At 40.6% G+C, this 142,167-nt stretch overlaps 11 protein-coding genes and 1 pseudogene across 43 annotated transcripts in view; 4 read left to right on the top strand and 8 right to left on the bottom strand.

Annotated features, from left to right (window-relative positions):
• Nucleotides 1–195: 195 nt before the first annotated feature.
• Nucleotides 196–10,421, bottom strand: sppl2 (signal peptide peptidase-like 2). Of its 2 annotated transcripts, none has more exons than XM_034104660.2 (15): nt 10,303–10,421; nt 8,643–8,759; nt 8,326–8,508; nt 7,534–7,623; nt 7,155–7,294; nt 5,703–5,845; nt 4,270–4,366; nt 3,996–4,112; nt 3,771–3,852; nt 3,585–3,659; nt 3,428–3,490; nt 3,238–3,337; nt 3,074–3,151; nt 2,499–2,659; nt 196–1,764 (listed from the first exon to the last, which is right to left on the bottom strand). In XM_034104660.2, exons 1-15 carry the CDS (start codon nt 10,348–10,350, stop codon nt 1,612–1,614), a joined length of 1,647 nt encoding a protein of 548 aa, XP_033960551.1. In that variant the 5' UTR covers nt 10,351–10,421; the 3' UTR covers nt 196–1,611. The 2 variants fall into 2 exon arrangements, 1 of the variants encoding a protein (XP_033960551.1); XR_011644798.1 differs by having other exon boundaries at nt 1,675–1,764; nt 2,395–2,659.
• A 17,174-nt stretch (nt 10,422–27,595) lies between these two features.
• Nucleotides 27,596–38,134, top strand: LOC117462202 (tropomyosin alpha-3 chain-like). Of its 4 annotated transcripts, none has more exons than XM_034104316.2 (9): nt 27,596–27,955; nt 30,299–30,424; nt 35,317–35,450; nt 36,126–36,243; nt 36,338–36,408; nt 36,513–36,588; nt 36,941–37,003; nt 37,072–37,141; nt 37,325–37,559. In XM_034104316.2, the coding sequence occupies exons 1-9, from the start codon at nt 27,842–27,844 to the stop codon at nt 37,405–37,407; spliced, it is 855 nt and encodes a 284-aa protein (XP_033960207.1). In that variant the 5' UTR covers nt 27,596–27,841; the 3' UTR covers nt 37,408–37,559. The 4 variants fall into 4 exon arrangements, with proteins under 4 accessions (XP_033960207.1, XP_033960206.1, XP_033960209.1 ...); XM_034104315.2 differs by lacking the exon at nt 37,325–37,559 and adding an exon at nt 37,788–38,134 and having other exon boundaries at nt 27,601–27,955; XM_034104318.1 differs by lacking the exons at nt 27,596–27,955; nt 30,299–30,424 and adding an exon at nt 33,762–34,145.
• Nucleotides 38,135–39,143: 1,009 nt separating this feature from the next.
• LOC117462036 (ras-related protein Rab-8A-like) lies at nt 39,144–44,253 on the top strand. The gene is made up of 8 exons (XM_034104073.1): nt 39,144–39,329; nt 39,926–39,986; nt 40,486–40,546; nt 40,663–40,740; nt 40,851–40,940; nt 41,061–41,126; nt 41,211–41,261; nt 41,466–44,253. The coding sequence occupies exons 1-8, from the start codon at nt 39,206–39,208 to the stop codon at nt 41,553–41,555; spliced, it is 621 nt and encodes a 206-aa protein (XP_033959964.1). The 5' UTR covers nt 39,144–39,205; the 3' UTR covers nt 41,556–44,253.
• Nucleotides 44,254–44,599: 346 nt separating this feature from the next.
• On the bottom strand, nt 44,600–48,861 carry cib3 (calcium and integrin binding family member 3). Of its 2 annotated transcripts, XM_034105256.2 has the most exons (6): nt 48,464–48,861; nt 47,684–47,718; nt 47,190–47,301; nt 46,605–46,752; nt 44,942–45,137; nt 44,600–44,770 (listed from the first exon to the last, which is right to left on the bottom strand). In XM_034105256.2, exons 1-6 carry the CDS (start codon nt 48,512–48,514, stop codon nt 44,749–44,751), a joined length of 564 nt encoding a protein of 187 aa, XP_033961147.1. In that variant the 5' UTR covers nt 48,515–48,861; the 3' UTR covers nt 44,600–44,748. The 2 variants fall into 2 exon arrangements, with proteins under 2 accessions (XP_033961147.1, XP_033961148.1); XM_034105257.2 differs by lacking the exons at nt 47,190–47,301; nt 47,684–47,718.
• Nucleotides 48,862–52,985: 4,124 nt separating this feature from the next.
• Nucleotides 52,986–54,985, top strand: LOC117462604 (excitatory amino acid transporter 1-like; annotated as a pseudogene).
• Nucleotides 54,986–56,087: 1,102 nt separating this feature from the next.
• admp (anti-dorsalizing morphogenic protein) lies at nt 56,088–57,911 on the bottom strand. The gene is made up of 5 exons (XM_034103757.1): nt 57,623–57,911; nt 57,383–57,519; nt 57,156–57,278; nt 56,867–57,056; nt 56,088–56,512 (listed from the first exon to the last, which is right to left on the bottom strand). Exons 1-5 carry the CDS (start codon nt 57,909–57,911, stop codon nt 56,088–56,090), a joined length of 1,164 nt encoding a protein of 387 aa, XP_033959648.1.
• Nucleotides 57,912–60,240: 2,329 nt separating this feature from the next.
• pnhd (pinhead) lies at nt 60,241–65,413 on the bottom strand. Its single transcript, XM_034104876.1, has 7 exons — nt 65,362–65,413; nt 64,820–64,915; nt 64,456–64,595; nt 63,869–64,145; nt 62,323–62,501; nt 61,491–61,549; nt 60,241–60,461 (listed from the first exon to the last, which is right to left on the bottom strand). The coding sequence occupies exons 1-7, from the start codon at nt 65,411–65,413 to the stop codon at nt 60,311–60,313; spliced, it is 954 nt and encodes a 317-aa protein (XP_033960767.1). The 3' UTR covers nt 60,241–60,310.
• A 3,991-nt stretch (nt 65,414–69,404) lies between these two features.
• On the bottom strand, nt 69,405–73,247 carry ccl25a (chemokine (C-C motif) ligand 25a). Its single transcript, XM_034105247.2, has 5 exons — nt 73,203–73,247; nt 72,541–72,622; nt 72,167–72,284; nt 71,935–72,046; nt 69,405–70,294 (listed from the first exon to the last, which is right to left on the bottom strand). Exons 2-5 carry the CDS (start codon nt 72,599–72,601, stop codon nt 70,271–70,273), a joined length of 315 nt encoding a protein of 104 aa, XP_033961138.1. The 5' UTR covers nt 72,602–72,622; nt 73,203–73,247; the 3' UTR covers nt 69,405–70,270.
• A 9,813-nt stretch (nt 73,248–83,060) lies between these two features.
• On the top strand, nt 83,061–97,499 carry ranbp3b (RAN binding protein 3b). Of its 7 annotated transcripts, none has more exons than XM_034104601.2 (17): nt 83,061–83,164; nt 85,252–85,307; nt 85,424–85,460; nt 85,562–85,639; nt 85,749–85,820; nt 87,666–87,731; nt 87,921–88,013; nt 88,240–88,343; nt 89,174–89,284; nt 89,645–89,742; nt 89,832–89,907; nt 90,020–90,116; nt 90,847–90,974; nt 91,062–91,182; nt 91,500–91,642; nt 94,676–94,865; nt 96,337–97,499. In XM_034104601.2, the coding sequence occupies exons 1-17, from the start codon at nt 83,143–83,145 to the stop codon at nt 96,378–96,380; spliced, it is 1,536 nt and encodes a 511-aa protein (XP_033960492.1). In that variant the 5' UTR covers nt 83,061–83,142; the 3' UTR covers nt 96,381–97,499. The 7 variants fall into 7 exon arrangements, with proteins under 7 accessions (XP_033960492.1, XP_033960493.1, XP_033960495.1 ...); XM_034104602.2 differs by having other exon boundaries at nt 90,850–90,974; XM_034104604.2 differs by lacking the exon at nt 89,174–89,284.
• A 28,668-nt stretch (nt 97,500–126,167) lies between these two features.
• LOC117461790 (neurturin) lies at nt 126,168–127,369 on the bottom strand. Its single transcript, XM_034103723.2, has 2 exons — nt 127,066–127,369; nt 126,168–126,662 (listed from the first exon to the last, which is right to left on the bottom strand). Exons 1-2 carry the CDS (start codon nt 127,367–127,369, stop codon nt 126,226–126,228), a joined length of 741 nt encoding a protein of 246 aa, XP_033959614.1. The 3' UTR covers nt 126,168–126,225.
• Nucleotides 127,370–135,767: 8,398 nt separating this feature from the next.
• On the bottom strand, nt 135,768–137,427 carry LOC117462828 (la-related protein 6-like). Its single transcript, XM_034105163.1, has 3 exons — nt 137,134–137,427; nt 136,870–137,056; nt 135,768–136,767 (listed from the first exon to the last, which is right to left on the bottom strand). The coding sequence occupies exons 1-3, from the start codon at nt 137,148–137,150 to the stop codon at nt 135,853–135,855; spliced, it is 1,119 nt and encodes a 372-aa protein (XP_033961054.1). The 5' UTR covers nt 137,151–137,427; the 3' UTR covers nt 135,768–135,852.
• Nucleotides 137,428–139,415: 1,988 nt separating this feature from the next.
• Nucleotides 139,416–142,167, bottom strand: part of LOC117461791 (receptor-type tyrosine-protein phosphatase F) — a 173,257-nt gene continuing 170,505 nt past the window's right edge. For all 22 annotated transcript variants that reach the window (XM_034103725.1, XM_034103746.1, XM_034103741.1 and 19 more), the window contains 2 exons: nt 141,887–142,022; nt 139,416–141,063 (listed from right to left, as the gene is read on the bottom strand). In XM_034103725.1, coding sequence (XP_033959616.1) covers nt 140,995–141,063; nt 141,887–142,022 — 205 coding nt within the window. In that variant the 3' untranslated portion in view covers nt 139,416–140,994. The remainder of the gene's footprint in view (nt 141,064–141,886; nt 142,023–142,167) is intronic.

The following is a 142,167-nucleotide window of genomic DNA, read 5'->3' on the forward strand; positions in this document are numbered from 1 at the left end:
GATACATTTTCAACATGTTATTTAAATTTACTACATTAGAAAGCATGTGAAAAACAAAAAGATTATGGTATAGCAGAAACATAAAACCAACTCCCAGTATCAGTGTATGCGTGGTATATTCATGTGTACTGTGAGTAAAATACATACCTCAAAATCTGAAAAAAACCCACTAATATTGTGCAATAAATAACCAAATTCCAAATACAATGTATCTTTATATGTATTCCTCAGAGGCTTTAAAAACCACTTGGTGACAACAAACTGTTGGTGAATAAATAATCTGATGTCCTGGAAAACACATCCAGACAACTAATATCACATCTGACCAAATTATTTGTACTTCTTCCCTCAACGTCTTTACAGGAATGTTGAACTTGTTTAATAGGCCTCGTAAATGGATAAGAAATACATTTATACTCGTGTACAGAGTGATGTCACCTCTGACTTCCAAAACTAAATTATGATGAGTATTGGATATATTGACACCTTGGGTTCACCCTTTGAGAATACATAAACATATACAGACATGAGGCAACAGCTTCACTCATCCCATGAATTAAAAAAAAAATATTGTGCAAATGCTTTTTACAACTCGTACGTCAAACTGCAGCACATCATTTCGATTTCATAAAGCAACTTTTACACTCGACACATTCCTCTTTACCTCCCGACAGACTCAATAAGGCCAAACCAACTCTTTTAAGACAACATGGATGACTACTAGGGGGAACAGAAAAGCAATGGTTGACATTTTAACTGTTGCAGCACCAATACAGTCTACACTTAAGATTATACAGTGGTTTTTTATGAAGGGTAAAAACAAAACCATAGCATGCAAAACAAAAAGCATAGCAAAAACAAATTAACAAAAACAACCTCTAATAGCTTTGGCTCAGTTAACCTTAGCTCCCCATTTTAAAACATCACTGCTTTCTATTGTGAAACCTTGGTTTGTAATGAAAGGATAAGGGACACTAACTTGTTTGTGCTTTTTTGAAAAAAATGCATTCGAGCCTACCGTGATCTTTTAAAGGTCCTACCACATCGGAGAGTTTTACACAAGTCAGCGATAAACATGCTAATCTGTCACAGCTGATCTGTATACCTAAGGATAGCAACTAAAGATTATTTATATTATTGAGCCATTTATCCAATTGAATTGCCTTTTTTAAATGTCAGAAAATATAAAATGCTTAGTATGATTTCAAGCCTGCAATGACTTTGTTTCCTTCAAATAGCAGTTCAAAGATACCCAGTTTACTTGTATGTATAAACAGTAAAGCCTTAAAATCCTCAACATTAAGAAGCTGGAGCCTGAAGATGTTCGGCCTAAAGCCTTAGCTCAAAGACTCATGAAAGTCTTTAGTGTAACAGCTTGTGGAGCTTCCAGATTTGGCTTTTATTCCCTTTTTTAAAAAGGAGGTACAGACTAAATGGGTGGTTTTTTTGGTCTTTTTTCTGAGACTTCAGAAAGCAGAGATCCCATCGCTGTTCGCACCGAGTGCAAATAAATGTCTGAACTTGAAATGTCCATTAACTGAGACACAATAAAAAAAAACACAAATTAAATATGAAGTGAAATGTAAAATGCCGTACTAGAAGTCCTTTCAGTTAGATTTGTTCCCTTCTTGTTTCCTGAGGCGGTAATTGGGGTGAGTCTTCATCATCTTCTTCTGTGGTTTGTGGCTCCGGTTTATTCAAATGATCCTCAGTCGGCAGTGCTGCAGATTGTGTACAGTTGATCGGTGCGAGCGCTATGGCAGGCTGCAGGGGACAAAAACAGTGTCTATATAAGATGGCTGAATGGTGTGGAGCAGAAAACTAAATGTAATGGTAACAGAAGACAGAAAAGGCCGTAGATAAGACAAACAAAAGAATATGCAGTCATCCCAGTGTACACGGGTAGATGTAAGGCTTTTCATCACAACCGTATTACACCCAGTTAAAGGAGCCTTAATGTCATCAGAGGTATTCCTGTACGCAGAGATAACAAGTCCCAGATATGCACAAAGAAAAGTGGAAGCATATCAAAGAAAATCCCACATACAAAAACATGCGTATTGTTTTAGAAAGCTTTTCTAAATCACCGAGCACCACCAATATTTGCTTAATCTGAAAGCTAATCCCTGATGTGTGTACGCAGAAAATAAAAACACATCTACTCTAAAGGGAAAAACCACAGAAAGGGAACCTTAAGCAACATGAAGATGTTTTAATGGTAGAGAAGCAAGCCCAGATGGAGTACCTGCAGTGACATTCACAGACAGCTGAGCCCTCAGCAGCAGACTACAGCACACCCACAGTAAAATAAAGGGCAAGGAGCAGCGATGGGAGGGAGGGGACAGTAAAACAGAGAGAAGCACGGATGGTATTATTAAAAAGGGGTTACTCAACTTAAGATTCTACTTTACTCTGCATGTTTTTAACTTAAGATTTTTTTTTGTGTTGATGTTTTTTTGTTCTTCGGCAGTAGGCGGTCATATCAAACTGGTATTCACCACAAATCCACTTCCAGTCCAGAACTGGGGCAACTCCTTGCGCCACAGCGCCACACTGAGGCTGGTGAGCAGAGTGCAAGGCACCAGGTAGAGCAAGGCCGGCTGACCCATCTGCATCACGGCCAGCGCCACAAAGGTGATCAGCAGGCCCACGCCGTACGCTACAACCGGAGAGAAGGCAGACACAAGGTCAACATTTTATTTTTATTTTAATCCACACAACACTTGAGTTAAAGCAGATTTCACTCCAAAGCCCCATTCTGATCTGAATTAGGTCTTCAGTGTCTTTGGAGTGATTGACATTAGTGGCACTGGTCAGACATTTTATCAGCTCAAAGTGAAATATGAATTAAGTAAGAACATAGGGGACATTAAAAAGTGTCTTTGCTAATCTGATATATGGAATCATGTTTCCAGCAACCTATTGTTCAACTTGGGGAGGGACAGTACATTAAATGGGCTCTTGTAATGTCAGCTACAGATAGTCTCTCTCGGCTGGTCCTGCAGAATCAAAACCCAACACAACCATACCATTTCATCTTCACAACCCTTATAATACTTATTTATGTACGTACCGATAGTACAGGCCACAAAGTAGATACGGGAGGATTGTGTTAAAATGTCAAATCTGTGACAGTAAACCACCAGCAGACCTGAGAAGAAAACCGAGAGATTAACAGATCAATATAAACTACAATATTCAACCACTTTTAATCAGTTTGAGTTCCTTTTTAATGACCTGGTACTAAGATATCCCCAAAGCCCAGGAGGGAGAAGGGCCGGTCACACAGAGCCAGAGGAGAGAAGTTCAACCTCGGCACTTTGAGCACCATGGGGAGCTGGAGGAAACAAACATTTGTTTATTAGCATTTACTTTTCCTCTGAGCTGAGAGAAGCAAAGGAGTCGCGTTAATTCAAAACGAGCGCACCTTTTCATGATGCGAGGAGTCGGAGGGACCAGTCGCTACCTCCACCATAATACTCTCCCCGCTCTGTGGAGGACAGGCCGTGGGTAACGTGAGTGACGCACAGTAACACAGACTGTAGACATTTGAATAGCCTTGAATTAAAACCGCCTTGTCATACCTTTGTAAAGAAGGGTGTAATAAAGACGAAGAAAACATCGTAGATAAAAAGAACCGACAGTAATAAGGTGCAAGCCTGCAGAGACAGAAAGTAAGGTCAGGTGAGATTACAACTAACATACGCAACAAACAAACCCAATGAAAATGTTAAAAACAATATTTGATGTGTATGAGAGAGCTGACTCACCTTAAATGTGGGGAGTCTGACTGTTTTGAGCATGTAGAGACAGAAGGCGATCCCCAGGGCGTCCTGTAACACCCACGCCCACCTGGAGGACACGAGACTGAGTCAGCCAGCAGACCCTCATGTAATGCACCTCCAACATGCACACACACTTCAGAGTCATGCCATTTTTACACTGAGACCAACAGCGAGAATACATCATTTGTATCCACGTATCTTTGCACTTACTGGTCTTCATTGCGAAACACCATCCAGGTGATGCTGACAGCCATGCAGAAGGCCGTGAGCAGCAGCATGCGGATCTGCGGCCGCTTGTGCAGGTATGGCAGGTTGTTCTCTGGGACCCTGCAGCGGGAAGCAGTCCACACATCAATGAACATATTTACAAATCCATATCTAAGATGTACATCAACAGTGTAAAGGGTTTTTAAGATAATGTCACCTGTGTAGACAAAGCTTCTAAATGTCTGTGTGTAAATTATACATGACTTCTTTGTCTCACCTGCACTTGCAGAAAGGGATTCTCCGGACAAAAGGCCACAGGCAGCTGTGCAGGCCCACAGAGGAGGCCAGACAGAAGATGGCTATCACCCAAATAGCTGGGGGGTGAGGAAACCGGGGAGGCAGGAGGAGATTGTTACACGTGATATGTACACTTCTATGGGTTGTTTAATCTAGTCCAATAGGTGCATCAGTTTCACCGCTGTGTGTCCAGTATATAATGTACTGGAGTTAAAATGTAAACTGGATCATTTACTCGTTTACTGCACAGCCAGTCTTTCAATGAGGAGGAATCTATGGTTTGAACTAAATGGAGGAATTATTAACCAATTTTTGCTCAAACCCAACATGATTTAAACAACTCATAGGGAGAGGTTTTCTATTGTTTCAAAGAGATCAATTTATCCAACTTGGAATTATAATAAAAGAACAATAATAGCCATTTGTGTGCGTATGAAATCAGCTATAAGATGTTACACTGATGTCATAATTAACAACACAAGCCTGCGAGATGTGGTTTAAAATTAGAAAAGGCTATTAAGTGGAACTGGAGTTACGATTATTTGTAAAACATTGTCGACCACGACATTCTTCACATCCTGTTTCATGCATTATTGACTCATGCCCGACCTCAATGAGGGAAGCAGGAAACACGGCAATAAATCAATTGAGTCTCATGGAAGTGGATCTGACCGAAAAATGTTTTGTTTAACAAAAAGTGAGTATGGACTAGGGCTGCACGATATTGAAACAAACTGACATTGCGATATATTTTTTCCCCAGTGATATATATATTACGTTTTTTTTTACTATATTTAACCGGATGAAGGATAGTCACGGACGTCTGGATCTTAACTGGTTGACTCATCATACCTTAAGTCATGATGATGCATGTAGCTTACCCTCAAATAAGGGGGTTCATCTGTGAATGAAGAAGAGAAGAACCTTTTTGTATCCAAAATAGTTCCAGATGGCAGATTTCTTTTTCTTTTTGGAAGTAAATCTTCATTCTCGCCGGTATTGTCCTCCTGTGCCTCGCTCATTTTTCACCGGTGTTTTGATGGTCTGCAAACTAGCGGGGCGGGGCCTGCTGTGATCTGATCAAGAATGATTGTGATTGGTGGTTTGCTGTGCATGCAGAGCCTGCATGTCACTCACTCAAGTACCCCTGACATGAGATCCGCGCAAGTTTTCCTTTTGTAGCAAGCAGCAAAATAATTGTAACATGACGTGTTTGAGTTAATTCACCTACTTAATATCGCACGTCCTAAAAAAAAAAAAAAATGTTTTAAATAAAATCGCACGTCCCTGCGATGTGAATATCGCGCATGCGCATATCGCGGTTATCGCCATGACACGATATATCGCTCAGCCCTAGTATGGACCAGCATGTTGAGTTATATCATCATTGATGTTTGAGTGTATTTGTCGTACCCAGGCTGTCGTAGAAAAAGTAGAGTAGCACCAGCATGCTGCAACACATGACCACGAACACACAGATCATGATGGGGGTGACGTCGACCGTCTCCTCGTCCTGCTTCTCCGCTCCGTCGTCCCTCTTGTGCTTCATGTATCGTCTGCAGGAAAGAACCCAATTTCAGAGAGGCGTGCTGGCCTGAGGTTCTTGTTTCGGACGCTCATAACTCGAGAGGTTCCAGCTAATTAAACAAAATAGGGTATGGCAGGGATACTCAAGTCTAACTAATACTATAACTGGAAAACAATTGACAATAAACAGATAAGTCGGATAGTTCACTGACTTTGCACAGCCTGAAAGACTATCACACTATTTTGACTTTTTTCATGCACCTTATTTACATAAAATACAAAAAATCCCACGGGCGCTGATTAAATAGTGTGGCGCGGAAACAATGGCTCCTTTTTTGGGGGCTGGTGAAGTTGAGTATAACTTGACTAGCGCAGCACAGATAGCTTGCTCTTAGTTGTAAACAGTATTTACTGATGCTTGGGACTTTCCAAAGCAGCCAGGATGATCACCTCCTCATGCACAGATAATATTTACCATCACGTGGCTGCCTGGGCTACTTCCTTCCTTAGTTCAACACACACACTTATACTCCAAACTGTTTTCTTGCCCGAGGTGCTGTGCGTCAGACTGTGGCCTGAGTTACCCTGCCAACTCGGTCAGGAAGAACTGACTCGCATTGGCTCGAGCCATTAGTCACCCGTACAGCCTCAAGTAAACAACGCTGTGCTTTGGGGGAGGAGCAGACTGAACACACACTTTACTCTTAAGAGAGAAGACTGAGCAATCGTATGCTCGTAGTTCTCTGCCAAGAGAACTGGGACTCATTTTCCCTGGAGACGACCCCCCTGGTAACTTCACTTTGATTTATATTTAGCAGTCTGTATTAAAAGAGCTGTATGTGTTAGGGCTGCTCGATTATGGAAAAAATCATAATCTCGATTATTTGGGTCAATAATTGATATCACGATTATTAAAAACGATTATCCATTTACTTTGAAAACATCCATTTATTGAAAAAAACAATTACCCTGAACTTTGAGTATAATTCAACTGAAAAACCAATACAAAAATAAATAATCGTTTTATTTCGATTATGTTGTTTTCATAATCATTGCAAGCCAAAATCGTAATTGCGATTAAAATACGATTAATTGAGCAGCCCTAGTGTGTGTACAGGAAGAAGGAAACTGCATCCTGTGATGATGCAATGTAACGGAAAGAACAACCAGCATCATCTTCTACCTTTTTTGTCTAGTTTCCTGTTTGGATTTAAAAAGTTCCAACCAACAAAGGGGGTACCCTCTATTCTTAAAATATAAAACCACAGTATACATTGTAACCCACTAAAGCATTCAAAATGAGTAATATCGTTCAGTTTCCTCCATCGTTTCACTCACTTCTTGGTGTCTCTGCTGCCGGCCCAGTATCCTCCAATAGCAACGGTTCCCACCGCCATCAGAAAGATGATCACCATGTTGTAGTCCAGCACCGGCTCACTGGGAGCGTACATGGCGACCTGTCTTTCTTCACCAAATTTCTGCAGCAGTTAGAAACAACATTTAGTCGAGGCTTTTTTTAAGCTCTACACAACAAAATCCTCCTTAATAGATTCTCATCAAACATGCATTATTTAGCATTTGGCAGAGATCCACTTTCCTGTCTCTCCAGAGTCGGACTCTAAAATGTTTATGGTGAGTTGACCTTGCTGGGGAAGAGAAAAACACGGACACAGTTGAGCACTCAGGTTTGTTAGTCTCCAGTTGAATGGCCCCTCACCTTGATAATCTCCAGCATATCAGTGTAGCTGAGCAGCGCTACAGGAATGTCAATCTCTTCATACTGAGTCCTGTTTCCTGCTGGGGGTGTCTGTAATTAAAAACAAAAACACATTTCTGTGTTCCGAAGTGCCAAATGCAATGTTCTCTTGATGCACAATGTAATAAGCTACATCTTTAAGATTTAGAGGCAAAGTTCCTTCCTTTTCAGTGGAACACCATGCGACATTATTTAGGGGGATACAAATCGAACAGTTGTCAATCTATTTTGTTGATTTTTTTTAAATTGTGCTTTGAGTTGCACATATGTTTGTACATTTGAAAGATATTGTTGCAACTCCAAAATGTAGAAGATTGTTTTAAAATTGTTGCAGTAGAAGACGGAAATAACCAAACTGACAACCCATTTGAAAGTTGCATCAATGAAGTAATATCTTTACCTATTCTCTCACTGCAGCTACAATGCCTGTGTTTCATATCGGGACAATTAACTAGCTCGCAGTTGCATAGCTACAGCTCTCGGCATGGCTAGGCTTGGAGTGATTTACACCTCTTTTAATACTCGTTTCCTCGTTGTGAAAAGAAAAGGGAAATAGGGTTTGGTAGCAGTCAATCAAATGTCAGTGTTGGTGTTACAGCTGTTTCACTCAAAAGTAAATGTTACTATGCAAAAATGAAATGTTCTCAACTTTCAAAATGATCTCTTATATTTGTTTTTATTAATGTTCCAAAATAAGGCACAGGGGTATATATCAGAGACAGGTGGACTTTTTAGAGTAATAAGCATGTTTACCAGTCTGTCCTTGCTGACGATGAGCAGGCCCCTGGCTCCGTTAATCTGGGCCAGTCTGACCTTTTCATAGAAAGTGCAGTTTCCTCTCATCACCATGGGGATGCGATTTGGGAATCCTCCCTCTGGGACGTCAGAGGGCGAGCACAGGACCGATGAAGTCAGGTCATAGATCGGAAGACGAGACTTTAAGACACACACAAAGGGTGCAACGTTAAGCGCATTCTGTTAGGGGTCAACTCTTACCATAAATAAAAGGTCACAAAGTGTCTTTATGAATAGGCACTGCAGACACGTCTTGTTGCTTGCTCGTGACTTACTGCCTTGTTGAGGTCCTGAGGTAGGCGGGCCCACTGAGAGTTGAAGAATATGCAGTAATCCTTCCCTTTGCTCTTGCCCATGTCACTGAAATGGGCCATGCCGTACTCTCCCACCACCTGTCAACATGACAACAACATCACTTCACGTCCATCAAACATTTATAAATTGATTTTTTGTATAGAACATAGACTTGAACATTATTTCCACACACATGTGAACTGTCGTTGCTGTTCTGTAACAAGGTTACATTCAAAACCATTGCTGTAAATGTATCATGTTTATTTGTATTTTCTATACAATGAAGAATGTTAAAGTTGACACTTTGAATTTGAGTTTGTTTTTTATGTATTGCAGTTTTTTTTTATAATACTAGCCATAATATATACATTTGGAGTTGAAGGGTAATTTGAGTAAAATAGGTAGCCCACTCACTTCTAATTAACTATATAATTAAACAATGCGCATGCCCAAAGCTGTGACAATGGAAGCTGAAGAAGAATGCCAGGTGTGGCTGATTGCCTGTTGCCCTGCTGCAATTTGATTGGCTGATTGCCAAATACTGTTTTCTAATTGGCGCTTAGCTGTCAGACGTCTGAATTTCACCTATAAAGATATTAACTTCGATCCCCATGAACAATGCGGAGTACATATAAGTATGCTTTTGCTGAAAATCTTGAGATAAAACAGAGCGAATAAAAAAGGGCCATTCGTGAGTTGAACAGATATGTGCTCTGTCTAATTATCATGTGTTAAACTCAGTGGGAAATTGGCAAAGTGCATTATGTCAAATTGTAAGATGTTGTAATTGTCGAAGGTCATTAGGATTTGTACAATGGTGGAATGTAACTAAGAACATTTACTCAAGTACACTTGAGTATTAATGCCACGTTATACTACTACTCCAATACCTTTTGAAATCACATGTTGTAATGTTTACTCCACCCTTTATTTGCCAACATTTGATGTATTGTAGAAAAAAACACTTGGCAGTGTTTGAGATTAGCCCCTCCTTCAAAACACACAGTATGAATGCATCACTAGTTATAATAGTTGAAATGGGCTATTCCTCATGAGTACTCTTTACATATTGCACGTTTTGTATATTGTGATGCTTATACTTCTACATAAGTAGAGTTTGGATCATAAGATTTATATGTGTCTTTGTGGTTTTAGTCTACTTAGTACTTGTTTTATTATAACAAAGATGATGTCAAATGTCTTAGACAAGAGAAGAATAAAACACTTGGTAATACTTTAGAGTACAGTTGGTTTGATGACATTATAATGGCATTATAATCGGCTGAGAATTTGTTTTACCATCCAGCCCAGATGCTCAGACGCGTTACCAGAGATGTGACACTGTAGTAAGATGTGAGTTAATGGCTAACATGTTCCTAATGTCGGGCTAATCGATACTGAAAACTCTAGTGGTTAAACATGAAGCAGTGAATCATACATAATCCTGCTTGGTTAATTTTGCCTCAAAGTGTGAAAGATGTGCCTGTTTCCAGGGCCCTCGGTGATCTCCGCAAGCTAACAGGCATAGCATCGCAGCTAATACATCCCGAAAACTCGGCTGTTTTTGCCAGCCATGTCTGACAATGCAATGTAAACGTGCAGAGAAACAGTTTATGAAGAAATACCCTCTGTCTCTCTCACCTTATGTATGAGAAAAGCGGCCCAAAGCAGTGTTTCAGGGACCCTCATGATGCGTAGCTTGTTGTTGTTTCCCCCATCAACCACCCAACGAACCGCTAGTCCGCTACACTCAAAGCGCCTTGCACTAACCCCCACCAGCTGTTCCAAGCCACGCCCATTTTTATTTTTGGAGTTTTTTTATTGGCTGTCACCGTCAGAAACGAGTGAACACGTCCCTGATTGGTTGAAGTCAAAGTCAGTCAAAAAGAACAGAAAAGTGGAAATATAAATAGGCCAGTCCAAACTACAGCGTCGACAGCTTCAATCTGCCCATCTGCCCATCTACTTTGAATCAATCAATCAATCAATCAATCAATCAATCAATCAATCAATCAATCAATCAATCAATCAATCAATCAATCATCAATCAATCAATCATCAATCATCAATCAATGTTTATTTATATAGCCCAATATCACAAATGTTACATTTGTCTCAGTGGTCTTCACAGTGTGTACAGAATATCAGTATGACAATACGACACCCTCTGTCCTTAGACCCTCACATCGTACAAGGAAAAACTTCCGAAGAAAACCCAGTTTAAAGGGGAAAATGGGAGAAACCTCAGGGAGAGCAACAGAGGAGGGATCCCTCTCCCAGGACGGACAGACGTGCAATAGATGCCGTGTGTAAATTGAAAAGATAATACATTTGCAACATAGGTAGTACAAATGTTTGGAAATGCATGTGTGTATAATAGGAAGATGAATCCACGAGGATATCCATCCAGGACCGATGATCCAGGACCGCAGCCACGACTCAAGATCCAACGCTCGCGATCCAGGACACAGGACCGCAGGATCATCCATGACTCCGGATCCCAGCGTATATAGACACCAAAAAGAAAGACATTTGGGGAAGCTGGGTTAATCGGAACATGAGAGTACACAGGTATAGACAGAGAGAAGGAAGAAGTAAGATGTCCCCCGACAAACTAAGCCTATATCAAAAAAACTAGGGGCTGAATCTAATCAGCCCTAAACTTTATCAAAAAGGAAGGTCTTAAGCGCACTCTTAAAAACGGATAGGGTGTCTCCTGCCCGAACACAAACTGGAAGCTGATTCCACAAATGTGGAGCTTGATAAGAAAAGGCTCTGGCTCCCATTGTACTTTTAGAGATTCTAGGAACAACCAACAACCCTGCATTCTTGGAACGCAATGCCCTAGTAGGACAGTAGGGTATAATGAGTTATTTAAGGTAAGATGGCGCCTGCCCATTAAGGGCTTTGTAGGCGAGAAGAAGAATTTTAAATTCTATCCTGTGTTCTATAGGGAGCCAGTGTAAGGCAGCCAGAACAGGAGTAATGTGGTCCCTTTTCCTAACTCTGGTTAGTACACGAGCTGCAGCATTTTGAATCAGCTGAAGCGACTTGACTGACTTCTTGGTACTCCCTGATAATAAAGAGTTACAATAATCCAGCCTAGAAGTAACAAATGCATGGACTAGTTTCTCTGCATCGTTTTGAGGCAAGATATGCCTGATTTTTGCAATGTTACGTAGATGGAAGTAGGCGGTCCTTGAAATTGATTTTATGTGGGCGTTAAAGGATAAATCATGATCAAATATAACACCAAGGTTCCTTACAGTCTCACTGGAGGCCAAATTAATGCCATCCATAGTTAGTATATCTTTAGAGGGGGGGGGGGGGGTGCAGGGGTAAAGTGCAATTTTTTTTTTACAAGTGGGGGGTGGACCAAAAATATATTTTTTTAAATATTGAAGTTAAAAGCATCAATCTGGTGCACTTTGAGAGCAACATTAACCATACCTTAATAATACCTTAAAGGGGACATATCATGCTATATTTCAACAATATATTGTAGGGCCATACCTATATAAAGTATATAAATAGTTTTTCTTTCAAAATACCAAACAGATCCTGCATTTGAGCCATGCCTCATTTCACTCTATTTGCTCTTTCCAGCGCTGTTTTTGCAGTGGGCTGATTCTGTGAACTGCATCACGCCCCCCTGCAGGAGAGGGGAGCGTGCTTTGAGATCAGCTGCTGGGCTGCAGCAGGGAGAAGAGGGGGAGAAAAAGAGATCTCCGTCCTCCGTGTTTTATTCTTATATTATTATTATATAGAGTCGTTATTCATTTGTTTTAAAGCTCAATAAATAACAAAGAAGACCTTTGACCGGCACTTTTCTAATTTTGTCCGGAAGATTTAAACTTTAACGGACCTCGTTCCTTGGAAGAGCCGGAGAGGAGGGTGTTTGTCATCTACTGGTGGACTACCGGAGAGAATTACAGCGAGGGAGGGATTGCATTGAATTACAGCAGCGGGAGCAAACGCTTCCCTCGGGGAGGGAGAAAAAGAGCCAGAGCAGAGTATAAAGGGCAACCATGCGCGGGAAGTCTTCTTCGCTACTTTTGTGGCAGACTACATCGCCACTTACAGGCCTGACATATGTACTACAGCGTCTCCAGCGCAATGGCCGGCCGTGGCCCAACCCCACATTCCCCTGATAGGTGGAGAATTGACCAATAAGCGGAGCACCACTTCTGTGACGTAGAAAATAATTCAAGATCAGTCTGTATCAGATCCGTTGCAGCCCCGTTTTTAGAGATTTGGGTATGGAGGAAAAGAGAGAGGGTTGTGTTTTCTGACACTTGGTGAGTTCCCTGGAACACCGGGGACTAGGGGTGTAACGGTTCACAGAAGTCACGGTGCGGTTCGTACCTCGGTTTGGGGTCACGGTTCGGTTCGGTACAACAAGAAAAAGCAAATAAAAGTCCCAAGTGCATAATTCCAGGTTTGTTGTTATTTACTTTTGAACAGTAGTGCAAGTTTCAGTTTAAAAATAAGGAACTCTGACATTTTGAATAATTAACTGTATTAAACAGTTAAAAACAAACCACAAACAGTACCACACACTCAGATGGCCATATTATCTATAATGGCTGATGTCAAACAAAAAGGTTTCATCAAGCTGTAAAACTAAAAAGAATCGGGCACTCGGAGTGGATGCAGTCACAGCCGGATTCAGAGTGTTGCCTGTCAGTTCCGTTGCCTGTCAGTTCCGTTGCTATGGTTTCGTTGTTATGTGTACTGAAACGAGAGCCGGTATAATTCCACGCGCGAAAACAAAATAAAAATTGGAATATGTTATTTTAGTGTCTTAAAAGTAGACTGAGTTACGAAGGGTTAACGTTACATCTTAGGATAATTTTTAGTCGTGTTCTGTATACATACTAACATATAAGGGTATTGACTTAGTGTGGTTTATCTTTTTGTCGCTGCTTTTAATTTAAACTGAGCTGTTATGTTCATCAGTAAAGTGGAACTTCTGTGTGAACTATTCATATCTTAAACTGCACTGTAACTTTTTATTCATGTATTTTTTCTTTTAATGTTTCTTTTATTATCTTTTACTGTTTTGAAATGCCTTTGTCTGAATATCTTTCATTTTTGTAAAGCACCTTGAATTGCCTTGTGTTGAAAGGTGCTATATAAATAAACTTGCCTTGCCTTGGTTACTCCATGTTTACTAGCTATAAGATTAATGTTACAGTACATCACTCTTTTTCACTTCTTACTCAGTCAGCCAGAGTGCAGATATCACCATTAGATTCACAAACCTGGAACATCATCCATTTCTTCACTGCTGGTGATGACATTGTTGTCAGCTGCTGATACTGCTGCTGCTGCTGCTGCTGCTGCAGCTTGTGGCGCCTGCTTCGATGAAAATAACTTTCTAATATCCATAACTTTATAGGCTATTAGCTTAAAACTCGTCAGGCAATAGGAAGGATCACTTCTTCTTCAGGGCAGGGAAGGCTACGCAGTACGCAGGCTAATGTCCCGCAGCGGCTGCCTCTCTGGTGGACTCCGGTACTGCACATTACTCCCGAGACATCTTTTTTTTTAAGTGAAACATCCGGGGCTTTTCAGAAAACATCCGGAGCTTGAGCCCAAGTAGCCACCCCCTAGCGCCGCCTCTGGTGGGTAGCATAGCGGTCCGTCTCCGCCGTCTCCGACGCCGGAGTAGCCAGCGCCAGCCAATCAAATCCCGTTTCTGAAAATCTGACAGCTCAAGCGCTAGCCAATCAAACCGCGTCTAAGCTGGGAGAGATATCCCGCCGTTCATTTCTATATTTCAAAAAAAGATGGAGGAGAAACTGATTATCGCCGTAGCAAATCACCCGGTTTTGTATGACCAAACTTACCCCTAGATACCCCCCTACCCGAGGTAGAACAAAACACAACAATGATTTTTCTTATCTTTAGAGTCTTCCATTAATGAAATTGATTGTTGTCAAATTTTATTTTGGGGGAATAAATGTTTTTTTAGGTTGTTCTTTAGAACTACCCCAATCCCTGAAAAAGAGCCACATTAGACCAGGCCGAAAATGGGAAAGGTGACAAAAAAGCCCATAACTTGAGAATGATCACTCTTTTCCTCTTAAGATTTGCTGAGGTATGATCCAGGTGGCTGTCCTACATCACCAAATAGTCAGACAATTATTTAACTAAAAAAATACTGAATTATAGTCCTGTAAAATTAGCTTTAGTTTAGACGGAAATTGTACTTTTTGGTGATAGGAACATAGGACTCAATCACTTTTCTCTAATTTATCAGAAAAACAGTAATCCCTAAAAGATATACCATTACTGAATTGTCTAGGGTGCTATTGAACACTAACCAGTAGTTGTATGGAAATATCTGGTACAGTTATATTGCAAATGAGATTTCTTTAGACATAGGCCTACCTTTTCTCTGATACAGTCAAATTCTGAATGGGGGAGAAGAGGCATAATAGCCTATAAGTTAAGAATGCTCATTCTGATGGTATATACATATTTGGAGAGGGAAATACCAGGTGGCTGAACTACATCACCAAATAGTCAGAATAAGAGTAACCCAATAAAATAAAGTGTATTGGATCTAAATTGCAAGCTTCTAAAACAGTGTTTCTCAAACTTTTTCATACCAAGGACCACTTAACCAATAAAAAAACACTCGCGGACCACCTAACTCCACAAATATAAAAAAACACATCGTTTTTCTAGAACAGATTACAAATCGCCTGAAAATTGTACAAACAAGTGGAAACATGTGTGATGAAGGTGTTGCGCTGGGCTATATCATGCAATCGAAAGTGGTCCGCGGACCACACTTTGAGAAGAACTGCTCTAAAACATAGGTGTAAATAGTACAGGTTTTATTGAAACTGGAACTTTAATTCAAAGTACAGTATACAATTCATCAAATTATTCTGTGAGAGGTCAAGTATATAGATACTAGAATATAATGTTAAATTTCAGGTTCCTCAGAAACGTTGACATTCTGCACAGCAGGTGCAGAACTCCGTAGAGGGAAGGCCAACAGAGAGGCACTGGCACTTTCCACTCTCTCCACACTTTGCATCTTTGCAATGCAAGTGAGTATGTCTCTCACTTCTGTATGTGCTGGGGTTTTTGTAAATAGCAGTGGTTGAATGGCCCCATCTCTGACAATCCACCCCTTGCCAATAGGACTCCATAACAAGGATTTGGGTTCGGGCTGTGACACCATATCGCTGTCTGAAACATTGCTCTTTACATGTTGTTGAAATGCATCCTCTGTTGGCGGCAGATTTTCCGAGGCTGAATCTGTTGTTCATGCAATTATGAACCTCAGTTCATCCAAGTTTGTGCACATCAGTCCATTTTCCTTTTTCCATATAGCAGAAGCGCAAATTCTCTTGCGACTGGCAAAGACTCTTCCAAGCTGGCAGAGAGTCCAAAATGGGCCAGATCTTTGAGCTCGCTGAGAGGGGTCTTGAGTTTGGTGAATGCTGTTGTCTTTCCTATTCTGTACAAACTACTTGTTGTGCCACAGCCAGTGAGTGCATGACATGCTGGTAGACAGTTAGACATGTAGTTTCAGGACCATCTCCAACTAAACGGCCTCTTTGAGAAATTCCAGTCTGGTTTCTGTTCCGCCCACAGCACTGAAACAGCTCTGGTCAGGGTCACAAACGACCTGCTGATGCTGATTGTCTTTCCTATTCTGTACAAACTACTTGTTGTGCCACAGCCAGTGAGTGCATGACATGCTGGTAGACAGTTGGACATGTCTTTTCCAATTTTCATGTGGTGTTGATGGGGACATATCTCTCTCTCATTCCATGGCCTGCATGCATGTACACTAGAGATGAACCAAACATGTATTTGCTTTCATAATATATGAGCAGTACTTCCACATCTGTGTCATCAGACCTCACAATGATGCGGGAATATGACTCTGCAAGATGTATGGCATGGAGCACCATCCTTGTGTCTGCCTCCTCCTGATCACTGTCCAGTGATGTCAAACTGCTTACTCCTGCTGTGCAGATGCTCTTCACCTCCTCCCCTTCGTTAAATCCTGAGTGTAATCTCTGTGGGGCAGCAGTGACAATGTAGTTGCTCACAATCATGCACAGTGCAGTCTTGTTTCCACTACTCCTCAAGTACTTCCTGTAGTTTGGGACATTTGTTTTGCCAGTGATAACATGTGTTATCATGTGTTGACCCTTCCATCACTTGCACCTCTCCTTTGCCTCTCCAGGTCTTTGATTGACTGTGGGCCGTCATACCTGTCAAATACCATGACCACATTGCATTTCTTGTTTTCTATATATATATTATACATAATATATTTTGTGAACGGGTGTGTCAATGCAGGTGCATTTAAAAAGTGCAGATCTGTAATGAGGTCCCAGCTCTGAAGAATAACACAAGTGTTATAACCTAAAGCAAAACAAATGTCCCAAACTACAGGAAGTACTTGAGGAGTAGTGGAAACAAGACTGCACTGTGCATGTTTGTGAGAATGGCCATGGAATGAGAGATAGATATGTCCCCATCAACACCATATGTGAGAACATTGGAAAAGACATAATAATAATAATAATAAATTGTATTTGTAAAGCACCTTTCATTGCTAAAAGCAATCCCAAAGTGCTACAGGAGGCATAAGAAACAAAACAAAATAAACAAAAGTTTAATCGAAGGCTTTTTTTAAAAGAAAGGTTTTCAGGCCTTTCTTGAAGGCGTCAGTGGTCTGTGGAGTCCTCAGATGGTCTGGGAGGGAATTCCACAGGTGAGGAGCAGCTGCACAGAAAGCCCAATCCCCCATTGTGCGGAGTTTGGTCCTCGGGGGGGCGAAGCCGATGGTTGGTTGTGGAGCGGAGGTTGCGTGTGGAGGTTTGTGATGTGAGTAGTTCCTTCAGGTATGGAGGAGCGTTCCCGTGGATGCACTGATGGGTGAAGAGTGTGACCTTGTATTCGATCCTGAATGAGACAGGAAGCCAGTGGAGGGAATGAAGGACGGGTGTGATGTGGTTGTACTTTCTCACCCTCATCAGGATCCTAGCGGCACTGTTCTGTACGTATTGGAGCTTCTGAAGGCTCCCGCTACGAGTCCCGATGAGGAGAGCGTTGCAGTAATCGAGCCTTGAGGAGACGAAGGCATGGACCAGTTGTTCAGCATCTGACAGGGAGAGTGTGGGACGGAGTTTTGTTCCTGAGGTGGTAGAAGGAGGTTTTGCACAGGTGTTTGATGTGGGTGTCAAAGGTCAGATGTCGGTCAAATCTTACACCCAGATTGGTAACTGATGTGGAGAGGGGTATGTTTTGGCCAGAAAAGGTAATGTGGGTTATGGGGGATGACTGGACCTGGTTTGGTGTGCCAACTAAAATGGCCTCTGTTTTGGAGCTATTTAGCTGCAGGAAGTTGTGTTGCATCCAAGCCTTTATCTCCTCAATGCAGGTGTTAAAGGGTGTTGATGGGAACGGTGATGATGGTGACAGTGAGGATGCATGTGGGATAGGGTCTGTCTTTATATATAGCTGCGTGTCATCAGCGTAGCAATGGAATGATATTCCATGCTGGCTGATGACACGGCCAAGGGGAAGAGTGTACAGGGTGAACAGAGAGGGCCCGAGGACCGACCCTTGAGGGACACCACAGGTGACAGGGTGCGTCTGGGACCTTGCACCTCCCAAGGAGGTGCAAGGTAGGACAGGAACCAGGAACAGGAACCAGCTCCGGGCGGAGTCAGAGAGTCCGATGGTGTATTGGAAGCGCTGAAGGAGAATGTTATGGTCGACAGTAGGGCTGTACAATTAATCGTATTTTAATCGCGATTACGATTATGGCTTGCGACGATTATGAAAACAGCATAATTGACAAAATACGATTATTTTGCTGGGTGCGCTTTCGCCCCTCCCTAAAAGCCCACTCGGCCACCTGGGAGTGACATGTGTTGTGAGTGTTCAGCGCGAGCGAAGATGTCAGAACAAGAGCAGCAACTCGTTAAAAAGAAGGGTAAAACTATTTGCAAGTACTTTGCCTTTACATTTCACATCGCTAAAGATATGTGCCCAGTTAGCACTGTTAGCAACCAGGGCTTCAAGCAACTTGTCAACACGTTGGACAAGCGTTACGCGATGCCGTCTCGGTATTATTTCAGCAGGTCTGCGCTGCCTGCACTATATGACAAATGCCGTGGGGAAGTTGAGAGAGATGTGGCTTCAGCTGACTACTTTGCCACCACAACGGACCTATGGTCTAGCCCTGGGGTGCCCAACCAGTCGATCGCGAGATGTGTCTAAAAATAGAACAACAATAATCTATTTTATCGTTAATGTCCTGTAACATAATCTTCCTGTGCCAGAATAATGCACTTGAACGCATCAAAGCTTTGTGATTGGCCGGCGTCACCCCATGTGTCGGGGCGTGGCTGAGGGTCTTCAGTACAGGTGGCTTGTCACCTGCCTGCGCTCATCTCTGAAACCAGACCATGTAAACAGGCTGGTGTTTCTTGCAAAACATCTTTAAGAGATGACATGAGCAGCCCTACCAGCATTTGCCATGGTGGCCTAAACATTTTTATTTGGTCTTAAATTGTAGTTCAACATTTATTTCCTGTTACTTCTGGGCCATGACTGTTGGCCAGCCTTCAACCTTTAACTGAGTGGAATATGTTGAATATGTTTTACCAAAATGTTGCCTATATGTTAAGGAGTTTTCAGTATGTTGTGACAGTGCACTGCAACATATTTGATGTAATCTATTTTGGTCTAATTTATTTGTATTTATCATATTAATAATATATGTTTAGTATGGTTTTGGAAGTGCGCTCCAACATATTTGTTGATCTTGTTTATTGGTAAAATATTATTTGTTTTAAAGTTCAATAAATGGTCAATGAATAATCGTCAAAATAATCGTGATATCAATTATTGATCTAAATAATCGTGATTATGATTTTTGCCATAATCGCACAGCCCTAGTCGACAGTGTCGAATGCTGCAGTCAGATCCAGAAGGATGAGGAGAGATGGGGAACCAGTGTCAGCCGCCATCAGCAGGTCGTTTGTGACCCTGACCAGAGCTGTTTCAGTGCTGTGGGCGGAACGGGAACCGGACTGAAATTTCTCAAAGAGTCCGTTTAGTTGGAGATGGTCCTGAAGCTGGGCGACAACTACATGTCTAACTGTCTACCAGCACGTCATGCACAACAAGTAGTTTGTACAGAATAGGAAAGACAACAGCATTCACCAAACTCAAGACCCATCTCAGCGAGCTCAAAGATCTGGCCCATTTTGGACTCTGCCAGCTTGGAAGAGTCTTTGCCAGTCGCAAGAGAATTTGCGCTTCTGCTATACGGAAAAAATTAAAAGGAAAATGGACTGATGTGCACAAACTTGGATGAACTGAGGTTCATAATTGCATCAACAACAGATTCAGCCTCGGAAAATCTGCCGCCAACAGAGGATGCATTTGTTTCAGAGCAATGTTTCAGACAGCGATATGATGTCACAGCCCGAACCCAAACCCTTGTTATGGAGTCCTATTGGCAAGGGGTGGATTGTCAGAGATGGGGCCATTCAACCCGTGCTATTTACAAAAACCCCAGCACCTACAGAAGTGAGAGACATTACTCACTTGTATTGCAAAGATGCAAAGTGTGGAGAGAGTGGAAAGTGCCAGTGCCTCTCTGTTGGCCTTCCCTGTACGGAGTTCTGCACCTGCTGTGCAGAATGTCAAAATGTGTCCCCTAACGTTTCTGAGGAACTTGACATTTAACATTATATTCTAGTATATGTGGGGGAAACTTCTGTGTAGCAATGCAGTGGGAGTCACCATGAAGGAGACACGGGAAGAGCAGGAGCTTTGATGTCAAACACTGATGGTTTATTTAGGAGGTTCGGCCGGAGGATTCACATCACAAGTCACGGCAGCCACGGTCTGACTGCACGGGAGAGTTGCCACGTCAATTCTGAAGAACTCTACCCCAGACCCATGTATTTAGCTAGTTCAGAGAGAATCATCAACATGCTGCATAACAAGATAGAATCATAACACCTCTATCAGCTGACGCCAACAGGCAGGAACATAGAACCATAACACCTCTATCAGCTGCCGCCAACAGGCAGGAACATAGAACCATAACACCTCTATCAGCTGACGCCAACAGGCAGGAACATAGAACCATAACACCTCTATCAGCTGACGCCAACAGGCAGGAACATAGAACCATAACACCTCTATCAGCTGACGCCAACAGGCAGGAACATAGAACCATAACACCTCTATCAGCTGACGCCAACAGGCAGGAACATAGAACCATAACACCTCTATCAGCTGCCGCCAACAGGCAGGAACATAGAACCATAACACCTCTATCAGCTGACGCCAACAGGCAGGAACATAGAACCATAACACCTCTATCAGCTGACGCCAACAGGCAGGAACATAGAACCATAACACCTCTATCAGCTGACGCCAACAGGCAGGAACATAGAACCATAACACCTCTATCAGCTGACGCCAACAGGCAGGAACATAGAACCATAACACCTCTATCAGCTGACGCCAACAGGCAGGAACATAGAACCATAACACCTCTATCAGCTGACGCCAACAGGCAGGAACATAGAACCATAACACCTCTATCAGCTGACGCCAACAGGCAGGAACATAGAACCATAACACCTCTATCAGCTGACGCCAACAGGCAGGAACATAGAACCATAACACCTCTATCAGCTGACGCCAACAGGCAGGAACATAGAACCATAACACCTCTATCAGCTGACGCCAACAGGCAGGAACATAGAACCATAACACCTCTATCAGCTGACGCCAACAGGCAGGAACAGGGAGACAGAACACTGAGACTAGCAGCCAAGGTTACAGGTGCGTGTGCTCAGTCAGGACAGTTTGAACTGATAAACTGGGTCAGAGTTATGGGTCTTGGAAAATATTTCCCCAACAGTATCTATATACGTGACCTCTCACGGAATAATTTGATGAATTGTATACTGTACTTTGAATTACGGTTCCAGTTTCAATAAAACCTGTACTATTTACACCTATGTTTTAGAGGCTTGCAATTTAGAACTATACACTTTATTTGATTGGGTTACTCTTATTCTGACAATTTGGTGATGTAGTTCAGCCACCTGGTATTTCCCTCTCCAAATATGATGACCATCAGAATGAGCATTCTTAACTTATAGGTTATTATGCCTCTTCTCCCCCATTCGGAATTTGACTGTATCAGAGAAGAGGTAGGCATATGTCTAAAGAAATCTCATTTGCAATAGAACTGTACCAGATATTTCCATACAACTACTGGTTAGTGTTCAATAGCACCCTAGGCAATTCAGTAATGGTATATCTTTTAGGGATTACTGTTTTTCTGATAAATTAGAGAAAAGTGATTGAGTCCTATGTTCCTATCACCAAGGTACAATTTCCATCTAAACTAAAGCTAAGTTTACAGGACTATAATTCAGTATTTATTTTGTTAAATAATTGTCTGACTATTTGGTGATGTAGGACAGCCACCTGGATCATACCTCAGCAAATCTGAAGAGGAAAAGAGTGATCATTCTCAAGTTATGGGCTTTTTTGTCACCTTTCCCATATTCGGCCTGGTCTAATGTGGCTCTTTTTCAGGGATTGGGGTAGTTCTAAAGAACAACCAAAAAAACATTTATTCCCCCAAAATAAAATTTGACAACAATCAATTTCATTAATGGAAGACCCTAAAGATAAGAAAAATCATTGTTGTGTTTTGTTCTACCTCAGGTAGGGGTATCTCAGCCTCTAGCGACACCCAAGGACACCATATAATTCAGTAAATACTCTAAGAGGTTAAAAGCAACCGAACAGGATAAAACCCAAACAGGCTATCATGGAGGAGACGGAGTCTGGGAGCAGTGCAGGTAAAAGCCTGAGCAAAACACTTGTTCTTGTATCTGTTTATGTTCTTTAATGTCAATTTCTGTTCTGTCTGTTAATGCCAGGGTTATAAGAAACCAGTTAAAGAGAACACGCTTATTTTTATATTTCCAAAACAAAAGTGCAGATTTTTGTTTCAGTCAAAAGACTGAAGCCTTAGAAACAGATGTGTCATTTTGGAGGAGAAAATGGGGTAAATATGTGTGGTTTTACCTCGGTAGTAATAGGTCAGCAGGGGTCGCTATACTGCAGGGAAAGTTTAAAAGTCATGTTATCAGTCCACAATAGAGAGATTGATATTGGAGACATAGGAACTTAAACCAAAGAGCACATGGAGTAATAAGAATAGATCTCAGCAGTCCCGCAGACTTCTGGTTGATCTCCTCAGAATCAGAATCAGAAACAGGTTTATTGCCAGGGAGGTTCGCACATACTAGGAATTTGATTTGATGTCATTGTGCATACATAAAATATAAAAAAAGAAGAATCTTTTACACACCGTAATAAAATACAGTTAAATAGCAATAACAATTAAATAAGCAGTAATTTACATGGAAATAGAATGCTATGAATGAATTTTAGAAGATAAACTATGAAATGGAAATAAGAATATGTGCAGAAAGGAGTATGACCATTGTGTGCATTAATGTAATGCATATAGTCTATGATGTGGCAGAGGTAAAGTCTCAGTGGGGGGGCCGGGCCTTGTTTAAGAGGCCGGCAGCGGAGGGGAAGAAACTGTTCAGGTGGCGAGAGGTATTGGTCTTGATGGAGACATAGAACATAAGTTGGATTCAGTACTAAAAGAACCCTCAGTCTTTACAGATCATACTGCTGTTATCACAAAAGTCAATCTGGGACCAGTGAGACATAACTGTATCTGGGATTACTGGAAATGAAACAAAACACTCTTATTAAATACTGAATTTAAAACCGAAACTCAGAAATATTGACTATGCAGTGGCTTTGTAATGCTTTGCCTAGGAGTGTGCTGCAGCTTCTTAGATATCCAGATACTGAGGCCTCAGTGGTTGATCTGTCTAATGGCAGTATATTCTTTGGTGAAGTGGTCGTTCACATACATTTGCGAGCATTTGTTGTTAGGTTGCTGTTAGGTTAGCCCAGTCTAGCGGCATGATAAGACAATTCATAACAGATTGTTTATTTACATTTATAGAAGAATACGTGACATCAACTGTCAGTCCAGGGGGAGAGCAGAGCAGTAAGGTACATATAAGAATCTAAGAGATATTAGAGGGGACTACAATGAATATCAGGAAGACGAATGATATGTGGTCTGATTGACTAATATTCCAGTTCTAATAAGGTGCAAGATGAACTTCGAAATACAGTTAACAAATATTATACTGTGCAAAGAGCATGGTGATTATTAAAAGAATAATATGCCACAGCTGACTGCCACTATCATAAGGGCGTCATTAAAGTGCAATGTCATTATTGTGTATTTTGTTGTGCAAAATAGCCATTGTTGTCCAGACATAAACCACACCCTTGTTCCCATGTTTGACTCTAACCCTTTAGACATACAATGAGGATTCTGATCTAATCTAAATACACATATTCACATCATGATGTTTCTGCCAACAATATCATGGTCTGTCATTTGTTCTAAATGCATGGTTGTTGGGTTGTACATCAATCTGTTCCTTCTACCCAGAACCCTCTATTTTCATATCTGATCATGTTTTTGTAACATTACCTCTCTGCTGACGTCTTTGCATCTTGGATCTCGTTCCTTAACCTTCAAGATCTTAGTCAAGTATTTGTATCCTGCAGGCAACAATTATTTATTGCTCTTCAATGGAAAAAATCTGAAGCAGCAACTATTAATCAATGGATAAATAACCTGTTAACCTGCCTGGCCATGGAAACCGTGAAGGCTGCTGCTAACGTCAGACCTTTATCCTCTACCTGGAAAACAAGATACCCAACCACCTATGTACTTTCTGATGAAGATAAATAAATGTAGATTATACATGACAGAATGATGAACATGCTGTTTGTTTTGATTTGTCCTTTATCTTTCTGTGTGTGTCCGTCTATATTTGTGTTGCTGTTTGTGTCCTTATTTATTGTGCAAAAATATGAAATCCAATAAAATTAGAATTCAACAAGAACAGAAAAGTGCATGGACAATGTGAACTTGATCCATTAACGACTATAGCTGCTGATATGAAATAGCATCTAAGTCATACTGACTTCATTAAATAGACTCTTGAAACATAAGTAGAAGCATTGCTGCTTCATATATCTAAAAATATACCACTTATTATTATGTCGGTGTGTTACAATACACAGAGCTACTGGAGTTATAATCGAGGTAGTACAGGCTTAACATTAAAATAACTTTGGTCTAAAAGCCTTCTCAACTATGCACAACCAAACAGCTGGTGATGTTCACCTCCGTGTATGATGGAGGGGAGTTGTGAAGGGATGGATGAAGGATGGCATTTAAAAAGGCATGTGTGAATGAATATTAGATTTTCTTTGGTAGCCACAGAGTGGGACAAATCTGCATTTTCATTTAGCAAAGTTAAATGAAGAGCCAAATAATGCAAGGCCAGCGCAAATGACAACCATCCGAGTTTCTTCCCCCCCCCCCCCTTGGTGTGAAAAGCCTTTCAGCACTGGGCTTGAGCAAACCAACTGTGGCTCATTGAAGTGACAGAGCTCTGGTCCTTGGCTGGTATGATAGAGCTGAGACATTGTCAAAGATGCAACTGTACTGAGTTACAGAGCCAAATATAACAGATTACCACTTCCCTCAACCACGTCCATACACTACACACTGTTTGAGTTTGGAGCTGTGTGGATCTCTGGTTGTACTTCCGTAGTCAATGAACATGTTTGTACAGAAGCTGCGGAGCTTAACAGGGCTGACGCGTTACTATTGTTGCGAAATGGGCTTGTCTCAATATGACTCCATGTATCGTGCAGGGGTGACATACTTGATAAGTCTGATGTGCAGGTGTTGCCACAGCAAACTTTATCAATACTAGGCGTCCATGATTGTTCCCTGAGACTTATTGCTTTGATAAATGTGTTTTCAGTGTGAACAACTGATCATATAGCAGTAAGTGTGAACACAGAACTGAACTGGCAGTGTCCAAATATCCCTTGCATGACATCAAGCACTTTAGGCTGCTAAAACTAGTACTAGTTTGTGTTCTTGGTAGCATTAATATACACTGTAATCTGTTCCACCATACCCATGTTATTGTGATGTATACTTAGCAAGACTTTGACTTTACTCCCAAGACGATCCTGTGGCTTTTCGGGGAGTTTTTACCATACAAGGAGAAGAGTTTAGTATGGTTTCCTGTGGGAGGGTTCTGATTTCTCTCACTCTGCATCTGATTCACCCTGTCTCTATTCCTCTCTCCTTTACCACCTCTCCTTTTCTCCTGGATCAGCTCCAAACCTCCTTTCTGCTCACTGTACAAGCTGAAGGGAATCTTATTAAAGAAAAACCTCACTAAAAGACTTCCAAAATCAATATTTGTTATCTTGAATAACCAGAATTGTATGTGAGCAGGCATTATCATAACATTGTGTGCAACCAGCATCCTGAAAAACCACAGTTAATCTCATGATGTCTGCCTGTGTAAACCAGAGGACTGTAGGGCTATCAAACTGTCATCACTTTCATAAACTTGTGCCATAAAAGGCTGACGACTTCCTGCTAGAAAGAATACTAGCAGTTTTGGTCTACAACAGAAAATATGTGAATATCTATATATCTGCTGGCTTTCAGTTTGGCAGATTCAGTCACACACTGCGCAGTTATTTACATACCTCTGATATGAGGCAGAACCTCACTGCAAATGATCTCAGCCAATATGACAGTCATGACTATCCCTGTCAAAAAACATCATACATCTTCAAAATGGCCACAAACACGATAGGCTTGGTTTTGCAACAAAGCTTTTTTTTGTGTTAATGGCAATGGTTAAACTTTCCCAACACAGAAAGAAAGGTAAACAGATTTCGGTGGACAGCAACAACTTTTCCTGGCCGTCTTCCTCTGTGCTAAACAACAATCAGGACCATGTCTGTATAAGGAATAACATCAAATGTAAAAGGATACCCCCCCCCCCGTGATCATGGCGATGAAACATGAAAATCAAAACATGCAGTCTCTTAAATGGTCACTGTATGCTTCACTTTTCTTTGAGTTTCCTTGTAATCTTTATTTTTAGTCGGGGCAGCTGGCAGAGAAAAGTTGAAGGCAAGCAGACAGTCATTAGCTCTGATGTCATGAGTATACAAACAGATATACACCGCTCCTGAGCGCTAAACCGATTTCAAAAGCAGCACTTTTTGCAAAAAGATGAATCATAAATGACAAAAATGTAAACATCAATGTATAGATTTCATGAGCATGACCCATTTTTCAAACATACTTTAAAAATAAATCCTGAACACAATCTAAAAACACAAGTTGACAACAAGTCAACAATCCTTTTTTGATGTTGTGTGACTTCCAGATGACAGAAAACAGTTCTAAATAAAGGTCAGTCAGACCAATAGTAATTAAGGGGAGCTTAATTACAGGAGACTTGTCCGTGCAGCTGCCTGGTGTTCGTCACACGCAGACGGACTCTTCCTCCAGAATCTGAAGCTGGATCATTTTTCCAACAGCCCTTTTTCATTGAGCAGTCGAATGAAAACTATGTCCTTCCTAACCAACTCTGGTATTAACATCAATTTGAACATTCCTGAGTAAGAACACAGGCATATAGATTTTCAGCCCAAAGGGGGGGAAATGTATCCTCCAGTAACTCATATTACTAATGTGGACAAAGTCTTTTTGATGTCTGAGTTCTGGACCTGCTTCTCTCCTGCTGGGTTCAAAACAAAAAGGCCATGATCCAAATAAGGAGATGGGAGATCTAGAGCAAGTTGTTCCTCCAAGGAGCCTTTGGAGAGGTGAAGTTAAGATTAGAGAGGGGGGGCACAGTTGTAGAGTAGCCCGGGCGGGGATTGGCGGAAAGGGGTAAACGGTGGGAAAGGGCTGTCACTGGAGACTGGGGCTGTCTCTAAACATCCAGACAAGTTTAGATCACACAGAGCTCCAACGTCTCTCCGTCTGCATCCTCCTCTCCTCTCCTCCTTCTCTCCTCCTCTCTGCATCTGCTGGTTGCTCTCAGCGTCAACTCTTCTGAGCCTCTCTTCCTCTGAGCTTCTGCAACAGCTATTCACCTCACGTTTTCATCCAAAGCCACTTCCAAGACACTGAGACCCAACTGTCACCATGGAGGCCATCAAGAAGAAGATGCAGATGCTGAAGTTGGACAAGGAGAATGCCATCGACCGAGCAGAGCAGGCTGAGTCCGACCAGAAGGCAGCGGAGGATAAATGCAAGCTGGTGAGACAAGCTGATGGATGAGATGGAGCAATGTGTTCTTGTATAACTCTAATTTAACACATCTGGAGTTAGCTTGGCAATAGTTAGATTCTTATTGTGACTTTCATAAATACTCTATAAGATAACATGCTTTATACATCCCACTCAGGAAGAAGTGCAGATGCTAGAGAGCTACTGTAACAATACTTATACTTTGGTTTGAGTTATGATCTGACCAAATTGTACTTATAAAGCAACACAAATATATAAAATGAATTCATAACAGTTTAACATCAACAAGATTATTTTAATTGTGATTTTGTGTTAATTTTATGATTTTATAAAATAATATTATTTATGTTGTTATTTTGATTGTTTGTAAAACACAGTGCTATTTGGGTTATGTGGCGTTTAGTTGCTGATCATATCAATTGGATTTGTGTTTTTTAGTCTGTTTAACCACTATTCATGCAGATGTATTGGGCTAGATTATTATTATATTTATAATAATACAAATCATTACTATTTATTTTGTTATTTTCATTTCATTATATTTATTTTATTATTATTTTTAACAGAACATGGCTCAATTTAATCAATTTTCTATTCATATATAATATTAAATTATCTGTATGTTTTATATTAAATTAAAATGCACTTTCCCTCAAGTAAATACAAAACATACCAAACCACTTGTGCAGTCTGTAGAGGAACTTTATATCAATGTCAAGTATTTCCCAAAGCACCGAATGCAGCCTAACAGAGAGCAGCTGATACTGAGCCCAGGGGTTTTGTCTTTTAGTGGACAGGAGAAGTAGAGGAAGTCCACAGGGACGCACACACAGAGAGCCGAGTGACGCCTGCTGGACATTTCATCAGCAGCGAACCAGAAGGATTACTTGAAAGTACCAGAAAGGATGCTGCAGGAGTTTAAATAACTCATTTATAGCAGCTGTTGCTCTGAGAACTACACTACCCAGCATCCTAATTTATGGGAGTGACATATCAACAAAACATAAAATCAGCACAACCATATTTGGTGTTGCAGTGCGAGAGCCTTAGACAGTTTGGTATTTCCAAGGCTGACTTCATGATGGTGTCCTTAAACCACTTGATACAAGCAAAGTAGAGTCTGGAGATGTAATGTGATATTTGAGGTTGTCTAAATAGAGGCAAATATTGCACAGTGGGAGGTGTTGTCATCATGGGGCTACAAGAGGAATGCTAGTGAGCAGGGAGTTGGAGAGGATCTACAGGATCTGCATTAAAGCAAGTGGAAAGAATCTTCTCTGGGGTTTCTAATGTCGTAGGCAAAGCCTCAGAGAGCAACATAAGTGACAGTTGGCAGATATGGACCCCCAGCATGTCTTGCACAAAGGAACAGTCAGCATGAAATCCTAGAAGATTATGCAGAGCTCTTTAATTTGTTTGGATGGCATCGATACAAGAGATGCTTTCTTTGCTATTCTTGGCACGATGGGACAAACATAAGAGTGCAGTTAGGATGATGGAAGGCCCTGAATATACACAAAACTGAAACTCAATCTGAACACAAGTTACAAACAGTCTTCTGCAGCAATTAAAAGATCAGTTTATCCAAATAACAAAACCATTTTAAGAATTCCGCATTAATGTGGCTTTTAAAAAGCAATGTCCTGGTTTTACAATCCTTCGACTTCCTCACAAAGGGTTTGAATCGAAATGACTTTCTACCAAAGAAATAGTTCTAATGAAAACCTTTCACAGCATTTTCTATAGGTGGTGGGTGGATTATTGTGTTCATTCATGGTTCAGCATTCAGTCATGCATGGTTCCCAGAGAATGAATCCTAATGACATTTGTCTTCTGATGTTTGATCTAGCGCCATCATGAGGTTGATATTTGAACTTTTAAGAGTCATTCTTCTACAACTAATGGATGCTTTGGTGTGACAATATTCATGTCCTACAAGAATTCATTGCATTCCTCCGGTGCTCCTCCTACACTTCATCTAGCACGCTCATAAGGAGAAATCAAAGTTCTTCCAATAGTTGGTTTTATGACTCAATACCTGTAAAAACAACATTCCCATCAGCCTTGGTGTTGAATGCTAATAAGCAAATGCTAAACATTTTGCTCGTGCATGTAAGCATAGGGAAGCCACAAAGTTTAGTCCTGTTTTGAGAAATGTATCTTAACTCGGGACTGCCATGTCCCCAAGTGCTTCTGGTTTTATTGACCCATCTTACTTAAGTGCTTTCAACCTTTCAGCCATCGCTGTATCGAAACAGTCCTGGATTTTTCCATTCAGTGTTTCATTCATACTTACTTGGTTTGGTTTTGCTGTGTCCTTCCTGACTCTCTGTCACGTTTGCCTTCTTTCAGCTGGAGGACGAGCTGCTTGCTCTGCAGAAGAAACTGAAGGGAACAGAGGATGAGCTGGACAAGTTTTCAGAGGCCCTGAAGGATGCTCAGGAAAAACTGGAACTGTCTGAGAAGAAGGCCGCGGATGTGAGTTAACCACAACGCCATCTGAAACACATTAACCACATAACAGTGGAACACCACAACTTCTAAGTTTCAGTTTTATAACGTATTGATTACCACACTTTCAGTTGGACTAAACTAAATATGATTCCATGGTTGACAAAAGACCAGCGAGAGAGACATTCAGGGTTTGCAAAGAGACTCAAATTAATCTAAAAAAAGTAGATAAATAAATAAAGTGCCGAATGCACTCAGTCTGAGTATTTCTATCACAGCTCACACTCCCAAAAGAGTCATGCCTGAACTTGCATTTTTGACGTTTGGTTGTTTCTTCAGTGATGAAACAGCAGCAATACGTATAACACTGACATTCAGATAATATAAAAACCTATTTTTAAAGCTTTTTGTGTAGCTGTAATCTTGAAAGATGAGGGGAAATGTTATTATTTAAACAAAAAAAGTAAACAAGAAGGCAGTAAGGAGGATCTTATAGGCACATGTTTGCCATCAGATTGGATTTAAACACAGGAAGGAAGGTAAGGTATTTCTTCCAACAACCTTTAAAGGAATCCTGAAATCACTGTACTTGTATCTTTTACTTTCGTGTTGAGAATCGTTGACAATCACTGAGTTATTGGTCTTTGTGAGGTCTGTAATGGAGCCATTTCTCAAGCACAGACATAACTTGGCCAGCCTGTAGCCGACCAGGAATCCCAGGAATGCAGCTTAAGCAAACAGAGAAGCCCATTCTGCAGTTTCTAATTAAATCAATGCTCTGGCCTTTTCTGGGGGCGGAGATATTACACTCTGTGCTTTAAATGGCCTTACAGTACCTTAACTCATCGAAACCAATGGGGAATGACCAGTATGTGATCTGTCTTTTACGGCAATGTCCCATTTACCTGACAAATACTGTTCTGGGTGTCTCTGACCTTAAGCTAAAGGTTAAGCAGAAATATGTAGACACAAATAGACTAGCTTTCCACTAAGAGTTAGATTTTCTACTTCCCCCCCCCCCCCCCCTTACTTTGGTGTTCGCGGTCAAATTTGACCGGTCCTGTTTTAACTGCTATTACATTAACACAAAAACCATTAATCATCACCAAATTTCATTTAACACCCTTTCAAACTGTAAATATTGTATCAGACTACTGGTGTACTGCAGTAAATATACAAAGAATAGACACTGAACATGTATTGCGTGTGACAGGTGTGATCCATGTGGGGGGATGGGCACATAAGAGCGGGAAATGTGTCAAATTGTTCTGTGTGTGTGTGTGTGTGTGTGTGTGTGTGTGTGTGTGTGTGTGTGTGTGTGTGTGTGTGTGTGTGTGTGTGTGTGTGTGTGTGTGTGTGTGTGTGTGTGTGTGTGTGTGTGTGTGTGTGTGTGTGTGTGTGTGTGTGGTGTGTGTGTGTGTGTGTGTGTGTGTGTGTGTGTGTGTGTGTGTGTGTGTGTGTGTGTGTGTGTGTGTGTGTGTGTGTGTGTGTGTGTGTGTGTGTGTGTGTGGGGCCTAGCATTACTATACTACCTAAATCTGTTTACACAGTCACGTGTGGGGACTCGCCTCCCTTATGGGGACAAATTGGAGGTCCCCACGAGGGGAATCATTAATTTTAGGGTGAAGACTTGGTTAGGTTTAGGGTTAGGGTTAGGGTTAGGCATGTGTTGGTTATGGTTAAGGTTAGGATAAGTTTCCAGGAAATGCATGGAAGTCAATGTAATGTCCCCTGATGTGATGTATACATGGTATGTGTGTGTGTGTGTGTGTGTGTGTGTGTGTGTGTGTGTGTGTGTGTGTGTGTGTGTGTGTGTGTGTGTGTGTGTGTGTGTGTGTGTGTGTGTGTGTGTGTGTGTGTTTGTGTTTGTGTTTTATCTGATCCGGATGGTTACTAATTCCATTTCTTTATGGCGGTCATTTTTGACCGGGAACACCATGGGTGTTTCAAAGTTTACTAAATCATCCAAAATGCAATGAAAGTGGTGATCAGCAATTGCATATGTTCACATGTCTCAATTCAATTCAAAACCTTTATTTATCCAGGTAAAATCCAATTGAGATCAATTATCTCTTTTTCAAGGGATACCTTTCTCCTGTGAAGGATATCATAATGCCTTAATGCAATCGAATGTAAAACAAAAAAGTTATGATTGATGAAAGTAGTAAATCGGTCAGATTTAACCGAAGACAACAGGAGGGTTAAGGTCTAGATTTGAAGTAAGATGCATCTTGGTAAAAAAGGTGATGCCTGTGGGTTGTTGAACACACATCATTACTATAGTTTAAACTGAGATGTATTTGTATTATTGATTATCTGATTATTTTCTTGGTTATCTCAGATAATTGTTTTGTCTATTTAAGAAGTCAGAAAGTAGTGAGAAAAAAGACTTTTTACAATTCTCACAACTGAGAAACTAGTGAATGTGTAATATTTAGTTTATTAGAAAAGTTGCAAATATAATGTATTCTTCAGTTGGATGAAAGCAGAGGTAATCGCTAACTGCTGGGCATTGCAGCCGGTCCCACCTCCACAGGTGCCCTCGGGCCAGATGCAGGGTCCTCAGCTGGGACCCCCCTTCACAGATGTTTGGCCCCTTTAATCTCAGTACATCTTGGTGGGACATCTCCCTCCCTCTCCCTGCAACTGGTCCTAAAATCCTCGCTTAACCCCCTTTGCATCTTTCTGTATAGCCAAAGCCAGACCCATAACACTAAAACCGAATTGAACACATAGCATTACATATAAAGTAGATTCCACAGTATGTCCAAAAAAACAGGTCAGATAACCCTAACCCTAACCCTCACATTACAATGTGTTCATTACAGATAATCCAAAACCAATTATCAGATTTGTGTTGTTCCAGCACTACTTCTTCTTCTCATAAGTTTCACACAGAAAATGATTGTGATACATGGACAGAAAATGACATTTAAGGTTTTTCTAAAAAAATGAGGAGGAGGCATAAGGGGGCGCTGGAGGAATGTGTCGCCACCATTTACATTCAAAACTGCTGCAGGTCAACAACCCGTTGAAAAGATTATTATCGCCCCACCCTTCACCCTACCTTCTACATGTCTTTAAACCCTTTATTTCTATACAGTCTACAACTTGCCTCTTTGTCCTTTAAAAAACTGTTCTCCCCCCCCCCCTCACACAACCATGTCCAATCTCGCATGATTCACATAAAGTGTCGTAGGAGTGAATCACACCTATGAATCAGATGAGGTAACTTCCTGATCTCTATGCCCTCCTCCTGCAGAACAAATGCAGCCTAAGCAACACCTTACGTTTGCCATATAAGTCCACAATAGAATTGACGTTACACACCTCTTTTGTGGAGGAAACGACCAAGTGCCGTCCCCTTCTGAATCCTGTGATGTCATCTGAGACAGGCTCCTTCACGGGATTGGAGGATCTCGCCATATATTTCCTGAAAACTCCCAGCCCTTTTTCCCCCCATCTCAACCCAGCACGTCTCTGACTTCCTGCCCTAGAAAAAAAGTTTTCCTCACAGTCCGCAACTTTGAGGCGAATCAATAACTGTTTCACGGATACAGCCAGTCGATCCAGACTGCTACATTTGCCGGGCTACTTCTTTTTCGTTTGAAGAAAATAAAAAGCAGTCGATATTATGGAGGTCGTGAAGAAGAAAATCCAAACCCTCCAGCTACAAGTTGATGAGGCAGAAGACCGTGCACTGGCAGTACAAAGGGAGTTGGACACTGAACGGGAACAGCGAGAAGAAGTGAGATAATTAATCATGTATCCAACTTCAGTCGCATTTTTACTTTTATATTAACTTTTTGAGCAACTTTTATTGTGGACTGTAACTTAAGGGATTCACACGCTAACTGTCAGTGATAATGAGACACGCAACGCCCCTGTAAAGAATTTCGACCTTTTCCTGCGTATCTCATTTGAATTGTTGCCGTTTCTAACTTAAAATGTGTCAATATGATGCTTTTTAGAGGTTTGTTGGAGGAAATTGCATATTTGTAGAGACATGACGTATGAAACTTGTGTTCGGCTGCGTTATCTAACTTTAACCCGCCCTAGTTCTGCATAAACCACCAGCAAATGCAACGACAGCTTCAGTCGATTATTACATTAACCGTCAGCGTGGTTGCTTAAGGTGTGGCAGGCTTTATACGATTTTCTCCCAATTTATGTCAAAGGTTGTTTTGTCAATCATGCATTATTCCTTGTTCTGATCGCCCTTTGAGCTTTTTGTCCGAAAAACATTTGACACATTAGGAGCTGTAATCCTTCTACACAGGAAGAAGAGCGCAGACGTGGTTATCTCTGATATCAGTCCCACAGGAAACAGGCCCAGAACATGCAATCTGTCGTCCCCCAAACATACATTCAAAAAAGTCAGACCAGATGTTCCACTTCAGATATTTCAGGGTTAAGTTTGGCCACCCTGGTTTTCTGCTTCAACAGTTTTCAAAGTATCTGCTCAAGATTCAAAGTCCAGAACTCATCAGGGTTGTTGAAAGTGAAAACAAATACACGGAAGAAATCTGACTTATTGGACAGGAGGATAAAATGAAATGTATTTATGCACATAGTCTTGTGATTGGTTCCACAGAATGTAGGCATTATTAAATAATCTATAAAACACTCTTTATATTGAGATCAAGAAACTAGTATACATACATACACACACTTATTACACATTACTCTGACTACAGTATCAAGGAGGCATTGCACCAGAAACAAAGCGCCAGTTTAAAAAAATAAATGATATGAGTTAGTTGTATAGTTTGTTTCCAATGTGCAGCTGGGTCCATTCTCCACAGTATCCTTCCTCTTGAGGCAGCAGCTTGTTTCCTGGCTGACCTGTGACCTCTTTTCCTCTCTGTGTTGTGTGTGTGTGTGTGTGTGTGTGTGTGTGTGTGTGTGTGTGTGTGTAGGCAGAGAGCGATGTGGCATCTCTGAACCGCAGGATCCAGCTGGTGGAAGAGGAGCTGGACCGCGCTCAGGAGAGACTGGCCACAGCCCTGCAGAAACTGGAGGAGGCTGAGAAGTCTGCGGATGAGAGTGAAAGGTGAAAATCAACACTGCCGGCAGTCATTTTACACTAACCACAAAGTTGTAGACATATCTACAGTATTAGAAAAATTATCATCTCACAGCATCAAGGGTCATACATTTTGATAAGGAGCAGCGAAGAAGAGCCTTGCGGTATGACTTACTGTAGGCCGCAACATATTAGTAATATTTCAAGAAGATATAGATTCTAGTTTTGGAAATCTAATACAAGAAATGTAATTAACATCTCGATGGGATGTACGGTCAAGTTAGACGTTTGCTGTACAAGAAACAGACCAGATAAAACTTCAAAAGATACCAAATTAGAGCAAAGGAAGCTAAACTATGTACCACAATACATTAAAATGTATTTAAGAATACAAATAATTAAAGGATAGAAGTCATTCCAAATCTAATATTAGATTTGAGTAGCTATTTCAAATATCACAGTATAGCCTTGATGATTAATCAATCCTGTAATGATTATGAGTTATACATGTTAAATGTTTGGTATGTCCAGTGAAACCTATACTCATTTGTTGCTTTTATTGAGAGAAGGCCTGGAAAAGAGTTCTGTCACCTGCATTATTCTTAGACTCCGACCACAAAAATGAACACGAAGTCTGAACAAACTTGTGGTGACTTTTTTTGTCCTTTTTGAACTAAAAGTCTGTCTCTCTGTGATCATCAGAGGAATGAAGGTGATTGAGAACAGAGCCATGAAAGACGAAGAGAAGATGGAGATCCAGGAGATGCAACTCAAAGAAGCCAAACACATTGCTGAGGAGGCGGACCGTAAATACGAGGAGGTAGAAGTCAAGAAGATCACATTTCAGCTAATTTTCAGTTTGCAGACGTCATTTCTGTTAACTGTGTTTTTTCTTTTTACAAATCTAATGTCAGGTTGCCCGAAAACTTGTCATTCTCGAGGGCGAGCTGGAGAGGGCAGAAGAGAGGGCAGAAATTGCAGAACTGTAAGGAGAAATAGGAAATGTTTAATGCATGTTTACCAGCATCATTACATTGTCAACATCAATCATGTTCAGAGAATTCAGATGTGTTTCCTCTATTCAAACAGTAAGTGTGCTGACCTGGAAGAAGAGCTGAAGAACGTCACCAACAACCTCAAGTCGCTAGAGGCTCAGTCTGATAAGGTGAGTGTTGTTAATCTCTCTCCAGTGTGATGGACCAGCCTGCTGTTTTATCTTAAAGAAAACTTCACATATTCACAACCACTCGGCTGTTCCCCTGCAGCAGCAGCAGCAGCAGCAGCAGAGCATTCGTAATACATTTAATTGAGTAGAGGAAGTGTTACCCAGTTGTTGGCAATGAACAAGTTCCATGTTCCTCCAACAATGTATAATACAATATACTTAAAACATAAAAATGACATTTAAAATAGTGCCAAAGGACATTAAAATACATGTGGAGTAACTTTGTTTCACAATTAAAACCATGTTGTATTTATTGTTTGCAATTAATTTCCTTTCCTTTCTGTCTCTATAGTACTCTCAGAAAGAAGACAAATATGAGGAGGAGATTAAAGTCCTGAGTGACAGACTTAAGGAGGTAAGTTGATGACCACTAGAGCTCTGAGGGAATCTGCGTCAGAATGATTAATGTTTGTTTTTTTAAAGGCCGAAACCCGTGCAGAATTCGCAGAGAGGACAGTGGCGAAACTGGAGAAGACCATAGATGACTTAGAAGGTACACTTCATTTTTATTCTTGTTCTCAATCCTTTACTGACCATTCTTTACTCAACCTTTGTTCAAATCTTTAATTTTCTCATTCTTAATCTCTGCTCTGATTTTTCTCTTTCTCCTGATTTTCCATCCTGGTCTTCAATATGTCTTCCTTGTCCTCCACCTGCTTTCCTCTCTGACCTTCAGACGAACTGTACACTCAGAAACTGAAATTCAAGGCTATCAGCGAGGAGCTGGATAATGCCCTCAATGATATGAACACCTTGTAAACATTGCATTGACCTCAAGATGTTTCCTCTTTCCCTTTGTCACTTCTTCCCAGATTTAAAGCACTTTGTCTTTTATTTTCTCTCTTTGCACTTACTGTCCCTTGCTCCTTTTTTGTTAAACTAAAGCTGAATAAAGATATTTTCTCTCTTTTTACTGTGTCCTGTCATTTCAGTTGAGCCTTCTCTTCACCTCGTTTCAGCTGTAACATTTCCTTTGTTAATTTGCCATCATGAAAAGGCCGTTGTAGGGTTACTTCTTGTATACAAATGTGTTTTTTTTGTTATGTTAGTCTGCTTTAAACCGATTTTCCTAGAACGTATGTAATCTGTTCACTAACCCAGCCATTGTGTTTCACATCTGCTGTTACTTTCTATTGCAGAGAACCTATCAAAAGAGAAAGAGCAAAACCTAGGAATGCAGCAAGTCCTGGACCAAACACTGCAGGATCTCAATAGCTTGTAAAATGCCAAGAACAACATCAAACGAATACAAATAAAAACATTTGTTTTGTAAAGGATCTTTTCTACATGCCATCCATTCCCTGTAATTCCTCTCTCTAGTCCTGGTTGTTAAAAACATGTACCCCTTTTTATATATTTATGGTTCTTTTGTTTCTTCCCCGCTTTTTTAATAATGGTTTTGGGTCCAAATGATAATCAGTTTGGTTGCTGGAAAATGTGTTGTACTTCAAACTCTGAGCACAAATAAAGATGAAGATGAAGATGATGACATGAGTTTGATGTGTATGTTGACAGTGTGTGTATGCACCATTTTGCATGCAGAAAGAGCTCACCATTTAATTAACATGTGCTAACATGCACAGCACCCTTTGTGCTCTGCAAAGACAACGATACTTCTTAGCTGAAAGTCTTCCTGATCCCTTAACAATAATATGATTTACTGATATTTGTTTGTTCATGAAGGTGTCAGTCATCTCATTAACCACAGCAATCAAATGACATGACCAGATAAGTTCAATGTTAAAGATGTCGAAATAACATACATTAAGAAGTCCTTATTCGGACGTTTATTGCCAAGTAGGTTTTCACTTAGCAATCGATCAAAGTGTATTTATATAGCCCAATATCACACATTTGACATTTGTTTCAGTGGACTTTACAGTTTGTACAGAATATAAATATGATGCCTCCTGTCCTTGGACCAAATGCTGGTGGATGTCAACAATCCTGTGGGAGCCATCATCGAAGAAGTAGCATGGTGAGAATCAGGCAGGACCACAGTGACAGGCTCAGCCACGACTCCGGATCCCACTATAGACAGACACCAACAATACATTTGGGGAAAGCCGGGTTATTTGGAACATGAGTACACAGGTACAAAGAGAAAGAAGTAAGGTAAAAAGTAAAACATTTTTTCGGTAATAAGCTGTTGTAACGAAATATATTTGTGTGAACTGTGTACATGTAAGTCAGAAATATATGAGCTAAAAACAGAATTGAAAATGATATATTGTACAGGAATAACATTTTATTGTAATAATAAATAAATACAATGCAAGTATAATAATAACAATAATACATGGGATTTTTATAGCACTTTTCCTAATGCTCAAAGACGCTTTACATAAAGGAAAAAGTCTAAGTACTTCAAGAATGTGGACTACTTGGGTTAATGCTTCCACCACTAGACGGAAACAGTGACTGAAGGGTAAACGCCCACTGGTGACAGTTATAAGCTGCAGGGAGATTCCGGGCCAGCAGGGGGCGTTATTTCAGTATATCTCAGTACCTCCACATCACTGGTTCGCCGGGCGGGATTTCCGCAATAATATCAAGTATGGCGAAGACATACGACTATTTGTTTAAATTACTGTTAATCGGCGACTCTGGAGTCGGGAAGACCTGTGTCCTCTTCAGGTTTTCAGAAGACGCCTTCAACTCCACGTTTATCTCAACCATAGGTACGGATTTGATTATGTACAATGTCTTTCTGTCTGTTTACAATGGCCCGTCTCAAGGGCTCCGTCTACTTGCTGGAATGCTAGCTATGCTACATTTCCGGCTGAAAGTAGTTGATCTTTTTCATTAATAAAGACTGTTTGGTTCTTCGAGATGTCATTAATATAATGTAACTCGCAAATAAGAGATGTCACGGGAACATATCGTGACCTATGTGTTTTGAAGGAGGCTAGGAAATTGGTAGAAATATGTGTGTTTCATTGCAATTTCTTTGCCGGGTGCTTCCACTTGTTAGCGGACGTTTGCGGTTAGCCAAGTAGCTTTAGCGCTAGCCAGTAGGTTCTGTCTACATCCTGGTAAGACACCGGAAAACCTTACATGTAGCACACATGGTTAATTTAACCATGATATATGCGCTTTTATTCTTTTATGCTCTTAGTAATGCTATATGACATGATAAGACTCCAAGACGCCTGTTAATACCTTTTCACAAGTGCATTTTTTTTGTAGCGCAGTAGGTAGCCAATGTTTGACAGGTACCGCTAGCTAGCAAACTATCGCTATGATTGACATGCATCGTACTTCTTTATCCCTCTAGGCATTGATTTCAAGATTAGGACCATAGAGCTTGACGGCAAGAAGATAAAGTTACAGATATGGTAAGTTGATATTTATTACTTGTTTCAGAACATTTCATGCGCTGGCAGGGTTTTTGTCAATATTTGGTCAGTAAAGTTCGGTGGCACCCACTTTTTTCAAGGCAATGTTAATGGTTCTCATAGATGTACAGTAGGATGCCTAAACGTCATTAACATTCTTAACGTTAGAGTATTCTTGATTTTTATAGTCGTTCAATTATTTTAAGATGTATGTACGTGTTCCAAAAGGTAATTTTAGCATATTTTATTTCACTTGTATCTATAGTTTGTGTTAATTACAGCCTACAAAATGAATTCATCCAAAGCCAACCTCTACATTCACCTGCAAAAAGTCAATTTAAAAAGAAATAACTTTACATAGCTGGCATATTTTACTACAGTTAAACAATGATTACAATTTCCACAAGTTTTACACAATTATTTTAAAAACTTGTTTCTTGCATTTGGTATATATTCTTTAACTTTCTGATACATTGAGATACCTTTTGTTGTTTCTCAGGGATACGGCCGGCCAGGAACGCTTCCGAACAATCACAACAGCCTACTACAGAGGAGCAATGGTGGGTGACGTCTTGTTTTTTCAGACAAATGCAACATATCCCTTTTCCTCCTTGAAGGAACATAAAGTTGCTTTAATACTCAACACATTTGATTTACTGTTTTTTTTCTTCTTCAGGGCATCATGCTTGTCTACGACATCACCAACGAGAAGTCTTTTGAAAATATCAAGAACTGGATAAGGAACATAGAGGAGGTAATAACTGGCTCAAATATGTCCTATTTTATCTGCCTACTTCTTCAAATATCCAAATGACAGCATGTGTAGAGGGTTGTTTTCATTACATTTCTCTGCTCTGGATCCAGCATGCATCATCTGATGTTGAGAAGATGGTCCTCGGCAACAAGTGTGACATCAATGACAAGCGGCAGGTGTCCAAAGACAGGGGGGAGAAGGTGAGAAGCTTGGATTACTTCAAATGAATACATTGTCTTCACATTATATTTGCTCATTAAGAATATTGGTATGATAAACAAATGAAAAAGACTGATGGTTACCTCCTTATTTATTTTTAGCTCGCATTAGAGTATGGAATCAAGTTCATGGAGACGAGTGCAAAGGCCAACATCAACGTGGAAAATGTAAATATACATTCATCCTTGAGTTATAGTGTGCCTAACAGATTATAGATCAGCCATGTAATAACATTTTTTTTCGGTTCACAGTCATTTTTGACACTCGCCAGGGACATCAAATCAAAAATGGACACAAAGCTGGTAAGAAGTCTTTGATAATACCACTTAGTTTTTGAAAAGGGGCAAATTGATGAATGTTACAATTGCTTTTGAGCAGCTGAACAAACTATCCATAGGCCTCTGGTTTTAGAAAGTATTTGAGGACTGTAAAGAAAGTGGCTGAACTATATAAGACCAAGCAGTTCGACATGACAGCAGTGACCTTTTTATTTGTCATTTTCACAGGAGGGCAACACGCCGCAGGGGGGCAGTCACGGAGTCAAGATCTCCGAGCCTCAGAAAAAGAGCAGCTTCTTCCGCTGTAGCTTACTCTGAGAACCGAGGCCTTCGATACTGGCTTCCAGCTGGCTGGACACAAATGGACTGTGCTTGCTCTTAGCACTTCCTTCCCCTTGCTTCTTTCTACCCAGTCCACACAATCCATTATATTCCTAGTAAGAGGAGGACTTCCCCTCCTCTCTTCCTCTTCTGAAAGCTTCCAGTGGTGCATCTCTTTCATTTTAAGGAGATCTGTTGTCTTCATGGGTCAGAATGCTTGATTGGTTGAGATAAAAACCAGGAGCATTGAACAGATGTTCCTTATCACACAAAACACAGGCTTGTTCTTTTGATGTAAGTCTCTTTGTACTATGCCCTCATATTTCACACGGCCAGTAGCACAACTGAAGATGAGAGAACGTTAAATTAATGTTCTGGGATTGCAAATACAAATGTGACGTTTAGATCTATTTTTAATAGTGCTATTTCCCGTTAAGTGATAAACATCAACCGAGACTGAAAGGCTTGAACTGAAGTGAAACAGAGTTGCACAAGCTTTCATTGTCATTTGAGGAGTTAACACTCGTGCCATGCATAAAGCAGTCAATGGTCAGAGAGGAATTGGATTAAAATATCTTACATTTGAGTTCAGTTTTCTGCCTGTAGTCATCGACATCATTTGAGTAGCTTAAAATAAGTTGTAACATCCGGTCCTGTTCATCGCACCCTGCCTTCCACTCTTATCTTTTTGCAGCAGCTGTCATGCTGAAAGGCAGATTGGCAATCCAGATTTCTCTTTAGATAAACTGCTGCTGGCACATTTTTAGTAGAACTTTGGTGAGGTGACGCGTTCCCGCTTTGGCTTCCTCTGGTGTAGTGACCTGAAGGAAAGTATTGTACACGGGTGTGGAAGGGAAAATGTGCTGAAGGTTACCCTTTTTACAGAAAGTTATCAAGATGTGCTCCGATTATAATTGAAATAACCCTTCAAAATTAAGTCCAGCGTGAAATGAGAGGGGGCTGCATTTAGCCATTATTTGTATTGATTATTCTGCCACTGCATTTCTTGATTATTCGATTTATGTGTTGGTCTCTAAAACATCTACAAAGTGGGGAAAATGGCTATTAAAGTCAAGGTGACGTCTTTAAATTTAAAATGTTGTCAGATCAACAGTCCAAAACCCAAAAGCATTCAATTTAAAATCACATGACACAAAGAAAATCCTCACATTTGAGAAGCTGCAACTAAACGTGTTCTATATTTGCATGGGATTGCTTTAAAGCGTTGGCTGTTTGACTTTAAGGTGTTGTAGCAGCTCTGATTCACAGTCAAGCTAAATGACGTCTCTGGTTATTTGATCAGAAATTAAAATCACTTTTAAATTTTTCACACTGTAAGCCCCCCCCCCCCCCCCCCTCTTCTGCTATCCATGCAGCTCTCCTTGCACTTTACCAGTAACTCATGTTTTGTGTGTAGTCTGTGCCAAGTGATAGTTTTGCAATACAAGTACTTAGTTAAAAACATTTTGAGTCTTGGTAATATATTGGGCATAATTCCTAAACTCTTTTTTACCACACCTACTTATAAATGACTTGATATCCTTTGCTATTTCACTTCTAGTGATCCACTGTCCTGGTATTAGTTCACTGAAAAACATTGCCCCAATGTACTTATATATATTTATATAAAGAAAAGACAAAAAAAGCCTGTTTCTATGCTACTGCCCTGCCAAATTATAGTTTAAAAAGTAATGTTTCTTGGCTTATTACATGAATGCTGGCTTGGTGAAAGCTCAAAGGTGCTCCCACTAGTATTATTGTGCGTTTGTGTTTGATAGTGGCCCTTTAGTTTGACAGCTAGGTGGCACCAGAGGCACAGTATGCACTAGATGAACACCTGAACTCACATTTTAATCAGTATTTTATTCAGAGCGCGAGCCACAGTGAGCTATATCTGTGCGTTCGAAACATGTACCCACTATTTGACATCTATTTCCACTGTTCCTCGTGTTTCCTTCCTTCATTTCTCACCAGTCTGAAAATCGAACTCCTATATGCACAATATCGAGGGAGGATCTGCTTCTGCTTGCCTGCACTTTTTTTGTATTATTATTATCAATTCATTTGGGACCTCATGGCCATTTGTCTTAACTGCTAATACTCAGTTCTGTCATAGGTGAGCTATGCATTGTGAATCTTGGACCTGTGCATATTTGTGTGATGTAATTTCAGACGTAGACCTGTACAGTTGAATGTATGGGCTTTTTGTTGTGTCACTCGTTGAGCCAAAAACAGGACTGTAGAAATGGCATTGCAACAACAACAACGCGAGTTGAGTTTATCATGATGGAAGATTGAATAGAAAGAGCCTGTAATTGTGGAGCTGTTTTCTAACTCGAGTGATACTGTAGCTTTAATTCATAAACAGAAACGTTGGGAGCAGACTTTAGAGAGACTGAACTGCGTCATTGTCATCTGAAATGAACCTCCGTCTTTGATTTTTGTTTTGAAATCATACCCTTTACTAACATAATGTACATCCCTTTTTACAGCCATATTTTCATTCCATCGATTTGTGAAGTACACGGGGAGAATAATAAAAATACATTTTGAAAAAAAAATTGTAAATATCACATTGGAGAAAAAAAAGAGATCTGCTTAAATTGTACTGTACTTTCTAAACCCATATGAAAATGTATCTACAGTTTGTAGATATCTGTGCTTTTGATTTAATAAAATAAGATTATAAAACTAACTTTATTTCTAGTCACTGTCTTTATTGGCTGCCAGTTGACCCCATGCAGCTTGACTGCTTGCACAACAAACGCTTCTCTATTGGACCGCTATAACCCTGTGGATTATTCTGGCATGTGTTTTCTTTTATAGTCTTGTGTAACTGATCCCTTTTTTGATACAAAACAGATCTGCTGTTGATGGTCATAACTAATGAGGCTTGTCTTTAAAGCTTCGTCCATGACGTGTTATTTCTGCAGATACGATAAAGAAAGACGAATCAGCTCGGTATGTGCATACACATCTAATTTGTCTTCATGCAAAATGTCTAAGGGATGATTTTCTCTGATATAGATCAGTAGGTTTTTATTGGGTTTTTAGAACAAAAGAAAACAAAGTACATTTTAGTTATTCACAAGACTAGATTTAGTTTCTTGAGAAGTCAGGATTCCCCCACATTCCAGACACTCAGTCCATCATTAGGTGGTATTAAGAAATAAATGAAAGCTTCATTTCTTTATATCCGTATGTGGAAGGTGCTGTGAACAGAAATAAGAGAAGTTAGATTTATTCATTAGAAGTTAAAGTTAAGAACAGATATTATATTAAAAACACATATTGGATGACGGTCATTGATACAAAATATGTAATGATGAATTGTTCTTATGTATCCTTTGTAGGGGTTCATCATGTGGTTATCTCTGGCCTACCTCAGAAAGTCTGGAGCTCGGACGATCATGGTCTGGAAGTCCTCCAGGGACAGCCGTCCGTCGTTGTCCAGGTCCGACTCATCGATCACCTTCTCACACACCATCCTCACCTCGTCCTCCGTCAGCTCGTTACGGGTCAGTTTGTTCAGAGTCTTCTCCAGGTCGGACTTGCAGAGAAAGTCATCATTGTTGAAATCTTGCAGAATATAGAAATCAAGGAGATAGGAAATTATCTGTCAATGAATTTTGGACATAAAAGTATGTTTGAATATGTTGACTAGGGCTTAGCTAATGGTGGATGTTTTCCACTATTTGGACATGTTATGGACCAAACTGTTGAATAAACAGATGCATCTCTAATAAACATTGTTTTCATTCGTATATGAATGAAAACAGATTTCATTCATATATTCTGAACTAATCCTATCCAGGGTTACATATATTTGGTGACAATATTCAGGGTTTGAACTATATCTCTAAATAGCATTAATTATTTGTCTTACCCCGTAATGTTACTGCTTTTTCCTTATCCATATTAAGGCATTGTTTAAACACATTCTTTAAGCCTTACGTACTCTCCCAGTCCGCCATTAGAGGTTCATTTGAGGTACCTCGCTCATCATAACACAACCCTTCTGTTACAGTATGTCCTCCTCTATTGGTCTGAATAATGAATGAAAATCTTCCTTGACCCATGACCAAGGCCATGTGTTTGTAACTTCTTCATCTGTCAGCATTTGTTAATTAGAAGGGGGGCACTATTGCAGAGCGCAAACTGGGCTTTGAAGAGCTCTTTGCCTCTATAATGGGCCCCTTAATCATTTATAACATTCCATGCACCATCCGTCATGCTTACAGCTCCCAGACCCTGCACCGTGGTTCATTTTCATAAGCCTGCACATTGATGAAATGTGAAAATATACTTGTGTTTAACAACTGTTATGAAACTGACTTCATAGTTCAAATATTTACAAGGGATTAGATGAATGTGTTGCGCACAGGCTAGGTATCAGGGTGGTTTATCACACTCTTCAGTTAGGCCTACATGTTTCCTAATCTTCAGTTTGTAGTCCTGAAGATCCCGGACTGTCGTTAACAGCTCAAAAATCATACTTATTATTATATTACAATTACATTATGATCTGTAACCATTATTCCTGATGACATTTCCTACTTTTATTGGGTTTTACTTATAAATATGATTTATTTCTTATCCCTTTACGCAAAGTGATGCAGTTTTTCAGGTTCGCCCCATCTGGTTGGATGCAAACACACCATGTCTGTACAATACTGCACAATTATTGGTATTTGAACAACTTTTTGACAACTAATCTGAAAATATATTATAGCATATAAAACATGTAATGTTTTTGGTTTACTATTAATATGTTATGCTCATTTCTGCATACGGTCACCTTCAACATATGTTCAAGCCCAGTTTGAGACCACTTTCATACCATTCTCTGAATTAGGGTTTAAAAGATCAGAAGAAAAGAAAGAGGGGATTCAAAGTGAGAATGACGTTCATTTGAGTTATTGCTCTTACACATAGACCAGTAGGATCTGTGGAAAATAAAGCCATTCTCAACTAAATATATTTTTAAAAATTCAATACCCTCCATTTGATTTTAAAAAATGTACATTACTTTATTTTATATTTTACCATATATTTTGAAAGCGTAGTAGGCCTTGAGGTCACGCGGTGCCATCTCGCTCATGACTGAAAACATGTCCAAGAAGTCGTCCAGTGTCATGTTTCCCTCTCCGTCGTCAGAGAAAACCTCAGCGATCCTCTGACGAAACGGGTTGTCCTGCACAGAGGGGACACCAGCACCTCTTGAAGTTAAAACTGATGAAATCACAAAGCAATTAGACCTGTTTCCTGTTGGTCTGATGGCTTCGCTGTGCTCCAAGATTGTGTTTATGTTCAATTTATATATCATTTTCTTGTCGGTTTTTCTGTTATTTTAAGATCTCAAAAAAGCTCTTAAATTTGGATGAATGTAGGACAAATTACAATCTAACTTCATTTCTCAGGACATGTCAGCGACAAGCATGTTAACACACATGTGACTCCCTGTTATTGTGTAAAGAGGCATATAATTGACCCATTTCAAACAAGTGTGCCCTGAGGGACGCACCAGCTTTCTTAAAGTTTAAAGGAGTCGGGTAACATATAACGTTTCAAATAATTCTGTCGATTAGTTGGCCATTAATTATGTATTGGGAACACAGGGAGTGGGTCTACCTTCAGCTCTGGCATGCTGCCGATCAGCTCATATGGTAGCTTCACATCTGGCTGGCAGGTGTAGTCAAGGGGAACGAGCTGTGGCGCCAAATCCCGATAGCGGTCAAACAGTCTAGGAAAGGTTGAACAGAAATGTCTTTCAATATTAAATTACATGATATCGTTTCATATTATGTATTTGATATTACATGGGGCAGATCGTATCTAAGAAATATAAAAAAAACTCTATTTCTCTCTTTTTATTATCCACACGGAAAACAATGTCTTAGCACAGTCAAGCAAGAATTTTAAAACAATGTGATTTCAATGGTAGCCTGCCCCACAGTAGGAGAGGCCTCATGATATTGTAGTTTAGAGTTACAGTAAAGTATTGTGCAGAACAGAACATAAAATGTGCTGTATAATGTCTAACCAGCAATAACTTTGATACAATAAGATGTTGATACCAGCCAGATAATTTGATTCAGGAGAAATGCTATAATTTAATTTCTCACCTGAGAATTTCTTTCCTTGTAAAATATGTACAGTCCTGTAAAAACAATCAGATTATGGCAGGAATGTTGAGAAATTGAAAAAAAAGTTATGATGCAGCGTTTCTTAATCTAGTTTGACACTAGTTCTAGAAAAATGATTCGGCACAATATAAAAACTCGTAAAGGTCATGCATTTTAAACAATTTTTGTATTTTTAACCAAGATGTATTTGCCACAAAAAGTACTTATACTTAATGTTAATATCTGTGTATAATCTTAAAAAACGTGTAATATTATTTCTAGGGATATTAATATAGGTTAGAAATACATGTAATATTACTATATGTATGTTTACCTTACTACAGAAGTAAGGTCAAATAAATTCCATGTAGAGGTATAAAGTGGCAACAAATTAAAATACTATATAAAGTACTATTGCCAAAGAATAACACTTAAGTACAGTACTAGAGTAAGGTATCTCATTAGACCAAATGTTTTTAGTGAACTTCCACCACTGATTTTACATCAAAACAGGATGTAAATACGACTTTATCACTTGATTAAAACATGCCACTATATGCATCTTGTTACTAACGTTACACCACAAATGACCTCTGATGCATTGACTGTAAAAAGTCCAAATACTTTCCTTTTTGAACTGCATATTTGGAGGTTGAGACATGACGTCTGACAGGCCTATTGCCCTTGTTTACAGATGCTGGGAGCTGGTATTGATAAGCGATGCACCAAAGAGAATGAGGCTAACTGTCTCAGTCAGAATGAAACAGGATTGACACCAACCTGATAAGAATCGAGCTGCTGTGCTGTGAAGATGGTCTGTTTATTCCCCATGTCCGAGTGCACAAACGCCAAGCCTCAGGTCCATCGCTGCTCCAGCATCTACTGCTTTTTTAGGGTGTGTGGATATGTCAGATATGAAATGCTGGGACAAAAGGAAGCCGGAGCCAAAGAGGAGATCAGGTGTCGGGCTGCCACCGGGCCTTTGGTCCATTATAATGGCAGCATTTCATCGTTTTCTCCATTGTGAATAGCAGCCCCTCTGACAATGACAATAAGGGCTGTCGTCCAGCATCATGCCAAGTGGTATCAACCCCTTTAGTGCCACTGTATGGCCGACGCCTCGCTCACAGCTCAGGTTACACTCTTTAGAGACGGGGTATTGTAGTGGGCAAATAGACTTTTTGATGGGAGACAAGTTTTGTTTTAGTTGAGACCTCCATTATTTGGAATATATCCAACTATTGAATGCTATTTCTCCTTCAGCTTTAGCACAGGTATTACAATAAGCTCAATGATAATGAATTGAACAGCAGCGCTATACGATCAATGCATTTCATCTCACTGTATTGTGCTCTGCAAAAGAAATAAGGAAGACATTCAATAGGAAGAAAAGGTTTTTATTCACAAAAAAAATATGTGAAATGCTTATGTGTTATCCTTTAAAAAGTCCAACATGGTGCAGGTTCATTTGGGAGATCGACTGTATCTCAGTGGGCACAGGCATGGGGGTCTGGACCTCTTAAGGAAGCCCCATAAAATGTAATTGGTTCCCAAATCCATCTGTGATGCAAATGATGCTACGCTTTGTTTCCCCTTTACGTATTCACTGTCAAAACTTTAAACCTCCATTGAATTAAATATTTTTCTTGATTAATAAATCCATCCATTTTTCTTGTGCTTGTTTAGGTCAAGGTCATTTGTTCAAAAGCAGTTTTTGGACAGTTTATTATTATGATATGAAATGTAGTATGTACTGTTTGATGGTAGGATATTAACCCTCCTTGTTTGCCATTATACTTTGGCCTGAAACAGGTATAACATTTATTTCTGTGAGGTATTACAAATCTTTTGACCACCATTGCTCTTTGCTACTTTACTACACCCTTCACATATTGCTGAAACAGTGTTTTTTAAAAGGCTTCACATTTACAATATATTGTCTACTAAATGTGTTGTTTCAGTTATTGTGCGAGAAGCTCCTCCGGCTGCCTCCACCTTTGTTTTCCCGAATTAATTATCTTTCAAGGATGCTGCACGCCCTGAACTGTTGCTGCTTTGCAAAGTGTAGAACTAGGCAAACCAGTACAAGTGTCTACTACTCTTCATTAATAGATGAGAATAAGAATAATGCAAGATTTCTTTTCAGCACTGTAGCCAGGCTGACAGAGAGCCACAGCTCCATTGAGCCTTCTATTCCCATAGCACTCAGTAGTAATGATTTTATGTGCTTTTTTAACGATAAAACTGTTACTCTTAGAAACAAAATTAATGACCTCTTGCCTTTGACCAGTATAGTGTTTTCAACAGCTCCCGGAAACGTAAGTTCTAATATTACACTAGATAGTAAACTAGAATGCTTTTCAGCCATAAACCTTGAACAATTAAATTAAATGATTCTCTCTTCTAAACCATCAACGTGCATGTTAGACCCAATTCCAACTAAGCTGTTGAAGGAAGTTTTTCCATTAATTAGCACTTCTTTATTAAATATTATGAATATGTCTTTATTATCAGGCTATGTTCCACAATCATTCAAAGTAGCAGTGATAAAATCGCTTCTTAAAAAGCACAACCTCGATCCAGAGGTTTTAGCCAACTATAGACCTATTTCTAATCTTCCGTTCCTCTCAAAAATTCCTGAGAAAGCGGTCGCAAAACAGCTGTGCGATTACTTAAAAAACAATGATTTATTTGAAGATTTTCAGTCTGGCTTTAGAACACATCATAGCTCAGAGACAGCTCTGGTTAAAGTCACAAATGACCTTCATAGCCTCAGACAAGGGACTTGTCTCTATTCTTGTTTTGCTCGATCTCAGTGCTGCATTTGATACTATCGACCATGATATCCTATTGCAAAGACTAGAGCACTTAGTTGGCATACAGGGAACTGCTTTAGGCTGGTTTAGGTCCTATCTATCTGAACGCTCTCAGTTTGTACGTGTTAACGATGAATCTTCCACGCAAACCAAAGTTAGCCATGGAGTGCCACAGGGCTCAGTGCTCGGACCTATTTTGTTCACATTATATATGCTTCCGTTAGGCAATATTATAAGGAATCATTCTGTAAACTTTCATTGTTATGCGGATGATACTCAACTATATTTATCAATCAAGCCTGATGAAATTAATCATCTAAATAAAATTCAAGACTGCCTTAAGGACTTAAAAACGTGGATGACCTTAAACTTTTTGATGTTAAACACGCCCAAAACTGAAGTTATTGTACTTGGCCCGAAGAATCTACGAAACAAATTATCTAAAGATATACTAACTATGGATGGCATTAATTTGGCCTCCAGTGAGACTGTAAGGAATCTTGGTGTTATATTTGATCAGGATTTATTCTTTAACGCCCACATACAATCAATTTCAAGGACCGCCTACTTCCATCTACGTAACATTGCAAAAATCAGGCATATCTTGCCTCAAAACGATGCAGAGAAACTAGTCCATGCATTTGTTACTTCTAGGCTGGATTATTGTAACTCTTTATTATCAGGGAGTACCAAGAAGTCAGTCAAGTCGCTTCAGCTGATTCAAAATGCTGCGGCTCGTGTACTAACCAGAGTTAGGAAAAGGGACCACATTACTCCTGTTCTGGCTGCCTTACACTGGCTCCCTATAGAACACAGGATAGAATTTAAAATTCTTCTTCTCGCCTACAAAGCCCTTAATGGGCAGGCGCCATCTTACCTTAAAGAACTCATTATACCCTACTGTCCTACTAGGGCATTGCGTTCCAAGAATGCAGGGTTGTTGGTTGTTCCTAGAATCTCTAAAAGTACAATGGGAGCCAGAGCCTTTTCTTATCAAGCTCCACATTTGTGGAATCAGCTTCCAGTTTGTGTTCGGGCGACAGACACCCTATCCGTTTTTAAGAGTGCGCTTAAGACCTTCCTTTTTGATAAAGCTTATAGTTAGGGCTGATTAGATTCAGCCCTTAGTTTTGCTGATATAGGCTTAGTTTGTCGGGGGACATCTTACTTCTTCCTTCTCTCTGTCTATACCTGTGTACTCTCATGTTCCGATTAACCCAGCTTCCCCAAATGTCTTTCTTTTTGGTGTCTATATACGCCGGGATCAGGAGTCATGGATGATCCTGCGGTCCTGTGTCCTGGATCGCGAGCCCTGGATCGCGAGTCGTGGCTGTGGTCCTGGATCATCGGTCCTGGATGGATATCCTCGTATATACGCCGGGATCTGGAGTCATGGATGATCCTGCGGTCCTGTGTCCTGGATCGCGAGTCGTGGCTGTGGTCCTGGATCATCGGTCCTGGATGGATATCCTTGTGGATTCATCTTCCTATTATACACACATGCATTTCCAAACATTTGGACTACCTATGTTGCAAATGTATTATCTTTTCAATTTACACACGGCATCTATTGCACGTCTGTCCGTCCTGGGAGAGGGATCCCTCCTCTGTTGCTCTCCCTGAGGTTTCTCCCATTTTCCCCTTTAAACTGTGGGTTTTCTCCGGAAGTTTTTCCTTGTACGATGTGAGGGTCTAAGAACAGAGAGTGTCTAATTGTCATACTGATATTCTGTACACACTGTGAAGACCACTGAGACAAATGTAACATTTGTGATATTGGGCTATATAAATAAACATTGATTGATTGATTGAAGTGTCAAGAGGGAACTATCCAGCTCCTAAAAGGTTTGATACAAGGACTCCTTTATCGAAGGCTGATGAGGAATGTTGTCCTCTTCTTGTTTTCTGTAGACTAGTTTCTATGTTTTACATTTTAAACCATGTTGTGTTTGAAAAGTGTATACATTTTGTGTCTGCATTTACAATATATTTAAAAGTCTGTTCTCAATGTTGGATATTGAATGTCCTTCTTGTCTTTTCTTCTGCCCCCCCCCCCCCACATCCCCGAAATTCTCATTTAAACAAAACAAATGTTTTATATGTTTGTCACACGATGGTGTTCAGTTTACCAGTATGTTATGCATTTTCCACACCATACTATTAGTAATATTCTCAATATAATCCTATCCAAAACAGCAATATATCTGCAACCTCTTACTTAAATACATTCCCAGGAGATGTGATTTATTGTTGGGATATTGGTTGACATTAAATTGACAATGCGCAGATCCTAGTTTTATTTGATTATTTCTAAATGATGACACCACTCTAAAATATGTTTGTGTGTGTTCAACTACTATATGTAAGGATGTGTTTACCATGTTAAAAGGTTTTCCTTGAATTAGTATTGTTTCTCTTTGTATATGTTTTTTGTATATTTGTTGTGTTTTTTACACCCAGATATCAGCTAAACAGAAAGTATCTGCATGTGTTCATATGTTGCATCTTCTTTAGGGATGTCGTCTATGGACAAGAAGGCTTTTGGGAAATTGGGGCTCCAGGCTGTTTGCTATTACACGGTGACAACCCTCATATCTGTGTTCATCGGCATCGTCCTGGTTGGGAAATCACACGGGAACGCCTCAGCGCCCCCTGGTGGCGAGGTGGAGGCTGTGCAGACTGTGGATGCCTTTCTGGATCTCATCAGGTTAGTGTGCATCATAAAGGATCAATCTCAAATACAAACAATCATTAAATAACCTTTACTCTCTTTCTTTAATTTACAGAAACATGTTTCCCTCAAATATTGTGGAGGCTTGTTTCAGGAAGGTGAGACCTGCACTGTTTTTTTCCTACTCATAATCCTGCTTGATTACAATGATGATACATTTATTTAATTCAGTACAAAACTATTTATTCCAAAATCAAAAGTCTTGATGGCAGCAATCTGACTCAAACAAGTAGGTTCAATTTTCTGTTCTTTGTAGTTGTGATCAAATATTTATTTTTATCTCATTAAATACAACTGTTATTATCATGACTTTTAACGGCTTTACTGGTAATCTTGCAGATGACACAGCGGCGATGCCAGGCACATCAGAAGGGGTCAATATTTTGGGTTTATTGGTCTTCTGCATCGCCTTTGGATTTATCCTGGATATGGAGAATGAGGCAAAACCTCTGAGGCATGTTTTTGACTGCCTGAATTAAGCCACTATGCACCTGATCAATCAGCATAGTAATCTGGTAAGAGAAACTCACAACATTAAGACTGTGAATTATAATCATTTAAAGTTTGAAATGTTGACCCCTTAATTGCGACTAAGCCAATTACTCTATCAGTGAAGTTTGAAAAAAAACTAAAACACAGTACAATCATCATTCAAAAAGATTTGCTGGCTTTTACAGTGCTTTGCCACACTGTTCTCATGCAGGTACTCCCCAGTGGGAATCCTCTTCTTGATCGCAGGACAGATTTTGAAGCTGAGAGATAGTAGGGGTATAGGTCTCCAGATTGCAATGTATGCTCTCACTGTGATCCCTGGACTCTTCATCCACAGCTTCATCATCTATCCCACACGTAAGAATCCCTTCAGGTTTATGACTGGTATACTACCACAGCCTTTGGGACTTCATCCAGGTGAGCTGGAATTTCAGTTTTCATTGTTGTTTACAGGCTACAGCATAAACATACAGTTAAGATGGATAATCTTGCACTTTTTTTCATACAGCACTGTGACTCTACTGATCGCCATCCGCTGCCTGGAGGAGAATCTCAACATGGACAAACGGGTGACACGCTTTATGCTGCCTTAGGGGCTACAATGTCCATGGATGGCACAGCACTTTAAGAGGCAGTAGCTTCCATATTCATCGTCCAGATTTATAATATGGAGCTGGATCTGGTATGATTAAATAACTTTATCTTTCTACATTGTATGTCAATTCATCCTTGCATATTCTAATGATTCCCGACGCAGCCTCAGGCATCCCAAGCCGGCACCGTAACCATGGTGATAGTGTTGACATCAGTTGGACTCCCTCTTGAAGGCATTTCTTTTATCATCAGCATTGACTGGATGCTGTAAGTGTGTGTGAGTGTGTTGCCAGAATAAAATAAAAAAGCAACCATTAGTGTAAGAAATGTTCTACCAATATCTTTGCTGTACTTAATGTGTTCAACGTTTCTTGGTAAAATGTGCATATGTGTTGTTGAGAGGAAAGCACAAAGTTACACATATTCTAAAAACAACATTGGACTTCCTACATTTATGTGTTTGTGGTGAAGTCACACTCACAGTCACAAGTTCCTAACTTTAGAACTTCCTGTATTTGTTGATAGCGATCATTTGAGGACGACCACCAACGTGCTTGCTGACTGTATCGTGCGGGTGTTGTGCAGCATCTCTCCAGACATCAGCTGCAGAGCTCCAGTCTTACAGAAGAATGCTTAGTGGAAGAAAACAAAGAGAGACGTTCTAACTGAGAGGTAACACCACAGTGCACTCCTGCTATTCCTGCAGCAACAAGTTGAGATTCGTAGTGAGGTCAAATTCAAGCTGAAATTATCTTTATTAACATGCACAATGGCACTGGTGCAGACGTATAATATTGAACTTAAAATATACATGGACAAATAAATGAGTAAAGCTAAATTTTTGCCACTTTTGATGAGGTTTTATGGTTTGGAAAGTATGTTTGAATTAAACAAGACTCTTTATTAATATACACAAATTACCGCACTTCAAAATATCGTATCAAAGATTTGGTAATGTACGGTCAAATGATTCCTTAAAGAAATATTATTGAAAGCAACTGCTGTAACAATGTCTTTATTAACTCATTAAGTACTGATTGATTAACTAATCATTGACTCATGCTTGTGTTGCCTGAACAGGATCTCACATGTATTATTCTGTCTACAGTGTGTGGCATTTTTAACATGATAATTTTGTACTGCTTCTGGGGAAAACACACATTCTGTCATCACGTCTATGGTATCCCTCCTGAAACACAAAGTCTATGATGGATTCATTTAGTTTGAAATGTGCCGGTGACATTTCTTCTGTACCGAATGATTGTGTGCCAAAAAGGTGTTCAGTGGGTGAGACTGCAAGCATCCTTCCTACTTTCTGTAAACGCTACAGGGAATTGACTAATTTGTTATTGCAAGAAGTGGGTAACCTTTCATTTGACCAAATAATTACTATTTTGATAGCTTAATAATTTGTTGGCTTTTCATCATAGTCAATAACTACTCAGTTCAATTTTTCTTAAAAATATGTCAATTTTTTTAGTGAAACGTATATTGTAAATAAATTCAATTTAAAATATTTGTTTACACCATTTATTCTGACTGTGGAACAAATCACAACAGAAAACAGAAAATATACACATCTTTCACAGGATATCACTTCCATCACTGCCATATATTATAATTTAAGAATATTTACATATATTACAACACCACATCTGGGACCATGCACATTACTCATTAGATGCAACTAAGTGTTAAAGGGCAGCTGGCTATTCATGCATCAAACCCTGATTTACATTGTATTTTTTATGTACAGCCTGACCCTGATGTGTCAGTGGCAGCCGCAGCTTCCTGCCACCATGTCATTATACTGTTTCAACACCACATTCTCTGCATCATCAAAGTAAAGCAAGTTGATGGAGAAGAGCTTGTCGGGGACGCAGCAGGGTGTATCGATGCCTTTGATCAGCTTCAGAGCGTTGATGATGGACTGGACGGTGGCGTGGTTGGTGGGCCTCATGTTTTGACCCAGGGGGAAGGGGCAGGAGCCTTTGCAGTGGTAGGCGTTGTAGCCGCGAGGAGACACGATCCAACCCGACCAGCCGATCTCCTCAAAGTCGACGTAGAGGGGCTGGCGCTGGCAGGGCGAAGAGGCACCGTCCTCCTCGCTGTAGTCCAGTGAGCGGGCGATGCGGGGAGGAGGGCCTGACATGGGGGCTGAGGGCAGGTCGGAGCTGACTTCTGTATCGTTCGGGTCTGTTTAGAGAAAGGAGAGCATTTTTGTTAGAAAACAGTCTATTTTTATAGTTTATACACTATTTTCTTCTGAATTGGAACAAAGCATGTCATATTTCATGTCCTTTCTTCTTATATTGCTCTTATTCTGAAGGGTTTTGGTTGTCAGCAGCAGAAGAATGTTTTGATAGCCAATAATAATTGAATGTCAGATTTTACTCTTACTATGTTTCTGATAACTGAATTAATTTACAAGGGTTTCCCCAAGGCCCCACAATTCTTATCTACGCCCCTGCTCATCAAGACTGTGTGTTGTTTTACTATCACTGGACATAATCCAATCAATCAAATGACATTAACTTGACCTAAACTCACCAGTGTTTTCTAGAGTAGTGGAGCGGCTGCCATCGTCCGTGAAGAGGACCAACATGGGCTGTTTGCTCTGGTGATGGTTGCGTCCTGAAGCGAAGCGGATCAGCTTCAGATCCATCTGACTTCCTCCAAGAGTCTGAACCACCACATGGAGCCCCAGGTTACTGCGTTCATCGCTCATCCAGGAGCGGACCTTAATAAAGAAGTTCACATTAGTCAAGTACAACTCATAGGTCTGTAAAGAAAAGTCTGTATATGTGATTGAAGGCCTTAAAGGGGTGTAAATACTTACTGCTTGTGTAATGGTGAACACTTCCCAGCCAGTAGAGTGGACTGGGATCAGTCTAGAGGACAGCAGCTTCTTCTCCTGTGTGTTGTTGTTTTTGCTGATGTCAAGCAGCTGATAAACACTAACCTGAATGAAAAAGAGGTAATGGATGATTAAAGTTCTGTCCCTGGAGGAGATGCATTGTGATGGGTTTAAAGCATGTCATAACATTGTTAGTGAATGGTACATACCTGGCAGAAATGGTGTCTGTTGAATGTCAGTGTAGCCTGAGGTCTCAGCTTGAACAGATGCAGCTCTGCAGTGAGAATCTTCTCAGTTCTTGCAACCGTGGACAAATTGAACCTGAACTCCACCTGTTCACTGCGCACTGCAAATGAAATGATAACATTAGAAACAAGAACAAGCGTGACCCTATTTCATTGACTAAAAAAGCCAGCAAGAAACGCATGCATGCATGGATAACATCTTACATTTGTCAAAGAAGCTGCGCACAGTATTCCCCTCCAGCAGATACGGGTCCTTTGTCACACCGTCCACATCAGCAACAGTGTTGTACAGATCGAGCATGTACTGAGGTGGCTGTTTGTGTCCATGCATAGCAGGAGGATCCTCCATCCCAAAAACTTCCAGAAGTCTCTTGATTGCAGCTGAGCGTACTTCCCCTGACTCGGCGGTGAACTGATTCTCCAGGTAGCCGAGTGGAGGCCGTGCAGCGATGGTGCAAACTAAAGCGGCAAAGCTGATCACAAACAGCAACATGTCTGAAGGTAGAGTAGATTCCTTGTGCGTCGGTGTCCTCGGAGCACACAACCGGCCAGATAGTAACTTGGAGTTGGAGTGACTGCAGGACCCTGGAAGCTTGACTTTTTATATCAAATGCTCCCGTTCACTCTTCAGCCTTGGTAAACAGCAGTAAAGATGCTATTTGGCCGCCAATGTAAATTGCCAATCAGCCAACATAAAGGGAGACTAATGGCGGCGTTAACAAGGTGTGAACCCGATTGTAGATTTTATTCAAGCCCATTGTCCCGACGTCTGGCAATAAATGTTCAATAAACTAATTTCATCCTTTGAAAATAGCTTGGTACTTATGGACCAGTGTCTATGTTGTGCAGGAATACACTGTATGTATCATGCAATAGGAGATAAATGAAAGAAATGTGAACAGAATCAACCTGAAGCTGATCTCTTGAGGAAGTGCATTCACCATGGGAGGTCGACGGCCACTAAATGAATCCATTAATTTAGAATAAGGGGCACAGTGCCTTAGGTGGAAACCAATTACTTCGATAAAGAGACGGGTGTCCCTGTCTACACCTCGAGAGATTAACATAACTGCTTATCCTGTGACTGCTGGATAATCACCACATTTGTAAAAAAAAGAACTCCAAATGCCATGCGGTTAAGCTGATGTGGTGCTAAAAAGATTATTTCAACTTTAGTCAGTTCGATCATTTCCAATCCCAAAAACACCCCCCTTTTTACATTCTCATGTTACTCAAGTTAATCAAGATAAGATAAGATGGACCTTTATTAATCCCCGTGGGGAAATTCAGTAGTTTAACAGCAACAGGGTAAGATTGAAAAACAGGACAGCAAATGTTCCTTTGGGTGTACATTTCCTGAAGATTTCAGAACAAAATACCGTGCAGGCAATTGCGTGTATGAACATGTTATGGTTCCATTCAGTTTACCTGGCTTTCAACACATAGATACAGAAATATGTATACAAAGATAATGCATTTAATCAACCCTTAGTTAAAGACAACAATCTTAGTCATCCTTTTAACTTAAAAGTTTGTTTTTGTTTATTTGTATTTCTTAAAACCAGCTGAATTCCTTCCTATTTGTCTGACAAATGGCGCACTGTGCCATTTGGTAACTTTGATCTTTACGCACAATTGCAAGAGCAAAATGTTTGTTTCCCCAGCTGTAATAAACAATTAGAGATCAAAGTGTTGTCTACATGACACCTTGTAAGCAAGTCATAAAACTTCTTCTCTTAAGATGACAGAACAAAAAACACAAAAGAGTTTTTCGCACGTTGATATGAAAATAAGGAGCTATTAGCTACCTGCACGTGTGTTTTTTCAAAGGGACATTTGCAAAGTGGTGGGCTTTGCATGTGTTCCATACCGGTGCTTCTTCGACGGCTGATTTGAGCTCTGATACTTTAAACACTCACTTAGACACATACTGGTTTTGATTTGTTTCAGAATGTTTTTATCAGATTGTCTTACATCATGTCAACAGAGGTGGGAGAAGTACTCAGATATTGTACTTCAGTAAAAGTACATGTACCAGAGTGTAGAATACTATGTGAAAGTCGAAAAGTATTAGCATCAAAATAAACTTAAAGTACCAGAAGTAAAAGTACTTATTATGCAGATCGGTCCATTTCAGAATAATATATTTTATGTTTTGATTATAATGATTGATGCATTGAAGTGTTTATCACAGCTGGTGAAGGAGCAGCTAGTCTTAATAACTTTGTAAACTGCAGGGTAGCTGCTGCATTTACTCCAGGTGTAACTAAAGTCTGATTTAAGTGATCATATTTCACATATTAATCCAAATCTGAAAAGTAACTCTGAATAAATGTAGAGGAGTAAAAGTACACCATTTACCTCTGAATTTTAGTAGAAATACAAAGTAGCATAAAAAAGAAATACTCAAGTCTCTCAAAATTGTACTTACAGTGCTTGAGTACTAGTTACTTCCCACATATGCATGTCAAGCATGCCAATACTTCCTCTTGTGACTGTTATATTTCCTTGTTTTTCTTAACTCAAACCCTACAGTAATAACTTTTTTTAAGTAATGATATTGATATAATAATGTTAAAGAAGGCTACACCTTGTATTTGCTATGTGGGGAAGTTTCTCAAGTGCTATTTGAGGTTATATTTCTTAGAAATATTTATTTTCCATACGTTTTTTTGGTGCAAATACGGTCTTCCAGTTAACAAATACCTCACAGATTATTGTATTAAATTTATTTACAAAATTATCATTTAAACATATATTACATATTATACAAAAATACTTTAGGAGAGCTAATTCTTAAACGGATGTCAGAGTTTTTGGTGGGGTCGACAATGGACTGTTGAAGACTCCTGAGAAGGGATTTGAAGTGGTTTCCAGTAGGGGGCGCTGTGGTCAGTTTTGACAAAGGCAGGATGTGATGGAGAGGATAGTGCGTATCTGTCCATGCTGGTCGAGGAAGCTGTGGGTCTCATAGCCCTCAGGAACACAGGAGCTGGACTGTTTTTCAGCCCACAAGTGGCAAACTGCTGGATCAGATTGATTTCTGCAAAATAAAATTGAAATAAAATGTAATATCCTTTGTGCTACACATCAAATAAGCTGTTTGTTACCAGAAGCATACATAGAAAAATCAATAAAATGCCTTAATGAATGCCTCTGTTTGGTTACACTGTGAAAGCTAACTCCAGCATGTGAGGTTCTTGTATGCTTATATCAGCTTATGCCTGTCAAGTTTGAATGAAGTCATTATGAGTGTCAGTACTTCCACTATGGGATACACAAACAACATGCATTAAGACATGCATTAACCTGACCTGCTGCTGGCGCGGTGATAACAAATTCATACTGTGCACCAAAAAAGTTGTAAAAAACTCTAAAGCTTTAATTAATATTAAAGTTGAAAGCCCAAATGTCATTACATTTAAATTAGCTGGCACTTTCTCTTAAAGCAACAATAAGTGCAATTGTGCATTGTAAGTGCTGGTGCCTTAGTCTCAATTGTCCTAAATCTTGTTCAAAATATACTGAATATTTCAGGTTGAATTTAGGGAAAAGATGTTTAAAACAAGTACACATTACATCTAGAATACTTCAATTTGATTGAAAGCTGGAGCTCTAAAACATCTTGGCTTTTAACATTTAACTCAGTGTCAACATCATAAACCTAAAAAAAAAGTGCTGAATAATGTTGCTATGATGCAGTTTTTTTTGTATTTGTCTGTGCACTATTTTCTCTCTCCAGCCATTCAATCAAAGTCCAATGATATTTTGAAGGAACTACATTACATTACATGTCATTTTGTTAGACGCTTTTATGCAAAGCGACTTACATACATTCAGTACTGAACTATTGGGTACATTTGTAATGGGGATCTCTTATTATGCCATATACTTCATAAACAATTATATACGGTATTTTGTTCTGAGAATGAGGCAGACTTCTGAAGGAGGGACATTTGGTTCAGGAATGTAACGCTGACGACATGCTGAGTGCAGAAAGTGTCAGAGCTCACAGGCAATTGTTATGAGAGGGTCCGAGGAGGTGTGGGTGTGTGGCAGTGTTCATGCTTACCTGAGAAGGCATCGGGTTCCTGTAGTGCAGCCTCCCAAACATCTGCCAACGTCTATTTCCTGTGGAAAATTAGCAACACACAGAGAGGGCAATCAGCACAGCTGGTCACAAACATTGACCCAGTGGAGCCGGGGCCCAGCTGTTGTTTACGGCTCTGATCCGACACCTGCAGGGGCCATTTGTGTTTGCACTGCAGTCACACCCTTGGTGCTGAGGCACAGCCAAACACCAACTCTGTCCATAAAATCAGTCTTTAAATCCTTAATCTAATAAATCATTCATCAAGTTAAGTCTGGGGTAAAGATAAGAAATAGTTATATCAATATTTATGGTATTGATCTGATTGTGGATGAACTTCGCATTAAGTGCTTCAAAGCTTTTTTGAGGTTTGATAGAGGATAATGAGACTAAATCCTAATTTGCTACAATTGGGCCACAAAGCAGTTTAAATCAGGTTTCGATTGTATTTTTCTGAGTTAAGTTGAGATGGAACTCAAACCTGCCAGTCTCTGTTGTGTATTGTTGCCGGCTGTGCATGAGTTTGGCCAGTGGATTAGCTTGATTAAGTGCTGTCTTCCACATGAGAGTCTGATGAATAAAGATACTTCATTACTGTCTGGCACCCGACAAGACCCTCGTTTCCTCTGAACTCCACTACAATAGAGATAGTGTGAAACCGGCATCACAAATGAATCACATTTGTGGTGTTAAGTATAAGCCATGGTAATCAAAGAAGAGATGAGAAGGCTGGAGTTGAAGTCATGCACATTTTCTATTTTGGATAAACAAGACAGAAACATTTTTTTTATGAAAGTTAAGAATGTACACCTACTTTAAGTCTCTCCTCTTTGACTCCATCGTTGTGGACTACTTCATAGTGATACTCCATGTATGGGACCCTATAGCAGCTTTCTTTCAGCTCACAGGACACCACTGTCTGGATCAGCTCCACTTTGTTTGGGGTTTCCACCAACTCTGAGTCAAACTTAGTGGGAACACAGAAGAATCCCTCTGTGAAGGATTAAGAAAGGAAGAAATAGAGTTATATGGGCAGAAGGGATTACATTACATTACATTGCATTTAGCTGACGCTTTTATCCAAAGCGACTTACAATAAGTGCATTCGACCAGGAAGACACAACCTTGAAGAAAACAGAATCATAAAGTACATCAGGTTTCATAGAGCCAAACATTTCAAGTGCTACTCAACTGGCTATAGATAAGCCAGTCCTTCATTAGTACATAAGTGCTCTGTTAGCAGTTCTTTCTGCTGTCCTGATGTCAATGGGGAGCTCATTCCACCATTTTGGAGCCAGGATAGCAAACCCACGTGTTTTTGCTGATGGGAACTTGGGTCCCACAGTGCGGGTGCAGAGAGTCGTTTTATTGGCTGATGCAGAGCGAAGTGCACGCGCTGGGGTTTACGGTTTAACCATGTCCTGGGATCAGCTCAATAATAATATCTGATCCAAATTAAAACAAAAACAACACCAGATTGGCTTTGGGATCACTCTCACCCTAATTGATAGGTCTTTTAAATTACTAGAAAGCAATTTCACAAGTTTGTATTCTGATTATGTTACAGAAAAGGGTTTGATGAAGTGATTTTAATTAAACAGACAAACTCCTGAGTAAGTACAACTATTGTATTGTGTATATTCATGTAGCTTGAATTGTGAAATGGCCCAAAAATGAGCATTGGGACTTTAATTGCATCAGCATTGTGGTAGATTCTGATGAAAGCAGTCCTGCTTCGACTATGGGCCTGCAGTGACTATCACTATAACTAAAGTAGGCCTATATCCTGTTAGTTTTTTTTAACACAAACATTGTGCAGTTTCATATTATTAATAGTTTAACATGGTGACACTGTTGCCTATACCTTTCAAATTACTAGCTTTACTTAATGTTTTCTGTTCTAGTGAAAAATATGTTGCATCGTTATCTCCCTTATAGTTTTAGATAATAATAATAGACTAACTGACTGAGTTCTGTTCAACCTATGTGTGTTAGGAAAGTCAGTCATATTTCATCTGATCATCTGATCAGCTGCTCACTGTATATGTGTTTATCCTCTTCCTGTTTTGATTGTTATTTGGAACGCAGGTAGCTGCACAATACGCGCGCGCGCACACACACACACACACACACACACACACACACACACACACACACACACACACACACACACACACACACACACACACACACACACACACACACACACACACACACACACACACACACACACACACACACACCACACACACACACACACACACACACACACACACACACACACACACACACACACACACACACACACACACACACACACACACACACACACACACACACACACACACACACACACACACCTGGTGAACCCTTGGACCGGGAGCAGCCTCCCACGTCCAGGACAGCCTCATACGGTGTCTCGCTGTAGTAAGTCCTGAGCGCGGGCACGCGGAGGCACTGGGTCAGATTGATCTCGCACTGGCACTCCTGGATGATCTCCACCTCGCGGGGTCCCTCCAGCAGCAGCAGCCGGTCCACGCGCACCCCGGTCGGCTCACACACCTGGTTCATCCCGCAGGAGGGCATCCGGCCCTGCGGCCCGGGGCTCTCTGGAGCTGAGGGTCCGCGCGCCCTCGTCTTTTGTAAGAGAAATAAGATATGTCAGAGCATGTTTCTGTGTCCATCATTGTGAGTGGTGGAAATTATTTGCAGAGTGCTATTACAATTAAAGTGCATTCATAATAATTGAAGAGCTATGCGGAAAGTCCTACTAAAACCATCAATATATCTTACAGAACTATCATACATCCTTTAAAAACAATATACGTGATTTGATGACCCGTCAGTTATAACGTCATCCTAATGTCTATTTGAGTTTCAGTAGATAACTTTTACAATCACATAGGGACAGCGCCCCCGTGTGGCCACCTGGAGAAACGCAACTTACTTTTTTACTCCTAAGAAATTCCAGCATTGAGGAATGTCTGGAGTATTCCTGCTGCCCCGCTTCATGTGAGGGCCTGGGTGCCCCCCCACAGTGCGACCTGCACACCCCCACATCCACACTGACAGGACTCCCAGAGATGTCTGTGTGGAGAGTCACACAAAAATAAATTTGAGGTCAGAGAGCAAGATTAATAACATATAAAACATACTTTTTTAAACACGTAAGGCTAATCATGTCAGTTGCTTTTACATGTTTAAATCCTCCGACAAATTATGCTGTGGCTTATTTTAGAGGATTGAAGACTTGCAGTTCATTGCAAATCAAAACATGTGCTTTTACTGAAAAACATGTGGTTGGGTATTACCTTCTCCAATGTAGACAAAGTGGCTCTGTCTCTTGCAGCACAGCCTCTGTGTGATCAGGTTTCTGTGATCTATGTGTTTACTAAACACTCCGGTCACTACAAAACACAATCAGAAAGTTAACATTTTTATTCTTTCACTCAATGTATACTTGTATAATGTCACACTTTATACATTTCCCAAAATAGGCAGATTCAGATCAATGGGATCACACTGTTTTACACACAAGTTAAATTTAGGACACAATACTTCAGAAATCCATATGTCCAAGTCTTTAGTTAATCAAAAACTGAAATCAGCAGGTACTTACGCCCAGACAGGTTTATTAATGTTTAGAATAATAGCTTTACAAGAAGAAAAATGAATGTTGGTGTCATGCATGACTATTATTCAGTGCAGCATCACCCCATCCACTACACTCATGTTATTACAAGGGATTAGCAGGTATATTTGATCCGGTTGGTGTCAGTCCAGTCAGTGAATAGCTGCTTTAATACATGTCACAGCAGCAGCAGCATCAGAGAATAGAGTAAACAGTACTTACAGGTCAGGTGGAGGGCACACAGGAGGAGAAGAAAAGGTCGTGGTACATCCATGGCTTTAATCCGAATCTGCTCCTCAGCTGCCAGATACTGAGTGTCCCTCTGCTCACTGATGCCTCTGATATTTATATGGGATCAAGCTTCAGCCCCAAATGTCACCCGAAAACAAGCTCTCAGACTGGTGTAGGGTCAGAAAAAGTGAGAGCTAATCAAATTTCCATGTGGAATGCTTTGTGGGATGGAGTTCTTACAAGCAGGGGCCTGCACTTCAAAGGAAATCTCCACAGCCTCTCTGTTTCTGCTGCGAGGACCGAGTGGCTCGAGTGTGTCGACCAGCCCGAGCTCTCTCTAATGAAGTGTTTAAGTAGCCTCGAGCCATTAAAGCGTCGCTCATTCAAAGGCCTTAATCATCTTTTATCTCAGGGGGAAGGTGTTTAGCACCTCTGACTTAAAACAAAACCCGGCCCAAACACATAAACAGGATCAGCATGGGGCCTGAGCCTCCCCTTCAGAAGCCCCAGCACCTTTGTGTTTATTCAACATGACACCAAATGGCCAGAGCAAATCCCAGCTTCTTTTTCTCTTCAGAGAAAGGGGCTAAAAGAAGTATTAGAATAACATACATTTCAGACATTTCAATCTCTGTGTATTTAACATTTTAGAGCTTAAGAACAGTAGACTGGCAAAAAGGCCTAGAATAAACCTCAACAAATTAAAAAAGGGCGACACAGATACCCTGTGAAGCTTTATTTACAGGCATAACACATATGGTCCAAATAAATCATCTTAATGTCAGGAAAACCACTTTAATATGGTGTAACGTTGGCATTTGACTTATTTTTCAATCATATCTCAACAAGGTGCTAATCCTTCTTTGAAGTGTTGATATGATCCCCTCATTTTCAGCGGGATCATCGTTCAGAGAGCCATCAGCACTCAGACCTGTTGATTAAGGTGACGCCTTCAACCGTTTCAATTGTGGATTGCTTTCACAAATCCTATTGAAATGAATCATAACCCTGGTTGAACCCAGATATAGTTGTAGTAATCACTTGATTGAATTATTCAGATCATATGTTGTCAGGAAACTCTACTATAAAGATGACCACAATTGTTTTCCAAACTAAAGGGACCCTGCGGGAAAGCGGGTCCACACAGCTGTAATGTTGTTATTGATTTATAACTGTGTGCTTTGTTTTGTAAAATGTGAAATAGACTCACTTCAAAACAAGTAATTGACTGTTCAGGGGTCAGAGGTTAAAAAGTTTGAGACTCATGACCAACAATCTAATGAAAAGCTGTGTGGTTTCTGGATCTGCTGATTGTCTCAACAACATAAGGACTTTAAATGTAAACCAGCACAATTCCTTGAGAACTGAGCAAAGTCTCTCAGTCGGAGAAGATATTGAAATACCACAGAAAGCTCCAAAGACATTATAAATGGACATTGTGCTGAGATGTTCATCAAACTGCTGTCCAAGGTCAAGAATGAAGCTTTTTTGTATCACTTGAATCTCAAAGTTGACCCCCTGTTTATCAAAATACTAATATATTTTAAAATGCATTCCCTACATGAGTATGGTAATTTTGAACAATGTTTTAAATTATTATATTAACTTGTTATTTTCAATATAATTTGTCTTTCGAGACAGAGTGAAAATAAAACCTCTTTCATTGAAATAGTTGTAAAAAGAATGTTTCCTGAAACCTTTGATAAAGTGAAGTCAACATTTACTGACTTTAAAGAATGACAAAGATCTCCCTACTTTCATTAGAGTCATGACGTATTTCGGCCACGTGTTAGAACAGTTATTTATGATCCTTCAAATGTAGCAAAGAGACACTGGCTTTCATGACAGTGTTTGGGCCAAGGGGTAAACTGTCCCAAATATTATGGCAATAAACATAATGTCATTTTCAAATAACTTTGAGGTGTGCAATACTTTACGACCGATTTTATCTCTTCCTTTTTGCTGATGCTCTTTCTACGTTCCCATAAAAAAGATTTATTATAAGAGTATGTTTGAGTCTTTCACACGCAACTTGCACAGACTTCTGTTAACATACATTTCTAGATGTTACAGTAAGTTAGGGAGATGGCAGCGATATCACCTTTGATGTTAACAAGTTTGTGCTTTTTGGTCTTTATGTGCTTAATATCCATTCATTCATCACATTTGTTTCAGTGTAAAGTGTTTGGTTCAGATTTTGTTTCCTTGTCTAATTTGTTCCAATCATGGTTTTCTTTGTTTGATGAAACAGGGCTAAATATTTCTGAGTACGATGCCAAGTAGCTGTCTCTTTCTGCCCAGGCAAGCAAAAGCAAGAAGCTCAGCACAAATGCAAGTCTGTTGAGATATCGACTAAAAGAAACGAAAGCCTCGGCACCAAAATCCTTTTCAGGTGTAACCAAATACTTTGCATCTGTTAGTCATACTGTATGTGCTATTAATGTCTTAGTTTATTCTTATTAGTTATCTGTCAGTTTATATTTCACTGTTGCCTGGCTTAAGGCATTGTTTGCAGCCAATTCAAAGAAAAACATCACCAGTACAAAGGTTTATCTGCTTCCAAGTGTTGATTGATACTGAAAAACAATCACTCACTCCCTCCTCTCAACATGTACATTACCAAAAGAGAAGTGTTCGTTAAAACATCAAACACAGGCCTCGTGTCTGATAATGTTACTACGATGCACAGGTCTGCAAGGTAACATGTGTGAAATAGGTCAATTATGAAGACAACGCGGCCAAATAGCATTTAGTCATAGTGAGATCTTACCACATGCATGTCCCAGCAGTTGTTGCTGTTGCCGATGGATATGAAAGAAGAACACACATAGATCAATGTAGAAATCCAGCCTCGTGGCAGATCAGATCCTGCTGGTTGTGAATCAGCACATCGCAGTCACAGAGACGCTCATTGAAGATTTGTGCATGCCTGCTTTCTTTCTGCAGATATGTTGCCCTGCAGTTTTAATCAGAATACTTCAATCTTGGCATTTTACCGGCTTACTTTGGGTCAGCAGTGTATCATTACCTAAAAAGCACCGTCACCCAAAGAGCCACAAGGGAAAAAAGCACTTAATAGGCTATGCAAATATTGATTATACATTTCATATGTCTTTTTTTTAGATATATTTTCAAAGAGAAGACAAATAGGAATATGGGGAGCATACACATGTATAACTGTCATCATGTTAAAGGCAAACAGTGTGTGAACGTATTATTTAAACGAGTTGTCAAATAAATGTTGAGGAGTAAAAAGTACAATGTTTGCTTCTAAAATGTTGTGAAGTAGAAGTATAAAGTGGCATCAAAAGTACATGTACCCAAACAAATTACTTAGTAAATGTACTTAGTTACTATACAGCACTGTGTACAGCTTAAGTCAAATGGTGAATGTGTTACTTTTGCCTACAGTTGTTTTTTTCATTGCAGGTATCCATAGTAAAACTGTTGTAATGATTTTAGTTACACATCTACTTATTACACAGAACTGTGTCGTATTACAATTGTGTTTAAACTTTTGTAAGTAAAATACTGCCTGCATAAAAGTGTTTAATGATGGTAACATCAGGTGGTGAAGGAGATTTGTTCTTATAGCAGGCTCATAAAGAAACAATGTGCAGACATCCAAGAGCATTCAGATTGTAAATGCTGTGTGCCTTGTGAAAATACAACACACAATATGCACTTCCTTAAACAATGCTGCTACCATACAATTTACAGGAGGATTCTTATCCTCAAATAATTCAAACGCTTCATAAATAAATATGAGCAGGAAAAGCAATAGGGTGTTCCCTTTCCTCCTTTTCTTATTTGTATTCAAAATGTCCCTGTTTTAATGAAATATAGTGTTAAAATGTTTTTGAATGAGCTAAATACAAAAAAGTGGGCTAAATAGAAAAACTGTGTAGAAACATTTATGTGAACATATTCTTAAACTGAACAATAATAGGGTGGGGGATGATAAGCAACATTTATTGAAATAATGCTTATATAGGAACAAATACATATACAAAAAATGTATGAAAAGACAGACAGTTTAACATTTCAGAAAAAAGTTAAGACAAGAGTTTCTCCTTTTCTATGAGACAGATTTCCCAAATGATTAGTGTTTGTATATAAACGATTATTGATGGCCATCTCATGCAAGAAGTACTCTAAATAGCACATGTTATCAGGGATGAGTGAAGCAGGCAGGACCCAAACGCAGATCTCTCAAAAAAAGCACCTTTATTTCAAGGCTAAAAAGAAACAAACAGAACTCTTCCCTGTGAACACAGTCAAACAACAAGGAACTCACAAAGACTAACAGAAAACACAGAACCTAAATGCACTCAGGACTAATCAATCAAATGAGAGACAGGTGAGGAGGGAGGAGAAAACACAGCGGCACCAGTGAACACAATCGGGTAATCAGGGAGGGAAAACAGACAGAAAGCAACAGGCAAAACAGGAGGTGAACACTTTTCAAAATAAAACAGGAAACCAAAGACAGAAAAAGACAAGACAAAACACGACACAGACAGATCGTGACACATGTATTATTATCATTTACAATGATCACCATTTATTAAGCAGCTTATTGAATTGCTCATGTATTAAAAGGCAAGAAAACGGTCACAAAAGTATTCTCATTGGAGCAGCCATGCTACTGAAGGCGTTTATATGTCGCGGCCCGTCGGCAGCAGTTCATCCTCAAACAACAAGGTGCTGCTGCGATTCTACCCAAGCGTTGACCTTTATCCTAGTGCAGAGTGAAAGCAAAAGTAATGCTTGAAGATTTCCTTGGCCAGCCTCATCGACTAGATTCCAGACAGACACCATAAAACCGTGTGTTGCTTAATGATAAGAATTGGCAGATGAAGGTGGCATGACTCTGGGCCATTTCAGCTGGTAGACGCCCTCAGCCTCTGTACGGCTGACCGTGCTGTGAGGAGAACAACACAATTACATGTCAATTATTTTGAAAAGGGTATGTGTATTTTAGAGTAGCATGATGCCTTTTTGTTACAAAAAAACAACCTAAATGTCATTTCTGGAGACTATCAGTCTGGAGTTTACGATCAGTTTTTGGGTGATTTGTACTGAGGAACAATCACATCACCGACGGGTGAAAAATAGTGTTTTGGTAACACGGGGTGTTCAGGTAACACTTAAAGACTTTGTTATGGAACGCAAAGCAGATTAGGGGGCTAGTACACCCTCCTGAGGGTCCGATTGTGGATGTCATGTGAACAAAACATGGTGAAAACAATCAGTCTAAATGAACAATCGGGACGGAAATGTTCGGATTTCCAAAGGGAGGTTCTGAGAATAAATAAAAATCAAGAACCGAAATAATTGAACTATTCATATTCGACTGCACTGTAACTTTTATCTTTTAATGTTTATTTTATTAGCTTTTCTTTTTAATGACTGATTTTAAATTCCATTTTCTTAATAGCCGCGTTCACACTGCGGTACTTTTCCCACAAAGGTTCATGCGAACTTAGTTCATGATCGCGTTCACACCAAAAAGAGCCGGTACTAAAATTAGTCATGCGAACCTTTTTACCCCCTCGAAAGTCCCTGCTAGAGAGCAGGGACTTTCGAGCGGCTCTTTTTTGAGAAAAGGGCTATATTTCTGATTGGCTGGGCGGATTGCAAACCACGCCCCGTAAAACTCCCAAAAAGGTTTGTGAAGCCGCCATTTTATTATCCTCGCATTAGCAGCATTAGCATTAGCATTAGCCCAGCGCAGAAACGCAGAGAGACTAACTTATGGCAACACAAAATAAAACATGGGAGCGGTGGAGATGAGGAGGTGTCGGCGTTCTGGCGATTTACTCTGAAGCCAGTCCCCAACTCCGGGGACTTCCGGCCGGGGACTTTGGGCGGCAGTATACGCTGTGAAGTGGTTTGCGGCCTGCCAGTAAACCCAAAGAGTTCGCATGAACTAAGTTCGCATGAACCTTTGTGGGAAAAGTACCGCAGTGTGAATGCGCCTTTTAGTTCGCATGAACTAAGTACAGATCGCGTTCACACCGGAAAAAGTCCCTGGGGGTGGATTAGGCAAATGAAGCCGCTGACGTCACTTCTTCTTCTGCTTTGGGTTTACTGACAGGCCGCAAACCACTTCACGGCGTATACTGCCGCCCAAAGTCCCCGGCCGGAAGTCCCCGGAGTTGGGGACTGGCTTCAGTAGAAGCTGCTGGGAGTCCCAGCAGCTTCTACTGAAGCCTTCCGAGTAAATTGCCAGAACGCCGACACCTCCTCATCTCCACCGCTCCCATGTTTTATTTTGTGTTGCCATAAATTAGTCCCTCTGCGTTTCTGCGCTGGGCTAATGCTAATGCTAATAATGCTAATGCGAGGATAATAAAATGGCGGCTTCACAAAACTTTTTGGGAGTTTTACGGGGCGTGGTTTGCAATCCACCCAGCCAATCAGAAATATAGCTCTTTTCTCAAAAAAGAGCCGCTCGAAAGTCCCTGCCTATCAAAACAAGGATAGAAAAATCGAACGTCCTTTTTAAACCAGCATGACATGATGACATGGACAGTTTTGCAAACTTCCTTAATCTCTTACCTTCATGGGTTTCTTGTGACCCCTTGGGCGTCTGTCAATCTTCTTTCTCAGATCTGTGACCCATTTCTCTTTGGGGTTTGCACAAAACTCACGCCCCCTCTTCATGGTGAAGCTAAAGGATAATCGATGCAAACATTATTTTGCGCAGCAATGAGAGAACATGTTATGCCAAAGTTGAAGTGAGTTCAGTATCACAGTGGATGTTCTTATCGGTTTTTAAATCTTTACTTACATAACAGCAGGGATGTTGCAGCCTCCATCTGGTACCTGCAATCTGTAGGCCACTGCATGTCTTTGAGTGCTCCTGCCCAACTTTTTCACGTACTTCAAACAGCAGTCGTCATAGGTCGCTGGAGAATCAGAAATCCAGAGCAGTAAAGTCAGAAATCAAATACGATCCAGTGCCACCACAAAAACGACAGTAAAATACTATTCATACATCACACAGTCAAATAATCAGTCAACAAAATGCAGAAGGTCCTCGATGCAACACAGTGAGGTAACCTCCAACGCAGGTATTTACAATAAACCTGCCTTTTAATCTTTATTGTCGAACACTATTTGACACTACAGTCGGATACCCACTGCTCTATTTCAGTGACTTACTATGAGCGAGTGCAAGGCAAACACAAGTCAGACTCAGCAAGATGAGCGTGTTGAACCGCATGGTGATGTCTGTATAGCAGCTCTGGAAGAAGACAGATGAAAGCAAAAAGTAAAACGAAAGCTGACCTCCTGCGTCAGCCTTATCACTCTCTGATAATTATCCCTCTGCTCTGCCCACACCTTTCCTATTCACGTTGGAAACCTTGAACCTTGAACAAATATTTCACAACACCTCTCGTTATGTCTATGTACATGCATTTGTATCAAACAACTATGACTTTTTAACTCTTCAACTCTCGGTTGTCAAACAAATCTATTTCTCTAGAGTCTAGTCACGTTACACGCCTGTTGAATGAAGAAAATCATAGCTCTAAAACATTATCCAATTTGTTTTTGATTGCCATAAATGTTTAAATTATTCTTTGATATTTTCTCTTTTGGTAAGCAAAGTGATCTTGTGGTAGGACACACAATGAAATAGTATTGCTTTGAATTGCTTTTGGTGCTGTGAAAAGTTAAAGAATGATAAATAATCCAAACAAAACTGATACGAATCACATAAATTGTACTGAATCGAGTCTGATAACACACTTATGACCGTTACAAAATATGGAGGAAACTCCAAATGATCTTTTTTTACCATGGGATTGCTTATAACTCACCTCTTAAGTTGGAGATGTATTCCCTTCTCTCTTCTTGTGTCTGTGCAGGTGAGGCGAGCCCGTCTTATATAGGGCTCACACGCACGCCAGGGATCATATTTCCATAAACGCAGCCTACCTTTGCACCCCATCTCATCTTTCTTTTTTCCGTTCAGGGGATTTTTTTTCTTTCTCTGGTTGCTGTATTCAAGTATCAGTCTCACCTTTGGGAATTGGACCCCCACCTTATGTAAAGATGATTTTGATCATTGGGATTTCAGTCAAACAAGCTCATTTTCCAAAGCCAAACATTTTTACTTTTACAGTTTTCAAACATTTTCAAGAAGCGGGGAATTCTCAGCATGCATACAAAAGACCTTTGTGATCATGATTCATTTCGCTTTGAAGTCTTCATTTTGATTTAGTACGACCAAACAGATCTTACCATGAAATAAACTCCCTTGTTACCTCAGGTTGTTTTAGTTGGAGTCTAGCCTGGTAAACTCTTAAAGGTCTTTGAGAAATACTTAGGCTTCCAAAGTGACTGTTGAAGGAAGGTGTTTATTGCCAACACACACATTTGTTTTCAACTCGTATCGAAAAGAGTTCCTTGGAGTAAATCCTTGTACTCAAGACAGCATTTAACAAAAAGGATGGAGTAAAAGACTTTAAAGCAATTGAGTTGTTGTGCTAACATGCAGCTGTTAAAGGTAATCCTGCCCATATCCTTAACTTGATAAGGTTTCAAGTTTTTTTAACACAAGCAACTCAACGATGTTTATCTTTGTCGGCAAGTTTTGTTCAAAGAGGGTAGACTTTAAGGGAAGGGACATCATATTTATATACCGATGTTATCAATACAATAGACTACAGTATATGGATATGCATTTGTATCTAATATTCACTGAGAATTGTTTTTACTGTCGTTTAAATGTATACCTAACGTTTAAATGCACATCCAGTACATTCACTATAACATTATTACATGTAGGTTCAACTAATTTAAAACAGGCAGAATAGCATTGCTCACATCTCTCAGTAAACCATTTCCCCTTTTATTAAACATGTGCCTCTTCTGCTTCCGTCACCACAGCCTATATCATCTGTTTCCATCTCTTCCTGTCCTCTGCATCTCCCTCGTTCACAGGAACCATCTGCATCTCCCCCCTCGCCCTATTCATCTTTGACCTTCCTCTTTTCCTATTGCCTGGCATCTTCAGCAGCATCCTTCTCCCAATATGCCCAGCATCTCCGTTTAGTGCCCCTCACAATCATGCCCCTGCACTGGAACCTGCTTCACCAAAATTATGGTTTACAGTAGTTACACTCAAATCCAGTATGACTTCCTATTTAATTTGAGAGACATCCTCAATATTTCCATATGGAAAACTATAACATGTCATAACGTGTTAAATATTTTTCAATCACGTTCAGTCTTGCTGTAGAATAGTTTCTAAGCTGTACATTATTGTATGCAAAGAAAATGTGTGATCACTGTCTCTTGAAACCTCAAACATAGACTGTTTGACATTTACCAAACATTAGTTGTCGTACAGTATCGATGTGAAAGTGTTCACTTTTAATTTGTTTGGAAGTCCCCATGGATGGCACACACTAAGGTTTTATCAGGCCATAAACAGTGTATCTCAGAATCAATAAAGCTCAGCTGTACCGACAAATGAAAACCTTTAAAGTATTTGAGACAAATTACGCACCTACCATAAAACCCCGTGGAATTTCTCAGTTATACTTCCAGTATTCTCTGGAGAACCCCCCTCTATTGTATGAAACATCATATTACATATTAAAAACCTTCCTTTAGTCACATTGTGATCCGACAGATGAAAAGATATGCAATAAAAACAACTGTCAGCATATGGCGTAACCACCTAAAGCCTTTCCTGTTAACTTCTAAAAACAGGCTGCAGTGTTCATTCGTGGACTTTTGTTGAACGCTTTTTGACAGATATTAATGAGCCTTGAGGGCTTGAGTGGACATTGGATAGCGCTGTTCCCTGTTTATGTTTGTACTCACATCCAAACATGCTTCTCAGGCCTAATGAGGCGTTTCATGAACATGCCCTCTCCATTTCCTTTGTCTGCAGGATGCTGGTGCTAACTTGAGTTGTTTGCTACACTTCTACTCAAGAACACACGACTGTGCATTATATGATAGAAATAATGTACTGTTGTTCCCCAGGTGCCACTCACGCATCAAAGCAATTCATATGAAATGGGCTCTTTCTTATTGCCTCAGTCTGTTTGTGCGATTCTCTTGATCCCTGCTAGGTGTGTTCGTTCAATCACAGTACAAAGTAAAAAAGATCAGAATATTCCTGGGAAAAACAACTTGCATCTTCAAAGGGGCCTAATTATGCTAATTTTCAGAGATCATATTTGTATTTTGTACATCTACTGTGGAAAGTCTACACGCTTTAATGTTCAAAAAGTGCTTTATTTTTCTCATATTGTCTGTGTTGCAGCGCCTCTTTTCACCCTCTGTCTGAAACCAGAGCCCAGTCTGATCTGATTGGTTAGCTGGCCTGCTCTGATTGGGCAACCACTTAAAGATGTCCCACCCCTTAAGCCTATCACATACAATAGGCGCGTTCACACCGCAGTACTTTTCCCACTTTAGTTCCGATATAGTTCCGAAATGTCGCGTTCACACCAAAAAGAGCCGGAACTAAAATTTGTTCATGAGAACCTTTTCACCCCCTTTTCCGTCCCCGCTAGAGAGCAGGGACTTTCGTGGGAGAAAATGTTCCTCTGTCTGATTGGCTGGGCGGAATGCAAACCACGCCCCCTAAAACTCCCAAAAAGTTTTGTGAAGCCGCCATTTTATTATCCTCGCATTAGCATTAGCATTAGCCCAGCGCAGAAACGCAGAGAGACTAACTTATGGCAACACAAAAGAAAACATGGGAGCGGTGGAGATGAGGAGGTGTCGGCGTTCTGGCGATTTACTCGGAAGGCTTCAGTAGAAGCTGCTGGGACTCCCAGCAGCTTCTACTGAAGCCAGTCCCCAACTCCGGGGACTTCCGGCCGGCAGTATAGAGAGGCGAAGTCACGCCCATCTACTTCCGGCCCATGGGACCCCGGAAGCGAAAAATTAACATTGAATTCAATGGGGAGAGAACACGTATCTTTTGATCCCGTTTGAATTGTGCCACGAATATGATGTTTGTCAATCTTAAACAATAAGTTCCATGTCAAAAAAGAAGAAGAAGAAGAAGAAGAAGAAGAAGAAGAAGAAGAAGAAGAAGAAGAAGAAGAAGAAGAAGAAGAAGAAGAAGAAGAAGAAGATCTCATAACCGATTTATTCCCTCCAATAAATAAGAGATTGCTAAAAATAAATTCACTTTTACAAGATGCATGTGTGCTTTGTACCAGGTTGTAATCACAAAAGTGATCATACCACTTGCTCTTTCTATCGATTGCCGTCTGATGAAAGGACCAGGAGTCGACGGATCAGACATATCAGGTAATACACATGTTGTGCATGGAACATATAGTCAAGTTAGCTACCTAGCTAGTAGCGACGAGTAGCGAGCACGTTAGTTAGCATTACATTACTTAGCCTTGTCATTTTTAGTAGCCTTACCATGAAGTTATTATTTTATTACATGAAGTAAGAGTAGTCATGATGGTAAGTATTACATGAAACATTTGAAGAGTAGCCTACTGCGCCATCCACCGGGTGCTAAGGAAGCAGTCAGGGAGAGTCGAAGGCAGGCAGGGAGCTTTGCATGACAGATTCTTCTGGACGTGTTTCATTGTGATGACAGTGCGGGTGAGTCAATCTGTTTGTTGGAAAGACAGTAGTTGAGTGATTACTGAGAGAAAATTATTAGAAGAGATAATTATTCAAAGTGTTGTTACTTTAAAGTGTTGTTACTGACCTTTTTCTCTTTTATTTCCTTTCCCTCACCTGTAACTGCTGAGACCCTGAGGAACATGCACACTGACCTGCTCTGGCAACCTGATTTCCACTGTACGTAATAGTATTTGGTTATGGTATATTATTTATATACATCAAAGGCACAATGCACCCCCCAGAGACACACATGTATTGAGTGTGATATTTTGCATAGGTCATGTGAAATCATCTTTACATACTAGAAAACTGTAGGAGCGGCAACTTGTTTTGAAATTGAATTTTTAATATCCGATAATGAAGTTGATCTGTTTTCTTTATTCTTCTCTCTTCCCAGCTCCATCCATCACCGTGCTCTGTTCCTGCAGGTCCTGCTTGCTAATCATTATGCTCATATGTTTTCACACAATTACAAATAAAGTCAATGTATTGTATGACATGAAGTTGTGCTTCATTCGGAGTCAATAATACATTAATTTTGCCTTCATTAATTCTGCCTTCAACTGCACAATGACTGTGGACTGCACCGACATCCATGTAGCTGCCCCCAGTAAGATGAACCAAGCAAAGAGGGTCGCCATCATGCCCAAGGACATCCAGCTGCATTCGCGGAGAGAGGGCTTAGACTGACCCGAGACCAGCACACCCAAACACAACGGCTCTTTTAAGAGCCACCTACAGTTTCAAAGAGTTGCAATCCTACGTTATTATAATAATTAAACTGGTTCATGTACACTTAGTTTACTGAACCGTGATGAATGAAAGAAATTAGTGAGGTAGTGGTTTACTGAAGTTACAAAGACATTAATATATGAGTAACAGGTCAGTGTAAACACAAGCTTCTGTCAATTATGGATCATTCAAACTATATACAAATAATATGTAATAAAGTTCTAAAATAAGTATTCGGTATATTCCTTGATAGCTTTTGGAGAAGGTTGTTTTTAAGTTTACTAAAAATCTATCGTTTCAACTGTTTCACTTTATAAAAAGGAACAGGTGAGTAGAGCATCATTGAGTTTCTTATTCTGTCAGTAAATTATCCAAATGAAATGTTTATCATTATTTTAGTCAACCCTAAACAAATTGATTGTACCTTTTTAATAATGACCTTACATGGTCGGCAAAGTTAAATTAACTTCAGAAAATCTGTTCTGAGAAAAAACTAATAAATATTTAAAGATAGGATCTTGCCATCCCACTGAAAAACAGTCCGTAGAGATTTAAAGGCGTAGTTGTAGTTCAGTCCAACGTTTCATTTGGATTCATTTCTCCAACAGTCAACTATTTTCATAAAGAATATATATATTTTTCAAAGTCAACTTTATTGTCAATCTTACTCAGTTTGTGTTGACCTGGTGCCAGTATGGGTGATATATGACCCACCCTCCTCACGGAGACAGAAGGATGGTAACTGGACTGCCTCCGCGATGGTCATGTTCATGTCACCAAAATCCTTGAATCTACACACAGCAAATAAACTCAAATGACACAACGAGATGTAAAAGGAGATCACACATACAGTATAGAATATACTGTATAGTCGATATAAAACTGGCCGCTTCAATCTGAAGAGCAACTAAAACAAAACACGGGAGTGTACCTTGTTCTTGTGAACACTAATGTTATCCACAGCATATACAGAGACCACGAAGTTCTTAAGGAGAAAACTAGTTACTGAAACAAAACACGTTAGTGTACCTTGTTAGCTAATGTTAGCTAGCTGACATTAACGTTACACATTGCACTCATATTACTCACCGAAACCTTGTAAAGCCGGTCCCGCTGCTCTTACAGAACCGACTAACTCCCCTTTCGTGTATGTACAGCTCTCAACATGCCCAGACTTGTAGTGATTTTCACCTCATTTTATACTTTTCGCCTCATTCTGAAAGAAACAGGTGAAATTTGCTAACGTGACGGCCGTCTTTGTGATGGTGACGCGTATTGTGCGAGACCAAGAGACCTGTAGTTCACTCAGCGGTTTCACACAAAAAAATGTGTAACTTCACAGTTTTACGACACATTTCTATTTTTTTGACTTGCAAAATATTCTTTTAAATTGACAAACATCATATGTGTCATTCGTGGCACAATTCAAACGGGATCAAAAGATAACCTTTCTCTCTCCATTGACTTCAATGTATAATTTTACGCTTCCGGGGTCCCATGGAGGCTCCCGGAAAGGGAGGGACTTTGCCTTTCTATACGCCGTGAAGTGGTTTTGCGGCCTGCCAGTAAACCTAAAGCAGAAGAAGAAGAAGTGACGTCAGCGGCTTCATTTGCCTAATCCTCCCCCAGGGACTTATTCCGGTGTGAACGCGATCTGTACTTAGTTCATGAGAACTAAAGAGTTCTCATGAACTAAGTTCTCATGAACCTTTGTGGGAAAAGTACTGCGGTGTGAATGCGCCTATAGTGTTGGAGCGCTAGCCAATAAAAGCGTAAGGTTTACATAGTGATGTTACCCAAATCAACGATAGAACCCAATGTATGCGTTTCAGGCAGGGGGGAAATGTGTGGGAGAGAAACTCCGTCTGAAGAGAACTTTGGGATTTGAGCCTTTGCAGACCAATTACATGCAAAAAAAAATCAATATAACACACAAAAGGAAAAAAAAAACTCCAAAAAGTATAATATAGCCCCTTTAACATAGAAAGACTGTAATCTCTATTCCTGGATTCGATGCATTTTCAAAATGTCCTGATGGTTGAATGCATATTTGTCAGGAGATGATGGTCCACTGCCAAAGGAACTTGGACCCAGGCAGTATGAGGACACTGTGTTGTGTTGTCTTCAGCATTCTTTTCAGACAATAATGATATGTTGTTTTATCCCTTTGCCGTTGCTGACGTTTTTGCATGCAAATGAAAGAAGTCATATCCCAGAAATCATTTATCAGTGTCTGAGTATCTTAACTTTGGCACGCAGTACAAAGAAGCACAACAGAGATGAAGACAGATCTCTGACATGCTGTAGATTGAAAAATGATACTGATTTAGCATCTACTCTTTTTGCAGCCATCCAGTTGTAAACTGTATATGCATGCAAAAAAAGAATACTTGCTGCAGTATGAAAGGTCGATGTTGTAAATACTTCTGCAATCGGGTGTATTTCCTTTTTAGACAAGATGTTTGGTTTTTTTTGTGCAACCACTATTCAGCACAAGGTCTGAAGAGATGTCTTCACAGTTCATACTTCATTAGATATTCATCAGAACAGGGTTTGTGAACTTTAAATTAGGACACAATCTTTCCCTAACCAACAGATATCTTAGACAGAGCTTATTAAAACAACATGAGACATTAACAAACATCATGTTCTGTTTGCACAAATGCATAATTATAAAAACATTTCTGGCATTATACCTCTGCAGTTTTATTCCCAGCAAGATATATCTAACAGGTACGCAGATATTAGCAACATTTACATTTTTTAGAGCTGTTCAAAAATGAATTCATCACACAGTTGTTGTTTAGCTCCAACCAGAAGTTGTGTTATTTAGTTCAAAAGATAAAATGAGATTATTCACCACACAACAAATGAGACGGTTTTGGGTTTTGTGAAAAAATGTGTGCATCATAATTACTTTTGTGTTTTTTTTTTCTGTCAAATTTCCCCCTGGAGTATATTTTTAGGTTTTAGGTCACGAAGAAGAATAGGTGTGTATATGTAACAGAATGTGTATGAAGTGGTGTAACTGTACTTCAAAGCCGCTTTTATTATTATAAACATATTACACAAAGCAGAACAGGAAGTCAGCATGTCCAGTGTCTGATGCAGCACATTCTCATTGTTATAACAATGTAATAGACTCTGTTGGGATATCTGCTTCACGGGATGTTTACACAGACCATTTTGTCTGGCAAAACAAAAATACACAAACATTTATCTGGAGTATAAATAGAGTTTAGTGAGAGTTTAGCTCCCTGGCCTGCAACCAATACAAATGTTGACTGTCTCTGATTTACAGTGGACATTGGACAACGGCGTCGCTGACAGAAAGTGAAAGAAGTTAAACTGTTATGGCTCGGAGCACAAGCCAAGCTCCCCTGACAGATGATGGCTTTTGTGGCAAACAGCATCAACACATGCAGTGGCTTGTTTGAGTTGTGCCTGAAGGAGAGATTCTAAATATGAATCTTGCAGAAAACTTTTGGTCGGTATTGTGCAATAAAAGCTCTTATGAAATGTCCTCTATTCACTGTTCCTTAACCGTAGTTGGCAAACAACTGTTTATGTTTATGCCTGTTTACGCCTGCATAATCACTTTTTAATAGAAACATTTCATATGTGTTTACGTGGGAGCTGTTGTTGCCAAAGTCAAACTTTTGCACAGCCATAAAACACATGGCAAGTGGGCAATAACTCATCTTGTGTGGTAACTTTATAGCTTTGCTGAGGTGTTTGAACAAGCTGATGAGAATAATATACAGTGATGTGTTAACTGTCTTGAGTATAAAAGAGGCTAAACCTCCAGCATTAAATGTTGTTGCCCTCTGGTGGCAGCTGAAGAGAATGACATGCAACGCAGCAGATTACTGTATTTCACAGTGTACACAACAACATGCAATGTTGGAAATATCCATATAAAAACAAACTTTGGGCAGTAATGTGAGGCAAATATTAAAGGGGTCGAAATTCAGATTTATGCTTGCTATTGTACCAACCTACCGAGCTGGGCTTGATCCGTGTCTTTTCTGAGTTTACTGCTCTGGGGAACAAGCTGCATTGCGAAACAGTCCACGATGCTTTCGTAATCTGATTCATGCAACCCTCTATTGAAGGCACACCGATTTAACAACATTAACATGGTATCATTAATTAATTCTGTTTAATGACTGCAAAAGGCCATCAACTACTGAGAGCTTTAGATTTCTGCCTGGATTGAAATTCCTTTTGTAAATGTCCATGATAAACATGCATATAAGTCATCATGTCTATAATGTGTCTGTGCTGTGTATCCAAGACTATAATAACCCATTGTTGTTCACACTGCATGAATGTATTATTTCATGACTTATGACTCACCTTCGCTTTGACTTACTATTCCCACTTTCACATCTGACTTGGGGTATTTCATTTTGTCTGTTTTTTCAGTTATTTCTTGGGAACTTCTCTTTAAGATCCATTATTGCTGCACTGTGGCCACCAGCATTTCTTCCTCCTGGAAATGAGTCTCATTCCTCAAGGCCTCAAAGGCTTTTGTTTGTATTTTGTTTTTATATCAATCTTGGTAACACAAATAATGATGACAGCTAAACTATCTCCATGAAACTCAATAAACCCCATCCGCTTTGGAAGATTAGGCTATGAGATGTGGCCCCAGAGTTAGAGAGTACTTTTTCCAAGGTCATAAACAAACTAAATAAAACATATTTTATTTTTCTGGGCCACTTAGTGCAACCTTATCATAGTGTGCAACTTTTTTTTATTATCACAACATATTAGACTATATTTCATAGGGCATGAATAGTTGCTTTAATAGTAGGCAATGGTGGATATTAACAACATAAATGTCAAGTACTGTACCTAAGAGATACTTGTACTATATCTAAGTAGGCCTACTTATACTTCTGCTCCACTACATAGAAGCCAATATTGTACTTTCTACTCCACTATATTAATTTGATAGATTTTGTTTACTACATACAAAGTCTAAATCAATGAATAAATTAACTTTGACATATATTTAGTATGTGTAAAGTACTTTATTTTGATGCTGATACTTTTGTACCTTTAGTAGGTGAATGCAATACTTTTTCTTGTAACAAAGTAGCCTACTTTTAAAAATCTACTTTAACTTTGAGTAACACATCTGAGTACTTCTCCCACCACTGATAGTACGTTAGGCTATCCAAGTAGTTATTTATGTCTGGTTGAAACATGCTTCAATACAAACATGAACATATGACAGCCTTGGACAAATAGTATGTTTGTGTCTTACCGACGGGGGCAAAAGAGAGGAGGGGGTCGCTCACTGTATTGGTAAACGGAGGCAATGTGCTCTGCCACTGAAAACATTTCTGCCTCAACTTGTATTATCTGCGCGGTGGGTTGTGGGTGTGTGAGCGTCGAAGTAAAATGGCGGACTTGGCAAACGAAGGTGAGTAAGTGGCAGTATGAGAAAAACAATACAGCTAATGTGCCGCTATAAACTGTGACTATATATTGTCTGCATATTTGATCGCTGATGTGACGCTGCCTGGCCGTGTGTTTACAGTGAGTTATGGTGAAGTATAGCTCCGCGGCGTTAATTACAAGACTACAACGTTAGCAAGCAGGCTAACAATGCTAACGGCTGGGCGGTGGCTAATATCTGGAATGCTTCGGAACGCCCTCGAATGCTGCCTGCCTCTAGCTGGCTTACCTCCTAACGCTAGCACCCGGCTATTTATAGTCAGTGTGTTTTGGCATTTGTGTTAAGCCAACACATCTAATGAGGAATACACCAACATCTTTCTACGCCAAAGTTTCAAAGCACATTTTGTGACAAAGCAAATATAATGATATTTCACTTGATGGGAAACGTTTAAAGCACGACATCCTCCTTGTTTGGTGTGGTTAGCTCTCAGTGGCAGTATTGCCTGACGTTCATTTAGGCGCGTAGAGTGAAAAACGTTAGCTAGGAGCCAATGCTTTGGTGTAATCGCTGCTTTCTTTACATGTATCTATTTAATGTGACCCGGTCTGACCGTCATTAGGTGGATCTGGGTAATTTAGCTGATATTCTTGGTGCCTTTGCTTGTCTGGCAAGATGACTCATGCGGGATGCAGCGCATTAGCAAGCTAACTATAGCCAGTAAGCTAAGCTAGGCTTGCGGCTTTTGGAAACAACCAGTGGCACCGACTATTTGCTGGTACGGGTCAGATAGTGTAAATGCTAGCTGGTTATCATAAGCCGGGAGCATCTCCGGTTGCTTGAATTTCCTGCACTGAATCTCAGTGTTGCAGGCAGGAATTCTTACATTCATTAGCAGAGATAGCTGATTGCAAGCTGTAGAAAGAAACAAAGCTGGATGTTGTTAATATAGGTCACACACATGTTCTTGTTTTCTGCCATTATGCACGTTTCATACATAGGCCGCTGGTAATAGCCATGAGGTGTTGTGTTTGAGACGGTGAATGTTAGTCCAGTTAATAATTCTGGCAATGTGCTGTTGGCTTTTTGTCCATTAACGCATACATTTATTCCCCAGCAAGGCTAACAACGATGCTACACCTGCTTAGTGTAATAGGCCCAACCTAGACAGAGAAAACCTTTGTCTGCTAACGTTATAGGATTACACATCTTATGGAGGTTACAGTGTGAAGGTAGACGCACTAAGTGGCCTAAGGTGACATCAACTGTTTACCTTGCTTGGCGATTGTTATTCTTGGTCATTTATGAAAAATGCCTGAAGCAGCAACACAATATTTGGCGATGAGCTGAATGAAGTCCACATTTTGATTAAAAAAAAGTAAATACATTTGCTATTGGAAGTGCAGAATGATTGAAAGTCTGATGGCTGTGTACTACATTTGGATTTACATAATGTTTTCAAATCTGTTCATATTGTCCTGTATTAGAGGATCTGATTTGTTTAGTTTCCTAGTAGGTTTGCATGATGAACTGCAGGCCTAGATTAAATGAGTTTCTTTTGACTGTCTGACATTGACGTAATGCTGTTCACCATTTATAGAAATGTGTTTTCTTGGGTCATATTGTTCTCACACTTCCCTCTTTTACACTTATTTTTGGACAGAGCCAAATCTGACATTAAATTAAACTTTAAACAATAGTGTTTCTCTCACTGGAATCTTCACAAGAAGTATTTATGTAAATGCAGGCACCAAAACACACTTTTGTATGTCTACCATACTGTCTGGGACATAAGTATACATATATTTTGGATGATACTTTCACAGTGTATGTTATTACCTTACATGTCTCATTGTGCCATAACATTTGGTGTTTGATTTATAAAAAACAAATCAATACAAATGATATCAATACTATCAGAATACTAATGCACTTAAACATTCTAGCTTTTTCAACAGTCATTGTCACTACTTTTGAGAAGATAATTAAGGCCCCATAATGGGTTTGATAGCTTTTTTGTTTTCAAGTGTAAAGCATGTAAGCAAACAGATGGGATTCCTGTACACATTAAGTTCATGCTTAAGTGACTAGCCTACATCTTCTCTTAACAGACAAGCCTGCCCTAGCGCCTGCTGTGTTTGTTTTCCAAAAAGATAAAGCACAGAAGGTAAGTTTCTCTATGCAGTTTCTCTATTCTTGATGCTCGTGAAGCAATATTTTATAATTTTGAAGATTGTTTTTTTTTTATTACTGATATTCAGTCTGGACAACTTTTACTTTCAGAGATCTGCAGAGGGCTCAAGTGCAGAGGATGGAGAAGGTACATCTAATGTCCAAACTGCCACTTTATTTGTTAACATTATTGTTTCTCATATATTTATTGGAACTGCAACAATACCAATATTTGCTTACTTTTTCCAGATTCAGATAAAGACGAGGGAAGCTATTGCCCCCCTGTGAAAAGGGAGCGGACCTCATCGTTCCCACCCCCACATTCTGGTAAGAGCACGCGGTGACTAAACACAGAATTAGTTTTTTTCCTGTTTCTTGCTTGTGGTGTACACATTGATTTGTATGCTGAGTGCAATGCCTCTTCGCTACTTTGCAGTTCCCAAGAACAATGTATTCATGCCCCCAAGTTTCTGCCAGTCTCCAACTGGGAACTCTGACTCTGAGCCAGGTGAGCCATCCAGACCACTGTTTGCTTCTTTTCACAGCTTAAAGGCCCTCTGCAGTTTAAATATATTAGTTTGACTAAACACGGAGTTCAAACATATAATATAAGGCAAAAACAAAAACAAAACCTTTTGCTAGCCCTGTCCTAAAATATATTTTTGAACATGTGTTTATTCTCTGTTTGGATATCAAAAGTAGCAAATAAGATGTTTTGTGTATACCCTTTCTGCAAATGCACGCTATTCAATCTGACCAGCTCTAGTCCATCTACATGTGGTAATTTTACTTCTGAGCTAGCCCTTCAAGTATCCACCGTCAAGGTCTGATGTTATTCTTGGATGGAGGAAAATGCACAGTAACAGAATGCAGAGCTCCATTTACATGGACAGCCAAATCCCCCGGCATGAAAGGATATTTTTAGGAATCATTAAAAATTATAAATCAATGTGAATACAAAAGTATTCTCTTGAATTCCCTCGTTAATATGTAGTATAAATCATGTAACATTACAACTGGAAGAGACTTCCCGTGAACGTTCATGCTGGTTGGTTTTGTTTCTGATTGAGGTTTTCTTTTCTTTTTTTAATAATTGTGTTATCTCTTTCTTTTTTGTATCAGTCAGGTTTATAGCCAAGTACTTTTACACATACTAAGAAATGTACTAGTGGTCTGCGTGAGTTTGTCTCGTGTTGTGCAAAAAGAATATGCAGTATATTATACCCAGCAGATAGAGGTGAAGCACTTTTGTTGGATTTGTCTGGTTGGCTTCTGTCAGTGATGAAACCAATATAGCTTGCTTGAAAAGGGCTTCACAAAAGCCCCAGTAGTATAGAGTAGAATTTATTTTTTTGTAGGAACATTTAATGACAATGGAACATAATGTTGTTCTATTCTGTTTACTATATGACCTGCAGAGTTAAGCCGGAGTTATTAGCCACATTTATTACATAGTACTTACATATTGATAAATGCATAGGATTTGATATTATAAGGAGCTATTGTGTCATGTGCTGGTAGTTGGCTGCAGTTTGTCGTGACATGTCGGATGAATATCTTATGAGGGATTATAGGGTGTGTTTGGGGCTGGTTTCTATGTAGACCTTACTTGTATAATAGTTTTCCCTCAGAAAAGTTAGTTTGTATTAAAAAGAATGCAAATCTGACGTTAGATCCTCAACATGGATGAGCAGAATAGTTAAGGTTTTGTATCGCCTGCGGATCAAACATCCAATATTTAAACAGTTCACTCAAAATGTGCATTTTATTAGAGGGAGAAATACAAAACTTAAAGTTTCTGAAATGATTACTGCAGTGGGACTTTAACAACAATGAATGTGTTTTTGTGAATTATTTAAATATTTATATTTCTGTGTTATTTAACTTTTGATTTTGATTTATATTAGATTGTAGATCTAGGAAATGTTGCTGCCTTAGTAATGTCTTTCATTTTTTGTAAAGCACTTTGAATTGCCTTGTGTTGAAAGGTGCTATATAAATAAACTTGCCTTAGTTTAGTTAAACTAAAGGAGTAATGTTCAGTAGACAGGGTATTGATCTCATAAACGTTAGGGGTCAAAAAAGAGCTCTCGGCTTTCTGATTTAGCACTGATTAGGGCCAGGTCACGTCGGGCTAATAAAGCCACTGAGATGGAGAGTCAGAGGAAGAAATAGATCGGAGGCCGTAGAGCCCGCGATGTTGGAAATCTGGAGGCTGTACAAGGGTTGCTGTAGTAACGGGTCTATGGTTGGAAGGGTGCAAAGACAGAAGGAACGTACCCTTTAATAGGTTGCTGTGTCACTCTTGGATCCTTTTTTAATGTCTGCCTTTTCTTCTCCTCCGTCTCACCAGAGGAGAAGCCTGTTGGATTCCGCTTAAAGCCGCCCACCCTCATACACGGACAGGCCCCGAGTTCAGGTTGGTGTTTGACGTTGTGAGCCTTCGTTGTGTAATATTTTCTCAATCTGAAAAAGAAACCCCATATTTATTTGCACCCTTTTCATATGACCCTTTTTATAAATGAAAATGGTACATCTAGACTTGAACATTTAGACTCAGAACATCTCATTGTGTCAAACCGTATGAGACAAGTTGGCTCTGTTGCAGGCGTCCCAAGTCAGAAACCCAAGGAGCAGCAACGCAGTGTCCTCCGCCCTGCAGTTCTCCAGGCGCCGCCCTCTAAATCACATATAGAGTCCAGTGAGTGCAGCTTGGAGTCACCTGCACTCATTAGTTAATACTAATAAAACATTCTCAAATATCATCAAAATCTTCTTTGTCTGATCATTAATTTAACTTTATTGATAGCTTTCAATGTACAATTGTTTTGTTTTTGTCTGTTTTCAGCATGTGGCTACATTTTCCTTTCGGATGGTAAAAATAAAAGAAAGTATAATTTCTTTGTCCTTTCTGTCTGTTGATTTAGATTCCAGTTGTGGAACCAACGGTGTGAAAAAGTCACCAGATGGGGCCCCTGGCTCTCAGTCCCTCTTCCTGAACAACACCGAGCACACTCTGACCAAATCACAGGTGAGGAGTAGCTTGGTGTTAATCAACTAATGCCATTCAGTCAGTAAAGGCTTTGTTTAAGGAATAAGACAATGCTCTAAGCCACATGTGTCAAAGTCAAGGCCCGGGGGCCAAATCAGGCCCTTGGTGGATTTAATTTCGGCCCGCAGGATAATTTCTAATTACTATTAGATCTGGCCCTCCGGTATATTGCACGCACACCTTCACTCAACCCTGAGGGTCTCCTCAGCTCAGAGCCTGACCCCAAACATTGATGACCTTGCACCCGAGATGAGATGCCAAGTATCTGAACTAGCATCACAGTAGCACACTGAGTTTAATGGATGTTTCCTTCTGCACTTTGTTTCTCGTGACAACAGGGCATGTTTGGTTTGTTCTTTGAGGGAAATAGTTTTGTTGAAGCTGTTGTTGGCCTGTGGAAAAATATAATCATAAGAAATTACTCTTAGCTGCAGATAGAGCCATAAGAAATGAATGCAACTGATTATTTAATGTTGTTTTTATAGGCAATAGTTTAAGCTTTGTTAGTTCCAGGTTTAATATGTGCAATAAGTTCATTTCAATACGTTTTGCAATGAACATTGAACCAGTCCGGCCCTCGACCAGTACCCATTTTTTTTATTTTGGCCCACTGTGTATTTGAGTTTGAAACCCCTAAGCTTTAAATTGTAGGCTATTTATATACAAGCTCAAGATTTGTAGATTATTTCCTGGCTCCTATACTATATTGAGCATTCATAAACATTTAAGCAAATGTTGGATATTACTGTGAGGGAAATATACCCTTATAACCCCAGTTGACCCTGGTGCTTTTTTTGTTCCCATTTCAGAAACATGAAAATGAGGAAGATGGAGCAAGTGGTAACAAAGATGGAGAGAAGAAAGATACAGATGTAGCAATATCTTTTGTGTTTGGGCAGAATATCAAAGACAGAGCAAAGGTGGGTTCTTTTCCACCTGCTTCTAACATACAGTAACACTTCATGCGAGAATGTGTGACAAACAAAAACTATTGCATGGCCAAGGGCAGACAGATATAGGATCATACATGGACAACAAGTTTCCTTGTCTATAGTTTGTTTTATTTGTGACTTTAAAGCATTTCCAAACTAACACGTCAAGGGTCTGGTTTCCTTTGCAATGAGGATGTCCTGTTTTGTGACTAGTTCCTGGTAAGAGGTGTTTTTCCTGTGGTGAATCAGAGAAAGTCTGATATTATTTATCATTGAATGTTTTTCGGTCTTAAAGTTTTGGTCATTCCTTGAATCATAACTCTAAATGCACACTTTTTTTGTTTCTAGTTGGAAGAGAACAGTACAGAAGGCAAGTCAAAGGATGGTTTGCCGCTAGACGCTAAAGAGGGCACTAATTATTTCTTACAGTACATCTCTACCCCAAGGTAAGGAGATGTGTATTTTTAGCACATGTATTCATTCATTATTCACTTCAATCAACTCACAGTGTTTCTTTTCTGCCGTGTCCTTCCAGTCCAAAAAAGGCCACAAACAGTACAGACACTGGGGCAAAATTTGTTTTTGGGCAGAACATGTCTGAACGAGTTCTGGTAAGTTTATGCTACCTGTTGCAAAGTGAATCTGCCATCCTTGATTTAAAATAAAACTCTTGATTATAAAGCTTTGAACAAGTTCCACTGATAAGCTTTGTTGTGTTTTCAGAGTCCCCCAAAGGGTGAGCCCCCAGTTGAGGAAACAAAAGAAGTTTTAGCTGCCCCCGCTCCAGAGCCCTCATCACAGGAAACCCCCCCAGAGAAAGGTAGAAACACACAACCCCAGCGATTACTGAAGAGTGTGATGTTTGGCTTATCTACTGATATGTTTAAGAGATATGTTGGGCTGCACTCCCGTGATAACTACAAACCACAGAAGCAAGCCCTGGGTCAGTTTAAACGTTAAAACAAATATGCGACCACCCTAAAGCGAATGTGTAATATGTTGTTTATCATTTGACGCTACGGGATGTCTTTTAATAGATGTATCAGATACAGTTGGGAGCTCGTGTTTCATCATCACACCACGTTTCCTGAAACATTAAGGCAGTTCTTTGCAGTAACTGATAACGTGAGACTCTTTAGCACCAGGAACACTTCACTGCAAATGCTGCTTGATCAGAACGAGGTTCAGCAGAGATTCCTCTTCCCATCTGTACCAAGGGTGAAGTGAAAAAACGACAGATCACTAGAAAATGGCAAAGGCTTGTTTAAGGGCAAAATAAAACATTTCAAATGTGGGATGACGTACTGCGCGAGAAATATATTCACCATGAATATACAATGATATGTCGTTTTTGAAGAAAAGCATTTCTGAAGGATAGACATTGTGCTGTTGGCAAAAGAGGGTCCTTCGTAACCCCCTGTCGGCACTTGATAGTCCAACATGTTGTTTTGGTCACTGCAAAAACAACATGGGAATAAGAGGAGGCTCTCAAGCTGACATTAGTTATTGATCTGAGTGACATGATGACTCACCACTGTATCTCCTCGCAGCAGCGAACAGCGTGTCGGAGTCTTTGGAGGAGTCTGCAGCAGCTTACACCAAAGCCACAGCCAAGAAGTGCGTCTTAGAGAAAGTCGACGTCAAGACCGGAGAGGAATCAGAAAGCAACGTTTTACAGGTACGCGGCACGCTCTCTTGATTCAACACGTGTGGTTTGCAACAGAAAGCAATACAGCTGATGTTTGTTGTCACTCTCTAACTTCAGATGCAGTGCAAGTTATATGTTTTTGAGAAGACTGCTCAGTCGTGGATAGAGAGAGGTCGAGGTTTGCTGAGGCTCAACGACATGGCATCGACAGAAGACGGCACGCTACAGTCCCGTCTAGGTAAACGCATCAAAAAGAGGTTCTTTGTGGTGGCTTTCATTGCCATAATTCTTCAATACCCGTCATTGAACACAAGGGGGAGCCCACTCCTCTGCTACAGCCGTGTGAACTACGCACTAGTGCTGAGAAGTACATGGCTGATGGTTGAATGTAGAGTAACAAGTGTGTGTAATTTAAGAAAGAAATCAAAAATAATTGAAGACAAAGCACATTTTTTGTACTGATTTTTAAAGGAGCTTGTCTTTTATACTATTGTAATTCTAAATGATGTTTTGCGTCCTTTGTGCCTGTGCCTAATTGCTGTTTTTGTGTTGCAGTGATGCGGACCCAGGGCAGCCTCCGGTTGATCCTCAACACTAAACTTTGGGCCCAGATGCAGGTGGACAAGGCCAGCGAAAAGAGCGTACGAGTCACTGCCATGGACACAGAGGACCAGGGGGTCAAGGTCTTCCTAATATCGGTATGCATGTTAAACATTATACTATGGTGGTGCAATCATTTCTATCAAAGTAGGGGAAGATTTGAATCTTTTCTTGCTCTACACCAGGGGTCTCCGACACATCGATCGCGAGGGCAGCTTTTCAGTAGCTCGCCGCTCGCTGTTCACAGACTGTGTAGAAACCTGAATCAGTCCGCGTCGCTGCGGCTCAGACACACATGGATTTATGTTTTTTAAAATACTCGCGTTAGCACCATGTCAGGTTTTTGGTGGATGTAATCAAGTCCTTGATAGCAGAGTCTGAATGTCCTCTTGCTGTTTTCATTTGAAAATACTTGTGTAACGTTTGTGAAGGCAGCCAGGAGGAAAGCTTCCGTGATCCCCGTCTCCTCTCTGCCCCTCCAAACCCCGCCCTGAAAATAATGAGTGACAGGCTGATAGTAACCTGATAGAAACGTTATTATTCACTTAATCACTGATTGAGATGATGAAGCTAACTTAATCTCATACATGCATGGGATGTATGTAACAGTCAGACGGAGAATAAGTGTGCACCCACAATGCAGTATGTTTGTTTTGATATGCTGTTGTAAATACTCCTGTCGTCTGCTGTGTTCAGACTCAAGTCATGTGTGTGATGCCACATTCAGGCCCAATCCCAAACCGCCCCCTACACCCTACCCCTACACACTACCCCTCCGTTCGCGCGGAGGGTCCGCCACATTAAGTGCTGTTCCAAACAAACGAGTGTGGAGCGGTGTGGAGGGGGAGTGGGCTATCAAGCCCTCAAACAGCGAGTCTGCAGCGATGCTGACTTGAGACCGGAGTCACGCTGTGTGTGTCCGTCAGGAAACACGCTGTGTACAAGTAGTTCCAGCAAACATCCACTGATAAACTGCGATGTCAACAACCTCATGATAGCCTCATATGTTTTAACTTAGGATCAAACCTGTGTTTAGTCTAGAAAAAGGTAAATGTGTGCATTTTATTATAAAGTTGTGTATATTTACAGACTGTTGCAAAAACTAAGAAGCTTATAAACATCAGGTTTAAAACTAAAAGAGCTTTACAAAAAAGTAACACAATGAAAGATGTTTGGAGTTTTATTTGAGTTATTAATTTAAACTTTTGGTCTAAGAGATGCTGATTTGAAACCGTTGTTACATACAGTTACGGCATTTCCTGTTTCTGCCGGAGAGAGGGGAGGCCGTCCCAAAGCTTGCTGCTGTGTTTACTCCCTCCATCTGACAGGAGGGAGCCTCGTTGAGCTGCGAGTGTGGCTACAGACGGAGTTCACTCCGTCACGGAGGGGGAGGGTGTAGGGTGTAGGGCGTGGTTTGGGATTGGGCCACAGTGTCCTGTTTTTAACAGAAGACCGTTGCTAGAAGCTGCAGCTAGACTGTATTAGTTTTTTGTTTTTGACGATGGAACAATTTCACACACAGATATAGGGAGGCTAGACCTATACAATTGATTTATTAATCATTATAATGTAATGTCAAGACAAAGAAAAAGATGGCTGAACTGTGCAGTGTCAATCCCGTGGAGATGGAGGTTATAAATCTCCAAAATCATGTTCAGCTTAAGTCTCAGCAAAACTCACAACATTTTGTAGACCCAGAAAACTCTTAAGAACATCACCAAGCAGCACTAAACATGTCTGCTTTATTTGGCTCTGCGTGCCTTTTTTAAGAAGCAGCTTTTTCTGACAAGAATGTCGTGAAATCTAAATACAGAACAAGACTGAGTGATGAACATTTAAATGACTATTCAGGGCTCAACGCTAACTTTTAAAAGTGGTTGCCAGGCCGGCAACCAGGCATCAGCTTTTGGTTGCCAAAACTGAAAATACGGTACATCACTGAAAATTCACATAAATGTCCAAGAAAAAAGGACCATTTGTTCACTTCTTATTATGGCCCTAAATACATCCCCTTAATCACCACCTCACTAGCATCTTATGGCACATGTGTAAAATAAGTGCACTCACTCATCACAGTTGGTGAGATGACTGGCACTGCATGGAGTCCACCAGAGAGGTGGATGCTGGACCCACTTAGGTTCACTCTAATTGCAGGGCTCGACAGTAACGGTTGCCAGGTTGCTATTGGCAACCATTCAGAACTGGCCACTTTCATTTTTTCAAAGGTTGGAGACCCCTGCTCTACACAAATGTAAAAACACTAAAAGATCTCAACATATAGGTATTCTTTATAGTTATAGTATATGACTGCTTCAATAAAAATAATAAAGTAAAGCACATATCTTATTTCGGGACAGAAACTAAAAGCTTTTGGATATTTCACCTCCTCTTGCTCTTACTGGTCTTCTTGATAAGACATCATTAGCTTGATAACTGCAGGCAGGTGGCTAGTAGGTGTTAGCTACCCGGCTAAGGGAGGTGACCCAGATTAAAAAGTAGAATCCGCACACTAATCCGTGGCCTCGTGGTCAGATAAGGTCTCATCAGAAAACAAGGCGAGCTCAGATCATTGAGGTTTTCTTCAGGTGACCCCTCTTGTTAAGATGATGTTGGATTCACTTCCCGATATCAACATCCAACTGAAGTGGGAGGGGCTCTAGCTGATGTAGACGAATCTCATGACTTTTCAATGAAGGGAAACTTTTTCTGCATGTTGTAATAACTTTGTTTTCATGATGTAGGCAATAAGCAATATATCCCCCGTGCTACATGAAACCTCTTCATGCTAAAGACAGACCTATGTTGTATCTTCCCTTTATTCTAGAAAGAAAACCACTGCCTGCTCCTGATTTGAATTGGCTTGATATTGCTTTAGTACTGCTCTCTTTCCCTTAATAGTTTCAGTTTGTGCCAAGCTGTTGGTAATACAAGTCAACGCTTCCTTTAGACTTTATTTATTTTTTACACCAAAAGCCTTCCAGATGCTCAAAATGAATAACTCCCGTTTGTTTTTGTCAAGCTTTATATGAAATCTACATGGAGTGGTCGTGCGCTCAAACGGTACTGATAACACAGATTGAGTCTCTTCTTCAATGTGCTTAATGGTTTCTCCCCCCGTCTCTCCCCTTCAGGCTAGCTCTAAGGACATAGGTCAGCTTGCTGCAGCGCTACATCACCGTATCTTAGCCCTGAAGAGCCGGGCGGACCAGGAGCCCGAGACCCCGACAACAACCATCCCCGATGCCGAGGTACCGCAGTCCGACGACAGCGACGAGGAAGACAATGCCTCGGCTTCAGCTTCAGCCTCCACTCCTGCTACGAGTCAGTGATTTATTTTTATTATGAATGTGTTTCAACACTCTTAAAGGTCACCTATTATGCTCCACTTGTTCATGTCTTTCATACATCAACATGTGTCCCCTCTGCGTAAAGAGGTTCTGAAAGTTTCAGGAAAAAAGATTCTCTCACTGTTTGTCCTGATCCATGTCTATAAATCTGTCCGTCTGAAATTCAGCTGTTCAGATTTTGGCCACTTTATGATATTTTGATATTATGATAGCCAATCACCAACCAAGGTAACCCCCCCCCCCCCCCCCCCCCCCCCCCCCCACCATTGTGTTCTTTTTAACCAAATATCTCTCAGAGGGGCGTGGGGAGGGGCTCCTTATTTTCATCTAAAGCAGGGGTGGGGAACATTTTTCCTCTCAAGGGCCATTTCAATTTTTACAATATCCTCCGAGGGCTGTATACAAGTTATTGACCTCTGCTTAAAAATACTAAAATCACAGATTCATTTGGCCTTTCTTTCATGCTGTGCAAAGACAAGACAACCTCTTAATCCAGATATTTTACCATGACTCGTGCACGCATGCATGCACGTGCACGGTTGTGGCATGACCACCAAAACAGAAAGATATGGACACAAGAAGTGTGCAAATGTATTTAGTATCCTGTCCATGTGGACATGATTTAAGTGGGGGGGGGCATTTATTTTTCTTTATGGATTTTTACAAATCACTCTCCTTTCAAACTGTGTTCTTGTTTATTATTAACAACTTTGTTTTACTGTCATAGTATTTTATACCTGTTTACTTTATTCTCTTATTTTTGTATAACTATAATGATCATATAAAGATGTGCCTTTACCTCACTGGTTGTAGAAAAAGCTTCTTATATTCGTTAGCATAGCTAGCTAACCAGATGCTAATAACAACAAAGTTATTGACTGTATGATCAGTGTGACAGATGAACAGATCGCCACTGGGCTTTCAACTAAAGACACAGCCACGCAGAAACTGCGGCATGTGTACGGCTCCTTATGGGTACTGCAAGTTCTGAAGTGCCGGAGCGGCGTTCTGGTGCTCTCCGTCAGAACTGCACCTCTGTCAGACAAGACATATACCACGTGATGACAGTTAGGCTCGTGTTGTGTTCAAGGACCCTGACCTTGGCCAGGAAAAACAGGCACTCGCTTGTTTAATTTTTTTGCGGTCTCGATTTCTCTCATTTTTTTCTTTTTTGCGTGTGTTTATAAATTACCTCGAGGGCCGTACCAAATTGTCTCGCGGGGGCCGGAAGTTCCCCACCCCTGGTCTAAAGTAACAGACAGAGAATCAGCACTTTTGAAACAGGGCTGAAACAGAGGGGATTATGGGATGCTGCAATGATCCGTTTGGTATTTCAGCAAAACACTTCAGAGACATGTTTTGTATATATCTGAGAACTATATTAAATTGATCTAAAACAGTATAATGGGGACGTTTAAACAAACCTTTCCCTTTCCTTCCTGCAGGTAACTCCGAGGGAGGAGAGAGCCAGGCAACAGGAAGCACATAGCGTCACTCTTGGACAGCCTGCTAAGATGCTGCCGTTGAGGCATCTCCATGGACACCCCTTGACCAACATGGGTCCTCCAGACCAGTACTTTTGGATATTAGAAGTCTAGCTCCAGGAAATAACCCCTTGTGCCGGAGTGTCTCACCCAACTCGTGCAGTTCATCTTCTCTGCATTCAGCGTAATATCTGGAGTCGTTTCTTCCCTCCCTCTCCTGTTTTGTGTTTTATTTTTGTTTTCGAGTATTTTTCCTCTCCCCGATAGCAAAAATAAAGACTTCAAAGCTTTGGTTTGGGACTTTTCTGCTCATCATATTGATGAGTGTAAGGGTGTTCTCCTCTACATTTTAAAGTATGGCACATGTTAAGACTGCAGTTTCTACTTTGGGACCTTTTTACTCACTCGACAGTCGTGCCTCTGGACGCCACACATCCAGAGGAGCTTCACTCGCGCTGTATTTGACTAGCCATCAGTCGGTTGTTCCTCCATGGAGTCCAACTCTCCTCCGACCCCCCCCATCCCAACCAGTCTGTGCGTTAGGTTTTGGAAATGTAATTTATTTTGGATTGTCATTTTCATGAGGCATCTCAACTCATATGTGCTGTTTGTAATGGCTAGCCAAGACCACTCAAGTTGTCATTAATAGCAGTTTCTTATATTTCCTATTGAGCTATATTATACAGAATAAAAGACTGAAACAATGCCGTTTCTGCTAATGTGAGTTAATGATGTGAGAACAAAACAGCAGAAGAATTCAATTCGTCTTCAAATTAGGAAGTTGTTTAGTCATTCACCTTGTGGGTTTTTGTAATGATTGTTTTTCCAAATCAGGCATTAAACTCATTGGTCTACATTCTGCATGTAACTGTTATTTCTTTTTATTCTTTCAGCCTCCCAAGGGTTTACTGTGTTACATATTTTTATTTTGAAGATATACTTTTTATTCATTTTCATTTGAAGAACATGTTGGAATGAAGACTTAAGTTCATGTGTGGAAACTTTGAGTGATAACTCTAATACCCTTTGAATGTCATGTACATTTGAATATATCATTTAGAAGCACACCATGTTTTCTCATCTCCAACTACCCTCTTTACAAAATAAAACATTTTGGACTGACATCTGAGATTATTCCTTCTGAAACCTGATTTTCTCTGCAAGACCACAAATGAAATGCAAACCAAAAGATCAGCAGAGTGTTGTGTAATTTAACATTCATTGTCTCATGAGGATTTAGGATTTCTAACATCAAAACAACAGCCAGGAAAGGGAGAGTGGTTCATCTGTTTTGTATTCATGTGTTGGACCTGCAGCTGATGTAAGCTGTGCTCTGACGGCACAGAGCGGGAATAGGACCGAAACCTGCTCATATATACAGTATGCATCACGGAAGGTCATGAATATTTGATGCATGTATCAAAACAGCCCGACACAAACATAGGAACCTAACTGCTGCTGCCCCTAAAGCCCCCTTATCTGCCTTCCTGTGATGATTTAGGAAAGTGGTTTTCCCATAAATGTCTCGGCAGTAGATTGAAAGGTAGAAATAAACATATTGCCGACCTTAGATGCTGGGACATGGTGCTTTTAAGAGGGAAACAACGGAATAGTAAAAGTGCAAAAGACAAAGTGTGGAGGCAATGAAGTGTACAACCCACAACACGTAATAAAAATAAGAGAAAGTAAACTGAAGTGGCCTACTCAGATCTTGTAATACCAATATCATTTAAGTATTATGAGATATTGTGTTTTTCCCAGGATGCCCTTGGCTGAAGGCATAGACAAAAACAAGGGTAACACTGACAGCCCATCACTCACATTCTGGGGCAATTTAGACTTGCAAAAATAAACATGCAACCATGATGAATTCATGATATTTTAAAGCAGAGCATTATTGAAAGCAGCTCGATAAATCATGCAAGGTTATAACATGTTCTCCAGTCATTATTGGATACAACAGCCAGACAACTCAAAACATCTCTGGATGGTTTCTTTTTTAGACAATTACTTTTTTTCAACATACTATATTCTATGACTTTCTTTTATGAACTGCTGTATACATACTGCTTAAGTATCAATATGTTCAAACAAATGAAAAGATACAAGTTGCCCTATTTAGAAACTGCTCCTTTACACAAGTTGTTTTCAGTCTTAATATCTTATGTGCATGTGAATGACATTAGCTGACAGGAAGTAAACACAGACCCGAGCTGTTGCCTAGCAACTTAATTATTTTAAAAGTGCTTAGGTGCAGCATTTCAGCCAAAGGGTGAATACAGGTATGTTCAGAGAGAAAGTACGAGACAAGTAATGTGTTTTATAAACATTAGAGAACATACAGATATTCTAAAAGAAGCCATATGTATGAACGTTGAACGAACAGAACATTATGACCTTTAAGAAATGTGGGCAAGACCAAGCTGCCAGTAAACAAAAAAAGAAAAAGACTCCACTCCTCTCCTTTTTGTAGTCTTTGTAGATTCATGGGGTTTAGGGCTATTCTCTCTTCAAAAAGTTGTTGCCTAAGGAACTCGACACCAGAGTAAACAAACACTGATCCGCTGGGAAATAGGAGGAGAGTTTGTTGAATATTCAAAGGTGGTCCTCCTACCTGTTGCCTGGTAACATAACTGTTTTGCTCAATAACACGGGTCCTTTTTATGGTATGCTTTAGGCATTAGGGTCAATAATCATCGCAATAACATAACTACCATGCGTGTTGTCAGAACTACTAAGCAACACTTTAGGGTAAAGATGTATGGTATATGGCAGTAGTTACCAACATTTATCAAAAGGAAACAACGATAAATCAAAAGGAAGACACAAGTACACCACTATTATTTTTATAGAATACTTTACGATTACGCTTATTCATGAATTTATTTTATACCATACCCTACTATGACTTCTTATTGCATTCTATATTACAATTTATCTAAATGAAATGATATACTACTTCTACTACTTTTGAAACGACTTTTTCTTAACATACCTTTCTATTAATTTTTCTAGTGACACAATCTCTTACATTTTGACGGTATACTATAACATTATTTCTTATCATACTTTAATTGTATACTGTAATTTTTAAGTACACTTATTTGACATACATACATACACTGTTACAGGTTTTGTGAAATGTTTATGGTATACTAAACAATGCCTTTTATGACAAACTGTACTATGACATTTGTATGCATACTTTTGTTAGATCTTGCAGAGGACATTTTGTTTGTAATATGTGCATTGTTAATATCCATGTTTCCATGCAAGTGTTGTTCTTTCCTTCCTTTGTTTGTGGGTAACCTCCACTTCCTCCTCTTATGTGTACAAGATAAAACCAAAAATAGGACCCACTGATTGCATGGCTCTGGTTATGATCAAAATGTTATTTCTAATGTTGTAACGTTAACTAAGGAATAAATAGAACTGTTCTTTGTTGTAGTTGCCCGAATAAAATTCCTCTGCATCTGCACAGAATTAATTTACATTGTTTTTGGATCAAATGAATATTCACACTGTGTTTTTCTACCCAATAAATGCAAATGGGAGTCTTTAGAAAACGCATTACTTCAGACCAGGTGGAAGCTGTTGTAAAGTGATACCACTCAGTTACAGCCACTCCTGAATTTCAGTAGACTTGGACGACTTTCAAGCCTATACATGTCATGATGAATATGCATTGTTGAAAAAGTAAGTGCCCAGGAATTAACCTCTTATGTCATTACTGTTACAGCTCCTTTTTAAAATCCCTCACAGAGAACAAATTACACCTGCTAACAAGTTCCTCTTATTCACACATTCAGCTCCGGTGTTGTAACTCTTTGAGCATGAAAAGGGAGTGCAAAATGCTAATTACCTCCTCAGACGGCATGTTTTTAAAGACCACATTTGAGCTCAAGCATGTTTACAAAAGACAGACCTGGAAATTAGTCACACAGTTATAGTCAACGTGGAACATTTTGGCAAGGCTTTAAAGAGGATTAAGGTCAGAAGGGGAAGTTGATAAAAGATTGTGATGAAAATACTTAGAAAAATAATTAGTGAAATGCTCGAATGGAGAAGGTGGAGTAATGTGAGTCAGTGAACTGAGGCAAATATTTATCAAAGTCGTGCTATATTCTTCCTTCTGAGAAGCTTGGATTAAAAAAACAATTCTCCAAGCCAAAGAAACATTTTAAAAGGATCTCTCATAAATATCATTCTTTATCTGTGTCATGTATCACAAGAAGACAAGACATTTATGGGCTGGGAAAATGAGAATAACAGCAACATGACTATTTCTTCTATGAGGCATTCCCAAGAAGCATCCTCGCCTAGGGTGGAGATGTTTTTATAAATAAAGAAAAGATTACTAACAGGAATGAAAGCATTTAGCATGACGTAGATCTTAGTTAAGTCCGGACTTCAGTGTATACATAAATAAATTACTCAACACTCAGATGGTGCCATACGAATACAATGTTTAATCTTTTCCATTTCGAAGAAAATACACTGCACAGATATACAAGTGTGCGAGAAACGTCCTGAGACCATCAAACATCGCAATACATTTCCAAGAATTGAAATTGGATTGTTATTTGATCAACTTCAAATGTATTTGGGAGTGTGCACCACTGCAGCAACTTAAAAGATCACTTGCATGCGCTTCATTATATTTCAAAGGGAAACATTGTTCCTTCTCAACCACTACATTCATTTGAAAGCCATTGTTACAAGTTACAAGATGTTAAAAAATACGACACACTGAAAAACCCAGCAGTATATATTGGCTCCACTTTAACCAGATTCAACATTTAAACTATGCTTTAACATGGATTAATTAGTAGAATTAACCCAATTATATATTATATAACCTGGGGACAGCCATCCTGCCAGTTAAAGTACACTTTTCTTTCCTTATCTTTGTACTTTTACATTTCTTATGCAGGTAGTCTCAAAGTAGTGTCAGACAATTTTTGGATATATTGACTTTAACCCTAACCCCAGTTAGATTGTAATTATTCTGTAATTCCACAAGGGGGTGCTGCCATGAGAACATTTCTATATCCAATACATTTTGTCCTAATACTGCAGGATTAAATTATACATTTCAGATTCAATACAGATTAAAGGAGCAAGGCAAAGCTCAACAGAGGCTTTTAATCAATTGAAATATGAAACCATGAATTCAGGCAGCTAAAGGGAACTCTTGCCTCAGAGGGTCCATGTTGATTTTGCTAATTGTAATGACAATGTAAACTGTAGGGAATATGTTTTGTTGTGTAAATGTTTCACTTTATGAGGACAATGTAACCAACATCCTAAAAAAAGGTTTCAGTCATTTTACCGCATTTAGTGTCCTAATGTGTCCAAGTACAAAACTAAAATATAATTAGTCCGCCCCACCATTACCTTAACTCTCCTTCATTCCTTCTGTCTTTTAAACCTCTTTACCACGGTAAACGTAAATCATGTTTCTTTGTTTGGAAATGACAATCAAACATTAAATCTTTATCTCACAGGGATATGCTTTTTTTATTTCTGTAGATCGTGACATTGCATCAGTTAAAAGAAGAGAATATTAAACATTGGATGCAAGCTAAATAAACAGGATGTATCGAATCCTGGATCCAGGTAAACACATTAAATATGGAGACAGGAAGGATGTGTATACTCAGGTCCAATGCAACTATAAAGTGTGTGTGTGTGATTGAGGAGGGAAGAAGCTGCATGCTGAATTGATCTGCAGGATCATCATTGTCTTCGTCCTTCATGTTGTACACCTTGACCCTCTTCTCCCTCTGCTTCCTCCTCTAATCGCCCTATTCCATCAAATCCTGCCGCTTCCAATCATCGCCCCCAACCAAAGCCCCTATAAGAAACACTCATGTATACTTCAAAAACTCACAATCCTGAAATTAAACATCCTGGCATGCACAGACATTTTTATATCTGACTCAAATCAAAAGCATCTTACCTAAATCACACACTTCTGCCTGTACAGTGTTTGAACTTTGGAGCCCTGATGCATTTTCTGATCCACATGGGAACCAGTGACAAGAAACAACAAGAGCGCACAGAAAGGCAAAGGCAATTTGACTACAAAGGCCAGACAAATCTCTGCGTACCATCAATAACATTACGTTATGAGTACCCATCTGCAAAATGTCCAAACAGCTCTGTACAGAGACCACTATCGGCAGCATCTCTACAACTACATTCCCCTCGAGCGGAGCCAAGAGAGACTGATGCAGAGAGTCAGACTGCAGGACATCAAACATCAGCAAACAGACGGTTCTCTGTGACAGATTTTGTCATCCAAGATCTATTTAGAGACCATACTGCCAAATGAAGCACCCTTTGCTCCGCCACTGCCACCTCCTCAAACTTAAATCAGCGCTGTAGCCTGATGACCGGCAGCCAACAGGACCCCCGTACTCTACCCCAGACTGTGTATTAATGCTGTCAACGTGTAATAATACAACATTTACATTCAGTTATCATAAGTGGAATCGGCCATTCTTTCTGAAAAACATTTCTGCACTGTCATCTTGTTCAATCAGTAGCTGTATACATTCAGTCAATTATTAATGGTTATTTAGGTTTAAGGCTTTAAATATTTATGGATGCAAATAGGGAAATGCAGATGAATTATGAATGAATATGAGGAGGGAGCATGTACATCTCGATTATAAAATGATACATCCATGATCTCATATTTCCCCCCTCAAGTCAACCTTGTATTCATTTTAAAATGCAATTGAAAATGAAACATCCAATATACTTTTTAAACAGCTTGTTTATTGAATATGTCTTAAACACATTGCAGTCTACAGGAGAACAAATAACAGTCCCCCCCACCCAACCCAAGACAATTGTCATATTAAAATAATATATTGTGTAAAATAAAATAAATAGAAATATAACTACACATGTCAACATAGTTGCATGTCTACAATATCAATATCTCGTCGTCAAACCACAACAGAATGTGAAATATTTCCCAAGCAGCTACTAAAACCAGAGACAAGCATTGATCAAAGAGATGTGGTTTCCTTTGGAGATTGAACAACATTTTCTTATGATGCCATTTACAAAGAAAACAACGTAGAGACAGGGGGAGGATCTGCATGTTTCCAACAAAGCAATAAATTCATTGCCAGCGATGGATAATTTAATAAACCACACCTTCTTTCTCTTAGCAAGAGGGATTTCAAATATGTCGGCTAGTAAAACTCATTGAGTTGAACATGGGATCTTAAACCAATCTCCAAATTGAACCCAATTATATCTTACATTTACGCAAGGTAACATTTCTCTCTAATTGATTCACTATGAGATCTTTCTTGTTATAAATAGGCTCCCTGTAAAAGCTGTACTGTAAAATCTTTGGGCAGCTTTTTCACATAATGTTTCCCTTCCACTGTCTCCAATACACTCCAGGGTTTTCTCCCATAAGGGTTTAGAATCTGTGAAGGCTTACATTCTGCTACATGGTGAATGACATCACTGCAGCATACTGTACATAGTAAGATAGCCTGGTTTGTCCAGAGAATAAAATATGTGCATTAGAGAGTCGAGGTTATACAAGCAGTTTGTCCTGTCAATTAAATTAGAAACAAGGCCTCAGGTTTTTGTGCAAGTAAATGGTCTCCAAAGGCTAAAGTCCCAAAGTTCCGTCCAGGGGGAGTTTCACTCCCACGCACTCCCCCTGCCTGAAACGCGTCAATTGGACCCATTTATTAACATTTGAAACATAGTGACATCACTACTTAACTCTCAGGCTTATTGGCTAGCGCTCCAACACATTGTAGGTGAAAGGATAAGGGGCGGGACATCTCTAAGCGGTTAACTAATTACAACAGAGCCGGCCAGCTAACCAATCAGAGCAGACTGGGCTCTGGTTTCAGACAGAGGGTGAAAAGAGCTGCTGCCAGGGCCGTTTCTAGCTTTTTGGGGGCCCTATGCAAGATGCTGTTTGGGGGCCCTAGTTTTGACAGTTTTACAATGGGGGGGATTCCGAAGCCTTTAAGATGATCTGTGGAGATGCATCAATCTGTTACACTTTAATAGGAAAACAGGCTAATTTCACGAAAACCAAGCAATTGAAAATTCCAAAAAATGATATTAAAAAGGTAAACAATACGATGATTTGGACTTTATTACCCCAAAAACCCAAGCCACAGCTTTGCTATCATTGCAGTTTAGTCGTGTTTATATCCTACATTGGATTTGTAAGCATATAATGCTTCACCAAACACACAGTGGCGACTGGTCATTAGGGGCACAGCCCCACCTAGTGTCAGCAGAAAGTATTAGAAATAATTATTACAAAAAAATGCAAACGATAAATATCATAATATATAAAATATATTTTAAGATCATGTTTAATCATCTGATTCGTCTGTATATTGCTGTTTTAGTATGTGTTCTTCTAATTAGTGTCTACAGTGTGTGCCTATTGAGCTGTTTAGAGCCATGTGGGACAAAACCCGATCATGCCCCTCCCTCTCACTATCTAAGTGAATGGTGACTATAAAAACTACACTGCGCATGCTCAGAGTATTGTCCTATTTAATGTGTGTGGCAAAAAAACAATGACGTCTGCCGCGAAAAGTATGGTGTGTGAAGAGGAGGAGAGAGACGCGTCCTAAAACCAGGAAGTAAGCTGCGCATGGCTTCCCTCCACAAAAAAGCAATGAGATTTCTCCATAGGATTTTAGAAAATAGCTCAAAATAAGATCTGTGGGAAACGTACCTGTTAGATCAATGCACGTTTTGTTCAGCCGGATAATATCCACATGTCTACCCTACTTTTATTATTTTCTAATCATAAATCTATCGATTAGATTTATGATAGACTTTTGAAACTACAAGAAGATAAGGACTTTTACAAAAAAGTACTAGAGATTTTTGTCCAGAAGGATAGGCAAATCAATCAATCAATGTTTATTTATATAGCCCAATATCACAAATGTTACATTTGTCTCAGTGGTCTTCACAGTGTGTACAGAAAATCAGTATGACAATACGACACCCACTGTCCTTAGACCCTCACATCGTACAAGGAAAAACTTTCCAAAGAAAACCCAGTTTAAAGGGAAAAATGGGAGAAACCTCAGGGAGAGCAACAGAGGAGGGATCCCTCTCCCAGGACGGACAGACGTGCAATAGATGCCGTGTGTAAATTGAAAAGATAATACATTTGCAACATAGGTAGTCCAAATGTTTGGAAATGCATGTGTGTATAATAGGAAGATGAATCCACGAGGATATGCATCCAGGACCGATGATCCAGGACCACAGCCACGACTCGCGATCCAGGGCTCGCGATCCAGGACACAGGACCGCAGGATCATCCATGACTCCTGATCCCAGCGTATATAGACACCAAAAAGAAAGAAATTTGGGGAAGCTGGGTTAATCGGAACATGAGAGTACACAGGTATAGACAGAGAGAAGGAAGAAGTAAGATGTCCCCCGACAAACTAAGCCTATATCAGCAAAAATAGGGGCTGAATCTAATCAGCCCTAACTATAAGCTTTATCAAAAAGGAAGGTCTTAAGCACACTCTTAAAAACGGATAGGGTGTCTGCCGCCCGAACACAAACTGGAAGCTGATTCCACAAATGTGGAGCTTGATAAGAAAAGGCTCTGGCTCCCATTGTACTTTTAGAGATTCTAGGAACAACCAACAACCCTGCATTCTTGGAACGCAATGCCCTAGTAGGACAGTAGGGTATAATGAGTTCTTTAAGGTAAGATGGCGCCTTCCCATTAAGGGCTTTGTAGGCGAGAAGAAGAATTTTAAATTCTATCCTGTGTTCTATAGGGAGCCAGTGTAAGGCAGCCAGAACAGGAGTAATGTGGTCCCTTTTCCTAACTCTGGTTCGTACACGAGCCGCAGCATTTTGAATCAGCTGAAGCGACTTGACTGACTTCTTGGTACTCCCTGATAATAAAGAGTTACAATAATCCAGCCTAGAAGTAACAAATGCATGGACTAGTTTCTCTGCATCGTTTTGAGGCAAGATATGCCTGATTTTTGCAATGTTACGTAGATGGAAGTAGGCGGTCCTTGAAATTGATTTTATGTGGGCGTTAAAGGATAAATCCTGATCAAATATAACACCAAGATTCCTTACAGTCTCACTGGAGGCCAAATTAATGCCATCCATAGTTAGTGTTACGACCCGCCTCCCTACTCAATAGTAGTGGCTCGTGAGGCAGTCCGCAACATAAAACAAAAGTACACAACACGTAGGCACTAAACTGTGATCGTACATTTATTGCCACAATCATAAAACATACACTGGAGGACAGGTAAAACAAACAAAAAGACGGAGGGGACTTGGGCCAACCACACCACGGGCCGTAGGATCCAGAGCCTTCCTCCGCTACCCAAAATCACACAGAACCTAACGGGAGAAATAAAGCCACGAAAACCTAATACTAACACATCCTCCAGGAAACACAACAAAAAGGCAAAAGAGCTCTGACACAGCAGAGACATCCGGAGTAGTGATCGGCCTCCTCCTTCTCCTTCAGTCTCCTCTTTTATGCTCGGCTGATTGGCAACTGGGAACACCTGCGCCAAGCTCGGCTGAGTGACAACTGGGAACACCTGGGGAAGGCGGAGCCAGCTGTACCTGCACAGCAGAGAGAGCAAAGAGGACAACAAAAGGGGGGGGGGGGAGTACGTAACACCCCCACCATGAGTTATTGATTTTTTTCTTTTTTTTAAAAAACAAAACAATCACAACAATCAACCTTAGTTGACAGACGTGCTCACCACCACTCATTCCACACACCCGACAGGTTAACAACACACAATACTACCATACCATAGCCAGTGCCTCCTTTTCGATGATGGAATACACCCGCTGGTGTCGATCCAATCTCCCGGAGCGGTACGACACAGAGCGCTCCACCTCACGATCAGCTCCAGTACATCTGCCCGCTGCGCGTCAGGCAAGTGTGCCAAATGAGACTCAACCTTCACCAGAGTCTCCGCAGCGATCGGGGCCTCCGAGGTGACAGGGAGGTCACTTTCGGCACTGGACCGCGCCACCACACCGGCAGCGACATATTTACGAACAGCCCCGGGGCTTATCGTACCCGTTTTCCCACCCTCACGCCATAATGGCGGGTCCCTGATCGGTCAGTCCAACTCCGTAGCCGTAAAACAGTCAGACAGATCACCATCACTAACGTCAACTCCACTCTTTGCGCGGGTGACTGCAACCATATTCACCCCCGGTTTAACGAGCACTCTGCCACCGGCTAAATCATTCCCCAAGACCAAATCTACCCCTTCAATTGGAAAACATGGCCGAACCCCGACAGTTACCGGACCTGTGACCAGATCTGACTCAAGATGAATATTATGCAATGGCGAACCCACACACTGCATACCAAACCCCCTCACAAGAACACCCGAACCCACAGCAGACTCCTTAGAGAGGGGCAACACACCCCTCATCATAAAGGATTGCGAAGCTGCTGTATCCCTCAAAATGGTCACTGGAACCCTGTTGTTCTTCCCCGGTAAAGACACCATTCCCTTCATGAGAAACGGAGCAAAGACGTCCAGTTCTGATTTGAGAGACCCTGGCTTTGAAGTACTCACCAAAGCGACCGTCTTTACATCCTTATTTTCATCCCGCAAAACATAGCAATTCGCAACAATATGACCTCTTTTCTTGCAGTAATGACACACTGGCCTATCCGTAGATCCCCAATTCACCTCTCCCGGTTTTTCCTCAGCAACTCTTGGCCTGCTGGACTGCCATGGCACTTTAGTGAAGACTGGGGTTTCTCTGATATTATTGTCCACAAACCCGGCCTGTGCCCTAGTCCTCTCACTGTAGACAGTCTTGTGAGTAAGCCAACCTGATCTCACCAGAATGCGTGACTCCACCACGACTCCTTAACACCACAATGCGTGGTGGACTCACGAACTTTGTTACATTTGCGTGTCGGCACCACGCAAACAAGCCCAATGTAAAGTGAATGAGGCTCCTTTGTTGTGGTGCACACACGCATTTCTACAACGTCCTTCAGGGAGCTTTTATTCTATAAAACGTTTTTAAAATATACTTCATAGCTTGTAGTAACTCGCGGGAGGCTTCTTTTATTTTATTTGTATTCATAATAATTTTTATTTTTCGTCAGAATGTATTATGGTGCATTAGTTACGATTTTTTTGTTCTCAAAAAACAGTGCATTGTGTGTAATACAACTGGGATTTTTATTAAATTAGTTAGTTTTTAAGGAAGGCCAGAGCTTCAGCTGTGTCCAATAGATTGTTCCCTTTAGTTAACGTTTTTTAAAAGAACATTATATTCCTATTTGATCATGTCCCCTTTATTGTATTACGGAGAGCAATGTGAGCATCCATTCCCATTGGATAACGGAGGATTTTACACCCGGAAGTAAGTATTCCCCTTACTGTCGATTAATTTCACAGTGCCATCTGCACTACTCATCGACTCAAAAACACCAGATTATCCTTGTTAATTACACAACATTGATTGGTTTAAATTGTGTACAATGCTTTTGTATTTTTCCCCTTCGACAAATATGTGTTCAGTTTAGGATGGCCGAAGACACTACACTACCCAGAATCCTCAGCTATCGTTTGGGACTCCACCATGTGCTTTGCTTGACAAACCCCGTGATTTGTCCTCAACCTCTGTGATTGGATGTTGGAGTGGCAGTGCGCGAAGTGTACGCTGAGCGACAAACAGCATTTTGAAATGGAATGAAACCCATCACGGCACACTATTCAAAACAGGAATCGAACGTCTCCTACCCCCCCCTTAGGTCACAGGCTCCTCCAACAGTGCAACACAATAAAACAGATACACAGAAAAAATAGTGCAAGTCAATACAAAAAGAAAAATAGTAAAATAGTAAAAAGTGAAATAGTGCAATAAGAGTCTATACAAGGGATTGGAATATGATATATTAGACAAATCATTTCTAAGTAGCAGCCAGATGAATGTTATGGATGTTATTTCAAAGTTCAGGTGTTTAATAGTTTTATGGCCTGTGGGATGAAACTGTCCCTGAGTCTGGTGGGTTTAGTCCGGATGTAAGATAAGATAAGATAAGATGGTACTTTATTGATCCCAATTTGGGAAATTGTTTTTGTTGCAGCAGCATAAAAGACAAGGCATTTTACAATAAAACAAAACCACAAATAAACAAGAATAGAAAAAAAAGAAAATAGAAAATATAGGCTACGTGTTGAAATAAAAAATATACATGTAGATATTATATATGCAAATATACATATTCAAAAATATATGACAATGGAATATGGAATATCAAATATTGAACAGATTATATATGTGTACAATGTACAGCGAGGTTGTATTAGAGAAACTATGGAGCAGAGACTTCTCTTCCAGCCAGAGGTGATTTATTGTACAGAGTTATGGCAGTGGGCAGGAATGTGTTCCTGTATCGGTCCTTGTGACAGCGGCGCTGCAGCAGTCTGTTGGAGAAGGAGCTCCGTTGACTGTCCAGCTGCAGGTGGAGAGGATGGGTGGGTTATCCATCATGGACAACAGCCTGTTCAGTGTCCTCCTCTCCACCACAGCTTCAAAGGGGTCCAGCTTGATGCCGATGACAGACCCAGCTTTCCTGATCACTTTATTGATCCTGCTGGTGTCACCGGCTCTGATGCTGCCCCCCCAGCAGACCGCAACAAAGAAGAGAGCACTGGCCACAACAGACTAGAAGATCTCCAGCATCTTGCTGCACACGTGGAAGGATCTCAGCTTCCTCAGAAAATAGAATCTGCTCATCCCCTTCTTGTACACAGCGTCAGTATGAGGGCTTTCTTTAAGGTTAACCTGGTATTTTTACTCCACTACATTTATTTTAGTTACTTTACAGATTCTGATTAATGATGTGAAATAAACAACCCTTAAAGCAGACTTTAGTTACACTCGAGTACAATTCAGGGAAGGTGATTGTCAAGTGCCAACAATCAGGAGAGATATTTGATTGGAGGACTGGCTTATCTGAAGCCAGTTGAGTAGCACTTTAACTGTTTTTGCTCTATGAAGCCTGATGTACTTTATGATTCTGTTTTCTTCAAGGTTGTATTTTGTTGGTCGAACGCACTTATTGTAAGTCGCTTTGGATAAAAGCGTCAGCTAAATGCAATGTAATGTAATGTAATGATTGTTGGTGCTTGAGAAGACTAAATATTTATCTGCAGATCCCTATAAAGTATATACATTACTCGTTATTCTCTACAAATTAATTAGTTAATTAAAAACTGTATATAATTGCTATTTTGGACATCCCTTTTCAAGATTTCAATATTACTCTAAACGTGTAATAACGTGCTTTAACCAGTAGGTGGTTTAGGTTAAAAAGCTGTCAAGTTTACAGTGTTAACAAAATAAAATATACTGCTGTTTCTGGTTTAGTTTACGACGGATATATTTAGTTATTGTTTTGATATTTGTAACACAAAAGCGATGGAAAAACCCCACAGCAACACAGAAAAGATGGTTTTAACATGAGTAGTTAATAAAAAAACAATAATATCAAAACTAATTATTACTACTAACTTTATTGTGAAATTAAAACAGCACGGTAAAAGAATAGTTTCCGGTCTATTTTGAGGCCATATCTCTGTAGATAAAGAAAGAACTACGACAGATGTGTACTATTTACAATGCATTCATGTGATGACTTTCAAAGAGTAAAGCAAGCACTGCTGAATAAAGTATGATTTATCTTTTACGAAACGTTTTTTTTCATATGGAATGCAGTTGGAGGTCAACCAATCACAGAGCTTGAGGCAACGCGGAACAATAGCTGAGGATTCTGGGTAGTGTAGTGTCTTCGGCCATCCTAAACTGAACAAATCTGTGTTTCTCCGAATCGAAGGGGAAAATTACAAAAGCATTGCACACAACTTAAACCAATCAATGTTGTGGAATCAACAAGGATAATCTGGTGTTTTTGAGTTGATGAGTAGTGCAGATATCACTGTAAAATCAATCGACAGTAAGGGGAATACTTACTTCCGGGGTAAAATCCTCCGTTATCCAATGGGAATGGATGCTCACATTGCTCTCCGTAATACAATAAAGGGGACATGATCAAATTGGAATATAATGTTCTTTTAAAAAACGTTAACTAAAGGGAACAATCTATTGGACACAGCTGAAGCTCTGGCCTTCCTTAAAAACTAACTAATTTAATAAAAATCCCAGTTGTATTACACACAATGCACTGTTTTTTTAGAACAAAAAATCGTAACTAATGCAACATAATACATTCTGACGAAAAATAAAAATTATTATGAATACAAATAAAATAAAAGAAGCCTCCCGTGAGTTCCTACAAGCTATAAAATAGATTTTAAAAACGTTTTATAGAATAAAAGCTCACTGCGGGATGTTGTAGAAATGCGTGTGTGCACCACGACAAAGGAGCCTCATTCACTTTACATTGGGCTTGTTTGCGTGGTGCCGACACGCAAATGTAACAAAGTTCGTGAGTCCACCACGCATTGTGGTGTTAAGAAGTCGTGGTGGAGTCACGCATTCTGGTGAGATCAGGTTGGAGTAAGCGCATATTCGTCAGCCAAAACCGCAGCATCAAACAGTTTCACCGGTTTTTGCTCATTGAGGTATGTGGCTACTGTGTAAGGCAAACAGTTTTTAAATTCTTCCATGAGCACTAATGTTTTTAGGTCCTCTAGAGACTTTGTCCCCGTCAATGAGCACCATCGCTCAAACAGAACCTCTTTCTCACGGGCGAATTCCACATACGCTTGACAATCTTGTCTTTTCAAACCACGAAACTTTTGACGGTATGCCTCAGGCACCAGCTCATAAGCGCGCAGAATTGCAGCTTTCACCTGTTCATAATCCCGGCTAACCTCCTCAGATAACGCAGGATACACCTCCTGCGCTTTACCCGCGAGAACGCACTGCAGCATAACAGTCCACATGTTCCCAGGCCATTTAAACGTTGTTGCTACACGCTCAAACAGGACAAAATAGCTATCAACGTCTTTTTCGTTAAACACTGGGATAAACCGGGTATACTTGCCTACGTCAAAATCATGAGGTTGCACAGACCCCAACTGCTGAGTCTGGTGAGACGTCAGCTCCAGCTCCCTCAAACGTAACTCCGCCTCATACTTCCTCAATTCGAGATTACAGGCGATCTCCTTCTCTCTCAGTCTGTTGTCACTCTCCTTCTCTCTAACCATCAGCTTGCGCAGCTCTAGCTGAAGTTGAAGGTCGCTCACTTTCTGAGAGACCTCTGTCCCGTCGTCCATGGGAACGTCTGCTTCCTCCTCTGACAATACCTCCTGCTCTATAAGCGCAGCCAACAGCTGTCCCTTAATGATTTGTTTCCTGTTCTGTTTATTGACTACAACGTCAAATCTGACTGCGATCAGACCAAGCTGCTGTTTGCTACATGCATCCAACTTCCCCTGAGTCGGATCACCCACAAACCCCTCCAAGTCGAAATCCATCACTGCCACTCTACGCTATACAGCCAAACAAACAACAAAATGCTGTCAAGGGCCTTTTAGAAAGTAATACTACTCACCACACCGGCACCTGCCCGAGACAGCCTTTGGACGAGCCCCCATATGTTACGACCCGCCTCCCTACTCAATAGTAGTGGCTCGTGAGGCAGTCCGCAACATAAAACAAAAGTACACAACACGTAGGCACTAAACTGTGATCGTACATTTATTGCCACAATCATAAAACATACACTGGAGGACAGGTAAAACAAACAAAAAGACGGAGGGGACTTGGGCCAACCACACCACGGGCCGTAGGATCCAGAGCCTTCCTCCGCTACCCAAAATCACACAGAACCTAACGGGAGAAATAAAGCCACGAAAACCTAATACTAACACGTCCTCCAGGAAACACAACAAAAAGGCAAAAGAGCTCTGACACAGCAGAGACATCCGGAGTAGTGATCGGCCTCTTCCTTCTCCTTCAGTCTCCTCTTTTATGCTCGGCTGATTGGCAACTGGGAACACCTGCGCCAAGCTCGGCTGAGTGACAACTGGGAACACCTGGGGAAGGCGGAGCCAGCTGTACCTGCACAGCAGAGAGAGCAAAGAGGACAACAAAAGGGGGGGGAGTACATAACAGTTAGTATATCTTTAGATAATTTGTTTCGTAGATTCTTCGGGCCAAGTACAATAACTTCAGTTTTGGTCGTGTTTAACATCAAAAAGTTTAAGGTCATCCACGTTTTTAAGTCCTTAAGGCAGTCTCGAATTTTATTTAGATGATTAATTTCATCAGGCTTGATTGATAAATATAGTTGAGTATCATCCGCATAACAATGAAAGTTTACAGAATGATTCCTTATAATATTGCCTAACGGAAGCATATATAATGTGAACAAAATAGGTCTGAGCACTGAGCCCTGTGGCACTCCATGGCTAACTTTGGTTTGCGTGGAAGATTCATCGTTAACACGTACAAACTGAGAGCGTTCAGATAGATAGGACCTAAACCAGCCTAAAGCAGTTCCCTGTATGCCAACTAAGTGCTCTAGTCTTTGCAATAGGATGTCATGGTCGATAGTATCAAATGCAGCACTGAGATCGAGCAAAACAAGAATAGAGACAAGTCCCTTGTCTGAGGCTATTAGAATATCATTTGTGACTTTAACCAGAGCTGTCTCTGTGATATGATGTGTTCTAAAGCCAGACTGAAAATCTTCAAATAAATCATTGTTTTTTAAGTAATCCCACAACTGTTTTGCGACCGCTTTCTCAAGAATTTTTGAGAGGAACGGAAGATTAGAAATAGGTCTATAGTTGGCTAAAACCTCTGGATCGAGGTTGTGCTTTTTACGAAGCGGTTTTATGCTACTTTGAATGATTGTGGAACATAGCCTGATAATAAAGACATATTCATAATATTTAATAAAGAAGTGCTAATTAATGGAAAAACTTCCTTCAACAGCTTAGTTGGAATTGGGTCTAACATGCACGTTGATGGTTTAGAAGAGAGCATCATTGAATGTAATTGTTCAAGGTTTATGGCTGAAAAGCATTCTAGTTTACTATCTAGTGTAATATTAGAACTTACGTTTCCGGGAGCTGTTGATAACACTATACTGGTCAAAGGCAAGAGGTCATTAATTTTGTTTCTAAGAGTAACAGTTTTATCGTTAAAAAAGCACATAAAATCATTACTACTGAGTGCTATGGGAATAGAAGTCTCAATTGAGCTGTGGCTCTCTGTCAGCCTGGCTACAGTGCTGAAAAGAAATCTTGCATTATTCTCATTCTCATCTATTAATGAAGAGTAGTAGGCTGCTCTCGCTTTACGCAGTGCTTTCTTATATTCATTGAGAGTAATATGCCAAATTAAACGATATTCTTCAAGTTTAGTGGAACGCCATATCCTTTCAAGTTGTCTAGACTTTTGCTTTATTGCAAATGGACTTCATCTTCAAGTCAAGGTAAGACCGCAATTTTATTGAAAATGGGATCTTACTAAGAGAGAACAATTCAATATTTAAATGATAAAATTAAATGTTTTGGGTATCCTTTTGTTGAACTGTCTGTTTAAAAGTAATCGAAGCATCAGACAAAAAAAGCTTTTGAAAATAATATTATTATTTTTAATTGAACTATTCATATCTTAAACTGCACTGTAACTTTTATCCATGTATTTTTTCTTTTAATGTTTATTTTATTAGCTTTTCTTTTTTAATGCTTAATGTCTTTCATTTTTTGTAAAGCACTTTGAATTGCCTTGTGTTGAAAAGTGCTATATAAATAAACTTGCCTTGCCTTGCCTTGCCTTGCCTTGCCTTGCCTTGCCTTATATTTTGATTGAGGTCAAAATATAATATTTGTAAACCTGAAGAGTCAGTGCCAGTGCCTCACCAGACATGAACCTCACTGCAGAAGCTTATATATAGACATCTAAGTTTTTTGTGCCCCACCACTTTTTGTACATATAGAAACGCCACTGCGAACACAGGAGGAGGGATGGCTGTCTACAAATAAAGACGGCTCATTTTAATTCTCCCCAAATATATTGAGGATGAACCTGAACTTTGAATTCTCTGCTCCCATCATAATCTTGGCGATCTTGTTAAAATTGTGAATGCAGAATTAAAAATACTATGTAACTGGTTTGCAGTTAATAAATTATCCCTTAATGTGGCCAAAACAAATTACATTATTCAATACAAAGTCTGAGAGTAGAAATGACTGCATTATACGGATTTGCAATACAGAGATAGAAAAAGTTGGTGCATGTACATTTTTAGGACTGCTTGTTGACGAAAAACTCAATTGGAAGCACCATAATCAATTATGTACAGACTAAACTGTCAAAAACAATAGATATTTTGTATCATACTAAGAACATTCTTGAAGAAAATATACTCTTTATAACAGTCTATTTCTCCCTTACCTTTACTACTGCTCCGAAATATGGGGAAACACGTACTCAACAAATCTACAAAAAATAATAACATCCCAAAAAAAAAGTATTACGAATAGCCTGTGGTGTTGGTAAATATGAACACACAACTCCCATATTTAAAACCACTCAATCTATTAAAATGTGTTGAGATAGCACAGCTTAAAACAGTACTGATTATGCACAACATTTTCGTGGAACGCCATATCCTTTCAAGTTGTCTAGACTTTTGCTTTATTGCAAATGGACTTCATCTTCAAGTCAAGGTAAGACCGCAATTTTATTGAAAATGGGATCTTACTAAGAGAGAACAATTCAATATTTAAATGATAAAATTAAATTTTTTGGGTATCCTTTTGTTGAACTGTCTGTTTAAAAGTAATCGAAGCATCAGACAAAAAAAGCTTTTGAAAATAATATTATTATTTTAATTGAACTATTCATATCTTAAACTGCACTGTAACTTTTATCCATGTATTTTTTCTTTTAATGTTTATTTTATTAGCTTTTCTTTTTTAATGCTTAATGTCTTTCATTTTTTGTAAAGCACTTTGAATTGCCTTGTGTTGAAAAGTGCTATATAAATAAACTTGCCTTGCCTTGCCTTGCCTTGCCTTGCCTTATATTTTGATTTAGGTCAAAATATAATATTTGTAAACCTGAAGAGTCAGTGCCAGTGCCTCACCAGACATGAACCTCACTGCAGAAGCTTATATATAGACATCTAAGTTTTTTGTGCCCCACCACTTTTTGTACATATAGAAACGTCACTGCGAACACAGGAGGAGGGATGGCTGTCTACAAATAAAGACGGCTCATTTTAATTCTCCCCAAATATATTGAGGATGAACCTGAACTTTGAATTCTCTGCTCCCATCATAATCTTGGCGATCTTGTTAAAATTGTGAATGCAGAATTAAAAATACTATGTAACTGGTTTGCAGTTAATAAATTATCCCTTAATGTGGCCAAAACAAATTACATTATTCAATACAAAGTCTGAGAGTAGAAATGACTGCATTATACGGATTTGCAATACAGAGATAGAAAAAGTTGGTGCATGTACATTTTTAGGACTGCTTGTTGACGAAAAACTCAATTGGAAGCACCATAATCAATTATGTACAGACTAAACTGTCAAAAACAATAGGTATTTTGTATCATACTAAGAACATTCTTGAAGAAAATATACTCTTTATAACAATCTATTTCTCCCTTACCTTTACTACTGCTCCGAAATATGGGGAAACACGTACTCAACAAATCTACAAAAAATAATAACATCCCAAAAAAAAGTATTACGAATAGCCTGTGGTGTTGGTAAATATGAACACACAACTCCCATATTTAAAACAACTCAATCTATTAAAATGTGTTGAGATAGCACAGCTTAAAACAGTACTGATTATGCACAACATTTTCCATAACAAAATGCCTAATAACATTCAAAAGCAGTTCCAAACCACAGCGTGAACATATGAATGTAAAAAAAGTCAAGTTGAAAATAAGTGTTCACAATGTTTATATGCAATTATGCATATATTATTATTATTATTATTCATTTGCCTAGTACCTATGTATATATTTATATATAGTATTTTAATTTCCAAAAAAAGATGTGCAGAAAATGACCCTATATCTAGTTTTCGTATATATATATATATATATATATATAGAAATAAAGAAGAAAAACAATAATTCATATATATTTTATATATATATATTAGGGCTGTCAAGTTAACGCGTTAATAACGCCACTAATTATTTTAACGCGATTAACGCATGTGTATTTTTTTTCCTCGGCCGCCCGTAGTTTCAGAGCGCATCGAGTTTAAAATACCATAATACGGCTGTCAGCTGATGCTGACAGCCCCGCTCCTGCCGCCTGCTTGTGGCAGACCACACTTCCACGCTCACCGGCAGGCACCGACTGGCCATCGGGAGGACCGGGAGGGTGTGTGTATGTGTGGCCCGAGCGAGCGAGAGAGAGACCTTACGTGCATTGTTGTTGTTAGCATCTGGCGCTCTATCCACACAACTGCGCCGAGCACTTGACTTTATGCAGGAAGCCAGACAGTGGGACATTGTACGAAAAGTCAGCACACTCAGCACAGATAGTGCAACATGATTGCAGCGTCCAGGCAGCTCCCGTTCGAGCATATGCCTTGAGTTGCACATAGCTCCAACAATCCATCACACACACACGCACACACACACACACACACACACACACACACACACACACACACACACACACACACACACACACACACACACACACACACACACACACACACACACACACACACACACACACACACACACACACACACACACACACACACACACACACACACACACACGCGCGCGCATGCACGCACACACGCGCGCACACACACACACACACACACACACACACACACACACACACACACACACACACACACACCACACACACACACACACACACACACACACACACACACACACACACACACACACACACACACACACACCCCCCATTTGTATTGTATTATTGTATGAGAGAGGTTCCAGGTTGAATTGAGGCGAATATTTGTAATGTTCAGAGGTTGTTGTGTTTAATATTCATGAGAATATTTGTCATTGTTCAAATGATAATAAACATTAGCATAAAGCATATTTGTCCACTCATATGTTGATAAGAGTATTAAAAACTTGAAAAATATTCCTCTAAGGTACATTTAGAACAGATAAAAAATGGGCGATTAATTTGCGATTAATCGCGATTAACTATGGACAATCATGCGATTAATCGCGATTAAATATTTTAATCGACTGACAGCCCTAATATATATATATATATATATATATATATATATATATAAAATATATATGCATTTATTGTTTTCCTGCCCTAACTTTTATTTAATTTTTTCTCCTGTTTTCTTTATTTCTTTGTACTCCTTCATTTCTATATGTTTTTGACGCAATAATGGCGCTGTATTATGATGCACGGGAGGGCTACTTTCCACAGGCTATGCTTCAGCCCTCCCGCTTCTACTAATTTTGTTCATCTTTGTGTGTATGAATTAAACTTTTTTAGTTTTTTGGATGAATACAAAAAAACAAAAACTTTCAGCTTGGGGCCCCCCTAGTGGCCGCGGGGGCCCTATGCCCCCGCATAGTCCGCATATAGGAAGAAACGGCCCTGGCTGCTGCAACAGGCAGTGTATACAACTCCCCCATTACTTGGACTATTCCTTGCACCCCCTAGCATAAGCCCGGATGGTTTCAACCATATTGCAGCACTAACTTGTTGTCGTAACAAGATCGAAAGGATGCTAGCGATCGGACAACTGAGAGTGTTGTGGACATGCGTGTGCGTGCATGAAAATGTAAGTGCATATATTCTTGCGTAGTTCGGTTATTGGTGTGTTAATGTTCATAATACAGAGCTTACTCTGCAATAGAAGGCAGTTAGCAATTGCCGCTAACTTTGCCTTTCTGACTATGGGACAGTGTAACAATGTAACGCCAAGTTGATGCAGGGGCCAATGTATGCAGTGTTCTTTATATTGTAGTCATTATAGAGACTTCATTGTGTGCATTCCTGTATGTTGTTCATGCGTGATTGTTTATAATAGTTAATCACTTTATGTAATAACGTGTAATTTCAATCGCCATTCTGTTGCGGCCTGAGAATAAAATACATTTTTCAACATTAAAGCATGGAGACATGTCACAGTAGAGCAGTGGTTCTCAAACTTTTTCTGTCAGGCCCCCCCTTTGGAGAAAAAGTGGGGCCCCCCCAACACACGTCAGGCTCAGTGGCGGCGCCAGAGATTTCTTTTGGGGGTGCTGTGGGGTAGCTTGACGTTTCATAGAGGGTGCTCAAACATTTAGGGTTTCCCATTAATGTACCGGTCGCTACAGTGGAATGTTCTACTGCAACACTCCCTACACGCATATACACAGTGTTCCCGCAACTGTTACAATGAAGGCTCGATAATCAGCTCACGGCATATAGGTGTAAGCAGGGGTAAAGTGCTATTTTTATAGGTGGTGTGTGGACCTCACATAGGGTGGTCCGGGGGCAAGCTCCCCCGGGAAGATTTATTTTAAATATTGAAGTTAAAGCATCAATCTGGTGCACTTTGAGAGCAAAATGAAGGGTTCTATGGATACATCTCTCAACACCCATTTGAAACAGAACTGTAAACAGATTTACTTTTTCTTTATGGATATTTTACAAATCACCCTTTTAAACTTTATTCTTGTTTTACTGTCATATAGTATTTCATAGCTATTTTTCATTTATTCTCTTATTTTTTTATAACTATAATGATCATATGAATGTGTGCCTCGGAAATAATTGTTTACATTAATGGTGACCAAAACGTTTGAGACCCACTGAGATAACACTGAGAGAGTCCTTTAGCTCACTGAGTCTCTCAATCTGACAGGATGGGACTCTCCTCCACTTTGTCGTTGAAAAAACTCCTTATATCCGTTAGCGTAGCTCGCTGACACCAGAAGCTAACAACAACTATCTCCGGTACGGGTGCGCTCTCTCTCTCGCGCACACAAAATGGCTCGTTACACACACACACACACACACACACACACACACACACACACACACACACACACACACACACACACACACACACACACACACACACACACACACACACACACACACACACACACACACACACACACACACACACACACACACACACACACGAGCTTGAATGAAACACAGAGACCCAGACGTAATAGTACTGTACTGCATCATATTATTTTCGAATCAATAATATTTCGAATTATGATCTTTTTTTTTTTATCTTTTAAAAATAAATAAATGTATAACCATTTTTCCTCCTGGTCTCTCGCGTCCCCCCCTGGCATGCCTCTGCGCCCCCCCTTTGAGAACCACTGCAGTAGAGGCACAAAATACAACTATGAACCTGAGATTGATAATATTTCCTATAATTTGCCAGAGGAGTATAAGGGGCGGAGTTTCCTCTCTGTACTTAAGACATGTCTTTCCTGTAAATGTTTATGGAAATTAAGATGGAAAGCCCAACATAACTTTGAAATGGTTTATTCTTGTTAAGGAACGCCCAATGTCTTGATGCAGTAATTTCATCAAAAACAAACAACATGAAAAAAATGCCCCAAAACTATTGTGTTAGTTAATGTTTGGAGAGTCGCGCAGGAAGAGGCGTAACACCTGCTCACTCAGCGTCAGGCTGCCAGGGTCCTCCAGAGTCACCGCTGCATCCTCCATCCTGCTATCTCCCTCTGAAGATGTCTGAACTCACCAATATGCAGCTGGACATGGGAGGGGGTTGTAAAATCTTGGCATGTTTATTGTACATCTTGTCAGTGCTGTTACCAGTAACAGATGTCTCGTATACACCAACACTATTTTCCTCAAACATGCTAAAAATGTTGATATGAAGATTGAGGGAATTTCCTTTAAATCTGCAAACGCTGATATTGGTATTGGAGCGGATAGGATAAGGAGAGGATAATAGGTAAAATGTGGTTCTTCAGTCTTGCTTAACATCTCCTCTGTTCCGTTAAAGCCCCTAAATGGTATAGTTTCACTTTTTTCAGTTTGGAAGTCTATAAACCCAGCTTGCCCAAGGTATAAGCCGCCATTATCACCACATGAAAAATACGTCAGGAAAAACAAATAGCTGTAATGATTTTTTCCACGAAAATGTCAAACCACAGATCAAGTGTGGCACGAATTCCTGTATATTTATCATAGCTTGATCAAAATGGTTGCCATGTGTTTTAATGCAGTTGCATTTCCTTGCTAATGTTGCTTTCATTAGCCGTCTTTTCTTCCCTCAGGTCCCGCTTTTCTTTGCTGTGGGTGTGTAGGCGTTTTGGTTGAAGTCCATTTACAGCAGTGGCAAGTAGCGGAAATATTTGTATATAGAAGAGGTCAAGTGGTTCCACTTTTATTGCTGTTGTAAACATTTTAAGCATTTTTTGGTTCTCCGGGCGAAAAAAAATACCAAGAAATTAGGAAAAAAACTATATAAATACAACATGTTGGGAAATACCTCCCAATCATTCTCCATGTTCTTGTAACTTGAGAGAAAGTGTTCACTGTTTGGGAAATTCTTGCATATATTAGATTTAATTACATCCAAAGGCGTGCCCATATGATGTGAGGGGCATACCCTTGTTATTCCTGGTTTAAAATATGAAATTGCTTAAAATACAAACTGTTGAAGTCATTTCTCTCACACAGCTGTAGTAGATACAGTAAGTCCCAGTCAAACTAAAACATGTGCTCTGCTTGGTCAAATAAAAACCAACGTTTTTTTTACTCGCAAAAATACAACAGTCACCCAAGACCAACCATCAGCCCAATCTTTCCATGTGACCTGCCTCGGATCGACTCTGAACTCAGATAATTCAAGTTGACTTCTGTGTTACCTCAAAATGCCTGCAGCCGTTCTATACACTCCCAAAGAGAGCTGGTGTGGTCTCGTTGGAGCTGTGCAGGAAGTCTTGTTGTGTTTTCTACGATTTGTGTCTCCTGGAGAAAACAAAAACGATGTCTTCATTCAAACATTATCCAGGGGGAATCTTTCCTGCTTAATATAGCTGATACTTAGGAGATGAAATATGGCAATAATAACATGTTACATTTAAGATAACTTACCACCAAAGGGAAATACTGGTTTAGTTTTAGGGTGGGGCGCCGGGCGGTATGTAAACCTCTCCTCCAACATACACTGATACTTCAATAGACTTTCAGTATATACACTATTTCATATTGAATCAAAGTGAGAGCTGGCATCTGCAGGCCTGGCATATACCCCAGACAAATATTGTTCTAGAATTACCAACACATGAAAGATTATTTTCCAAACAATACTGTATATTCCGTGTAATGTATGAGCTATCGCTGCCATGACGTGGGAACCCTCTGACTCATTTGGTGTGTTTAATGTTTTGACTTCAATTTGTACTAAATCTTGCTCACATATTTAAACGCTGTTGTATATTATAAAACGTATAGAAAGTGTTGTCATGAGCTTTTAGCCTTTCTGACTAAACCACATCCCCTTAATCTGCCCTCTCCACTTTAGTGATATCCAAGAGTACATTTCAATAATTATAGTTACAGCAAGCCTTTCTTTCTAGCAAGACAATCCCAGATGTAAATACTTATTTTATGGCCAAGCTCCATTTAGGTATTCCAGAAAGCCATGTCAAATACCTTGGCCAAAGATCAAACAAATGTGAAAGGAATGAAGCTACAATTATTGACATTTATTACACCTGCGCTTACCTGCTATGACATGTCTTAGGGATTTTCCTTTGGAACAACAACTAGTCATGGCCTTAAAGCAAGAGGTATTAAATTGTGTCAGCGTTAGCTCCTGGTTTACGAACCAATAGGGAACAAATTATGATACAATCTGTTTTGTATGTCAGCATAGAATAATGAATCTTGACAGTCTTGATTTATAATTTCCATGTCCAATCGAAGTATGATTCCATACCTTTAAATGTAAGGTTGACTTGCTCATTGACGACTGTTTCCCGGTTAAGATGTGAAAGAGGAGATAAACACAAGCACATCTCCTTCCTGTGCAATTGAAAAAGAAATGAACAATAATGAAGGCAATAATTGAGACAGTTTCAAATGAGATCAAGGCAGCTGTGGTTATAAGACAAATGCAATGCTGTAATGCACAAACTCAATTAAATCGACTTGTTTTAGTCCATGTGACATTCTGCATGGCTCGGTGCAGTGGTGTCAGTAAAGAACACTGTAGAAAGTGTAATGTTCCTGTAAGAGCTCACAAAGTTCTCTCATAAAATCCTAATGTAAACCTTTCAGCTTGACACAAAATTGCTATGTGGTGGAGCTAAAAACAAGTTTGTTGACATTCACCATGGAAAAGTCATATGGAAAAGTCTTTTTTTTTGTTTTGTTCAAGGCTTTGGGGGATGAACTTAACAAACACATTTCCTGAAGGCCATCTTCTAAATATCCCCAAAACACACACTGTGTACTGAGAATAAGGTCATTTCACTGATGGGATAAAGTTGGCGTTATTTGATATTCTCAATAATTACCAAACCAATCACTGTCCCTCATCACTTTCTGAAGCCCCGGTCTGTGGCAATTAGTTCCAAATCAAAAACTTTTAATAAATTGGGTCACAATTATAGTTTGAGTAATTTCCCACAACAGCTAGTCCAGTTGTTTTTAGCACTTTTCTCATATAGCAGTAAATAGTGCACTTGTTGGCGATTATTTTCAGCTGCGGATTAATACACATTTGAAATGAGTAGCTGTCACAGTCGTGTCCCTGATGATTCCTCCCGCCCGCCGGAGGGATCAAACTGTCTGGTCACAGCTCTGTTGTTTAAGCTTATGTCATCACTGCTGTTCAGCACGGGCGGCTGAGCTGCTGTATAATAGATGATTTCCAGGAGATAAGCTCACTGAGTGAAGCAGCAATCATCAAGGAACCTTCACATATTATAATGTCAAAGGTGTTTTTTCCTGCCATATGGTTTATTTAGTGTAATCGGATCTTTCCCCACATGAATCCCCATTGTATAATAGTTTATTACATTATAAAAAGCATCCCGCATAATAAGAATTGTATTTTATTTATGTATTTATTCACTTTAAATACAATCTGAGTACAGAATATTTGTTTCACCCAAAGGTTGATAGTTTGGTATAAATGATGCACATCCATTCCTCTGAAATTATGTTTATTCAGCAGTCAATATAGAATGTTAGATAAAACATTTTTTGGCACAGTTGCTTAATGATCATAAGCTGTCCCGTTTCTGTGTGGTAATCTAAATAAATATGCAAAACCATAATTTACTTCCCAAATAAATACAATATAAACTACAATATAAGATGCACCGCATCTGCGCCCCACTCTGCCGCTCCTCAGGAAAAACAAAACAAAAACATAATTTATCGTACTTCAGGCAAACAGTTGCAATGGGTTCAAAACCAAATAAAGATTGTCCAAGGTGAAAAAGATGCTTCATAAGTCATTGCAATAGCTTATTTGACCTTTTAAGTTCTACCAGGCGTTACAACAAGGAGGCATTTGATTGGGCCAATAGAAGGCTGTACTGTGGGCTTCATAGGAAGTTACAGGTTTAATGGATGGGCGCAAACACATTTCCAGATCCTTATTCTATGTCGTAGTTTTCTGGTCAGCCAGAAGAAAAACCTGCCACTTCTGATCACTAAAACCATTGTTCTTGTTTCACACCTGTGCCTCAGTTCAGCTGAAAGTGTAAACGTTCATAAATTACACCCAGAGACGATATTAAAAAGGTTATATCACCTGGAACTGGAGACATGAGATGTTAACAAATCTAAGTTTGAGAAAACATCCTGCGTGTTGAATTGACTTGGTGTGTTTTGGCAAATCTTTGAGGAAAATAATGCCAGAGAATTATGGGTAATTACAATAATGGGCTATTTGGGAAAAGTATAAAAAAGGACTCAAACACGAGGGTGATGAGATTTTCAATGGAGAGCAGATGGGATCTATTTTCACTAAAGTGAGTGTTTTAAAACAGGCGCTCATTGATAATCTACACAACATCAACAAACACAATCATTACATGTGGGCGCAAACCTGGAGCTATGGAAAATGATTTTCTTCACTTGTCAAATTCCTTATCAATAACGCTTGTTCTGTTCCTTGTATAATAACACGGCAATCAGAAAGAGGATTGCTTGCAAGCAGGGAAACGGGGCACAAAGTCATGATCGCTGATAACAAGTCAACACTCCTTTAGGTAGATATGCTTCCTGTAGACAGCTGATCACTCAACAACACTTGAGGTCAATGGTCCACACTTTTATTTATGGATTTGAAGTAAATTCTTGAGCTTTGTTTTTGCCTTAAAGGTGGTTTAGTGTCTGCATCTGGTCTTACTAAACCGAATGCCCATTAATATGGCGTGTAGGAGCCGCAGCAATCTCGTCCTCCATGACACAGCTCATCTATCGCATGTGCTCGCCAACTAGTAAAATGCAAGATCACAGACATACAACATTGCTACATCGCTGTTGTCCCACAGTTTACAGTGTTACTAGACGGATAGAAAATATAATAAAAACGTTTTTTGGTATGAACAGTCATTTTCTGTCTCTTTGCATGGCATCCTCAAAATCACAGCACTTGCTGTCCACGTGATTTGGATCCAATTTGTTTCGACAGACGTCAAAAGTCTCCCTGTTAGAAAAAGGCCGCCATGGAACAGCCATGAACACATTCCCTTCCTTTCCTCTTTTCCTTGAGATTTTATTCCATAGTTTGTCTTTAAACAGCATTCATGCTCAACTCTCCCAACAGTGTCTGAGAGCAGCATGAAGAGGTCCAGTTCTCGGGGTCATACACACCCACAGTTCTTCGCCGACATATTTCGTACTGTGTGGTGGAGGTGCTTGTTGTCCTGGAAGGAAAACTGTTTTTCATAAGCGATGGGCCGGCAGCAGGGCCCGTTGCTGACCTTGTCCTTGCGGCCCTTCTTTTTGAAGCCTGTCCGCACCATGTGATCCATGGTAAGGTCGTAGTTCTGCCGGTGTTCCAGGCATTTCCCGCTGCAGTAGCGCAGCAGCAACGTCTCGTCGCTGTCATAGCCGAGACCCAGTTCACTTACGGTCAGCTCCAGCTCCCTCAAAGAGCAGGGCTTGGGCCTCCGCGCTCTTTTAGTCCTTCGCGCCTGGTTCTCTCCCAGGAGCCGGCTCTTCCTCCTCTTCCTGTCCAGCAAGGCGCCGACCACATGTCGAAGTTCGCCCTCCGTGAAGCTCTGGAACATCGCAGAAACTATCAGAGAGGAGGTAAATCATACGTTACTACACAGGTGGTAGAAGGATTATCTGATTTCTGTGTAACTATAATCAGATATGGCTCACAGAGATAACATACAGTAGTTGGCAGGATAAACTCATGTGCAAACAAAACAAAACACGTTTATCACGTTCAGCTTCCAATAAGTCTTATCGTTTTCTGCTTCTCTTGAAGCTGATTCAAGTTGAGGAATGCCCCTAAATGAGTGGGAAAGTGAAGTGTCATCCTTCCATATGAACTATGAGGTGCTAACTGACTGTGTTGCTGTGATACATTAAACACCAAAGTAAGATGTGAGATGTCTGAACCCAAACTGCCCTTTCACACGACACCTGATCTCAGACGGACAGGGAAGGAAGACAATACCAGTTTATCTTACACTCTGAGAGGACCGAGTTCATCTCGTCTGCGGAGCGGGGTCTCCGTTGAGGCCCACTCATCTGCCGGGACTTCACTGCCGATTCTGCTGATGATGAGGAGGAGGAGGAGGAGGAGGGTGATTGCGGTGAGGTCTTGAAAGTTGATTGTGAGAATGAGGACAGTTTTGATGAGGATGGAGACGTGTACGGGTATTTCGATTTAGGCCTGAACTGTCCGATGGTGGCCATGTTTCTAACGAAGACGATGGACAGGGCTGCGCCACAGAGCACGAAGGCAAAAGTAACACCTTTCCATAACTTCATCTTAGAACGTCAAGGAGCATTGAAACTCTGTTGAGAGAGGGGGAAAGGACACACGTCAAACATGTTCACACAGTCACTCATTCAATCTCCTTCACTTGTCACATTAAAGCAAAGGGAACAATGGTTATCTTCTGTGCAATCACATTTCTGTGACCTCGCCGATAAATCCATTTCTCTCAGCAGAGCTTTTATTTTACCGCCAGTTTACTTTCTCTGGTTCTGCTGTCAGCTCGTTTTCACTCTAAGTGGGTTCATGATCCGGAGCTTGACATCTCCTGCTGACACATGAGAATGCAGTGTGTTTTAATCGCGGCTGCCTGAAGAGGAAAACACATAAGTGCAATTTTTTTATTTGAACTGAAGGCAGGCTGGATTAGTTTCGCAACCCCTTGCCCTTTGAAACCGCTAAGAAGTGTGTTATTTCCAAATACCTGATGTGAATGAGAATAAAAGCTTCCGCTCTTCATTTCTGAAGAAAACACTTTTTGTTTTGCGGAGGTAAATGTTCCCGAAGCATCCTCTTAAAGGAGGGGAATCCATTCCTCCCCTCACAGGAACCACACCTATTTGCAATGCTATGTATGATGAGGTCTCAACATGTGTGCTCGCACGTCCCTTTATCTTATACCGCCGCTCCCTATCAGTAGACACTGCATCGCAGCAGCCGCAGAAACTCACTTAGCAGTTATCCCTTATGTTTCCTCTCTTCTTAATGTCACGCCGCAGGTATTTCAGTTCAGTTTTACAACCTCACTTCTTTGTATTTTTCACATCATGTCACCAGTGAGCAATACATTTCCCCAGAGCCGGAAACGACATACAGGCAGTGTCTAACAGCAAATCCAGACCGGCCTCCCAAGTGCTTTGCCAGATTGGATTCTGTGATGTACATATACAGGCTCCTCAGTGTTTACAATGGGAAACAATGGCATATATATCGTTGTCGAGTTTAGCAGACACAAACATTTGACCACATTAATGTTTACAAAAAATAAAGGAACATTTAGTCTTTGTGAAGTGAAGTAAGTGAAGCAATGACGGACGATATGCAAATTGCAATAGTTCTGCCCAGCGTCTGACTGATTGAGACACCGCAGAATGAAAATATAAAGAGTCTGGGTTGCACTGGTATACACAGAGTATAAACAGGTATAACCAGTCCTATCAGTCACAGCTTGACTCATCACTCATAATTCCATATGCGCTTGACGTGGTAATCAGCCTCTGCACAATGGAGAGGTGGGATGGTAATCATTTGAAAGTCAAACATTTCAGCTAGCAGCCTCATATGGCACAGCCTGCCCGGTGCCCGACTGCGTGATGTTCCTCTCTCACTGGGGTTTAATCCCCAGACACGACGGAGAGAAGCCTCTGTGGAAAGTCTCTGACATTTTGCTTCTGTTGGTTCAACACCAGAAACCCTGCTGCTCCATTGCTATGATACGTTTACAATTCTAAATGAGTTTGCTATGATAAAGTGCAAAGGATGAGGTCATTGTTTTCCTGTGCTATTAATAGGTCAGTTTTCAACAGTTACTCATCCTTGAAGTTATCAGTTTCACACGGCCGGAGAGTATTACCGTCTGTGGCTCATCTTAATAAAATAATTAGCTGGTAAAGAACGGAAGAGATATCTCATTTGCTGACACAGGAGGAAGCATGCTCATCAAACACCTTTCTCATGTCCCTGAAGACACTTTGATTGTCATAATTACTGCACTCAGAAACCCATTAGTCCCACCTGCAGTCAATTGGCGCCAATAAAAGTGCCAAGGAGCATTTTGCAGCGGATTCACGGATGATTAATCAGTACAGATATCTAATATCTACCGCTGACCCCCCACTGTCATGGAAATACAGATACAGATATTGATGGCGAGAAAGGGGCACCAGTGTTTTCTTTGGAGAGCAACGGAAAGACATGAACGAGGAGCCCACTTCCTGAGGACAAATGCTGCTATTTTCCAGAGAACAGAAGAGCAACAGTGCAGAGGATATCGTGGAACCCCAGAGGACCTCCAGCAGAAGGAAAAGCCATCGTCGAGCCGAGACATAACAGTGCAGATGAGTCGCAAAGACAACTAGAACAACACACACACACACACACACACACACACACACACACACACACACACACACACACACACACACACACACACACACACACACACACACACACACACACACACACACACACACACACACACACACACACACACACACACACACACACACACACACACACACACACACACACACACACACACACACACACACACACACACACACTAGCGCGCGGAGAAGTGAATAAGGTGTGTACGCAATGCGCACCTGATGTTTGCTGTCAAACACGAGTCACCTGAAGTGCTACCGGCAGAGTGAAAACAGTGTCCGGTGATCGTTAAGGAAATGCCTCGTCTGTCTGTCTCAGCCATTCCTGAGACGTTATGTATTCTCCGACGCATGCATTCGTCATTCGGAGTACCATCCTCAACTGAGCTCTTGTTGTGACTCAAAGATCTCATTATTCAAATGACACAATGAAATTGATGTTTTCCAGGAATAATTGGGTCAGTGGCGAAGGCGCTGCTAAGCTGGCGGTAATGTAATTACAGCAGCATGGCACTTGCTTCCTCCCTTCGCTCCCATGCTAGAGACACTCAACAGAATGCCACAGCCGACGGAGGATGAACTAGAGATGTGTCAAAATGGAGATAAGGGGCGTCTGTGGTTAACACTTATGAATGAGCCGGGCAGACAGGGGGTGCCTTCTTTTCAGATAGCTTGGATCCAGAGCAGTGTGACAGCCAGAGAACATCACAGAAGAGAAATGAATGAAGAGTGTCTTTGTGCCAAGAGAAAAGCGGATACCAACTTTTATGTCTGACCACCAGAATTTGCTCCTATACATTCCCTAAATACAGCCTGTTCTGTCTCACTCGCTGCCTCTCCCTCGCTGTGACCAAAGTCTATGGCTGTGACTCACACATACCATAAACACACACAGGCAGCACTTGCGTGGTTTCACTTTTCCCAAATCATATGACACAGGCTTGTGTAGGAAACGAGACAAAGTCTAACCTTCCATTGTCGTCCAGACACCCACTTCACTTTCAGGGCGCACTCAGACTCCCAGCAGCACCATCACAGAACACTAGATAATCCAGTTCACATAACACTGCCGCCTTTTCATATCTACAAATGTCCACAGGTCTACCCCTGGTGTGTGTGGCAACTCTCAACCCTACAGAACATGGTTACCACGCTGTGTGTCGGCTCAGTTCCACCCATGTGACCGGCTGTCTCTGTGCTACTTTGAACACACCCCGAAAATACCTGCACTAAAAAGATAACAGAGGAGCATAGCAAATAGCAGGAAGGCACCTACTGTGTTGTTCCAAGGAAACAACGTGCTTTAGAGAGTCCTAGAGAGGCCTTGTCTTGTATTGTCCCTCTTAAGTGAGCATCAGGAGGCCTGGGGACAGCTAGAGAGTGCTTGTGGAGGTAATAGGGACATATTCCAAAGATCAGGGCAGGATTAGCACTAATGCCTGCCGGCTTTATCTGCAGTCACGTGCCTTAACACCTGGCTGCAGTGCTGGTGGCGGAGCATTGGCCTTACTGTAAGTGTGTGTGTGTGTGTGTGTCTGTTTTAATCCACCAGACACCTCGATCTCAGGGGTTATGCCAGCATGCACTGCCTACTGAAAAAGCACCAGCAGGCACTTCTTCTTCTACTTCTTCTTCTACTTCTTCTTCTACTTCTAAAACCTGCGTTCAATCAGAATAATGAAGAGGAAAAGTAAGGAGTTGGTTAGTTGGACCCGTCGAGTTGGCACCACAGAGGCTGTGAAATAAAGTGGATGTTCTGAGCCAGGATTGGCGGTGCTAAATCCAGCCTCGGTTCTAATGCAACTGAAAAAGGCTTAGGTTCGACTGCGCTGTCATTCTGCTGGGCAACAGCTATGGTTGGCGTGCGTTCTGTCACTCGGTAACCAAAAGGATAATTAAAACAAGGCTGTCCCCTGTTAGTGCGAAAGCTGCCGTTCATTATTGAGGAGAAAGAAGGGGAAACCATGTGTGCGGGATTCACGACAACATGTGATCACTTTAACACGCATTCTGTAAAATACTAAACCGGTTTCCTGCATCCTTTTGGTCTCCTGGTGGAGGTGAGCTGTTTAACATATTGCACGGTTAACATCACAAAGATGTATATGGATTAATCCGGTAATCTCACAGCCTAGCACGAAATCTCACAACTCGAAGCTGTGAGGCGGGGTTAATGAGGCGCGGGAGAAGGAACACTTATAGGTGCACATTTGACCTCAGTCCTGATTTGTCTACCCTATTCCTGGAAGAGATGAGTCAAGGTGTAGACCTGCATTTAAATAGCTTTCCAACAGACAGCGAGGTGACTGAGGCTGGGCAGGAACACCTCACCTTGCCTCATCATCGTGCAGCGAGCTGGTCGTAAGATTGATGATTGTCCTGGGCTACTTTCTAAAGAAGAAGAAGAGCTGCTATTCTGGCTGCTAATCTGTCTATGCCAGATCCCTTTTAGCACACCGACATCACCTACACGTTAAACATGTTGATGTTGCAGTTCCAAAAGGCTGACTGCACTCTGGCACACACTGAATGCTACTTTACAATATGACCAACGCGAGCAAGCACAAGCAAGTACAAACATCTGAAATATGAGGACCTTTTACGTGTTTATAACGTAAGCTATCACAGAGCTATCATACTAATTATTTGGATGCACAATATACATGTTGGCTTTCTCTTCAGTTTCTTCCAGTTATGACCAGCTCTGGCAGGTTATGACAGTCCAAAGGCTCAATTGACTTCAGGCTTAACCTCTACCCGGCCTCTCGGGGCTCCGCTGGATACAGTATAATCTCTAAGTATGATATGGGCTTAGTGAGAAGGGGATCATCACTTCAGTGAAATGCCCAAAGTGAGTATATCAAGTTAGCCTCTCAGAGTATCCTTCATTATATTTTTAGATGACAGGTACAGCAATTTGATCCTGCTCCGCTTAATTATTTAAACCGGTAAAGGCCAAAAATGCCAATCTCCAAAATGATGAAGGCAGAACATAATAATGATCTGAAATCACTATTCATAAGCTTTAGGGCTACTCTTGTTGAGAAGGGAAAGTCAGAGAGGCTTACAGAAGCAACGATGCGTGATAATGAGGCGAACCGCCACGCTGATGAGTAACAGAACAATTACATATTTCTCCCTGACAAAAACAAACTTGTCTGTGTGGTAAGAGGCTGTTCAAATTCTGCTCTCATGTTTGACTTTCCAACATGCCCCTTTGTAATCAACGCTTAATGCTCTGCACACATTTCGTGACGGGCAGCTCTGCTCTATTGACAAGCGTTTCCAGAGAAGGCCCGCTTGTTGATACAGATAATCCAACGTGTGTTTTCTGCCACTCAAGCGCCCGGTGAGGCATCTCTGCCAGCGGCTTCTAACGCCTGCCCCGTAATCTGCCGGCTTAAACCAACAAAAGAAGATGTGGCGTCCTTACCGTTCGGCCGGCTAATCCAGATTTAGCTGCGTGGCGGCGTCTTCAGCTGACCTCCACAGGCAAGTGTTGGCTGGGTAAATCCATCATCATCACAGGCGAGGAGCTGCACTCCTCATCACCGCTCCCTGTGCCTGCTCGTAGGGAGGTGTCCGGGCTTGATTCAGGTCCAGATTGTATTATTCTTTTATCATATCTGCATTTCATTCGAAATCTTTAAGATCAAGCTCGACATTCCTCTGAATGTAATCATGCGCCTCATGGCACTCAGGATGTTTCATTCACAGAAAAGGAGGGTTGGGTCTTCAGAGGAGTCCCCGACTTGCCACCTGGTTCACTTCAGAGAACTTCTGTTACCATGTCTCTTCACGAAGATCATCTGATCCTCCTCTTTGCACAACCCCGAACCTGAAAAAAGACAGAGCAACACAGTGTCATGTCATGCAGAGATTTTACAGATGCCTTAACTTCTTTCCCATCTGTTGTGAAACTCCTACTTCAACAACCCTGATCATTTATCTCCAAACAACAGCAACCGGAAAGATAATGCACACGTCCTTACCCCGATGCCTGCAGCAGCTCTTCAGCTCCAGGGAGGGAAACTCTGCGGGTGGAGAAGATGGGTTAGGTTGAGGAGGGAGAGCGTGGTTACCGTAAGTGGAGCAGAGAGCTTCTCTGATGCCTCTGCCTCCTGCCTCCCCCCCTCAACTGTTGCTCCTCCTCCTGCTCCTCCATAGTTGTGCTTGTGTGCCGAGTCGGATTACTCCTGACATGATAATCTCCCTGGCTCTAGCTCCAGGAGCACTAAAGGATGCGTTGGCCTGAGCAAGGGCTTACATTTACCTTCTGCCGCAAAAGAGTCTGCCATCTTAAGTGGGAGATTGGTCGTCGCCTCAAATGAGTCTGCAGAAGCAAGTGTTTTCCAATCTTTCAGGGGGAATTAAGAAAGTGGTTTAAATGCTGCTAAGACAACAGTAACGCCAGCTAAATGGAATTATCACAGTGGAGGTATTTCATGATGATTCAATCCACGGTTGGCTTGAGATAAAACCCAGGGTGTTGTTGTTGAAAATCTCAGGTCGCCTCCAATACGAAACCCCAGCCTTTGAGCCCTGAGCGGCAAATGAGGAGCAGATGGTTGTGCTTTTGAAGGAATCAGGCACTCGAGACGGCAATCTAAATAAACTCCCCATCCAGGGGGGAAACGCGTCAGGTGTGTGGGGTCAGGCGCATGTAAACAAAGGCCAACCATTTCTGAGTCAAGTGAAGCCCTTCATGAGGTAGGAGGCGACCTCGAGTCTTAAATATGCTGCTTGGTAGAAGAGAGCAGTCGATAACTGGACAGGTACAATGTTGATCTAACCAGAATGGATGCTTTCACAGTTGGGGCCACAGCCAAAGATATTGAAATACAGGAACAGGAAACGTATTATTTGCTCACAAACATCTCATTCTTGCGCTATGAGTCATTCTCATATCCTCGGGCCTAATTATACACAAATCACGCTATGCAAAGTTCCACTAAAGAGGAAGAGATGCGGCCAAGAGCTAACTTTCTCCGACTGTAAACCCCTCAGTGTGGACTGAGAGAAAAAGTAATTTATCTGAGCTTTGTCTCGTACCAACATGTGAGTATCGATGGATCATTTCTTAGATTTTTATTTCAAGTGTACATTTCATTTCAAGTTTGAGGCGAAGCCAACCAAAAGGTTCCACTTAGCCCTTTCAGCGGCCAACAAAATCAAAATAATATTTGTGCTCTTCTTCACCGCAAGAGTATTTTAGTCAGCAGGTGCAAAATCATGACGACCCTCCCCCCGAAAAACATGAGAATTATGACGTTGGACTTGTTTGGCATTCATCATTATTGGCGGTAGGAGCCCACGTAAAAGCAGAACGACTCGCTGTTAGCAGGGGACATCGTGCTTTCGTAGCCTTAAGCAGGAACTATCAGCACAGAAACATTTCCTGACATGGGGCAGGAACATTTCTTCTCTATACATATTGTTCACAGATGTGTAAAGTTTTCTTAGACCAGCCTTCGCTACAATAAAAGTCCAACAGCTGTTAATTGCTAAATCGAGTCTGAGACAATAGGAGGGCTAAACTTTATCTGTATACAATGCAATGTCTCACTCAACAGCTTGGATTACATTAGTATAAACAAAAAGAAGAAATACAGCAGAGTATGTTTCCAATTTGAACGTGATGGAACCCTGTACACACCGGATTGAATCTTTTCCACTGGCGGTGGATGAGTGAAGAAACACATTTTGTTTAGGTTTGGGCAAGATTTTAAGGAAGCCCTCAATCAGTAACACTATAAACACACCATTCCAGTCGAGGTGTCATTAGAAAGGCTGGAAGTAAGGCTCAATGTTGCTGCTCCGCTCGTCTTGCGCAAGATGTGGTTTGAGGATTGGACGAGTAGCCGTTCGCTAGATGTCATCTCACAGAAAGGAAAACTACTTTTTAGAGAACCATAATCTAAACAGGCAAAGATGCAATGGGACAATGAAGGCTTTTCTCTGTGAGAAAGTGGCAACAAGGTCAATCCAGCCCGACCCAAGAACAAATATACACTGCAATTTGCAGATGTGACCAGCTGAGGCCCAGCAGTGCAGACGCCAGAGGTGATTAAAGAAATCAGTGTGTGTGAACTCTCAGACACTTTTCCTCAGCGCCTAAACACCAGTCCTTGCAGTGCTGCACTTCCTAGATCCTACATGACAAGGACAGAGTGAGTGTTTCAAATAACACAGCTTAATGCTGCCCTCATCTGTCAGTGGATTACAACTACATGCAACACAGAATAAACAGTCCCTCACCCGGAGAGACGCCAACAAGTAAACAGCCTTTTCAGTTTGATACAAAAATATTTATTTCTTTCATCAGCTTATAAAATGTAGTAGCGTGTTGATGCTGCATTGTTCTGCAACCGTTAATCTGCACAGGTGGTCTTTCTGCTTCCCAGAGAGAGTGTGCGCTCCCCCTGCTGCAGCGGCCTCCTTCTGCTCTGAAAGCCCTTGGTGCTGTCGGGGCCGAGGGGCTGGCGGACCACCGTCTGCATCAGGCGGTGCGGGTTCATGTGCAGCGCCACCTTGGGGTTTAGTACACTGGCTGCAAATTTGCGCCTCAGCACCCAGGGGCTCTGAGAGCTCTCTGCGTCACCGTCTCCAGAGCACCAGTTCCTCTTGCTGTGCCTCGGATTCAGACCGCAGAGGGACTTGCTGTTCCAGTGGCCGGAGATCTGCTCCAAGGTTCTCTCCACAGACTTCTGGCGCTGAGATGTTTTGTCATCCTTGACTGAATCCCCTGGGGTTAGATGTTCCTGGGAAGGTGTGTCCTCAGGTCTGACCTTGTTGGTTCCCTCTGATGACTCCTCCCTGTTGATGTGGTGCATCGACTGGAATCCCAAAGGCACCACGTGTACGCCCTCTGCTTTCAGGGCGCTGTAGGTCTTACGCACTTCCTCCAAATGATTAAACTTCACCACGACACACAGCTGCTGGCCGAGCTCTTTGTGGCGCTTGGCGTAGCACTGCAGCTCCTTGGGAAGCTCCTCGCCAGCATGCAGGACCCAGGATGAAACAATGCCGCCATGGGCGCTGAACTTCTGGAGGATGCTCTTGGAGAGGAAAGCCTGCTCCAGGCCTCGGGAGGATCCATTGTCTCCGGTTGAATCCTCCACAGAAGAGTTCCAGGCGAGGAGCAGCTTGCTGGTGGGGGAACACAGCAGCCTCTTGGGAAGCGGTTCCATCCGCCTCACTTTGGTGCCTTCATCGTTCACCTCCAGGAGCTCGGAGTACTCTGCTCCTGCCAGAGTCATGTACCAGTTTGTGGTCAGGACCTTTATCTGCAACAAACAACAGCAACCTCAGCTTTGTTTGCTTTTTGACTGGACTGTAAACATGGCCGAAAGCAACTGAAACCTTGCAATGAACTAATATGATTGTACCTTTTTCAGACAAGTGAGGAGCTTGAGGCTGACGAAGCCCTGCTTGTTCTTCTGCACATGCTTCAGCAGGAAGCCGTCCTCGGCCAGGTGGCTGTCGGTGAACAAATCCTCCAACTGGGCCTTAATCTTCAAGCAGAGCAACTCGCCGTCACGGTCTTCTTCATCCCGGGCAGATTGGGCATCATCTCTACAACAAAACAACAATCAGCATCTTGATATACTGCAATGTAGATTAGTCAACCATATGTTTTCTAATTTGCTTACCCAATCGGATTACTCATTGTATCTCCAAAGGACAGTGATAACCGGTCGCTGAGCTGTGCGGTTTATTGTAGCGAGTAAAGATGGGTATTAGGGAAGAGCAGCTAGGTACGGTCAGCGCTCCCGAGTAATGAAAAGATGCACCTGGACACAGTTGTCAGTTGGTCATTTGGGATCCAAAACAACATTTTGTAAAATGCTAAATTCCACATTCCACAATATCACCTCTACTATCAACAACTAGCACTCAAAGAAAAGTTCAATAAATGCTGAAAAAAGAGAAACTGTCAACATATTGTTCGCTAACATAATCATAAGTTAAGTGAAAGTCTACTCCAGCAATGTATCAGTGTTCATATCACAACACAAAAGAGCAACAACATCGTTAAGGCGTGCATTTCTGCAACACTATTCAGAGCGAAGGGCACAATAAAACACACATAAAAGATGACTGCTGGATTCCCGCACACAGTCTGAAGCCGCAGTGAAGAACAAAACAACCACAGTAATTATCCCTTAAATCCAGCTTCATATCCTGTGTTTGCTTTTGTCTTGAAATCATTTATCCTCTTCGGCGTGTTGACGCAACAACACATCCATCTGTTACCTTAGCTGCCATGTTTGAATTAGCATCCTCTCCATATGTTACGATCATCACACACAGGATAAACATGCGACCCAAAGCCGTCTGCTTTCATTTCCCGCTCATAATGACACTGATTTAACAGACGGTCTGCACACATGGACATAAGACACACATGTAGAAAGAACACTCTTGGTTCTCTATACATTAAAATGAGTGATCTTTAAATCGTATTTGATGAGAACTTAACAAATCTGCATCTTCAGGACTGTGTGGGATTTGATTAACAGTTGCGTCTCTAAAGGGTCCTTAACAACTCTCCTCACCTACTCACTAAATGCTATAATATATCAAACACTAACAGTGTTTAACTCTTTAGTGAGCAATCAACTGATGGAATACACTTTTTAATCCCCCTCATTTCCTCAATCACTTTTAAATTGCTTGACTGTAATTATTGAATCTAGAAAATGAGATTGCATGTAGATTTTTTTTAGCAGCGGATATTACTGCCCGTTGCTTTTTTCTCTCAGGGCACTGTGTATATAGTGGATACATCTCACAATAACAATTGAGACACATATGGTGGACTATTTAGTGAATAATGATTTAGTACAGTCTCAGTCACATCCTCCATCAAGACTGTGCAGGTGTCTCCATGGCAACATAATAAGCAAATGACCTTAAATCAATACATTCAGATTTTCTTAATGTTATCTTCTGATTGGACCACAGAACAGTGTGACATCAACAGAGACCCACCTCTTTCAAACCAATTTGAAGAGCACAAATACAAAACATATGAAACCTTAAATTACCTAACGAGAAGTGATGATGACTTCATTCTCCGTGACAGTTGGTTGCTGGGGGCCTTTCGAAAAAGGATAACTCCTAGATACACCCCTGCAAACAAATACAAACACACACACGTATCTGCATGTAATGTTGCATTAATACAATAATGAATGCCTTGAAACGGAAGACAGTGAAGGATGTATCAGTTAAAGAGGCCCAATTATGGTTTTGGGGATTTTCCCTTTCCTGTATTGTGTTTATATCGTTGCATTTTTAAATGGTCTTCATAGACTTAAATCCCCCTGTTTCCTCCCCCCTGCCTGGAACACCTCCATTTGACTCCTTTTTTACTTTCAAAACATGGTGACATCACTATGTAACACTCACGCTTCTATTGGATAGCTCTCCAACACATTGTATGTGATAGGCTAAGGGGCGGGACATCTCTAAGCGGTTGACCAATCACCACAGAGCTGACCAGCTAAGCAATCCGAGCAGACTGGGCTCTGGTTTCAGACAGAGGGTGAAAAGAGGTGCTGCAGCACAGGCAGTATGAGAGAAGAGCTTTTTGAACATCAAAGCATGGAGACATGTCCCAGGAGAGACACAAAATACAACTATGAGCACAATAGAGCCCTTTAAGACTTTCACATTTAGTTAAAAACAGGGTCAAGAAACGAGGCGTCACAAGCCAAGATTTGTACAAAAACCCAATTATTTAACTTTATTAACATCAATGTTTTTTCATTTTCATCAACAGTTTCTTTTTAAATTCCAGTTCTTTATCAACAAATAGAAAACAGACTGTGTGTACAACAGATCGAACCCCTACAGCACTAAGCATTCACAAGGTAAAAATGAACATTTCAGTTTTTGCGCCAGCGTTTTCAAGTCCCCCCTCCCTCCCACCGCCGCCGCCCCCCCCCCCACCACAACGTTTAGGCCTCTTCAGACGCTCCCTCCTGCGGCTCGTGTGGGAGAAGATGTGTGCTTGAGTGGTGCGATTGGGTGAGGAGTGGTCCATCTTGATGGGTGGGGGTGGGGGGTTGTGCTGTTTTTCCTCATTCAGACGGACAACCAGCTGTCAACGTTACTATGGTAGTACAGTAGATACAACGGTGGTTCCATTAATACACTCTAGGACAGCAGGCTCTGTCTCTAGGGTTGGTAGATCAGCAGAATGTATCATTTTTAACAATTTACCATTGAAGCTGTGTATATATCTATGTGTAATTGTACATATATATAATCAATCATAATTATATATATATTTATAGTTCTATTTCTGTATAAAATAATATCAGGTTTCAGTCCAAAGGGCCGAGTCTCTTTCCCCTCTGGTAGGAATGGTTGATTCTGTACAGCGTGATGCTCCTCCATGTGAGCCGCTCTCGCTCCTCTCCGCCGCTCGCCTCCAGAAAACTGACCAACGGGCAGCGAGGAGACGGGAGGGACTTGAAGAGCAACTTTATCCAGAGATCAGGGAGTTTATTTTTCGGTCAACTACCCGTCGGGTACAAAAGTCTGTTTTCCTCAGGTAATTCTCCGCGGTGGAGCATGAAGGCCTCAATGCCATAGGCTTCTGATGAAACATAACAAAAAAACACGTAGAAATAATGTGCTTTCCATTTCTGTACACCTCTGATTTAGTGTCTCGTTAGCTAATTCATTGCTTGTTTTTTAAGTAGCTACCATGTTTCCAGGCCAAACTTTAGCGAGTGTGTGCTCTTAAATCAGTTTTCTTAAAGTTGACTTTTTTGTGACAAGGCAATTTTTTTTTTGGAGTTAATGAACTGAGTAAGACCAAACATAACGGTTATGACACATATAAAGGATAAAACAATAAAGTCATGTGATAAAAGAAATGTGACAGCAGCTCAGAGAACGGGGTCCTCCTGTATTAGTATCTAGGGACGTGTTAAAAATACATGTCCCTTGTGCTAAAGTACCCTAAAATAACAGTAAAAACCCCAAAAAGTACCGATTATGATAATAATGCTTGCCCCAGGCTGGGCTGTTTAAGACAGAAATAATGTCTGATGTTAAAATGATTATTAAAAACAACAAATATACTAAACGATAACATTTGACAAAATGAATCACAATATTGACAGTAAAATTAACATAAAAAGAACAGAGAGAGGGCTCTCTTAGTGCTACCAGTAGCCTTTGACAATCAGGGAGGTTTGGCTTGGACAGAGCAGAGCTGTCGCTTCTGTACACGAGTTGTCACGTTTGTCATAGTCATTGTAATGTTTCTGTTATTATTTTTAAAGCAAAAATCTCATGTGGTTGGTAAAGTCGGCATGGATCTCTGTGATTGGATAAACCCGTCGCCGGGTTAGCAAGCGCTTCCCTTTCTCCTCCCCTGCGGTAGCGGTGAGGGGGCGGGGCTTAGGGGGGTCAGGTGGGTGTATGGTGGCTGAGATGGGACACTTGGCACACTCCTGAGAGGTCTGACCAGGGAGGCTGCTCGCTGGGAGTGGTTATGTTGCATAGTGGTCAAAGCTGCCCAGGTACTCCAACGCTGCCCTGTAGCACAGCTGGTACTGGTCCTGGGGAGAGGAAGAGGAGGAGGAGGAAGAAGACTTGTTAACAAGGTTGCAAGCATGTCTGGAATATCACATATCATTTCACTATCCAGCTGCATACACACGACATCTACTGAATCTCTCCGTCCTAGAAGAGAGAGGGTCTGTTGCTCTTTTGGGGTTTTTAAGTTTTTTCTGTTAAAAGTCTTTTGATGGGAGTTTTTTTTTCATCCGTCTCAAAAACATTTCTATACATTTTTGGAGAGAAATGAACAAGAAGAATCTGGTCATGTTCTCTGCTCTTTCCAATACTTATGGGAACTGATCATTGCATTTTGCCATGTCATTCTGTTTTCTAGAATAAAAGTGAACCAACAATATGTAAATATATTTATATCTGGTTGACTATCGCTGTAGTTCTTTGGAGTGTTTGCACGACAGGCAGCATTTAAGAAACGCAGTCACAGTAACCACATCTGGGATCAGGTTTTTTGTCTAACGCAAAACGTTTATGAAATCAGGGGAATTCTTGCAGAGACCTCCAGGCCAATGTGGATGTGTTGGCTGTGATATCAATTAGGGCACAACATGATAACTTCTTTAAATCGGCATCTTTGCTGTCTTCTTTAATATTTGCCTATTTATTAAAGAAAATATTTATTGACTCTTAATGTGAGGAAGGTTAGACACTGAGGGTTTCTGAATCACCTCTAAAACCTCTACTAAAGAAACACTTGTAAGGCAGGAAAGGACACTTACTAGATAACATCAGGTTGTCACTTTAAACATATTCAATGTTGACTTTGGAATAGCACCCTGTCACCGTGGATATTAAATGTGATCTTACCTCGGTCTGCACCATGGCAGGCCGCTGGGTGCGAAGCGTCTTCACCGTCTGGAAGAGGTCGACCACTCCTTCGTACCTCATCCTCTCCAGCACGATGCTGAGCGTGATGAAGACGCCGGTCCTGCCCACACCGGCACTGAGGACACACAAAAGAGTCTCTATAACTCCTGTCTGCTGCGTACTGAGAGGAGAGTCTGAGCTGTGAGCATGTGGCATGAATAATAAAACCTTTTTATGTATCTTTTGCCATTATAAGTGCTTTCCTGGCGCAAACAGCAATT

This window comes from Pseudochaenichthys georgianus, chromosome 17, assembly GCF_902827115.2.
Source record: "Pseudochaenichthys georgianus chromosome 17, fPseGeo1.2, whole genome shotgun sequence".
Lineage (NCBI taxonomy): Eukaryota > Metazoa > Chordata > Actinopteri > Perciformes > Channichthyidae > Pseudochaenichthys > Pseudochaenichthys georgianus.

What these genes read in the sequence shown, in the direction of transcription:
- sppl2 (XM_034104660.2), bottom strand. Translation starts at nt 10,350, where the DNA reads ATGAGGGTCCCTGAAACACTGCTTTGGGCCGCTTTTCTCATACATAAG. An exon ending in CTCAGGACCTCAACAAGGCA is followed by an intron (nt 8,509 to 8,642) that starts GTAAGTCACGAG and finishes TGTGTCTTAAAG; the next exon opens with TCTCGTCTTCCGATCTATGA. An exon ending in ACTCCTCGCATCATGAAAAG is followed by an intron (nt 3,338 to 3,427) that starts GTGCGCTCGTTT and finishes TGTTTCCTCCAG; the next exon opens with CTCCCCATGGTGCTCAAAGT.
- LOC117462202 (XM_034104316.2), top strand. Translation starts at nt 27,842, where the DNA reads ATGGAGGCCATCAAGAAGAAGATGCAGATGCTGAAGTTGGACAAGGAG. An exon ending in CTGAGAAGAAGGCCGCGGAT is followed by an intron (nt 30,425 to 35,316) that starts GTGAGTTAACCA and finishes GTGTGTGTGTAG; the next exon opens with GCAGAGAGCGATGTGGCATC. An exon ending in CGGACCGTAAATACGAGGAG is followed by an intron (nt 36,244 to 36,337) that starts GTAGAAGTCAAG and finishes ATCTAATGTCAG; the next exon opens with GTTGCCCGAAAACTTGTCAT.
- LOC117462036 (XM_034104073.1), top strand. Translation starts at nt 39,206, where the DNA reads ATGGCGAAGACATACGACTATTTGTTTAAATTACTGTTAATCGGCGAC. An exon ending in CACGTTTATCTCAACCATAG is followed by an intron (nt 39,330 to 39,925) that starts GTACGGATTTGA and finishes TTATCCCTCTAG; the next exon opens with GCATTGATTTCAAGATTAGG. An exon ending in CCAAAGACAGGGGGGAGAAG is followed by an intron (nt 40,941 to 41,060) that starts GTGAGAAGCTTG and finishes ATTTATTTTTAG; the next exon opens with CTCGCATTAGAGTATGGAAT.
- cib3 (XM_034105256.2), bottom strand. Translation starts at nt 48,514, where the DNA reads ATGGGGAATAAACAGACCATCTTCACAGCACAGCAGCTCGATTCTTAT. An exon ending in ACAAGGAAAGAAATTCTCAG is followed by an intron (nt 47,302 to 47,683) that starts GTGAGAAATTAA and finishes AACCTTTCCTAG; the next exon opens with ACTGTTTGACCGCTATCGGG. An exon ending in CTACGCTTTCAAAATATATG is followed by an intron (nt 45,138 to 46,604) that starts GTAAAATATAAA and finishes ATATTCTGCAAG; the next exon opens with ATTTCAACAATGATGACTTT.
- admp (XM_034103757.1), bottom strand. Translation starts at nt 57,911, where the DNA reads ATGTTGCTGTTTGTGATCAGCTTTGCCGCTTTAGTTTGCACCATCGCT. An exon ending in GCGCAGCTTCTTTGACAAAT is followed by an intron (nt 57,520 to 57,622) that starts GTAAGATGTTAT and finishes TTTCATTTGCAG; the next exon opens with TGCGCAGTGAACAGGTGGAG. An exon ending in ACAGACACCATTTCTGCCAG is followed by an intron (nt 57,279 to 57,382) that starts GTATGTACCATT and finishes TTTTTCATTCAG; the next exon opens with GTTAGTGTTTATCAGCTGCT.
- pnhd (XM_034104876.1), bottom strand. Translation starts at nt 65,413, where the DNA reads ATGGATGTACCACGACCTTTTCTTCTCCTCCTGTGTGCCCTCCACCTG. An exon ending in AATTTCTTAGGAGTAAAAAA is followed by an intron (nt 64,146 to 64,455) that starts GTAAGTTGCGTT and finishes CTCTTACAAAAG; the next exon opens with ACGAGGGCGCGCGGACCCTC. An exon ending in CCGGTCCAAGGGTTCACCAG is followed by an intron (nt 62,502 to 63,868) that starts GTGTGTGTGTGT and finishes AATCCTTCACAG; the next exon opens with AGGGATTCTTCTGTGTTCCC.
- ccl25a (XM_034105247.2), bottom strand. Translation starts at nt 72,601, where the DNA reads ATGCGGTTCAACACGCTCATCTTGCTGAGTCTGACTTGTGTTTGCCTT. An exon ending in TGCAACATCCCTGCTGTTAT is followed by an intron (nt 72,047 to 72,166) that starts GTAAGTAAAGAT and finishes ATTATCCTTTAG; the next exon opens with CTTCACCATGAAGAGGGGGC. An exon ending in GTCACAAGAAACCCATGAAG is followed by an intron (nt 70,295 to 71,934) that starts GTAAGAGATTAA and finishes TTCTCCTCACAG; the next exon opens with CACGGTCAGCCGTACAGAGG.
- ranbp3b (XM_034104601.2), top strand. Translation starts at nt 83,143, where the DNA reads ATGGCGGACTTGGCAAACGAAG. An exon ending in GGAAACCCCCCCAGAGAAAG is followed by an intron (nt 90,117 to 90,846) that starts GTAGAAACACAC and finishes ATCTCCTCGCAG; the next exon opens with CAGCGAACAGCGTGTCGGAG. An exon ending in CAGAAAGCAACGTTTTACAG is followed by an intron (nt 90,975 to 91,061) that starts GTACGCGGCACG and finishes CTCTAACTTCAG; the next exon opens with ATGCAGTGCAAGTTATATGT.
- LOC117461790 (XM_034103723.2), bottom strand. Translation starts at nt 127,369, where the DNA reads ATGAAGTTATGGAAAGGTGTTACTTTTGCCTTCGTGCTCTGTGGCGCA. An exon ending in GAACTCGGTCCTCTCAGAGT is followed by an intron (nt 126,663 to 127,065) that starts GTAAGATAAACT and finishes CCTCTCTGATAG; the next exon opens with TTTCTGCGATGTTCCAGAGC.
- LOC117462828 (XM_034105163.1), bottom strand. An exon ending in TCCTCACTTGTCTGAAAAAG is followed by an intron (nt 136,768 to 136,869) that starts GTACAATCATAT and finishes TGTTTGTTGCAG; the next exon opens with ATAAAGGTCCTGACCACAAA.